The sequence below is a fragment of the Malaclemys terrapin genome, chromosome 2, assembly GCF_027887155.1.
Source record: "Malaclemys terrapin pileata isolate rMalTer1 chromosome 2, rMalTer1.hap1, whole genome shotgun sequence".
NCBI lineage: Eukaryota > Metazoa > Chordata > Testudines > Emydidae > Malaclemys > Malaclemys terrapin.
In genome coordinates this window covers 196,826,737-196,955,801 of record NC_071506.1, presented here as the reverse complement: position 1 = coordinate 196,955,801, position 129,065 = coordinate 196,826,737, and the positions used below count along the sequence as shown (strand labels likewise).

The 129,065-nt window shown below is 41.4% G+C and overlaps 2 protein-coding genes across 2 annotated transcripts; one reads left to right on the top strand and one right to left on the bottom strand.

Annotated features, from left to right (window-relative positions):
• Positions 1–9,531: 9,531 nt before the first annotated feature.
• On the bottom strand, positions 9,532–23,655 carry SFRP4 (secreted frizzled related protein 4). The gene is made up of 6 exons (XM_054019875.1): positions 22,278–23,655; positions 21,315–21,395; positions 21,151–21,216; positions 17,852–18,050; positions 14,737–14,800; positions 9,532–12,225 (listed from the first exon to the last, which is right to left on the bottom strand). Exons 1-6 carry the CDS (start codon positions 22,717–22,719, stop codon positions 12,040–12,042), a joined length of 1,038 nt encoding a protein of 345 aa, XP_053875850.1. The 5' UTR covers positions 22,720–23,655; the 3' UTR covers positions 9,532–12,039.
• A 1,543-nt stretch (positions 23,656–25,198) lies between these two features.
• Positions 25,199–75,699, top strand: EPDR1 (ependymin related 1). The gene is made up of 3 exons (XM_054019234.1): positions 25,199–26,049; positions 67,239–67,447; positions 73,193–75,699. Exons 1-3 carry the CDS (start codon positions 25,421–25,423, stop codon positions 73,381–73,383), a joined length of 1,029 nt encoding a protein of 342 aa, XP_053875209.1. The 5' UTR covers positions 25,199–25,420; the 3' UTR covers positions 73,384–75,699.
• The last annotated feature ends 53,366 nt before the right edge of the window (positions 75,700–129,065 follow it).

The window sequence follows — 129,065 nt, the reverse complement described above, 5'->3', positions numbered from 1 at the left end:
GGGGTTGGGGCATGGGATGGGGTGAAGCGGCCTCAGAGCGGCACTTACCTGGGGGGCTCCCAAGAAGTAGCGACATCCCCCTCGCTCAGCTGCTAGGTGAAGGTGTGACCAGGCAGCTCTGCATGCTGCCTCCTCCCAAAGAGCTGGCTTCACAGCTCCCATTGGCCAGGAACCTGGGAGACCACTTGAAAGCTTTAGTTTGTGCAAATTTAAATGTCATCCTGTGTAGTGAATTGGGTACCCAAGAGCACAATACACAGCTGTTGTATATTCTCCTCTGGGTTTTCTTTTGCTTTTGGATGCAATTCAAGTTGTTAGTTATGTTCTTTAAAACCATACATTATCTGGAACCTGTGGAGCTGGATGGATGCAAAGCATATTACATCATACTAAGGTGGAAGGAAGACAATTCTGAGAAAGCGGCATGATCAGGGCAGCGAGGGATGCATCGATGGAGTGTGATTGTTTAAGGCCTTTTCTAGAGCCCTGATCACGTCACAGGTGCTCTACAGAACACTGAGAGAATGTGTTGGTACAAACATTGTCTGCCATCTCCTTTTGGGATGAAGGGGGTGCAATTTGCTTACACACACACATGTACAAACACTTCACCACCACCATGGGTGAATGGAGCTCATTACGTTTTTCAACAAATGTAGTTTGCCTTGATTACACTCTAACAAAGTATGAAGTGGTTATGACTTCAGACTGCATTATTTTATGACAATGTAAACATTTTTGATGCTGTGAACTAGATACATGTCTTCTCAAGTATGTGTGAGAAAATAGCTATTGGAAGACTGCCAACAAAACAATGAATGTTTGATAGGTACTACACAAAGGCTTTGAATGCTGTAGTATATTTATTGCACCTATTTTAGAAGTTTCATTTAGCTCTAGCTGTATTATAGATCTGCCTGGTTAAGTGTGATGTAATTTTATTTACTGTGCTATTATTTGCTTAACCTTGATTTTTTTTATAGACCATTACATCACCCCAGGCCTCATAATTCAGATATACCCAATCAGCTCTGAACAAAAATATGGTTACTCTTGTATGTTAGGAGATTTTGAACTTTAGCCGTACATGGATTGCACTTTTTGGTTAATGTCCCTTATCTCTTTTGAACAGCATCATATGAGCTTCATTAAAATGATCAGTTTTATTTTACCATGCTCCATGGAACAGATTATACTGCTCTTGATGTTGAAATGTTATAGTTAGATCTGTGACACTTATTTATGCATATTGCCCATATATCATGCAAGCAAAATATGAGAACGTGTGATCTATTACTGCTTAATTACCCTTTTTAATTGTCTTCTTGAACTTACCTTCTTTTAGCAGTGGAGACTTGAAAAGTCTGAAGGAGATTTGGTGAAAAATTATATTCAAAGCCATAAAAAAAGATACTCTTTAGCCTGCTGGCAGAATGTTATTCATACATGGAGGTTGGGTGTCTTCTATAGATACTAACCTACGTGAGAACATCAAAATATATTCTAAGGGTTGCAACCCAAACACTGTCTACCTTTTAGTATTCACATTGTTCTGTCATTTTCAGAGCACAGTTAAACATTCAGGTGTGATGTACATTTATGATGCACATCTAGAATCATAGAGTTATAGGTTAGAAGGGACCTCAAGGGTCATCTAGTCTAGGATTTGTTGTTTCTAAACCATCCAAGGCAGATGGTTATCCAGCCTCCTTTTGAAAGCCTCCAGTGAAGGAGCTTTCACAACTCCCTAGACAGTTTGTTCCATTTTCCTACTGTTCTTACAGTTAGAAAGTTTTTCCTAAGATTTAATCTAAATCTGTTATGCTGCAATTTGAACCCATTGCCTCTTGTCCTGCCCTCTGTGTCAAGAGAGAACAGCTTTTCTCCATCCTTTTTATGGCAGTCTTTCAAGTGTTTAAAGACAGCTATCGTGTCCCCCCTCAATCTTTTCTTTTCCAAACTAAACATACCCAGTTCCTTCAGCCTTTGCTCATATGGCTTGCATTCCATTCCTTTGATTATCCTTGTCATTCGCCTCTGGACCTTTTCCAATTTCTCCACATCCTTTTTATACATTGGTGACCAAAATTAGACACACTACTCCAGCTGAGGCCTAATCAGCACCACGGAGAGCAGTACTATCACCTCCCTTGACCTGTATGCTATGCCTCTGTTAATGTGACCCAAAATTGCATTTGCTTTTTTTCAACAGACTCTACAATGTATCCTGCTCTTTTGTTGTGTGTGTTTGTTTTTGGGTGTTTTTTATGAAAATCCTAGGCTGTGGGTCCTTGTGCAATATAGATTTTAAGATACATTGAAAGGCAATTTCTGTTTTGTGTTGAGTTAGATTTGATTCTAGCTAGCGAACAGGAGTGGCTAATGGGAGTTTTGCGAGGGACTTCTCCAGGTGAAGGAGGAGCATGACCCATGGAGTAAGTTTGTTGTCTGTGTGATTGTGTTTGTTGTGGTGTGCTTACTGCTGGACTGAAATATACCGTGTGGTCTGTTTGTTTGGGGGACTGTGTGCTGACCGTGTGGGTGCTGAGCCTAGCAACCTGCTAGGCAAGGCTGAGAGCTTCTTAACAAGGCTTTGATCCCTGAGCCCTTTAGCACCCATCAACCCTTAACCAAGGGGCAGGGCTACTCAGGAAGGTCAGGGCTTTAAAAAGACCTCTCCTAAGCAACCAGAGGAACTAGCAAACAGGAGTGGCTAACAGGAGTTTTGCGAGGGAGTTTACAGGGGAAGTGGGATTGTGGGGGGCTAAATACACATAACATTCCTTAAATTTCTTTAAACTTAAGCCAAAAACACCACCTGATAAAAACGAAACCTCAACAAAGGAGCTAACTTCAGGAGTAAAAAGAGAATGCAGGCACAAGTCCAGCAACAGAGTGGGGACTATCCAGTTTATTGCACCCAATGCAGCATGTATGATTACCTGCCCTAGGGGCAGGTGACATATGTGTGCATTTGGTTCAAGGAACTCCTGGCCCTCAGAGACCATGTACGGGCTTTGGAGACCAGAGTGGCTGAACCAGAGGAGCTAAAGGAGACAGAGAGGTACATAGATGAGACTTTCCGGGACATAGTAGAACAGTTCCACCCCTGGTCTGACAGCCTCTGTGTTGTTGAAGAGGATGAAAGTCTCAGGGAAGGAGAACATCCAACTGGAGCAGAGGGAAATGATCCCATAGTTGGGACCCTCCTTCCAGATGATGTTGTGGTATCCTCTCGCACTGAGGATACCTCTCCAGGGAGGGAACTCCAGTTATTAGGAAGAGACAGGTATCAGTAATGGGCAATTTGATCATAAGAAACATAGATAGCTGGGTTTGTGATGACCGGGAGAACCATGTAGTGACTTGCCTGCCTGGTGAGAAGGTTGCAGATCTCTCAAGACATCTAGATAGACCTATGTGTAGTACTGGGGAGGAGCCAGTGGTCATGGTACATGTAGGTACCAATGACATAGGGAAGGATAGGAGAGAGGTCCTTGAGGCCAAATTTAGGCTGCTAGGTAAGAGATTGAAATCCAGGACCTCCATGGTAGCATTCTTTGAAATGCTTCCAGTTCCACATGCAGGACCAGTTAGACAGGCAGAATGGCAGAGTCTCAATGCATGGATGAGACGAATGTGTAGGGAAGAGAGGTTAAAATTTATTAGGATCTTGGGAAACTTTTGGGAAAGGAGAAGCCTATACAGGAAGGATGGGCTCCACCTAAACCAAAATGGAATCAGATTACTGGCACTTAAAATTAAAAAGGTCATAGAGCAGTTTTTAAACTAAGGGCTGGGGGAAAGCTGACAGGTGCGGAGGAGCATGTGGTTCGGATAGAGACATCCCTTAGGGGAGGATCTATTAATGGAGATTGACTATGTCCTAGTAAGGAGGAGAATATGGAAGATGATAAAATACAGGTAGGATCTGTTGAGAAACAGTCAAATGAAAAAAATTCTCATTCAATTAAATCATGTAATGGGAGACAACTAAAAAGTGACAAGTTTTTAAAGGGCTTATATACCAATGTTAGAAGTCTAAATAATAAGATGGGTGAACTAGAGTTCCTCGTATTAAATGAGGATATTGATATAATAGGCATCACAGAAACTTGGTAGAATGAGGATAATAAATGGGACATAGTAATACCGGGGTACAAAATATATCGGAAGGACAGAACAGGTCATGCTGGTGTGGGAGTGGCACTATATGTGAAAGAAAGCATAGAATTAAATGAAGTAAAAATCTTAAATGAACCAAACTGCACCATAGAATCTCTGCGGATAGTAATTCCATGCTCTAATAATGAGAATATAGCAGTAGGGCTATATTACCAACCACCTGACCAGGATAGTGATAGTGACTGTGAAATGCTCAGGAAGATTAGAGAGGCTATTAAAATAAAAAACTCAATAATAATGGGGGATTTCAACTATCCCCATATTGACTGGGTACATATCACCTCAGGACGGGATGCAGAGATAAAGTTTCTTTACACCTTAAATGACTGCTTGGAGCAGCTAGTCCTGGAACCCACAAGAGGAGAGGCAATTCTTGATTTAGTCCTAAGTGGAGCACAGGATCAGGTCCAAGAGGTGAATATAGCTGGACCACTTGGTAATAGTGACCATAATGTAATTAAATTTAACATCCCTGTGGCGGGGAAAACACCACAGTGGCCCAAGACTGTAGCACTTAATTTCAGAAAGGGGAACTACACAAAAATGAGGAGGTTAGTTAAACAGAAATTAAAAGGTACAGCACCAAAAGTCAAATCCCTGTAAGCTGCATGGAAACTTTTTATAGACACCATAATAGAGGCTCAACTTAAATGTATACCCCAAATTAAAAAACAGAGTAAGAGAACCAAAAAATTGCCACTGGGGCTAAACAACAAAGTAAAAGAAGCAATGAGAGGCAAAAAGGCATCCTTTAAAAAGTGGAAGTTAAATCCTAGTGAGGAAAATAGAAAGGAGCATAAACTCTGGCAAATGAAGTGTAAAAATATAATTACGAAGGCCAAAAAAGAATTTGAAGAACAGCTAGCCAAAGACTCAAAAAGTAATAGCAATTTTTTTTAAGTATATCAGAAGCAGGAAGCCTGCTAAACCACCAGTGGAACCACAGGACAATTGAGATGCTAAAGGAGCACTCAAGGATGATAAGGTCATTGTGGAGAAATTAAATAATTTTTTGCATTGGTCTTCATGATTGAGGATGTGAGGGAGATTCCCAAACCTGAGCCATTCTTTTTAGGTGACAAATCTGAATAACTGTCCCAGATTGAGGTGCCATTAGAGAAGGTTTTGGAACAAATTGATAAACTAAACAGTAATAAGTCACCAGGACCAGACGGTATTCACCCAAGAGTTCTGAAGGAACTCAAATGTGAAATTACAGGACTACTAACTGTAGTCTGTAACCTATCATTTAAATCAGCTTCTGTACCAAATGACTGGAGGCTAGCTAATGTGATGCCAATTTTTAAAAAGGGCCCCAGAGGTGACCCCCGGCAATTACAGGTCATTAAGCCTGACTTCAGTACCGGGCAAACTGGTGAAACTATAGTAAAGAACAAAAGTGTCAGACACATAGATGAACATAACTTGTTGGGGAATAGTCAACATGTTTTTTGTAAAGGGAAATCATTCCTCACTAATCTACTAGAGTTCTTTGAGGGGGTCAACAAGCATGTGGACAAAGGGGATCCAGTAGATACAGTGTATTTAGATTTTCAGAAAGCCTTCGACAAGGTCCCTCACCAAAGGCTCTTTAGCAAAGTAAGCTGTCATGGGATAAGAGGGAAGGTCCTTTCATGGATTGGTAACTGGTTAAAAAATAGGAAACAAAGGGTAGGAATAAATGGCCAGTTTTCAGAATGGAGAGAGGTAAATAGTGGGGTTTCTCCCCCCCCCGCCCTCCCCTGGAGACTGTACTGGGCCCAATCCTATTCAACCTCATATTCATAAATGATCTGGAAAAAGGGGTAAACAGTGAAGTGGCAAAATTTGCAGATGATAGAAAACTACTCAAGATAGTTAAGTCCCAGGCAGACTGCGAAGAGCTACAAAAGGATCTTTCAAAACTGGGTGACTGGGCAACAAAATGGTAGATGAAATTCAATGTTGATAAATGCAAAGTAATGCACATTGGAAAACATAATCCCATCTATACATATAAAATAATGGGGTCTAAATTTGCTGTTACCACTCAAGAAAGAGATCTTTGAGCCATTGTGGATAGTCCTCTGAAAATATCCACTCAATGTGCAGTGGCAGTCAAAAAAGCAAACAGAATGTTGTGAATCATTAAGAAAGGGATAGATTAAAAGACAGAAAATATCATATTGCCTCTATATAAATCTCCATCTCTAAAATTGGAATTGGAAAAGGTTCAGAAAAGGGCAACAAAAATGATTAGGGGTATGGAGTGTCTGCCATATGAGGAGAGATTAGTAAGACTGGGACTTTTCAGCTTGGAAAAAAGACGACTAAGGGGGGATATGGTAGAGGTCTATAAAATCATGACTGGTGTGGAGAAAGTAAATAAGGAAGTGTTATTTACTCCTTCTTATAATACAAGAACTTGGGGTCACTAAATGAAATTAATAGGCAGCAGGTTTAAAACAAACAAGGAAATATTTTTTCACACAATGCACAGTCAGCCTGTGGAACTCCTTGCCAGAGGATGTGAAAGCCAAGACTATAACAGGGTTCAAAAAAGAACTAGATACATTCATGGAGGATAGGTCCATCAATGGCTATTAGCCAGAATGGGCAGGGATGGTGTCTCTAGCCTCTGTTTGCCAGAAGCTGGGAATGGGTAACGGGATGGATCACTTGATGATTACTTGTTCTGTTCATTCCCTCTGGGGCATCTGGCATTAGCCCCTATTGGAAGAAAGGATACTGGGCTAGATGGACCTTTGGTCTGACCCAGTATGGCCGTTCTTATGTTCTTATGCTCTTAATCGTATTCAGCCATGAAAATTAACTGAAGATGAGATAACTTTCCTGAAAATCTGGTAGAGGAAACATTTTAGGATTTATTTGCAATTACACTCAACTGCTAAGCACAACCATAGCAGATTTAGTGTCAATTATTGTACTTAGAGTAAATATTTTTTCGGGTCTCATTATTTGAATTTGGGTTAGAATGTTGGGTGAAATAATTTAATAGCAATTTTGGGTTATTTTAGATTTAAATTTTTGTTTGTTTGTTTAGTGAATGCTTTTTAGTTAAATGCAATGATTTGATCAGAATAACAAAAATAAGCAAATGAAGTACAACAAAGAATTGAGTTAATATAGTGACTGAGGCATTTAGTTTATTTTATAGGGGACTGCATTGAAATATTTTATGTGCTTAATAAGAAAGTTGTGATCCATAAGTTTCTGTCTCTTAGTAAACTGGATACATGTTTGTGTTGTGACAAAAGAGTCGGAGCTAAAGCACCTAGGATCTGGGCACATTAACTACATTAGTGATGCAGCCAAATGCTCTCCTCTCAATTTGTCAAAGTTACGTATTTAAAAAGGATTATACCCAACGGATACCCATTTTAGCGGTATGGGCAAGGTGGTGCTATAACTTTACTGAAAGAAAAGTACACGAGGAGATGGGACTAGAAATGCACACCAAATAGTCTTGTCAGAGCTTCCTTGTGAAACTACAAATAATAAAAAAAGGTTCTATCTCAATTACATTTAAAACTCCCTAGTTTGACTGTGAGAATTGTAAGTTTCCCTGTCCTCAACTCCCAATTTACTACCCCCACGCCCTCAAAAACAGACCCTATAGTAGGCAGGCAACCATTGCCACAAAAGATAGCTTGGGTTATTCAGTTTGGCCTGCTACCTTCTCGGAGTCGGAGTTTAGGGCCAGATGGGACCACCCGGTCATCTAGTCTGATCATCTGTATATCTTAGGCCACCAAAACCACCCAGCACCTGCACACTAAATCCAACAACCAAAATTACACCAAAGTATTACAGCTAACAGGAGACTAGGTTATTATGTGCCATAGACAGCAAATAGGAGGAGCAAAGGTACACCAGTGTCCGAGGCCCCCACAGTGGCAGATAAATGATTGTTAGATATACCCAGATAATCCTGGCATGTGACCCCACCCATGCACTGCAGAGGAAGGCGAAAAAACCCCAAGGTCACTACCAATGAAAAAAGTCTTTCCTGACCCCACATATGGTGATCAGTTAGACCTTGAGCGTATGAGCAAGAACCAGCCAGCCAAGCACCAAAGACGGAGAATGCTCAGTACCCCTTAGAGCCCTGGCCCTCCCCATCCAATGTCCCATCTTCAGCCATGGCCATTCCCAATGCTTTAGAGGAAGGAGATTAAGGGCTTCTCTTCACTACAGGGAGATCAATGCTGCTGCAATCAGTGCAGCGGGGGCAATTTAGCGGGTCTAGTGAAGACCCACTAAATTGACAGCAGAGCGCTCTCCAGTCAACCCCGATACTGCAGCACTCCGAGAAGAGTAAGGTAAGTCGACCGAAGAGCGTCTCCTGTCGATGCAGCACAATGAAGACACTGTGGTAAGTCAACCTAAATTACTTTGACTCCAGCTACGTTATTCACGTAGCTAGACTAGAGTTACTTAGGTCAACTTACCCCGGTAATGAAGATAAGCTCTAAAAATAACATCCAGAATACATTAGAAGGGGGAAAAATCCTTTCCTGACCCCTGAGTTGGCCAGCTGAAACCTTAAACATAAGCTTTTAGGAACGTAAGACATACATTGGAAGTGAGCCCCAGAGTAGCTCTGCCCCCTACCATCACAAACAAATCCGAAATACAATCACACCCATAAATTTGTCCAATTCTGTCGTAAAACTAATTAAGTTGTTTGCCCCCACAACTCCTATTGGGCCCAGCACCAAAAAAGACAGCAAGGGTGACTTCTGTCCATCAACATATAGATTATTCTCATTGTGCCACTCTGCCTTGTTGTTCCAATAACCGTGCATATAACTTAGTGACTGGGAGTCAGGAACCCCTTAGTTCTAACCCTGGCTGTGACAACGAGTTGCTGTGGCCTTTGATATGTGACTTCTAACCAAATTTTCAAACTTGAGTAGCTAAAGATAGGTGCCTAAATCCATATTTTAGCAACAAAATCAGCACTCAAAATGTTAAAATATTCACTTAGAAGCCTCACACGGGCATTGTGTGGATTTATTAGCCAATATTTGTAAGGTAGTTTGTAAATGTAAAGACTTATATTAGTACTACGTATGTATATAGTATTATTATTATAGAATGGTATCAAAAATTAGAGATGGAAAATAGAACATTAGCTCATCCAGTCCATCTCCCTTCTGTGGATAGATTGTTCCTTATACAGTATTGCCCCATGCTATCTGCAGTACTGCCCTTCATTCCCAAGCATTTTAACCATAGGTATTTCCAATTGTAAAGACTAGGAAAGGGAAAGTGCAGTCAGCATAAAATGTGCATATAGCATACGCTAGGGAACATGTAAAAGCAAACATACAAAACCACTAGTATTGGTGCATCAACGTTTATTCCCATACAGTGGAATGTTGAATGATCTTATAATATGAAGGAATGGTGCAAATTCTATGTAGCAAATATTTTTTACACTTTTTCTTTAATATCAAAAAAGCTATGGATAAAAGTTTGATTTTAACAGATATAAAATAATATGTAATGCTGCTATAATTTCTAAATAGCGGTGTTTTATTCAACAAACACACTTATGCTCACAATATTGTATGCTCACAACAAACCTTGTTAAAGTGAAGTATCACAGCTACAGTATTTGCTGGTTTAACAATGCCGTGTTAAGAATGTTGATCCTTTTTTAATAATTACACTTACATGTATTCACCAGCTTTCTTTTAGGGGTTAACTTGAAATTGATATGAAAACAAAGCATTAGAATTTCCACAATGCTCTAAAAGCATATTATTTTAGAAGCTTTTTAAAAATATTGAATTTTTTGCTTATGCTTGATTAGGTCAATATTTTCAAACCTGGGTGTCTAATTTAGGCCCCTTAAGTGAAATCCTGGCTCCACTGAAGCCAATGGGAGTTTTACTATTGACTTCAATGGAAAGAGGATTTCATCCATAATTTTTATTTAGGCACCTAACTATGTGGGCTGAGTTTCAGAGAAGCTGATCATCCCCCATTTCACTGTAATCAATGGGAACTATGGGTGCTCATCACTTCTGAAAATTAGTCCACTTGGGTGCCTAAACATAGATCTGGGACCCAATTCTGCAAGGTTGAATTCCTGCATCTGCACAAAGACAATGGCTGGAGGTGCCTAGCTTAGGATGCCCACATTTGGACATTTTGGCTGGATCTTTTTGTCACTTTGTTCTTCAAGTTGTGGAAATACACAAAGCACACATTTATTGCCACTCAGGGGTCTCGCAGCTAGAAATTGCACACATGGAAAGTTCATAGCTTGCACGCCAGCGAGCAAGCAGATTGTGCTGCACCGGTATGAGCATGGCTAACGAAAGTAATATTTTTGCTGGGTGCTATTTGGATTTATTTGTGCATCTTTTGTTTCTTGTGCTAGAACATTTTGTTATCAAGTCAGGGTGACAAATTATGCCCTCAGATAAAATGCATGCAACCTTCATTAGGATTCCTACAGTAACTTAGATCAGCATACTAATGTGTTGACACGATAAATTGGGAGACATGCAAAGGATTTTTTTAAACTTGGGTTTGTTTTTGGTTTTTTTCTCCTTCTTATTTAAGATGGGTAAAGAAGGCAGGAAAGCTTGTCTGCTTGCTTGTTTTTAAGAATGGTATTTTGCCCCTTAAAAAATAGAAAATATCAGCGGTGTTAAGTCTAGTATTTTTTGGTTTTGCTGGAAGATTTTGGGGGTTCTCTGAGACATTTGTTATGAGCTCTAACACCTTAATTAAAGCTCAGAGGCACTAAAACTTTAACAGCCAAATGTTCAGTATGCAATGGCATTAAATAGGTGTTAGCAAAAAGCAGAGCACCCCTGTAGCAATGACTTGAGCCAGGTAGAGTGCAGTCAGGAGCAGTGTAAACTGCACCCCAGAGTTGTGCCAATGTACCTCATATTTAAGTTATCTCACCTTTGCGATTTTAAATCCTGACCCAGCAAAGCATTTAAGCACATGCTTATCCTTAAGCACATGAGTAGCTGCATCAGCGTTGTCCTGGTCCTTGTTCAATACAACGAGTGCCTTCCAGTTGTGCCAAACTGTGTGGTAGTTTAGAGGAGTTTATGAACAGGGAGTAGCAATCTCTTTTCCTTGTGTGATCTAAGCAAAATTTAAAATCAGGTCTCCAGTGGTAAAATGGCTAATTGCCCACTTTACTCCTGAGATACACTAGTCCCTCTCTTGAATATTTTAACATCTGCACTACAGAGTAATTTAAGGGCATGTTTACAGTAACAGAATAATATGTTTTCCCTCCAGTTGTTTTAAATCACTTTTCATAACAAAGCCATATTTCTGCAAATGGCAAACCTGTAAATTTTACTGTTATGCACTCTATAGGTTTGTTTCACTTTAATTTGTTCCTTTTAAAAACATTGATTTTTTTCATCTAAATGTTTAAATATATTTAAAGTTATAACAACAGAAGCCAGCCTGAAGTACAATAAAAAATTAAATGTTTCCTTTTGATGTGTTTTTGCTACACAAACATACACAGTTCAAACACTAATAATGTAAGCATATTTATGGCACACACATAAAAAAAACTGGATAATGCATATCCAGATGTTTATTGGTAAACTATGCATTCGACTGCTCTGAATATGATAAGCGCCATCAATCAGCTTTAATATGCCTACCACACATCGGTGCAAACCTACAATCTATGGTTTGCAGTGGCTTAAAATAAAAAGCAAACATTTAAAAGTAAAGTGCTACAAAAAAAGTCTATGCAGAATACCGCAGTTGATGAGTTCTGGAGTAATACACATACCACTCAAGCCAGCTTGTGACCCTCATCATGCAAGAAAGTCTTTCCTTAAGGAAATTCATAACTCATACTTTTTTGGGGGTTGTTTGTTTCTGGTCATTTCTTATTTTAGTGGTCTTTTTGGGGGTCCCCAGCACTTGGCTGGTGTTCTTAGTGTTCAATTTTGGTGCACCACTCCGACCAGTGCGTCCAACGTTTTGATTTTTATCATGGGCTGTTCGCACCTTTTCTTGCAGTCTCTGTTCCCACCTCTAGGGAAATAATGTCAAAACAAAACACTTAGAGATGTTACCACATTCTGAGTTAATTAGTAAAAGCTAACAAACTGTGAACTCTAGTGCAGCTCTCAGTAGCTTAATATTTTACTCTACTTACTGTCAATATGTCACCAATGTCTACAGTAACAGCCTGGTCCTGTATTCTTTGTGCAGTCAATTCCCATTGATTCAGTGATATTGTCAGTGAAACTGGAGCAATAGATAGCGGCATACTATGGCCCTTACCCTGCAAAGGGACCTACACATGCAAAACCTAACAACGTCTTGGGACTTCAGTGAAGTCAGTGGGCATAAGGGTCTGTATGTGCACACACTTTTGCAGGACCACTACTAAATGACTTACATAACATGCCTACTTGACCTATTGTTTCAGCTAAGTGGAGAGCAGCCTATCCTTTAAAAAAAGAACAGGAGTACTTGTGGCACCTTAGAGACTAACAAATTTATTAGAGCATAAGCTTTTCGTGGACTACAGCCCACTTCTTCGGATGCATAGTCCACGAAAGCTTATGCTCTAATAAATTTGTTAGTCTCTAAGGTGCCACAAGTACTCCTGTTCTTCTTTTTGCGGATACAGACTAACACGGCTGCTACTCTGAAACCTATCCTTTAAAAATATATATATATATACACATGATATATGTAAACATATCACCATATAGGAAAATTGTATTTAATTTATAGATTAATCTTTTCACTAGACTAGAAATAACAGGGCTGATGTTAGCAATAAGCCAGCTAGATGACCACCTAAGCCACTAAATTTTTAGGGGTACAATGTGACACCTCTGAAGGACAATGTGTGTGCAGTTTTGCCTAGCGTTGACGAAATATCTAACATCAGCCCTGTGAAGTGTTGCAGAGTGACAGAGTCTTGTGTTATTCAAGAAGAACCGCATACAACCATTAAACAACATCAAAAGTACCAGTTGGTACTTAGGGTTATCATATTCAAAAGCAACAGGTTTAAATGGTGATTATTACCTGTACTCTGGACAAAAACATACTAATCTCTGAACAAAATACAGTGAATAAGCACCACAACTTGTAAGATATCCATGAAACATTTAGTGGTCTAAATTATTGTTTAAGCAGGTTTTGAGATGTCTAATTATGCATTCAGACATGACAAAGGTGCTATCTGAAGGCCATTAAATCACACCATGGGTCGGAGAGGAGGCATGAGGTTAAAGGCTAAGTGTTTTCAAATGCCCAAGTCATATGTTAATATTTCCATAAATCACAGCCTGTGCTGCCTTATTGCTATTATAATCTAGTTTTACTTTTTTCTCATTTCCTTTTCTTTAAGACTCTTTTTAAAGTGTGTTTCCCCATTTCATAGGTAGTCAAAGGACTGGAGAAAAAGAATAATAAAATGTAGCAGACACACAGCTGCCTCAAAGAGTTGATTGGTAACTTAAAAGCTGCTTTAGTGAAAAATGAGCCTTCTTTCTCTCCTCCCTGGCATTCTCCAGCCAGCCAATAATTAAAAGCAAAAAAAAATGTATGATCTCAGCCCATTATTTAATTCTTTGCAAACTTTTTTCAGAACTAAGAGGCAAATCCTGCCTCCAATTTCTAATGTGCTCAGGCTCCATGTTGAGCACAGCTGAATCAGGATTCCATAACACCCTATCCATGGTGGATCTCTGCACTGGGACTTACAGGAAGATTTGTGAGCAGGCCGGGGGTGGTGGTCAGTGACCTTGTAAAGTCAGGGAAAAGTGCGCTATGTCTACTCCTCCTCCCCATGCTGAAGGAGGTACATTGTAGCTGCACAGGCATCCAGGCCAGTTAAGGTCAAGTCCCCAGCGCATTGAAATCAATGGGGCGACTCCCAATGAGTTCAGTAGACTTTGGGTAGGGACCTTGGTGCGTAGGAGTCCATGCCTCAGTCCTGCAATGTTTCTAAATGGATCAAAGCCTGTTTACATTGGCTTTATTCAGTGCAACAGGATTTGGCCTTACTCTCATATTCACTTTTTAATGAGCACTGTATACTTAACAATGATAGGTTATCATTCATAGGTTAATGCATTAGCAACTATATGAAAATAATTCACAATTTCATTGTTGTAACAAATCAGTGTTTAAGAAAAGAACACTAACAAAACATTTATATATTTGAAATAGTTTAGATTTTTATTAAATGTTTATAGATTAAATGTTTATAGATGTTTGTTATAAAAATTGTTTTTGTCTAAGAAAATTATAAACATATAAATGTCTCACCATGAGAGACCCTCTCCAAAATTTAAGGCCAAAATAGTCAAACTTACACACTTAAGTTTAGTCATCTAAATAGAAGTCATCTAAATAGAAGTCCTGACTCACAGTGGTGCTAAACACCTTCACTGAAGACAGTAGTAGCTGCCACTGCTCAATATCTCTGAAATTCAGGTCATTTATTTAGGTGCTCAAATAGATTTTGATGGCTGACTTTCTAGTAAGAATGTAAGAATTACTTTAATTGGTTATACTTACCTTATATCTTTTATCTAGCTGATCCTTCCATTTTTCAACTAAACATCCATCAAGAAGCATCAACCTAAAATTTTTAAAAGATGAAAATGTGAGCTATAGCTAGTTTCATATATACCAGGTAACTAAAAGATATGATCCCTGATTTTGTATGCTTAGTCATCATTCCAGTTGATTTACCGTAGACAAGAAATATTTTCCAAAGGGAACCGGTCAGGTCAAAATGACCCCAAATTTAAGTTTTCTACAAATAAACTTTTACAAAACCTAAGACCAACAGAAATGTTTCCATATATTAATTTTTAAATTCGAATGAAAACATGGTTTTAAAAAATATCAACGTTTCCCTGACATGTTTACAACCCATACAACATAGGCATTGTGCTGGTGCCTATGAAACACTGGGCTGTAGTCCACGAAAGCTTATGCTCTAGTAAATTTGTTAGTCTCTAAGGTGTCACAAGTACTTCAGGATCTGTGTCCTTACCTGCAATAGTGCTGTAGGTGAAAGATACCCCAGCTTCACCAGGTATAAAGAAGAACGATGGGTTGGGTAGCATGTCCCATGACACTCCATTTAATTTATCTCTCTCTCTCTAACTATATCTGTATTGTGAAGGACAGCACAAGGCCCAATCATTTTAGTTTCTCACTGGGACATTTGCTGGGCAGAAACTGAATGCCTCCATACCCCCACTGCCAGACAGAGAGGGTCTCTATGCTGGTCCAACACAGGCTGCAGCCGAGGACCGTGGTGGGTTGGGCTAGAGGAAAGGCAGTCAGATCTGAACTTATGTGGCTCCAGTGGCTCTATCACACAGTGACAGAAAGGGGCTTCTGCTGTAACTCCAGCTGGGAAATGTCACCAGGAGAAAGAGTACATATGATTATACACTGTGGTATAACAATTTCATTGGCACTTATTTATGACAATTGTATTACTCCTGAGAAACATAATCCTCTGAAGCAGCTGGTAAAGGCCTCTATCAGACACAGAATAATAGTTTAGATGGGCCACTGGTTTGATCCAGTAGGACAATGTTAATACTCCCATGTCCCTAACCACAAATGAGTCATGCAGGTATAATAATTTTATACCACACTGTCCAATCTTACATTTTGTTTGTCTTGCATAACTGCATGTCACTCTGCAGCCTAGAATGTCTGTTGAGTCAGTCTGAAGTAATGGAAACAGCTACAAGCATGGTTGACAGCTCTTTTTCAGAATATCTCCAGCAGGGCTTAAATTCTTATAGAGTATTTCCAGGAGCCCCCCAGCCCCAGCTCAACATGCAATAAACACTCCAGGGGAGTTGAAAACATTTACCAGCATTCTGCTCCAGACAGCTCCAACTGAATTTAAGCCCTGATCTCCAGGTTCAATCATCACTGGGATTTGCTGTCTGTTACCGTTCAGTTTTTAAGCTCTCAGCCATGTTGATTTTATGAATTACACCCACGTAGTGTACAGCCATAGTAAGGCATGTATTTATGCCATGCTAAGAATCCTAGAGTATTGTGATATCAGAGATAACTCAATCAATTACCAGCTGCTAATTTGCATGCAAGAATTTCATTGGTTGTATGAGGGAGACTGCACAGATGGTGGACTACTTGACCCAAATGCCACACTCATGCAACAGCACAGGCTTTCAGCTACTAGTATTTGAATTTTTTTTCCCCTGTAAAGCTGGCTGGCCATAATACAAGAGTGCTATAGTACAGGACTCAGAATGAGAAAAATAAAATTGTAACTACAGAGTGCTGGAAGCGTCTAACAAAAGCTTAAAATAATTTAATCTAAAAATCATAATGTCACAGTTTTAAGGTCTGACATCTCACAAACTAGAAACGTGTTGTTGTCTCACTCGGAGACTGGGATTTCCAAACCTCCATGCTATAAAGCACACATTTCAGACCCTCATTGATCATGAGATATCGGACCTTAAATCAATTGACTGGTCGAGGCACTGCAATAATTTTCCAGACTTTGCAGATATCAATTAAGATGCACGCACTAATCAGCCGAAGAAAGCAAAACACTGATATAAATACACCTGATTCCATATGACATTTAACTGCCAATCGGGGATCTGCACTACCTAATATAGGGCCTGAGTCTGCACTGCCTTGCACCCTAGGTAGTCATGTACACAGTGCAAAGTGAGTATAAAATGGTACATGCGGAGTTGGTAGCATTTTACACCCACTTTGCAGAGATGTAAATGACTACACAGATAGCAACGCAGTGGAGAATCTGGCCAGTATTATAGACCACTCCTTCCCTCCTCTAGTATTGACTATAGAAAAAATAGTAGCATTAAACTGAAGGGGAAATCATTATAAATGAAATCACAATGTGATATTTCCTTCAGTGCTGATGTCACTTTGGCTCAAAACTAGTTGTTGGGTGAAATCCTGGTTCCAATTAAATCAATAGGTGTTTGCCATCAACTTCAATGGAGACAGGATTTTACCAGTTGTGACTTCTGACATTTTAAAAAGCCACTGTAATGCAAAACCTTCTGTTTACATACAACTGAGTTCAACAGGAAACATATAACAGTTTTTTCGAATCCATTTTAGTAGAGCATATGAAAATAAAAACCTCAATGAACTTTCCAAATCATTCACAGCATATTTGGTAATTAGCTTGGTTTTCCACAGTAATAAAAAAGCAGATGGTGACCTTTCACTGTTTTTCTCTAACTAGTTCCTGCCGGGTAGTTTGGGGTGGTTAGCCCAGTGGGGCAATAACTTCAGATAAAGTTGCAGTGGCCACATTTTACCATGCTACATGTCTGAGTCTCGTTTCCATGTACACATCAAAGTTTGTAAGTATGTGTTGTAGGTCAGAGTTCAGGTTGCTTATGAAATGTGTAAGTGAATTTTGAAATGTTAATGTTGCTACCTGAAGCCATGGACTTGTAAAAGTAATAGAATATTTATATATATTCCCCTGAACTGTGTATGGGATACTAATCAGGGGAATTAAACTCGGCACTAGGTTCACATTTGCTTCTGAACAGAGAAAATGGCCTTTACTTTCTTGCTTGCTTGCCTGCTTTCTATTAAATTTGACTACAGTAAATTTCTGCAATGCATTGTAATTGCTTACCTTGAATGCCTTTCATAACACATAATGAGAACATCTTGATTTGGGAGAAGATGTGGACACTGGCAGGATGAATTAGTAAGAAGAGGCACTTGAGACCGAGGAATGGGTATTGAAGATTTAAGTATCTCTTTCACGTCAACCACTGTAGTTATTTCATTGCAGCTACCTCTCTCTACACCCTTTACTTTAGCATGAATAACTGCAAGTAGGAAAATATATATGCAAGGACAATTATAATATAAATTAATAAGAACTATTCATATGAGTAAAAGTTGTTTTTTCAGTCCCTACATGTTATTATTTATGATTAGCTAAAAATATTTGTCATAAAGATTTACCATGAAATCCACACTGTTTTAAATAATAAACCATTTAAACTACTGATGTCTAGATGTAATCTAGACACTGAATACATTTTCCAGGTGTAAATTAATTACATCAAACACACTGAAAAAACTATGATTTTAAATGAAAAGCTGAAAAATTAATAGGATAAGGTTTTCACAATGTATATAGTTTATACTGTCTTCCTTCAAATAAAAGTCTTTGAGAAACTGGTTTAAAAGTGGTATCTCAACTGTGGATTTTACACAGAATAGAGATCCAGATACAATATCCATTGACTCTTGTTACCTAACTATATAAAGGAGAAATTAAGATTGTATTTGGGCTCTGGAGTGCTAAACATCCTGAAGAAAACTATACACCTACGTGGATTTAAGAAAGGGCCACTCATTACTCTCAAAGGACACACCTGATCAGCGGCATCCTATACCTGAGCTGTGTCTACAATTTCTTTTTTAACATTTTTAATTCCATGTTCAATAAACAACATTAGTAACTAGCAAATTCTAGAAATTTAGTAAGGTTTCACATATAGAAGGAATAATATCTATTGAGAACAGTAGCTATAACACAATCTGTGCTATCTGTGTTAACAGTAACTATATCAAAATCTGTAGCATCCACATAGTGTTTTAGGGATATTGGTGACATTATCAAAAGCATTTAAGTGACTTAACAGTCTATGTCCCATTTTTGAAAGTTACTGAAACATTATGGGATTTAGGGTCCTATGCAACTTAGATGCTTTTGAAAATGTCTACCCATAATCTTTACATGAATTTTTAGTTGGAAATTTGCTTTACAATTAAAAAGGTGAAGACTTCATATAGACTTACTATAAAACATGATTGTTGTTGGGAACTGTTTACAAAATAAGCTATAATATCATAGCTAAACCCAGATAACCATCAGTGATTCTTTTGTATTTACAGCTGAACAGTACCCACAATCAACTGGAAGAATGAGTTAGTTGCAGTGCTTAATTTGTGCCAGGACTTGCCAGCACTGAGTCCCAGCACCTCTAGGCTTGGCAGTTCACAGCCCCGGCACCTCTGGCTTACTGCATCAGTTATGAATTTAAAAATATTGCTTGAGCCCCTGCACCTCTTTCATTACAAATTATTGGTTAACTGCATATATTATTTAAAGGGGATTTCTAGCAAAACTGGATTTGTACTTCAACTTTTCTCCCATATTATCTCCCCATCCCACTTCAAATGGTAACTCTCCTATTGATTTCACTGAGGGCAGAATAAGGCCCTGCATCCCAAAGCTAAAATCCTGAATACAAACGTAGCCAATCGAATGCAGTGTTTTCAGGTCTTTTAATTGTAGGACCAGTACCAGCAGTCTTTCTTCACGCAACACTCCTGTTGAAGTCAATGGAAACAGGATTGGGCCAAACATGATTTTAAAAATTCTATTTCAGTTCAGAATATAAGTTACCATACATATTTATATACACTCACAGAGTATAGATGTATGTATATATTACACAATGCAGAATCTCAATGTTCCATCAAATGGTAGTGTGTGTTGCAGAGAGATAGATTAGGAAATTAGATATTAGAAAATATTAATGTTTCATAAAAGTGCATCAAAATGCAACAATTTAAAACAAATGTATTTACAGTTTGCTTTATAAAGTTAATGTCACAACTGTCTTGCTAATAGCAAACTGAATTTGAATTAAACGATTATTTAACAACAAAGACTTAAGCATGTACCCAAACATTTTTGTTTTAATTTGATATTGAATATAATACATTTTTAAACTGCCTATTGTGTGATATCCATAGTTTAAAATAACCAAATTAAAATAATATCCCTCCCAGAAACAGTCACTGTAAACTTGCAGTAAATCATAATATTACATATTAAATTAATAGCTCACTTTGCATTCACTGTTAATCATGCAGATTTGTTATTGAAAGAAAAACTAAATTATAAATAAATATTTTGAGTTCCTCTGGTCAGAAATCCTTTTTGTGGCTGGGCACTTGTATTGTCAAAATTTCATACACTGTATAATAAAACCCATGGGCCAGATCTCAGCTGGTGTAAGTTGTCACAGCTCCATGGACTTCAATAGAGTTATGAAAATTTACATAAGTTAAATATCAGAGGGGTAGCCATGTTAGTCTGGATCTGTAAAAAGCAACATGTGTCTGACGAAGTGGGTATTCACCCACAAAAGCTTTTGCTCCAATACATCTGTTAGTCTATAAGGTGCCACAGGACTCTATGTTGCTTTTTACATAAGATAAGGATCTGGCCATTGGTCTCTAATGGCTAGTATGCAAAATATAGTAAATATTCTATGACTTAATTTGTGACTAAATAAAACAAAAAAGTTGCTTTTCAACCTTTTCATGTCTCTCCAATTTCATTGTTTTCACATGAACTCATTTCATGGAGTGAGAACAGCACAATAGTGCTTACTTGATCAATCAAGATTCCAATTTATTCCAGCTGAAATGGCAAAATAAAAATTGCAATTCATAGGATCTCTGGCTATTTTGTTACTTGTCACTAGACTGAGCTGCATTAAACAACATCAGGAAAATTTAGAAACGGCTCACATGGCCCTCTCCATTTTTGTTAAACACTCTGTCCCACTACGTTTTGTTAGACCGGTCTGTATTCTAAAAATACTACAACAATTTAGCGATTTTAATGACCATTTTAGTTCTAGATATTTGTTTCTTGTTTTTCGGGAAAATAAGGTTTCAGGCGCAACATCTTTTAAAGTGCCAGATAAAAGTGATTCTTTATGATTCATTTATTGATTTAATCTTAAAACCTACGATGCGGCTTGTCATGGATTACAAGTAGAGGAGCTATAATAATTTGATAATATCAAAAGAACCAGGGGAAGGGAACCAGAAGATAGTGCGATTCTAGGGAAATTTTACCAAGAGTTGAAAATGAAATTATTTCACTGGTTGACTTACTGTAGCTGTAGTTTTTGGTCAGGTATGTTGTTAGGGTAGGCTTTATCTTCCGGCACTTGCATCGAGCTTCAAAAAAAAAAAAATCATAAGGAAAAATTACAAATTAATGTCAATTACAGAATTATTTTCGAGAGAAATAAAGGGGAACCTTTAGGAAGACGCACCCTGGTTTAGATTCTTGCAGTTAGACTCTTGAGGTTTTTCTTGCACCATTACATCTTGAGTAAAATCCATCCACTTCACATCTATTTAAAAACATACACAATAAAATTTGCACAGAATTTGGTTTATGCTACCGAAAAGAAATGAACACAAGAAGATAAACGAAAAAAATCATCTCTGATATTTCCGGAATCACTTCACTAGCATACACATCTTGGGGAGCATTTAAAATAGTTAATCTTTCCTAAAAAACATTGATTCACTATATTTTCGAAAATATGTCTGCATCAGGTCTTATACTTGGTTTTTTTTAACAGCACTGTAAATTGTTTAAAAGAAAGGAATAAAATCTGCAATATATCATTGTATGGCTGCTAGTTCGATTCGTGGACAAAAGCCTGGTGTGTAGTTTTGTGTATTGCACTGCCAATTTGACATTTAAATTTGAAAGGCGTACTTAAACATCACTATTCAATGTTCACTTATGCCTAACTCTGAATCATCTCTCGTTTTGACTGGTAACACCAGTGAGATTTGGAGAGGATATTGGAGTCCTTCTGCACAAATTGGCTTTTCAGTGTTCTCAGAAAAGCTGCCTGCCCATAGGAAATTCAATCTCTTCTTGTTTGGGTTTGTTTGTTTGTTGCTGAGAAGTCTTTTTTTTTTTTTAAAGACAAACATTTACCCGAGAGACTAGTTGCAGTCCTCGCCAAAACCTGTCCCGCTGTGTTATATTTGAGAGATAGATTGCCCTACACAGTGCTGGAACTTCTGGAGCTCTGTGCTTTTGGAACCCACTTAACTAAAGCTTTCTGCTTTCCAGAGACTTGGTGAAGAAGGGCACAAATCTGAATTCAAAATTGCCATTTTATAATCAAGGTTCTCTACCCAATGAGCCCTGCCTTAGTGTACCCCCCCCACCACCACACACACACACACACACACAAACACTGATCCCTCCTCACCTTCAGGGACATCGGTGACTATGGCTTCAGGGGATATGCAGACCCCTCGGTCGTACACAGGCAGGTCATCGCAAGCCAGGCTTTCGGGCCAGCTGTGGTTGTACCTCTTCATGATGGGCTCGCATCCATCTCGGGCTCTTTGGCACACCGATTTGCAGGGCTTGATTGGGTCGTGGAGGAACTCCAGGGTGCAGATAGGGGCATACATGGCGCACAGGAAGAAGCTGAGCACCTGGCTGCAGCTGATGTCCACCAGCTCCTGATACTGCTCGATGGCCAGGATGGCATTCTCCTGGGTACTGTGGTGCAGGTGATTGGGCATCCTGGTGATGTTCCAGGGCATGGTCTTGCACATGGGGATGCGCACAGCCTCGCAGGGAGCACCATGCACCCCCATGCTGACCCTGAGCCACAGGAAGAACGCTGCCAAGGTTGCTAGCATTTTCCCAGCCTTTAGCGGCGGGACTAACGTTTGGCGCTCCGGAGATTCTCTGCTTCCTCTCACGAAGTCTTGGGTAATCAGTCTCACAGGCTGATCCTGTCGCTCATTCAGCTTTCAGTGGAAAGAGCTAAAGAGATGCTGGTCTATCCCCGTTCCCTATCACTTTGGCACATAAAAACCACTGGCAAAGATGAACTTCTAGATTTCCTTGTGCCTCAGTGCTAAAAAGACACAGAGCTTCTCTCTTGTTCCAAAGTTCAAGCTATCTGAGGCTTACAGACAGCCATGGAAATTGTAGGGCCATATTTATACGAGTGCCACAAGTGACGTGGGGGTTGATCTTTCTTCTTGGCAGCATCGTTCACTTGGTGTGTGTGTTTGTTTTTCTTTTCAGACACGGTGACATCACCTCCACTCGGTTTAATCCCAGGGCGACATCACTAAATTTCTCATTGCGTCTCAAGATAAATTTCAGCAAGCCATTCAGTGTTGATCTGTGCAATAAATTCTTTCAAGACGAGAGAGAGAAAAAAGCGCTTCCCTCATCTACCTCGGTTCTGCAAATTCAGTCGCAGAATTAAGAGAGAGGGAGGGGAAGTTCAATAGGAGCAAGGACGATACTCTTTTAAGCAGCACTGAACTTTATGCCCTTTTCCTACATTTTCAAAGAGACAAAGCACAGAAACTTTTGCCGCTTTGAAAAAATGTTGCTATTATTTCTGTCTATTCTAACTATTACGCAGTTACTGCAATGGCTCCAGAGGTAGATACGGCATGTGAAACTTAGACTTCACAAAACAAACATGAAATATACAAACTGGTCAATTACTTTTTCTGGAAACAAACTTGGCTGGGACAGCAGCAGCAGCCGATCCGAGCCTGGAGTGAACCTCAGTGCACAGCTCCAATTGTCGTGTTGCACCTGCTGTTGCTGCTATGAGAAATCCCATTAGCTACTCACTTCGCCCTAGTAAAATCTCCGCCCCCCCCCCCCCCCCCCATAAACCGGATCAGCAAAGGAATAGGTGGGAGGGAAAGATACGATATTATTTAAAGTTTTTCAAAAGCACTTTGTGTCACAAACCAGCAGCCGCCAGGGTTTTAGAAAACAGTGCAGACCGTTCACATTCGAGTCGTTTTGTCCCTTTCATTAGTCTGAACCCAGAGGCTTTCATTTGACTAAATTCTACGGTTACATCGGTGTAATTTAGGAGTAACCCCATAGCGTTCACTGGAATTGCTCCGGATTTACAGCTATTTAAAACAGCTGAATTTCGTCCTTGATTAATAGGGACCAAATTCTCCCCAGTTCAACTGTGCAACTCCGATGAGAGCAATGGCATATTGCAGTCTCTGGCATAGCGAGGATGTAACTGAAGGCAGACTGTGGTCCTCCTAGCGTAGCAATTTCCCATCCCCTCTCATTAAGATTATTTTGTAGGGTGCATTTTCAGTTGATGTGCTTTCCTGTTTGTAGTAGCAGCAGCAGCGCCCTGACCTCTAGTTCTGTGTGCTTTAGTAACCCATGTTGCCTCCCACCACCCTCTTTCCTAGGAAACTGCTCAGAAGACGATAAACCTAGGTCAAGGAATCTCCAAAGCAAATGGAGGAAGAACGGATATGTTTGAGGGACAGGGGATGCTCGTATTAGTGACTGGAGAGCAAGTGTCAGGGAAAGTGAAATGTTTTCCCTCAAAAGTAACATTATAGAGAGGTCTCTCCAAGCAGATCATTCTTCAACTCCCTCCCTCCATGAGCCCCAAACACACAACAATACGACACGAATATATGTCGATATGATAAAATTGGTCTGCAGCGTCCAGTCCTTCAGGTAGTCGCTTTGCTTTGAGACTAGTAGGAGTTTGGGGTGCAGGCAAAATTGTATGCTCAAATGTGTGCATTCACTGCCTTATACGAACCCTTGATCACACACACGCACAAAACACAGTACGCTGTAGCCCACGAAAGCTTATGCTCAAATAAATTCGTTAGTCTCTAAGGTGCAACAAGTACTCCTGTTCTTTTTTTAGAGGAAAAAGTGATCAGATTTGCTCACAATCAATTTCCATATCACAGATGCTCTTGCCAAAGACAAACCAAAAATATAAGGCCCAAATGGAAAGCAAGCAAACAAGAGACTTCCCAAACAAGTGGCCATTTTGCTCCTTGCTGAAAAGTGTCTACTTTCCTATTCTGGTTTATATATGGAACACGAGCATGAACGTATTTTAAACCACGTATTGTCCCCCCTTTTTTTCTGAATAAGAAATATGTGATCATTATAAACTGAGCAATGGCATTAACATATAGATTGTTTGCTTCCCTTTTATCTTAATTAAGCCTTCAAGGAGAAAACTCACAGGGCTGAACAGAAAGAGGTATATGAAATAGCTATCAATAAAGGCTTAAAAAAAGTATTTCTAGTCAGAATACTACTTCAGGTGCAGCGCTCCTAACTGTGGCATTGGTATCATATGCTGCTACCCAACTATGACACTGGCATCAGATGATGTCTCCCCTCCTATTGCACTGGTATTAAATGATGTTCATCCAGCTACAGAATCGGGGCTATACCATACGCAATGCCTGTGGCAGGAAACGTATAAGGGAAGAGGTGAAATGAACGGGGAGAGAACACGAGGGAGCTGGTGGAAGGAGGCGTGTGTATCCTTGCCCATCGTGTCTGTTGTTTAAATAATTGATGCCCGGCGGGCTGCAGGCGGCACTCTGCCTCCGCAGTCCCTGCTGGCCGGAGAGAGAGAGCGAGAGGGAGATCAAACAGCCGCCGCCCTTGCTCAGCGTTGCACCCGCTCCTGTCTCTCTCTGCAGAATTTGCTGGGCCCTGGCTCCGCGCCTGCCGCTGCCGCAGTCAGCCAGACCCGCCTTCGCCTCCCCAGTCCGCGACGCAGAAGGGGCCAGAGCGCGAGCGGCTGCAGCTCCAGCGCCTCAGCAGCACCCGGCTTGCTCCCCTCCCCCTTCACCCCACCAGCGCCTCCGGACAGGGGCTCAGGGCGCCGGGCTCGCGCTGACAGAGGAGACACCGAGGATGGCGCGAGGCGGCGGTTGCTTGGGGCAACCCCGGCTGCTGCTGCTGCTGCTGGGCGGCCTCCTGTGCCTGCATGGCGGGGCTCTGCTGGCGGGCGCCCTGCAGGGCCGCGCTGGGCGGGGGCAGCCGCCCACCCCGTGCCAGGCGCCGCTGCAGTGGGAAGGGCGCACGGTGGCCTACGACCACAGCAGCGGCAGGAACACCAGGGCGGTGGTGTCTTACGACGGCCCCAACCAGCGCCTCCGGCTCCTGGAGGAGAGAAAGGGGCTCATCCCCTGCAAGAAGTAGGTGCTGCTGGGGCGCGCGTGCGAGCTCCACGGGATGGCTTCGCGCGGCCCCTCCTTCGGGGGGAGGGGAGAGCAGCCTTGCAGCCAGTCACTTCTGGGGAAGGGGCGGCTTGGGGCTGGAACTCCCCCTCCCTCCCTTTCGGCAGTCAGTGACCTGCTGCCTCTGCAAACCTGCCCTAAACTCCTCCTCCTCCCCCAGCCGGGCGGTGCTGGCGTTGGCGGGACAGGGAGGACCTCTCCGGAGAGTGCTGGAGCAGGGATTGGGTTGGTAAAGCTTTCAGCTGCACCCAGGGCCTGAGTCAGAGCCCATTGAAGTCAATGGGAGTATTTCCACTGACTTCAGTGGGCACTGGAACACCCCCCAAATGCCTACACAAATCTACTGGGGAGCACAATCCCAGAGACCCCCCCTGTTCAAGGGCTTTAGCCCCACTCCCCTTCTTCCCCCCTCCACACACCTACCAGGTGGTATAAACGCCCAGAGAGAGAGAGATTCCATTCCACTCCTCCCACCAGCAGCACATTACTCAGTTTGCAACCAGGGGATGCATTTTTTATTCCCTCCTCTCCTGGTTTCCCCAGGGTTTGTTCATCACTCTGTTGCTGCATGCTTATTATATCATTTATGCATCCCAGGCCACCGCTTTACCATTGTGCTGTGAGCCTGCCCAAAGAATGTCACAAAAATCATCTATTTCAGCCACAGTAATTTGGCAGATTTTGTAGCTCACTTTACAGCCACTCCCAAAAATTGGACTCCCACAGGTTGGTGGACATCCTGGAGCAGATTCTGCCCTGATCATTTAAATCAGATTCAGATCATTTACCGCAGTGTAAATCAGAAGTAACTTAGTTTAAGTCAGTGAAATTTCTCTGACTTTACACTGGCCTAGTTGAGAGCAAGATTTGGCCTCCTGTTTTTATACTGATCTGATCAGTGATGGGTGTATGTAGTACAGTGAGATAAGGTGATTTCTGGTGGATGGTGACAAAGGGCTTCCCTTCCCCTTTCCCCCCACATTATATTTTTTTTCCTGAGGAGAGGGAGGTGATAGGGTTAAAAGCAAAGCCAGAAAGAGCCTTTTAAGTGAACTTAGCTGTCTTATCATGGTGATAGATACTTATGCAACAAGTGCCAGGAAAAGATCCATTAGGGACTTGACTGATGTCCATGCTCAATAAATATATTTTATTATATTTATCAGTGGCAGCTTGTGAATCTTACTGGGTGATTTTTCCCCTAACTAAAGAATTTTGTTTTGTTATGGAATTTAAACAGATTCCATAATAAAATAATAATAATTAATAAACGTGAGACTAGTGCAGGGGTCAGCAACCTTTCAGAAGTGGTGTGCCAAGTCTTCATTTATTCACTCTATTTTAAGGTTTCGCGTGCCAGTAATACATTTTAACGTTTTTAGAAGGTCTCTTTCAATAAGTCTATAATATATAACTAAACTATTGTTGTATGTAAAATAAGGTTTTTAAAATGTTGAAGAAGCTTCATTTAAAATTAAATTAAAATGCAGAGCCCCCTGGACCCGGTGACCAGGACTCCTGGCATTGTGAGTGCCACTGAAAATCAGCTCGTGTGCCGCCTTTGGCACGTGTGCCACCTAGGTTGCCTACCCTGGACTAGTGTCTCAGGATTTTTAATACGGGGGTTTGTTAGTAAGTTTTGCCTGTATTTTAGAAGTTCTCTGGCTGTGCCTGTTTATGCAATTAAGCATAAATACTGTATTGTTAAATGGTAGTAATACGTTGCACTTATTTATCTGTATATTCATCTATATTCCACATACTGCCTTGGCATACAGGGAGTTTATTATGCTTAAAGAAAACAAAGAGTGTGTAAGTCAAGCCATTCACTGACCTAACAAAGTCACTGCCTCACCATCTTAGTTTGGTGAAAAAATAAATTTAGAAAAGGCTTGTTGGAACAAATCTTCTTCTCATGCTCTTCCACCACAATCTTAGGTTTTCCAGTGTCGGACACATGATATGGCCTGGTCTGTAGCCCTGCTGAGATCTTTCATAGTGCATAGTTCTTCCAGGAGCTGGTAAACCAACAGATGTTCCAGGGTTTGTGTTGTCAGGTGTCTGGGGGTTGCACCACTTCTGCCTATTGACTTTTGACATGCTAACTCTTGTTCAGAGGTGGTTTAAATATCTCCAGGTTGACCAATCCTTCTCCATGCCTGCAGGAAGGTGTTCAGCAATGTAGATGTGCATTTTGATGTCCTCCAAGTATTTCGAGCTGAGTGTGCCATTTTCCTGTCGTGTAGCCATCGGTGATTTTTTAAGCAGTACTGTTGCAGCTATGAAGCTTTTCCGCAATTTCAGGTGTCTCACTGCCATGGTGTGGCCATTAAGGATGTTTGATATCTTTGACCTATCATAATCATTCCATTTTGCTTGTGACCATTCTCCCAATATCTGGTGGAGCGATTCTGGCAAGCACATAAAGGCTGTTCACATTTGTTGGTTTTAGGCATCCTGTGATATAGGGCAGCTGTTATTCAGCACAGGGTACACTTCTTTGCATGACCCAGTCTTTCACACACCAGACATGCACATTCATCCGTTGAATAGCAAAGTGCAAGTGTGAGGGCTCTAAGTGTTCCTGGGTTGGTTCCCCATTCTGAATTTGCAAGCTTCCTGAATACACCTCTACCCCGATATAACTCGATCCAATGCAACACGAATTCGGATATAACGCAGTAAAGCAGCGCTCTGGGGGGCGGGGGGCTGTGCACTCCGGTGGATCAAATCAAGTTCAATATAACGCGGTTTCACCTATAACACGGTAAGATTTTTTGGCTCCAGAGAACAGCGTTATATTGGGGTAGAGGTGTATGTTGTTCCAGGTGCTAACTTTGCCTTATGTCTTCTCCACATGTGCCTTGAAGGAGAGAGCGCGGTTTAACATAATGCCATGGTAGACAGGCCAGCAGTGGGCAAGTGATACCCCATTCCAGATGATGTTGAGTTGTCTACAGGCCTCATGATTCTGAAGATGGAAGAGACTCACTAGCACAGCGGTTCTCAAACGTTAGCAACCCGAGTACCCCCATTTCGATTTAAAAATATTCACAGATTCCCCAAGCCGGCTTCTAATTTTCCCTGCGCAACCCCCATTCAGTCCCAGGCCCTGCCCTCACTCCACCCCTTCCCCCAACACCCACCCCACCTCTTCCTGCCCCTACTCCACCCCTGCCCTCCTCTTTCCCATCTCTTTCTGCCCACTCCCCCAAGCATGCCCCGTCTCGCTTCTCCACCTCCCTCCCCAGCGCCTCCTGCACGCTGCTGAACAGCTATTCTGTGGAGTGCAGGAGGCACTGGGAGGAGCGGGGCCAGCATCCCTGGACATGACTTGAGGATCCCCTGGAGCTGGACATGACTCATGGACGCCCTGGAGTATCCTCGTGGACCCTAGTTTGAGAACCGCTGCACTGGTGTTTTGGCTGGGTTTGGCGCACAATTGGTTCTTGTTGTAATAGACTGAGAGACCAGAAAGTGCCAATGTTAATGCAGTTTCTGTCTGGGCAAGATCCTTGGCTTGGGCAGTGACACAGAGGTTGTTGGCAGAGATAAAACTTCTTGTGTCAAGATAGATTAGTTGATCATTTGCAGGGCTTTGGAGCGGAGCCCAGAGCTGGAGCACGGAGGAGTGGAGCTGCAGGTTTTTGCCCGGAGCTGGAATGGAGCCGGAGCACAGAAAATCTTGACTGCTCCACTGCTCCAGTTTTTTTTTTTTATTTTCAATCCAAAATGAATGATATTTAGCGAGAAAGTCCTAAAGGTGCCAAAAAGTTTCAGATTGTATAACAATTGATATTAACATCTACTTTACCACTTTACATAATATGTCACAATTATTCTCACTTCGGCTAAAATCAAGATTTAATGTACAGATACAAAATTACAAAGTTTTTTGGAGATACGTTTTATTAAAGAATCAGATAATTATCAGACATCTGGAAAAACTAACTTGCAATTTATAAATACAATTTTATATTAATGATGTATATTAAAATACTTCTTACTTCATTAAAACTGCAAGAAACATGTTAAAATATTAAAATATACTTTAATAATAATTTTGTGTAAAAAGAAAATGTGATCATTTTTGTACAGAAAATCCAAAATAAATTCGAAGTACTCAAGTGGTTAAGATATCACAAGCAAGTACATTATAAAAAAATGTAATGCTTTTGTTCATTGCTTTTCGAAGATAATAACAAAAAACATTTGGATGCGGTAGCAGGACAAGAAGATTTGGCCATGGCTTCAACAAAAAAATCAAATCTGCCCCCCATGATTGATAGCCGATTTACGGAAAAGAATCTCAACGACGTCTTTAGTTTTGAATTTGAAAAGCCCAAATTTGGGCTTTTGGGAAAAGCAAAGAAGAAATCGGCAATGTGCAAGGTGGAAAAGGAAGTGAATGGCGAGCTCAAACCATGTAGCTTCAAGACAAGTGAAGCAAGTGCTGTGAAAAGTTTCAACCTTTGGTGGCATGTAAAACGTAACCATCCTGAAAACTATGCGGCTCTGGTTACAAAAAAGGACCAGGAAGATGAGGCAAAACAGAAAGCTGATGCAGCTAGACAATGTTCATGTGGTTCTTTGAAAACTCCTGGAGAAAATATTTTTTGCGGAGATTCATCTGAAAAGAAACCCAAAATTGAGCAAACAAAACTTGACTCATATTTGAAGTCCTCAAAGGTTACGGTCACCATGGATGCCAATACTTTCCGTGAAGGGCTGATGAAAATGGTTTGCTTGAGTTCAACACCGCTCACTACCTTCAGGCTAAAGAACAAAGGATTCCAAAAAATTGCAGGTGAAATGGGTCAGCAGCTTGGCGATTCGACGGGGCATGATGCAGTTCGTCATTTAGTTGTTAGCACAGCTGAGTCTGGTCGTGAAGAGCTCAAGAAAGCTTTGGAGCAAAAATTGTGCTACCTGAAAATGGATGCGGCAACCCATGGAAACAGAAATTTCCTTGCAATCAATGTTCAGTACTACGAAGAAGGAAAAGATAAAGCTGTGGTAAAAACCTTGGACATAATCGACACTGAAGGGCGTCACAATTCTTTGTATGTGAAAAGTCAAGTAAAAGTTATTTTAGAAAAATTTGGGATCAGTGAAATGCAAGTGCTGAGCATCTGCAATGCAGCAAACATGATGTGTGCCGTCAAAAATTTCAGCAAGGACAATGAAACCATTTCTACCTCTGAGAACAGGGATGGGGACAGAACTGAAGGTATTTTGCCTGAGGAAGGAACTAAAGGAATGGATGAAATCGAGCATGGATGCTGCTGTGCTGTGGGTTAATGAACCTAGTCTCATACTTCCAACATGGCTTCCTGAGGACGACTCAAAAGTCCAACTGATGAGGTATGGTATTCACACTCTTCAGTTGTCAATCTGGGATGGACTGAACAAAGAACATGCGAAGAAATTTTTGGCAAAAATTCGACAAGTCATTGTCAAACTATGAACCCCAAGTATTCAAAGTGTTCTGCTTGATCTACATGGGGTAACTCAATCATTGGATACTGTGACTCGCTGGGGTTCAACATTTGCGATGATTGATTGGCTTCTCGTTTTTCAATCTTACTGTGAACAAGTGGCTGCTGCTGGAACAAGAGAACTCAAGTTAACAAAAGCTGAATGGGACAAAGTGAAGAATGTGCGAGACCTCTTGGCAAAGCCAAACCAAACAACCGTGAATCTTCAAGCTGTCGATGTAACCCCAGGAGTTTTAATGAAGGAATGGTGAAAACTGTCAAAATTCTTGCAAGAAAATGGTGGACAAATTGCAGAAGGAATTCTATCCTCCATGCAGAAATGCGAAGGGAAGCTTTTTGATAATATTCATTTCCTTGCTGGAGTTTATGTTAACCCACGGTATCAGATTCTTCTTACCTCAAGGGAAATACCAAAGGCAAAGGAAGGGCTCCTTGATATTGCTCGACGACTTGAAAAACAAAATCTATTGCTACATTTGAACTTGGCGAAAGAGGTTGAAGAAAACGAAACACAACAAAAGGAGTCATCAACAATCAAATTTGCAGTTTTGGAAACTTCACATCCTTCAGAAATAGCAGGCTGTTCTCAAACGTCCATTTCCACTCTGAACTTGTTCGAGTGTCCATCCCTGAGACATCTTCAACCATCATGGGGAAATGGAGATAATTCAAGCATCAATTCTTCAGAAGGTGACTTCAAAAAGAAATTGGATAAACAAGAAAGACCCCAGCGAGTTTCTGTGATTCATAATTGTAATAAAGCATTATTCAAGAGAAACTTCCGGGAAGATTGTAAGGCGATTGAGTCTATTGGTAGGCTAAAAGTTAAGTCTGTTTTTGAGGCCATTCACAGCTACCCACACCACATTCAGGCTGCCTGTAGAATTGCTTCGAGCATGCCAACAACTCAAGCTAGTGTAGAGCGACTGTTTTCGGCTTTAAAGTTCATTTTAAATTTTGCGGCTGGCTATGAAAGATGACTTGATTGCTGCAATAATTTTTTACAGAATGAATTATGAATGATTCTAGTTTGTATCATTGTTGATGACATTTAAATTGTTTTAAAAGTCTGAATAAAAATAATGTTTTTTCAAAATTACAGTATGCACTTTTTTATTTAGTTAAAAATTAATTTGAGTCAGAGCGCAGAGCGGAGTCGGAGCTGGAACAGTCACTATTGCTGCTGGAGTGGAGCAATTCAAAAATTTGATTGCTGCAAATCCCTGATCATTTGTGTAGATGTTAAAGAATATGATGAGAATCCACTTGTGATAGGCTGTTTTACTATTGCCATCATTGGCTCTGCTTCCCACATAGTTCGACGTGAAAACATTGGTTCTCTAATAGAGATTGTATCAGTCGTAGGAGGTGGTGATATTTCATCACATATGTTTTAGTAGGGAGCCTTAAGTGATTCACTGTGTCGTATGGTGCTGATAGGTCAACAGACATGATGCCTGCTACCACACCATTTTCAAAACCATCTTTAGTGTATTGGGTGATGTTCAGCACTTGACTGGTGCATGACTTGCCTGGATGGAATCCAGCTTGCTCTGGAATTAGGTGCTTTTCAGTGAGTGGCGATAGGCCTCTCATTATTTTCCAATTTGACAACTCAGACTCAGGAAGACCTCTAGGGAAAACTGATTCCTGAGGTGAGGCCTTCAATTGAGAATGCCTTGTCACCACAATTGCCAACTTTCACTTGGTAAATAAGCACCCTGAGTTTCACAATAAGCCAAAAATCAAGCTAATCCCGTTTCAAAACAAGGCCAAAACATGCCAGTCCCTAAGATTCCCAACACCCTATGTGACTAGATCCCCCCGCCGTGCAGTATGGGACTGTGGTGGGCCCACTGTGCACCCGACTCTCTTCCCAGCTTGCCCCTGCTTGCCCCCCCCTTCCCCCTGCTTGCTGGGAGCCGATCAAAAAAAAAAAAAAAAAAAAAGAAGCAACAAGCTGCAAGCCAAACAAACAACAAGCTATAAGCCAAAACGTAGCCAACAAGCAACTCACAAGCCAATTAAACCAAAAACAAGCCCAATTTTTGCGTTTTTTTTCATGGGTTTGGCATGTCTGCTTGTCACTGGTCCAGTGGAACATAATTCTAGGTATCAAAACAAGAGATTTCAGTCACCACGTCAAGACATATGAGGAAATATGAAGGTACCAAAGCTGTTCATTCCCCCTGGTACTTCCAACTGGCATTTGTTTCTGTTATTTCTTATTTGTCTGGTGGTAGTGCCTGGAATGTATGAGGTGCTGTACACTCATAAAGGAAGATGAAGTCTTTGCCTCAATGAACTTACAATTTACTCTTCCAAACTAAGTGTAATCAGTTTTGCTCTCATCCTGCGTCAAATCCTGGGAAGGAAGAGAGAGGATTCTATATTGCCCTTTGTGGCAGATAGTCTAGTCTTCAAACGGCCCAGAGACATTTCTTCTGGTAAAATATCTCATGCAACGTATTTACAGTGTTCTATTCCACCACCTTTACAGATGATGCAGCCACATACCAACAGTACCATGGAGTTCTCAGCTCCTGAGGTGAGGAGCGGAGAGATCGTTTATGGTTCTGGCTCTACAAGGCAACCTCTCTCTCTCCCACTCACTGTCTTCCTCCCTTCACACTTCCTTCCTGTGCCTTTTGTACCCTCTGGGCTAAAGAGTTAATTAGCCTTTTAACTCGCCCCAGTCCATTCCAGTCTATCAACTGGGCACTGTTCTCATAGTCAGGTGTGCACTGGGGCAACTAATTGGAGTTGCAGTGATCAGAGTGCTGGCTCAGCTGCTGTTGCCCAGCACTCCATCACACACCTCCCTGCCTTACCTGACCATCAGATTTTTCTTTTCCTGTCATCTTCCGCACTTACTGGAGGTGCCACCCTGCGGGGGTCTCTCTTGGTCCCTAGGCTGATCATCTAGATCATCTTTGTGGTGCCCACTCATTTTCCACCCATTGAAATCACACTTGGTGTGGGGAAGATACCTCCACAGTTCTATTTCAGCCCACAATTCACCACATCATGGGCACCCTAGGGGAGTGCTTTCCCCCTCTGTATCTGGCCGTGAATTGAGAGCACTTCCCTCATTCCCCTGATTGCTCAGGGTCTCAGACTCTCCCAGCCCTCTGAACTGCACCTGGACAGCTTTTCCTTGGCACTGTGGTGTGGTGGGCTCCATGGGTCCCTCAACTTCCACTATGGAGCTTGGATTGTCTTTCTCCACTATTTCTACTTCCTTAATTCCTATCCCCTCCCCATCAATTTTTGGGAGGACTCTCTTTTTCTCCTCTTTCACCTGAGTTATGCTCTGTTATATAGGGGTTGTTCCCTTTCACTTGGGCTCCATTTCGTCCCTCTCAGGTTTTCTGTTTCCCTGCCTGTGGCCCCCTAACAACACCTTCTTTTCTTAATGGGAACAGGTTCCAATTGATGCCCAACACAACAGGGTCAGGTAGTCTGTTCACTCCCCCAACTCGCTTCCAATTATTCCTCTCCCCGACTTCCAGGGTTACCTCTGCCACAGGGCAGAATTTTTTCATGTGTTCCTGATGCCTGCACTGGAAACATGTCATGTCGATCCCCAGCTGAAGCTCTTAGTTCTGGGCTCTTCCTTCTTCATCTCCACACCCTTGGTAGCTGTGGGTTCTCCAAATTTCCTTCCTAGTTCCAGTCCTTTATAGAGTTGAGCCCCTTTCCTTGATAGGTCCACCTCCTCAAACTTCTCCATCAGTTTTATAGCTGCATCAAAAGAGATCAGTTGAAGCCATCTAACCCATTCCAATATATTCTTGGGGAGGCCCTGAAGGAATTGTGCCAACACCAGAGCATCCATTACCTCGCCCATCATTTGGGTGTCTGGCCTCAGCCAATGGGTAGCCAAATCCATCAACTTTTGAATTTATACCTGGTGCTGCACACACACACACCCAGTTCACCTCACGCCTCTGAATTTTTGGCAGTATTTCTCAGTGGAGAAACTGACTTGATCCATGATGGCTACCTTGACCCCCTCATAATCCCTGGCCTGCTCATCATTCAGGACCATAAAGGCCACTTGAGCTCTAGATAAATTCATGGAGGTTAAGTCCATTAATGGCTATTAGCCAGGATGGGTAAGGAATGGTGTCCCTAGCCTCTGTCTGTCAGAGGGTGGAGATGGATGGCAGGAGAGAGATCACTTGATCATTACCGGTTAGGTTCACTCCCTCTGGGACACCTGGCATAGGTCACTGTTGGTAGACAGGATACTGGGCTGGGTGGACATTTGGTCTGACCCAGTATGGCCATTCTTATGTTCTTATGTACCCAGTCAAATAAGGGGCTAGCTGGACAGCCTGGGTTTCCCTGTACCAGCCTACACACATGGCCACCCTCTGGAAGGTGCCCAGGAATGCATCAGGGTTGTCGGCAGGGCCCATCTTACAGAGCCCCAGGGCCAGTGCCCAATTGCTGTTCACCGCTGCAGAACTCACCACCTGCAGTAAAAAGCCGCATCTGCTTGTTGGCTTATTCTCTTATAAAATCCTGCAGGCTCATCTGTTTGTTGCTCAGCACGTAAGGCTTGCCTCTCCAGATAGTGGAACTGCTGGAAGCTTTGCAGCATCTTCTGCATCTCTGCCTGTTGTTTTACCAGTCATTGAAGGGTCTCCTCCACTGTCCAGGCCACTGAACCCTTGCACCAGCTAATATCCTGGACAAGTGTGCTGGCTCAGCTGCTGTTGCCCAGTACTCTGTCACATCCTTCATCCAAGTATCTCAAATACTTATTCTCACTGCACCTCATTTTACAGATGGGTAAAATGAATCACAGAGGTTAAGTGACTTGCTGTAGATCACACAGAACCAATGGCAGAGCTAGAAATATGGGTGAAATCCTGCCTCCATTGAAGTCAATAGCAAAACTCCCATTGACTTCACCGGGGTCAGGATTTTCCCCCAGGAGATCTGATCCCCATCCTGTGGCCACCCAAACTTCAGATCAATCAATTCAAAATTATTGACATTTACAAACTGTACTGTTTGCTTGCATGAATTGACAGATACTTCAACTATTAACACAGTTCATAGTGCACTAAAATGTAACATAAATAATATTTTTGCTATCTTTTTGTTAATTTCCATTCTTTCCAGCATCATATAATCATTTTAAAAATCTTTCTAAACTGCATGCTTCTGAATTCTTTTTCTGTGTCAGAATGGTTGTCACAACATTCTTATTCTGTATCCTGTTTTAAATCTAAATTTTCTTCCTCCTTTCTAAATTGTGGGTTTTTCTTTTAGTGATATTTTGAAAAGGAACAGTTTTAACAGTGTTAAATATAAGATAGGTCGAATGTGAAAGGTGGTAATTCATTCCTGGGATCTATTCCTTGTCATACATGTCTTAAATTGATCTCAGGAGGCCTATGAGGTACAAGTTTCTTCATATATCAGTTCTAGGTTGATTTTCAAAATAGAAACAAGTGTAAAACTGCATTAGAAAATCTGATGTTGTATTGTGTTCTGATATGCAAATTATAACACATATTCCCATGTTTGCATAAACATATTTCTGTATTATTTGAAGATTCTGGTTTTAATATTTTTTTTAAATATTTTGAGTACTTTAAATATTTGGACTGGATTCAACTATGTCTAGGCTGATAGAGCTGGGCACAGGGCAGGCAGGTGCAGTCGAAGCCTCCCTACATTAGTGCTACCCATTCTATTCCTGGGGGCATTCTGCACCAAAAAATAAAAAATTCTTCACCAACAAATAAAAAATTCTGCAAATTTTATTTGTCAAAATAACACTACATAATCACACCAGTTTCAATTATTTTGGTAATTTATTTCAAAATACCTATCAGCAAGTATGTCTGTAACAATACAAACACACACACAAATTCCCCCAGGAGTAGAGAGTTAAAGAAACCCTTGTGACAATCCAGTTCCTGTTTCTCTGCCCCCTTCCAACCTCCCAAGCCCAGTTGGGGGGCCAGACACCCACAACCCCTCCTTCCCAGGGCCCAGCCATGCCTCCCCAGCCGATAACCTGAACCCCCTCCCTCCAAGAACCCAGCCATGGGGACCTGCCGGCCCAGATACCCACATCCCCTCTCCCTCCCAGAGCCCAGCCACAGGGCCCTGCAGCCCATTTCTGTGGGGGAAAAGAAATTCTGCACATACATTAATTTCTGCAACATTTTGCATTCAGAATTCCCCCAGGAGTATACATTATGATGAGCCTTAGGGGACAGAACCTGCCCTACTTCTACCTCCTCAGAAACACCCCGAAGCCCTGCTCCTTCATGCCGAGCAAGCCGCAATAACGAGCGAGAGGGACAGCATCACTCTGTCTCACATGCACAACTTCCTATCTCCTCCGGCAGTGATTTACATTTCTAACAGCTGCTCCAGGCGCCCAGATTGACCAGCCTGCGCTGCCTGTGACTGCTCTTGTGGCTTACCTTTGCTTCCCCATCAGAAGTAATTTTACTGCAGGGAAGCAAAGAAATCTGCGGGGGACATGAATTCTGCGCACGTGCACTGACGCAGAATTCCCCCAGGACTACCATTCATTTATTGCAGACAATCCTCTGACCTTCACTGTCTCTGGTGGGCAGATTTCCTGTCATACAAAATTGTAGGGAGGTTTTATCACGTGTGCAAATAGTGTCCACTAAAGGCCTGATCCAACTCCCATTGAAGTCAATCGAAAGACTTCCATGGATTTCAATAGGTGTTGGATCAGGCCTCAAGTTGTGATCACAACTTCATTTTACTTTGGACATAATGAGTCGTATCCTGAAGGCATCAGAAATTAAAATCAAAAGAATTGTCCAGACTTTTGAAAAAAATAGTTCTGTCTCCCAACTTCTGTTTTGTTATTGTCAAGAGAAAGATAATTAGGCCAAGGCGCTGACTACAAAAACAAACAAAACTGCTATGCAACCCTCTAGAGAACTGTTAGTAACACTCAGAGCCGGCGCAACCCATTAGGCGACCTAGGCAGTCGCCTAGGGCACTACAATTTGGGGGGGCGGTGACCGCGGCAGTATTTCGGCGGCGGGACCTTCCACTGCCTCTATGGGGGGCGGCATTTCGGGGCGGGACCTTCCGCTGCCTAGGGCAGCAGAAAAGCTGGCGGCGCTCCTGGTAACACTTCCCATGATCAGCAATATACAAACTTTACTCACATCAAATGTAACTAAGATGCAGTAATCAGTGCTAACCAAAGATTTAATTAAATTGTAAATAACAAAATGTTTTTTAAATCCTACAAATATGGGACCTAATCCTGCAAACTATTCTATGCTGTGGGACTCTTGTGCCAATGCCCAGCCCCACTGAAGTTGGGTGATATCAGTGGGACCCACAGGGGTACAAGGGTCTGCCCGCTTGCAGGATGGTAGCCATAGTAAGGACTATACTTATTAAGGCTTTCCATGTAGGCATATCAGTGGTGGGCAATCTGCGGCCCTTCAGGGTAATCTGCTGGCAGGTCGCGAGACAATTTGTTTACATTGACCGTCCACAGGCACGGCTGCCCGCAGCTCCCAGTGGACTTTGGTGAGCATGGGCTGCAGGGACGTGATGGCTGCCGCTTCCCGCAGCTCCCATTGGCCAGTAACAGCGAACCGCAGCCACTGGGAGCTGCAGGCGGCCGTGCCTGCGGACAGTCAATTTAAACAAATTGTCTCGTCGCCTGCCAGTGGATTACCCTGATGGGTCGCAGGTTGCCCACCACTGAGGTATATGTTTAAAAATGAAATTAACAAATCATGTGGTATTTTCATACCCACTTTAGCCCTGATGCCTACAGTGAACTGCTTAAAGATAATAGCCAGGTAGGTGGCTTCTTAGGGTATGTGTACACTGCAATTAAAAACCCACAGCTGGCTCGTGTCAGCTGACCCTGACTCAGGCTTGCGGGGCTTGGGCTGTGGAGCTGTTTAATTACAGTGTAGACTTCTGGGCTTGGGCTGCAGCCTGAGCTCTGGAACCCTCACTCCCAGGGTCCTAGACAGAGCCGGCGGTAGGCATAAGCAAACTAAGTAATTGCTTAGGGCCCCGAGCAGCTCAAGGGGGGGGGGCTATTATTAGTATGTGTTGTGTGTTGGGGAGAGCAAAAATATTCCTGCTTAGGGCCCCCAGTGGGCTAGCACCACCTCTGGTCCTAGTGCCCAGGCTTCTGCCCGAGCCTGTAAGTGCACACTGCCATTAAACAGTGCTGCAGCCTGACTCCGTGAGCCTGAGTCAGGTGGCAAGGGCCAGCCACACGTGTCTAATTGCAGTGTAGACATATTCTTAGTGTTTCATTAATATCTTTTCTTCACTTACCTTATTTAAGAACAAACAAACTTTGAAGTCTGTAAATTGTGCAATTAGGCTGAGATTTACAAAGGATATTGAATTCAAATGGGAGCTCGGTGCCTAACTTCTTTGAAAATCCCAGTTTTAGTTAATAAATGCAACCCTGTATTCCTATTTCACTCACTCTTGTCTTTTGCCATTCTCCACTGCATTGTATTCTTCAGATTATTGTAGATTATAAAATTCTTGGGGCAGGGACTGTCTTATTTTACATTTGTGCATTGCCCAGCACAATAGAGCCCCAATTCTGGCTGGAACCGCTGGGTTCTACCATAATACAAATAATAAAGAAAACAATAATTTTCATTTACTAGATTGTGCCATCTCATGGTGTATTACATTATTCCATAGTTCACTCCTGTAGTGCTGTCATATCATGTTCACTGAGCACGCTTAAAAAGTTCATCCTGGTTCTAGAGATATTACCAGTTATTGTGGTATTCCCTTTTTTAAAAATAGGAAATATCTCTTAAATCTTTACTGTCTAATGCTGGAAGGAACTTAAGTGTGCCAATAGTATATAGTAACAGTAATACGGTTCTTGTAAAGTACTTTGAGATCCATGGATGAAAAGCACTATATAAATGTGGTAAGTATCATTATCCCTATTTTACACATTGGGGTCTGAGGCATTTGTTTCATTTGAATGTGATCTCTTTCAAAGGTAATAGGGTGAGTCAGTGAGGCATTGGAGAAGAAGCTCAGGTGCTATTTTACCTTCATGCTATATTTTGCAAGCTTCAACTTAGCGTGAGTGCATAGGTCTTTTTTGATACCTTTTGGATTCAGTTGAAAGGAGAACAATAGCTGCAAGACTCATACAATTTCACTCCTGGTCCCTCACAGCTTTTACATGCACATACAGAGATATACACAAAAAGGAATCCACATTGGTGTTAGCTTCTACTCTATAAGGAATACAAGAAAAATATTAAATTCACTGAATGGTCAGCACCATCAAGAGAGGAAGAAATTTCATTTTCAACCTTCTATAAGTGTATCATGAACAATAAACTCTTTGGGACAGGAACTGAAATGTACGGTATGTTTGTATAGTGCCTAGCATAATCGGACCCCAATACGGTCAATGCCTTTTGGCACCTATCATAATGGCAATAATAATGGAGAGTAAAAAACCTGAACTATTAAAAAGATGATAGTATTTATTTAATAACAAAAGTGGTTATTGATAATTTCTCTAGTCTCAGTGGTATTTGCAAGGGACAGACCCAAATTATGAATCTGCTTAACTCTTTGACTTGAGAACAAAAAGCTGCTGGTGCTGTACAGGAGGCACAATTCTATGATTAGGCAAGTGCATCTTGCATTCCTGTAGCCTGTCTGCATGCTTGTGTCAATCCTTCTCCCAGACTGATGAGAAGAACCATATGGTCAGGTGCAAATATAGCAGCATCTGTCCAGAGATGAGGTGCTCACTTTTCAAAATAAACAAGAGTGTGGGCAGGTGTCTCTGATTTATCTTGAGCCAATTCTTAATTGTTTAAGGATGTGCAGTTGTAAAGAGAAAAACAGTGGTGTCTGACCTATTAAAATAATGTACCATAATTCTTTTTGTTTCTGTGGCCATTATGATGACTTAACAGGCTAAGTCATTGAGCTCACAACAGTGAGTGACTGAAAGCTTGTTTCTCAGACTTGGATTTGAGAGTGGTTTTTGCTACTCAACATTTAGGAAAATAAAATGTGCCTATGAAAGAAATCTTTTTATTCATGATCTTATATTAGGTTCTAGTTCAACTTGAGGTTTGATGTAATTAAGATGGCACAGACTGGCAACATTACATTTATCTTCAGAGGGCCAAGTACTATATGTCAGAATTACCTTTATTCAAGCATGGGTTATAAACACCTCACGTAGGACCCATAATTGACCCCCCAATGCAGCTTCACCATTGGTAGCACTGGCAGAGGCTATAGTGTGGACAGGGCTCAGGTGTTTTCAGCACCATGTGATCTAACCCTGAACAGAGGAGGATTAGATCAGTGGTTCTCAAAGTCGGTCCGCCGCTTGTTCAGGGAAAGCCCCTGGCGGGCCGGGCCGGTTTGTGTACCTGTCCCATCCGCAGGTCCGGCCAATCGCGGCTCCCACTGGCTGCGGTTCACAGCTCCAGGCCAATGGGGGCGGTGGGAAGCAGTGGCCAGCACATCCCTTGGCCCGTGCCGCTTCCCGCAGCCCCCATTGGCCTGGAGCGGTGAACTGCGGCCAGTGGGAGCTGCGATCGGCCGAACCTGCGGATGGGGCAGGTACACAAACCGACCCGGCCCACCAGGGGCTTTCCCTGAACAAGCGGTGGACCAGTTTTGAGAACCACTGGATTAGATGACAATGGCAAAAACTTGAGCCTCCCTGAGCACTGTTTACACGACAGCCTCTGTCATTACTTTCCCAGGTCAGGATTGGTGGTGAATTACAGGTCATTAAAATGAGAAGAGGTGCACAGGGAAGAAGGCAGGACTCCTTAAGTACATAAGTGAGGCTGTGTAAGGAACCTTATCTCTTTCCAGTTGATAATAAGGGTGTGAATGGAAGAAGGCAGTACATAGAAGGAAACCTACACCTTTCCATATGATAGGAGAAGGTTGAAAATAGACGGGTCACATGAAAACGAGTGTATTAATATGGACAGTATACACCTCTACCTCGATATAATGCTGTCCTCGGGAGCCAAAAAATCTTACTGTGTGATAGGTGAAACTGCGTTGAACTTGCTTTGATCCACCAGAGTGCGCAGCCCTGCCCCCCCGGAGCACTGTTTTACCGCGTTATATCCGAATTCATGTTATATTGGGTCACGTTCTGGCGAGGTAGCAGTGTACATAGTGTCACCTAGATTTAAAGTTGCCTAAGCTTTTAAAAAATCAGTAGTTTATAACAACCTCAAAGTTTGATTTTTGTCTAAAATTTGGTATGCTTGCTCTCAGTCAGGAAGCATTGTTTTCTGAGATTTTCATCAAAACCATCAGAGCCATTTTGTGGCATATAAGGAGTGAAATGTAGAGTGGTTTTTTCTTTTTGGTTAAGAGTGTATTTTTTTCTTCCAAGAAAAGTGTTGCAGCCTTTTTTGAGCAGCCTAGTGCTTCAGCAGTAGGTGGTGGGAACTTGAAATTTGACAAGGACTTAAGCGTTTGATTATAGAAGCGTTATTATCCCTATTTTGCAGAGGCGGAACTGAAGCTCAGAGTTATTTACCCAAGATAACACAAGAAGTTTGAGGCAGAGGCAGGAATAAAACCCAAGTCTCCTTTGTTTCACTCAAGTCCCTTAACCATAAGACCATCCTTCTTTTTCAAGTGGATCCCCTTCCTTATTTACAACACACAATACAATTAGAGCTAGATAACATCCACCAAAGTCAGTAGAAATCTTTCTGTTGACTTCAGTGTACTTTAGATCTGGCCCTTAATGCAGTGACTAAGATAGAGGTGCACTGGAGCTCAAAAGAATTCACTACACAACTTTGCATCATACACTGTCCAATAGTGTATGGAGTAGTGTTCCTATGGGCAAAAGTGTGAAGTCATGTAAGTATTGTGTCATAAGGCATATATAAAGGGGGTAGAGTTAAGGTTGTACAGGCAACCTTAACTTTGTCATTTCCTGATTTTTTTGAGTGCTTCACTTTGCAGCCTCTGTGTTCTTTAATATAGATTCTTGTTATTGCTGATTCTTATGTGGACTATACATAAAATGAAAGAGGACACATGATAATATCACAAAGGATTTATCCACCTGAGATTGGGTGGACATATAATACACAACCAACGAAGCCCCGACTGAATTATTCCATTCTTTGGAGGCTGCCATTCTTGTAGTCTTCTTTGATCATGATAAGGTGACCATACTTGACACAGCCCAAACGGAAGGAGAGAGACATGAAGACACTGTATAAATAAATGTATTAAATCAGATTAGATCTTTAGATTGTGTTAGAAGAAGACTGGTGAACAAGTTAATACAGAGATAAATGCAGTAGAAAATAACTTAGAAACACTGGGCTGGAGACCCCAATACTCAAGAGTCCGATACATACCATATTTATATTAGGGCCAAAGTTCTCTCTTTTATAGAAAACCAAGTAAATATGCCTTGTGCAGTAGAGTTCTTTGGTGATTGAAGGAGAGAATCCTCCCCTAGCCCCACTGCTCTAGGGCTACTACCGGAGCAACTGGGTTGCAGCAGCCTCTGTGGCCACTAAGCCCTCTATGCACAGAACTTTGGTTGTGTATCTGTGAAGTTGCCGCTACGCTGATCATGATCTCACCCTTTTGCTGACCTTCCCCATCCGCATCCCTACCCCCCCCCCCCACACACACACTTTATAGGAGGTCCTCTTAGGAAATATATCTGCAGCTCCTCTTTCCACAGCACTGGTCCTGCTGCATTCAGAACCATCAGCACCCTTTATCCGGCGTGTAGGATTTCCTCCTTAACATGTACCCATTAAATGAGTTCACATTTTTAGCATAATTTATACTTGACTGAAAGTAGCATTGGGGAATGTACCATTCGTGATATATATTCAAGGAACCTAAATATCTCAGTTATTTACATCCACAAGGTCAGATTTGTAACCAGGATGGTAGAATGTGAACGTATAATATTTACATTAAAACTTAGATCCTGTAGGAAATTTTGTGGTGTTCCCCTCCCCCAAAAAATTGCTTTTCACTCACGTACTGGTTATGAGCCAAAACCTGAGAGCTACATATCTAGAACAATCTTTTTCTGCTAAGAGTTATTTCCATGCATGAGTGTCCCATAGTAGCAGTTCCATAAAATAATTCTTGTGGCCAGTGTTCTATTGATTTCTTAATTTGGCTCCTTTACAATAAAATCATTTTCTCATGATTACTACACCTCTACTCTGATATAACGCGACCCGATATAACATGAATTGGGATATAACATGGTAAAGCAGCGCTCTGGGGGGGTGGGGTTGCATGCTCTGGCGGATCAAAGCAAGTTCAATATAACACAGTTTCACCTATAACTCGGTAAAATTTTTTGGCTCCCGAGGACAGCGTTCTATCAGGGTAGAGGTGTACCAAGGGAATTTCTACATCAGCACAGCTGTCTTTTCCCAGGGAGACTAATTTCTGACAGCTGGCAAATAAAATAAAATAAGTTTATTGTTTCGAACACCCCAAACTGTTTTTCATGAAGATGTAATTTCTATATGTAAAGCACAAGAATAAAAGTAAATAAATAAATAAAATCTTTCTATAGCAACATAAGTTAGAGAATCTTGAGAATCAGGAACATAAACCTCAAATAAGCTTATTAACAAGTAATAGTGTCTTTAGTATATTGTATTTTTAAAAGGTAAAACACACATGCATATGTTTTGCTCCATGGCCAACCTTGACTGATGAAAGATTTGTTAATCTGCCTTACTATGAGTTATGGGTAATATTCAGTAGATTTAGAAGTGATTGAAGTTGATGCTGGCAAGAATATCATAATAATATTGTCCTTCAATCAATATAAAAACATAGGAATGTCCATACTGGGTTCGGCCAGTGGTCCATCTAGCCCAGTGTCCTGTCTCTGACATTGACCAGTACCAGAGCTTCACAGGGAGAGTACAGAACAAGACAATTTTGGAGAGATCCACCTGTCTTCCCCTCTTAGCTTCTGGCAGTCAGAGGTTTAGGATTGCCCCAAGCATGGGGTTATATCCCTGTCCATCTTGGCTAATAGCTGTTGATGGAACTATCCTCCATGAACTTATCCAGTTCTTTTTTGAACTCTGTCATATTTTTGTCTATCACAGCATCCCATGGCAGTGAATCCCACAAATTAATTGTGTGTTATGTGAAAAAGTAATTCCTCTTGTTTGTATTAAAACCTATTAATTTCATTGGGTGAGCCCTTGTTTCTGTATTGGGGAAAAGTGTAAATAACACTTCTCTATTCACTTTTTCCACACCATTCATGATTTTATAGACCTGTATCCTATCCCCCCTTAATTGTCTATTTTCTAAGATGAACAGCCCATATTTTTTCAGTCTTTCTTCGTATGGAAGCCATTCCATACCCTTGATCATCTTCATTGCTCTTTTCTGAACCTTTTAAAGTTCCACTATATCATTTTTGAGATGGGGTAACCAGAACTGCATGCAGTGTTCAAGGTATGGGCACACCAGGGATTTATATAGTGGGACTGGGATAGAAAATAGGACAGAATATATCTGTTTCCTAACAGTTAGCCTGTTTCACCGCTGTTGTGCATTGAGCTGAAGTTTTCAGAGAACTATCCATGATGATTCCAATACTTTCTTGAGTATAATTTAGAAATTATCATTATATATGTGTAGTTAAGATTATTTTTTTCAGTGTGCATTACTTTGCACTTATCAATGTTGAATTTCATCTGTTATTTTGTTGCCCAGTCACCCAATTTTGTGAGATGCCATTGTAACTCTTCGCAATCAGCTTTGGACTTAACTATCTTGAGTAGTTTTGTATTATTTGCAGATTTGTCCACCTCACTGTTCACCCCTTTTCCGAGATTATTTATGACGAACTGCACCAGTTCCAGTACAGATCCTTGGGGGACACTAGTGTTTACCTCTCTCCATTGTGAAAACTGACCATTTGTTATTACCTTTTGTTTCCTATCTTTTAATCAGTTACTGATCCATGAGTATACCATGACTACTTAGTTTCCTTAAGAGTCTTTGGTGAGGAACCATGTCCAAGGCTTTCTGAAAATCTAAATGTGCTATATCGACTGGATCGCCCTTATCCACATGCTTGTTGACGCTCTTAAAGAATTCTAATAGATTGGTGAGCCATGACTTCCCTTTACAAAAGCTATGTTGACTTTTCCCCCAACAAATCATATGCCTCAGTGGTCTTAGCTATGGCCATGTCTTTTTCCTTTTTTGTATTTTTGTTTTCTAATCAAAATGCACTTTCAAATGTACTTGTCTTGTGTGTGATGCATGAGAATAAGAAACTGTCATACACTCATTCTTGATAAGTATCTACATGATTAGGAATGTATTTATTAAGAATTTCAGGTTCAAGCTGGCAAGATTTTGTGAAATTCATCAACTACTCAGCCACTCTCTGAGTCCAACTCATTTTTCACTTCTTATGCCATGAGATGAAGACTGGCCTTTTAGGCAGGGAATTGATCATGTGGGATGCAACTTCAGGTGATCCTTAGTCAGAGCTCTATGAAAGGATTACGAAAAAAATGCAAAGTCTCTACCAGTGTGGTAGAGGAAGGAAAGGGAATGCTACTCCAAACCACATTGGTAATCAGGTCAAACTTGCACACATGCTATGTTCCAAAAGAAAATTTAAGTAGCTAACACAACACAAAATGTAGAAGAAGGAAATCCATAGTAATTGCACATGCACACACACACACACATATATATTTCTTTTGCATATAACACTACTTGTATCTGAGTTATCTTGGATACTGCTAATTTCGTGTCTGTCAAAAAACTGTAAGATTAAACATTGGGACAGTCAGATACAAAATATTTGAAATCTGCATCCCTATAATTGGATGTTTTGTAGATTAAAAATGGATTCTTTTCCTTCTGTCATATATTGAAAATATAAATGGAACTGCATAATTGTCTAAAATCAACTGTTATGTCCCCAAGGAGCAAAATAACTGGTATTCAGTTCAGTATACAAAAGATCTACATTATGCTACAATTTTGGAAGAGCAGTATAGATTGGGTTTTCTTTTTTTTTTTATCTCAGATAAATTTAATCCCTACAAACAGTTTTACTCAAGGTCTCAAATTGTAAATAGGAGCAATCTTACTATGGTGTTTAAATTAAAAAAAAAATCAGTGGAAGTGCAGTATTGTTCTTTAAAATGGAGTTATTTTCTCTTTGAGAGCAAATGTAGCTTGCATCTCAAACTGGGTATTATATTTTCTCTATGTATTATATACAGTGAAAGCCACTTTTACTAAACTCTGATACGTGACTCTTACGGTGAAATAATATAAAGTCCAAAATTACCTCAGTGAAGTGTAATGTAAACATTTTAATAATGGCTACAGTGAACTTTTTCTTATCGTAAAGTTGATCTGTTAGAAAAATTTTCTCTGTAAAAAGGTTCCACTCTCCATTGATTTATTTACTTTACAATGGGTCAAATTCTTCTGTACTTACTCCAGTTGAAATATTAAATTTCTCCATAAATAGTCCCTCTGAAGTCAATGCTTGTGGCGTAAGGGGGTATTCGGAACAGAGGCAACTCCAGAAATTTATCACATAGTATGCACAACTGAACCACACTCACGTTCAGGGCCGGCTCCAGGCACCAGCCGATCGCGATCGTGGGTTTTTGTTTTTTTTCCCGCTGCTTGGGCCACAAAAACCCTAGAGCCGGCCCTGCTCACTTTAACTTAAAATGCCATGAGGGAGGAGCTGCTGGACCAAATTTCATGGAGTGGTGTTGCAACCCATTCCACAGAGTCACCGCACTACTCAGCTTTGGCCCAGCACTGGTCTGTCAAGGAACCACTGGGGCAAACCTGAGTGGTGTGGCGAGCTCATACGCCATGTCACAACGTCACATGGCCTTCTCAAATGGGGGGGCCTAGGGAAAACCGATCCTCATCCTGGGCAACCCTGCCGCACCCTCCCCTCCCCCCCGTTGGTCCCCTGGCCTATGGTATAGCCGGTGGGTACCATATATACAGCTTCGGACACTAATGATTCAGAATAAGTAAGGGTATCATAATCTGGTCCTATGTAACTAATTTCAAATGTTATCACAAATCCTTGCATATCTGTTTAAAGCACACTGTTGTGGGGTTTATTCAAGATGAAATGTTTTTAAAAGTCTATAGCTAATAGCCAAAGTGGCTACTATGATTTAAATGATGATTTCTTATGGAAGTTGTTCAGAGAACTAATGTAATTCTCCTTGAGGTTTTCATCATAAAATGCCACATCATTAAATAGCACCACTTCCCAACAGGAACAGAACAAAATAATTCTGTTTATTTTTTTTGCTGCGTTCTTGTTCTAAACCTGTGGCTAATTACAGAAAGAAAACAATATAGAATGTCCACTCAGGTTTCAGGCATTAATCTTGTCCATCTGTTTCTCTGTAAGTTCTTGAACTTTCATATTTAGCATAGCAAAATCTATCAGCTTCCTTCTGTCATCTTCTTGCAATTCAAGATAAGGTTGATACTTCATCTAGAATCAGGGAGATCTGCATATACGAGTGCACAAAAATGTAGCACCCTTTGCTTTTCTCAGTTCTTTAAAACATTTTGAATGGAATTCACTCCTAACATGAATTCTGTCCACCTCTTCAGTTCCACTTTAGTCCTCAAAATAAGGGGGAAGCTGGTGCATAGACTTTGTGCCAGGCTTCTGCAAAGTGGTAGCTTTCACGCTCTCTCACTAGGAAATATATACCTACCTGTGTCATATAAAACTTGGTTTTGAGGGGGAGAAGCTAGATTTCACCTGAAGAGTATAAAAGTGTAATGATGCACACAACCTTGCTAAAACTTTTGAATGCTCAGGTGGAGATCAGTTCCATTTGTTTAGAAGTGCAAGGAAAGACATTTTGTTGTATTCAGTTTCATTACTTCCTTATATCATTAGCATCTGTGGTTTCTATGATCTTCAGATGCTTTTCTTGCCAGGAAACTTGTGTTTCTGTCACACTTTTAGGCAGACAGTACTGGAAAGTTTACTCATTCTGCGTGGATATGACTCTTTCTCAAGGGATTGTATATTTGGAAAACCTGTTTCCATAAAGTATCAGGCATTGTTGTTATAATTTAACTTAATCCAGATTCATTATCCCATACCTACTGTTGTAGATACATATTCGTTGTTTCTTACACTGTGACTCATGGAGATGTGTGAGTTTCCTGATGTGTTCACGAGCACAAATGCATGACCCACCCTCCCCCCACCCACCCATACAATCAGGCCTGGTCTACACTAGGAGGTTATGTTGAATTTAGCAGCGTTAAATCGAATTAACCCTGCACCTGTCCACACAATGAAGCTATTTAGTTTGACATAGAGGTCTCTTCAAATCGATTTCTGTACTCCCCCCCGACGAGGGGAGTAGCGCTAAATTCGACATGGCCATGTCGAATTAGGGTAGATGTGGATGGAATTCGACGCTAATAGCTCCGGGAGCTATCCCACAGTGCACCACTCTGTTGACGCTCTGGACAGCAGTCCGAGCTTGGATGCTCTGACCAGCCATACAGGAAAAGCCCCGGGAAAATTTGAATTCCTTTTCCTGTCTGGGCAGTTTGAATCTCATTTCCTGTTTGGACATCGTGGCGAGCTCAGCAGCACTGGCAACAATGCAGAGCTCTCCAACAGAGGTGACCATGCAATCGCAGAATAGAAAGAGGGCCCCAGCATGGACTGATCAGGAAGTCTTGGATCTGATCGCTGTGTGGGGCAATGAGTCCGTGCTTTCAGAGCTGTGATCGAAAAAACAGAATGCAAAGATCTATGAGAAGATCTCCAAAGCCATGACAGAGAGAGGATACAGCCGGGATGCAACGCAGTGCCGCGTGAAAATCAAGGACCTGAGACAAGGCTACCAGAAGACCAAAGCGGCAAACGGACGCTCCAGATCCCAGCCCCAGACATGCCGTTTCTACGAGGCACTGCATTCCATTCTAGGTGCGGCCGCCACCACTACCCCGCCAGTGACCGTGGACTCTAACGATGGGGTATTGTCGACGGCCGCTTCCTCGGAGATGTTCGCGGATGGGGAAGATGAGAAAGGAGATGAGGAGGACGAGGCAGTTGACAGCGCTTACAACGCTGGTTTCCCCGACAGCCAGGATCTCTTCATCACCCTCACGGAGATCCCTTACCAACCTCCCAAGGCGTTAACCCTGACCCTGAATCAGGGGAAGGATCAGTTGGTAAGTGTTTTAAACATGTAAACATTTATTTTGATCAGAACAGGAATGGAATATTAACAATGGGTTTTTCATGATTACTTTGCCCTAGGCGCTTTACTTTTTAGTCCTTGCCAGTGCAACTACTGCAAAAGTATCTCCAAATGTCCGGTTTTGCATGATTACTTTGCCCTAGGTGCTCTACTTTTTAGTCCTTGCCAGTGCAGCTACTGGAAAATTGTGTCAATATGTCCGGGGATAGAGCAGAAATCCCCCTGGGACATCTCCACGAAGCTCTCCTGGAGGTAATTTGAAAGCCTTTGCATTAGGTTCCTGGGGAGAGCGGCCTTATTACGTCCTCCGTGGTAGGAAACTTTTCCGCACCAGGCTAGCAGCAAGTACTCCGGGATCAGCGCCTTGCACAGCATGGCCGCATACAGCTCCGGTTTTTGCTGGCATTCACACAGCATGCGGTCTTTCTCTGTGTCCGAGATCCTCATCAGAGTGATATCACTCATGGTGACCTGCTTTAAATTAGGGGGATGTTAGTATTGGGACTGATTGCCTGTTCCTTTCCATAACTGAAACCGGCGGTTTACAGCCACGCGGTGGAGGCAGGAGAGGGGCAGCATACAGGGATCTTTCCCGGGGACAGCCGCGAGGGGGGTGGGACCGGGGCCGAGTTCATGCTGGCCGGATTGCCGGCAGCAGGAACTGGCCAACGCTAGGGGCACTGCTTTGAAAGTGAAAGGAGGGCACTGCTATAAATTAAGCTTTCAGCAGCCAAAAGTCTACGGCTTACCATGTCCGCCTACTAGCCGAATTCCGCTGTCCTGCCCTGCTTGTGTGATCTGTACTCCAAGACCCCAGGCACTGAATGCGAAGGCCAAAAATTCGACCTTGTCCTGAGTGCGCATGTTATAGGTGCTGTGCATGGTCTTGTTCACAGAGAAAGACTATGTTCATTGTTCACAAAAATTTATCTTTGTGAGGAATTCACTCCCTTTTTCCCATCCCACAACTGCGAGTGTCTCCCAACCTACCCCGGCATCCCCCTCCCAGAGGCTGGTGCAGATTAGGCGCCGAAAGAGAAGGACACGGGACGAGATGTTCTCCGAACTTACGGGTTGCTCCCGAGCCGAGGCAGCACAGCAGACCCAGTGGAGGGAGAACATGTCGCAATACCAGCGATCACACAGCGAACGGGAGGACAGGTGGCGGCAGGAAGACCAGCAGGCAACTCAAACGCTCCTTGGACTAATGAGGCAGCAAACGGACATGCTCCGGCGCCTTGTAGATGTTCTGCAGGACTGGAGGCAGGAGGACAGAGCCCCGCTGCATTCTATCTCTATCCGCCCTCCCCCGCCACAAAGTCCCATCCCTCCCTCACCCAAAGTCCCAAGAAGGAGGGGCGGCAGGGGCCGTGAAAACAGTCACTCCACCCCTGCTGACTGCTCAAGTACCAGACGGCTCTCATTCCCAAAGTTTTGAGAAGTCCTTTCCTTCACTCCAAAGCACCTCCCCAAGCCCCCGTCCCAGTGTCATCCCCTAACTGTGTAGTTGTTAATAAAAAATATGTTTCTGTTCATTACTGTTTCCGTCATGTTCTTTTAGAGGACAGTGTGTTTGAAGGGGGGAAAAGGGGCTGGTAATTGGAGAGGACAGTCACCTTTACCAGTGTACAGACACGGGGGCAGGTTCAGCAGCAGGTCACACACACATTGCAGTCACAAGGCACCCTGGTCAGTCTGGGAGGTGGTTTTCATGTTCTGTGTGTGGGGGCTATGTGAGTTTGTGGTGGGGGAGGGCGGTTACAGATCTTATGCAGCGGTCCTTAGCCTGGATGACAGAGCCACGCAGCAGGGGATCTGTAACTGTCCTCCCCTGCCACAAAGTCACATAGCCCCCATACACAGAGTCCCGAAAAAGGAGGGGTGGCAGGCTCCATTGAAACAACCAGTCCACCACTGCGGACCGTTCTAGGAGCAGGAGCCTGTCATTCCTCAAGTTTAGAAGCATCCTTTCCATCACTACACCCGCTCCCCACCATAGTCTGCGTCCCAGTTTCAACCCTTTACCACGAAACCCTTAATAAAGAAAACGGTGTTAATGAACAAAGTTCCATTTATTTTATTTTTAAAGGTGTGTTGGAAGGGGGGCAACGGGGTGAAAGGGGTATGTAACTGGAGAGGATAAGTATCAGGGGGTAGCCGTGTTAGTCTGTATCTACAAAAACAACAAGGAGTCTGGTGGCACCTTAAAGACTAACAGATTTATTTGGGCATAAGCTTTCGTGAGTAAAAACCTCACTTCTTCGGATGAAGGTTTTTACTCACGAAAGCTTATGCCCAAATAAATCTGTTAGTCTTTAAGGTGCCACCAGACTCCTTGTTGTTTTTGGAGAGGATAGTCAACATTAAGTGGGTAAAGAAACGGGGGCAGGTTCAGCTTCTCTTTAAACAAACGTAATAGTCACAGGTTACCCTGCTCACTGTGGAACCTAGCTTTCAAAGCCTCCCGGATGTACAGCGCATCCCGCTGGGCTCTTCTAATCGCCTTGCTGTCTGGCTGGGCGTAATCAGCAGCCAGGCAATGTGCTTCAACCTCCCACCCCGCCATAAACCTCTCCCCCTTGCTCTCACAGAGATTGTGGAGCACACAGCAAGCTGCAATAACAGTGGGGATATTGGTTTCGCTGAGATCAGAGGAGTCAGTAAGCTTCTCCATCTCCCCTTGAGACGTCCAAAAGCACACTCCACCACCATTCTGCACTTGCTCAGCCGGTAGTTGAGTTCTTTTTCACTGTCCAGGGCTCCTGTATAGGGCTTCATGAGCCAGGGCATTAGCGGGTAGGTTGGGTCCCCGAGGATCACTATAGGCATCTCCACATCCCCGACAGTTATTTTGTGGTCCGGGAAGTAAATACCTTCCTGCAGCTGTCTAAACAGACCAGAGTTCCTGAAAACACGAGCGTCATGAACCTTGCCGGGCCATCCGACGTTGATGTCGGTAAAACGTCCCCTATGGTCCACCAGTGCTTGCAGCACCATTGAAAAGTAGCCCTTTCAGTTAATGTACTGGCTGGCCTGGTGCTCCGGTCCCAGGATAGGGATCTGAGTTCCATCTATAGCCCCATCGCAGTTTGGTAATCCCATCGCGGCGAAGCTATCTATGATGACCTGCACGTTTCCCAGGGTCACTACCTTTGAGAGCAGTAGCTCAACGATTGCGTTGGCTGCTTGCATCACAGCAATTCCCACGGTAGATTTGACCACGCCAAAGTGGTTCACGACTGACCGGTAGCTGTCTGGCGTTGCAAGCTTCAGAGGGCTATGGCCACTCGCTTCTGGACAGTCAGGGCTGCTCGCATCCAGGTGTCCTTGTGCTTCAGGGCAGGGAACAGCAACTCACAAAGTTTCAGGAAAGTTCCCTTACGCATGCGAAAGTTTCGCAGCCACTGTGATTCATCCCAGACCTGCAGCACTATGCGGTCCCACCAGTCCGTGCTTGTTTCCTGGGCCCAGAATCGCCATTCCACAGCATCAACATGACCCATTGCCACCATGATGTCCACGGCACGAGGTCCCGTGCTTTGCGAGAGGTCTGTGCCACTCTCAGACTTAATATCCTGACCGCGCTGCCATAGCCTCCTCGCCTGATTTCTCAGCATCTGCCTCTGAAAAAGGTGGATGATAAGGTGCGAGGTGTTGACAACGGCCATAACTGCAGCGATGGTCGCAGCGGGCTCCATGCTCGCAGTGCTGTGGCGTCCGCGCTGTCACTCACTAGAAAAGTGCGCGAACTGATTGCCCGCCGGCGCTTTCAGGGAAGGAGGGCGGGAGTGACGGTTGAATGACGACAGCTATCCAAAACCACCCTCTACACATTTTTTTTCCCAGCAGGCATTGGGGGCTCGACCCAGAATTCCAATGGGCAGCGGGGACTGCGGGAACTGTGGGATAGCTGCCCACAGTGCACCGCTTCCAATGTCGACGCTTGCCCCGTTAGAGTGGACTCACAAAGTCGAATTACTGTTCTTAGTGTGGATACACATGTTCGACTTTGTAATATCGGTTCCACTAATTCGATTTAAGTAAAATCGAACTACTCTCGTAGTGTAGACGTACCCTCAGTCTGTTACGTTATTCTACATGCCTTACAAAAGAGAGAAAAGGAACCTTGATTATATAATTGACCAGGTGGTAAAAGAGTCAAGATGTTTCTTGTGTCTCTTGCACTTTTTGTAGCAATGAGGAGGAAATTAGGATGGGAGACATAAAAGGAGTGAAGGAAAGATGAGACCAAGTGACTAGGTTCATTCATCCAGTTGTTCACATTGTATGAGGCTACCATCTTAGCATCAGGGCTGTGCAGATGAGATGCTTCCTTTTTCTTCACCCTGTGCTTGAACTGTCTGTGTCTAGAACCATGTGTGAACATGCACAAACACAAACATCTTGACTCTCTCTATAAAGACTAATTTTGCAATATGTATTTTATTAATTAATGTTTACTCATATATTTGTTTCGATACTCTTTATTTGTTTATCTACAGATTTGTTTTTGTTTGTTACACTGTATTTAAGCTATAATGATTTGTAATATATAACACTCATGGATGTGAAACCTATGACTGCAAACACAAAGTGTGACAGCATATAGGTTTCTGAAATGAAACAAAACGGCAAACTTGGAAGCACCACTTAGATACAAATCATGCATTAGGTGATAAAATTATATTATACGGTACTTATATATATCCCACTGTTGTTAGAAGTGGTGACCTCCTTCTCTATTTCTATGAATACTAGTATGGATTTAAAGCACTGTTTGTTTGAATTTACTTTAAGTGCCTATTTGTGTTTTGGCTGAAATAAAAAAAATCCTTCAAAACTATGTAAAGTTTGGATTATGACATTGCAGAATATACATTGTAATTGAGATGCTTATATTCCATAGCAATAGGCACTATAAATGTAAAAAATGTTTTGGGGATTTAAAAAAAAAACAGCTGATCTGATTTTAAATTTGTAGTCTTTTGCTGTGGAGTCAAATTAGGCCAGCTCGCCCATGCTTAATTACCCATTCGTTTTAATTACTACCTACTTTTAACATCAACCTGGTCTTCATATTAATCCCCCCCAAAACTTATTCAAGTGTAATTTGGCTTTCCATGGGAAGTGCAATATAAACTGAGTTCTCTCTCTGTCTTTATGTTCAGAAATATTACTAGAATTTTTGTTTAAAAATAGCAGATCATCATTACCATATTTATATGATGTCTATTATAATAGAGTATTAATAAACACAGAATATAAAGAACATATGTGTAAATCTGTGTCAGCCAGGACTCTATCTATTGAAACAGCAAACAGCATAGCAAACAACAAACATACATATTTAGCTCCATTAGCCATAATTACCTTTAAAATATCAATATATGCACATCAATATAATTGTAAGATATATGTTATCACTATAATTCATTCCATTATAATGAGTGGGGGATAGGCAGTACATCACTGTAACTAAAAACAAAATTTGATCCAGTTTACACATAGGTGTCCATCTGTTTCTGTTTACCAGGTTAATAAATATACAGTTTGCTGAATCTACAACTCTGATGAAGCAGCCAGTAGTGTCTTACAATAACAGCATAAAATCCTGCAGTTTACTTTGCATAGGTGCACCGCTGTTCCCACATGGAGTCCCATTGACTTTAGTGGGGTTCTCCATGCACACAGACCTACACAGGTGCAGCAGTGCACCCATGCATAATGAATTGCAGGTGTAACTCTCACCTAAAGTATGACAGCCATAACAAGCTGTTGGAGCTTAGGGCAACGGTTTCCCATCTGTGCCCCTCCAGCAGCACAAAGAAGGTCTTAACTAGCTACCCAGGAATTTTCCCAGCATAGGGGAAATCTCCATATGATGCAGTGTCATTTAGTGTAGAGGACAATCTGGCCTACTCTTGGCCTCTGCCATATTCACACACAAACACTTCCTGCCAGAAGAGATGAGCCATAGCAGGATCTTCACCCCTCATATGCAATGAATTCCCCTCAGATCCTTGCTCTTTGATTCACTAACTCCTTATAAGCCCATCTCTGAGAAACTCTCAGTAGCCCCTATCACTCCCTGAAGAACTTCTACTACCTCACTCCTCTTCAGGGTCAACCTCGAGTCGTACAGAAATATGGAGTTTCTCTAGACCATGGCATCTTTGAGATATGGATTTATAATAAAATGCTACAAGAAGCAAAAAAGTCTCTTACTCTCCTAAATCTCATATCTCTAAGACATTGGTTTTCAACCTTTTTTCATTTGAGGACCCTTAAAAAGTTTTGAGTGGCAGTGCGGACCCCTTTGGAAATCTTCGACATAGTCCACAGACCACAGGTTGAAAACCACTGCCCTAAGAAGTTATCCAATTAATTTTAAAGATTGAGGATAAAAAGGGGCGGGAGTGTCCCCAAAACCAGCACAGTTCTTTTATGACAGGGAATGTGCACCAGATAATTCAGGTGGCTATAATCAAGGATGTAAAGATATATTCTATTAGTTATTATTTTGCCTAAAATAAATTCTAGAACATTAAAACCAGAAAATTCAAAAGTTACCTTAAATTTGTGAAAAATAATTTTTTAGAAATTAAGATTTTACAAACAACGTTCTCTCCCCCCATTCCAGACTCCAGCATGCACCATGTAATCTGCATTATCCACTTGATAGACATTGGCATATGTGCTAAGTATTTCAAATGCCTTTTTTAGATTTTTTTTCAACTACTCTTTGTTCTCCACATGTAACAGGTAATAAGGACCTTATTTAAAAGTCTATTGAATTCAAGTGACTTCATTCCACTGACTTCATTGGACTTTAGATCAGGCCCTAAATTTGTTTTGGAAAATGAGTTACAGGTCATTGTAGTCTATGCTGGTATTTGTACAGTAGCTGGAATGATAGTGATTATCTGGTTGTATTGGGATGGCTGGGTCTCATGCTCACACTGTGATGGAAAATGAGATAAGTATTTTGGTGTATATATTTTGCATAGAGAAGGTGCTGGAACGGGATCTGTAAATAGTAGCAGGTGTTTGGGGACCTGATGTAGATGATAAGATGTGAAAAGGCTCTTGATAGCCATTGTGGGAGGTTGGAGGTACAGGTCTCAAGTGTATTGGTGAATAAGTGGTTAATGCTGATGTATCTCTTTCTGAAGAGTCACCTACACCATCACAGATGCAAGAGTATAGCCTTTGAGAAAAGAATCCCAAAGGGTTGGATATACAGCCTCAAGAATGTGTGTGTAAAGAGGTAGGGGTGTGCCAGAAAAGCCTAAGCTTTGGAAGTCCTGAAAATGTAAGCCAGAGACATAAGACCCCCTCAGTAGGAAGGTTGATCTTCTGGTATATTAGGATAATAATTTAAGCAAACAATAGACAAGCAAGCAGCCCCTTGATCAAGATTTTCAAATTTAAGTAATGATTTTGGATGATTTTTGTCTTAATTTTTGGGTGTTCAACTTGAGACAACTTAAACAGACTCGATTCTCAGAAAATGCTGTGCATCCATGCTCATTTTCAGAAAATGCTGAATACTCATTCTCTGAAAATCAGGCATCCCAAAAATGAGGTAGTCAAAATCACTAGTCACTTTTGAAAATCTTGGCCTTTACTTCTTATTAAATGTGTCTGAAATTGGAAATACAAGAAAATTACAATATGCACACTTTGGATGATTATTAATAATAATTATAATTTGTCCACTTCAAAAGATAAGTTACCTTGGTAAGAATATTTGTTTTGATGGTGGAGGAAATGTTTCTTAGAAGGAAAAAGTAAATCACTATTGCACATATAAGAAAAGTTCTCAGTTCTTGTTGATGAAAAAAGTTTGAAGTGAACTGCAGCTCTTTTTTCCAGCTGATACCTGCCACAGATACTTTCATTTCAGGAAAGTTAGACAGTCTTACCTGTTTGCCAGAGACTTTGGTTTTGTATTTATGTCAGATGCCAAATGGTAAACCTATTTCTGTCATGTTTTAATCAGCATGGGGTAATCTAAACATATTCAATAGGTCTACTGACCTTTTCCTGAGCAATGGAAAACTTTCAGCAGTGCCAGTGCTGTATTTTTATACCACTATTATTTACAGGTCTTGTCTTCCTTGCTACTATTTCTTAGAACTGTCCTTGAATAAAAAATAAATGTGTCAGTCAGGCTTTTAGTCACACCTGTTTTTTAATAGAATTAAAATGGACATAACTTTCTTAAAAATAGAAATGTGTGTTTAGCCAATTTGTTTTATCTGAAAGTCATGTCTCTAGGAACAGTTGTTTAACAATGATGGTCAATTTCTGCAGTATATTAACAGGTAATATATGAAATAATTCTGAATCAAATACACTTTTATCAATTTACCTTAGAGCAAACACTAGACATTTTGAAAAAGTTTTAAAAACATATTTAAAAATTCTTATTTACTTGATTAAATATTTACACCTTTAAAGTCAAAATTAGTTTCAGCAACAAAGATTAGTATTAATTAATTTATTAACAATTATACAGTAGCAGCTAGATACCTATTGTCATTACAAATCTTAATGTAATAGAGGTGAAATTTAAAAACTGCTGTCCTTTTGACAGAAATAAAATCAAACAAATAAAAAAGCACAAATGCTCTGAAAGATACTTAACCAAATGTTGTTGCCTTACATTGTGCATTCACTAGACTCAGATTTTGGAAGACCTGTAAAGAAAGTAAATTCTCTAGGCAAGAGCCCTTTACGGAGAAAGCCCTGCAGTTGATTGTGCAGTGTTTAACCTCAAGAATAAACAGGAAAGAGCCTTCCAGCTGATCTAAATGTCACAGAGGGAAAGAGTGAGAGGAAACCTCATCTAAGATGGCTGGGTTACAGACTATTCAGGACTTTAAAGGTTAGGATGCACACCTTGAACTGACTCAGAAATGACCACGAAGCCAATGAGAAGACTTGAGTACAGAGTTATGTATTCACAGTGGCCCATTCCAGAGGTAGCCAGCTGTATTCTCCACAAGTGGGATATTCCAGGCGGTATACTTCAAAGAACTCCCTCCCAAAGCCTCATTTCTTTTGTAGCACCTAATAATGCTAGCCTCTGTTGAATGCCTCTTCCACACAATATTACATTATAGGAGATGAGAGTGAGATCAATGAAACAAAACAAAATAAATTATCTAATCCTGCATTCTAATCTGGCTCCCTCAGTGCATCTTGTTTTATCTGTGTGTATCTTTTAAACGGTAAGATTAGGGATCAGGATCTGTCCTTATATTTATCTCCACTTCAGCAGCAAGTAACAGTGATGGAGGTGACAAATGTGTGGGTGACAGTGGAAAGATCTCCCAATCAGAGGAATAGTTGCAGGTTTCCGGCCAATTGTAGTTAATGAAGGAAGGAAGAGGGAGGAGTGAGGAGGCTGAGTGAGAGTGAGAGTTACAGAGCGTGCAGTTACAGCTTGATAAAGGGATTTCCACTGTAAATAAAGTTCTGTTCAAGTTTGTTAATACCTTGCCTGGGTGATACAACAGGTAGGTGGTCTCATTCTTCCCCAGGTGACATTTGGTGGGGTTCGCTGTCAGGTCGGTCTCCCGGAGGAACTGCAGGATCGATGTCACATTTCTCCTAGGGAGGAAGATGCCGGCGTCCCTCACAATCCTAGGGTCCGTAGGTGGTTCCATCTTTTAGGGACATTGGGCTCTTGGTTGCAGCCAACCCCAAAGGGGGTGTCATTATGAGGGATTTGCCGGCTAGATAGTTCTCCATGAGCTGGATGGCATCCGTCATGGTGTCAGCGTGATGCCGCAACACCCACTCTCTTCCCCCAGGGGGCAGACAAACTGCTCAAGTAGGACCTGCTTAGCAACCTGCGTCCCCATCTTTGCTTCTGGTTTGAGCCATCTCCAGCATGAGTCATGCAGTTTCTGGGCGACCAGATGGGGTTGGGCCCCCCAGTGGGTACCGCTCCCCCCGGAAGTGTTGCAGGAAGGTTTCCTCCGAGATATCTAGGGTGTTGAGGATCTGCCTTAACTTGGGCGGCAGTAGGGTCTAAAGCACAGTATGCAGACTGTACTACCCCGGTTAAGTACGGAGCAGCACTGCAGCCCATTGGTCTCTAGGCCACCGGGCTACTGTGGCCACTTGCTCGAAAGTCTCTAAGAAAGTCTCAGGATCATCGTCAGGCCCTATTTTGGCAAGCCCGATGGGGCGGGGTTACGCAGCTCTGCTGGAGCACCAGGTCGCAAAATGGATGCCACCTGTTGGACCAGCTGCTGTTGTTGGGCTGCCAATTCGCCAACTAGCTGCTGCTGCTGCATGACCATCTGCTGCCAGAGTTGTTGTTTCTGTTGATGGTGGGTGTTTTGCTCTGTCATCCATTTCAGCAGCTGCTCCATCTCCATTCATGTGTTTGTCCTCGGGACTTTCTCTCTCTCTCTCCCCCCCTCTCTCTTTCTCTTTTTTTTTTTTAATTCCCTTCAGCAGGGACTAGGGCGATGTCCCCACTCTCCACCATTTGTGATAGGCCCTTCAGTGGCCAGGCAGCCTAGTGGCTAGATCGTTCGTTAGTGGGGCTGAAGGGGGACCTGAGCTCTCCTTCTCCCTCAGGTCCTGGCCCAGAGTCCTGTGTTGCTTACCCCTAAGCAGGGGAGATAGACCTTCCTCCCAGCCGTGAGGAGGGCTTTGGGGCCTGTTTTCCTGGGCTGCTCCCTATTCAAGTCCTTTTAGTTCAGGGTGTGGCCCTGCTAGTCCAGTTCTCCCGCAGTTGGGGCTTGTCTGCAGGTTCCCCTTAGCAGGGGAAGACTTACTTGCCTCCAGTGTCTGCATTGGCAGGCAGGTTGCTGACCTGTGCCTTCAGGCAGGCATACAGAGAGCTCCTGCCTCTTTGCCAGTCAGCCCCTGACTGAGCCAAGCTCCCTTCTTTTCTCCCCCTCCAGGCCTGGCATTGGGTGCAGGTATAATGGGGTGGGGCTAGCTGAATGCACAAGTGTTCTTTAACCCCTGCTGTGCGCAGCTGCAATCTCTCTGCTTCTTCACACCCAATCTTTTCAGACTCTCAATAGAAGACTTTTTCCTGACTTTCTGAACCCCCTCTAGTTCTGCAATATCCTTTTATTATTTCTATTTGTATACTGTATGCCCTAGGAGCCCCAACTGTGCAAGTTGCTGTACAAACTCAAAGATAGGGTGGCCAGTACTGTACACAGTATTGCAGATGAGGCCACACCATTGATTTATATGAAGGTATTATGATATTTTTGTTACTATTTTCCATCTCATTTCTTATGAGTAACTCCATTGTCTTTAAGGGGACTATTAAAGGCCCCAGTTCAGGAAAACATCCCTATTCAGGAAATCACTTAAAGATTTGCTCAAATCCATCCCTATTTAGGACAGAACATAAGCACATGCCTAAGTCCCATTGGAACACAAGACAGTGGGCTGTAAGCTTGTGTTTAAAGTTCAGAATGTGCTTTAAGTGCTATCCTAAATAGGAATCAATTTAAGCATGTTTTAAGTGTTTTCCTGAATCACATCTTAAATTAGAATGGATTATTAAAGTTTGCTAGATTAGGCTCTATATTATGGAACATCAAATGGCCCACAAAAAAACAACAAAGAAAACAATATAAATTTTTTCTTACTGAAGAACTCAGTTTCCTGTCATTTTTGGCAAAGTCATTAATCTAACTTATGTTAAAATCAAAAGAATAAAAGGCGGTATAACTTTTTATGAGTTTTGTAAGAAATATGTAATCCCCTTAGTTGATTTAACTTTGACTTTTCAGGTTTAGATGCTTTTCTTATATTTAAAATTTTCTTTTTACCTGAACTTCATCACTAACTGGAATAAAGCTGCCTATTTCTTCCAGTTCAAAACTCCTATTGTCAAAGTTCTGTTTATAACTTGTTAATTAGATACCCGATACAGAAGGCTCATGCTTCTTGGAAAAGAAAATCTAGTAAAATCTGAGAACATTTTTGGTCAGTCTAAAAAATACTGCATTGTCACAATATTAGATTACATGTACTGCCACATGTAGATGTACAATACTGTATTTGTACAATATATTATAATCCTGCATCTTTGCCAAACATGTGAGATCAAATATAGTAATTACTGTTGTTGAAGTCAGATACACCAGAAGAAAAACACAAGTCTGAAATTACTGAAACATCATGGTAAAGAGGAACGGAGTTCCCAGAAATATACCAAAAAAATGAATGCTTCACAGTTAGGAAATGAGTTGGCCAGAGATATCCAAAAGCAGATGAAGTCTTCTTGACCTGAAGAAAGTATTTATCATCTGTCTGAATGTCTACCCAACAACTTTTTTTCTCCTCTACAATATTCATATTTAAAATAAAAATGTTGCAGAGATTAGCTGTTGCTGTCATCATTTAATGAACTAGGCTTGTGAAATACACTGATCTATATTTTGTTTAGACAACTGATTTGTAAAAAGAAGCAATATTTCTATGAAAGCTGTGGTATGCATTATCAAACAGGGCATTAGAAAGCCAAAGAATTAAGGATTTAGAGCTACCTGTAGGTTTTGGTATATTCATCAGCATAGAAATATTTGTTTTTTTAAAAGTTAAATTTCTATCACTTCTAGTTGTGAAGAAGGCTTTTACAATGTTTTTAAATCAATTGCCCCAATGATCTTTTTGAAAATGCAGCTAGACAAATCTAAACAATAACATCAAGGCAGAGGTAGATTATCCACACTTCCAGTTATCTCAGTGGAGGTGAAAAAAATTAACTTTGAATTCATTTGCAACAATTTAAAATGACGTTCACATCTGAACAACACATCAGCAATAATGACAATAATACATAACATTCTGCCTTTCACCTTCCAAATGCTTTGTAAACATTATTAGCTAATATAAAGCCTGATTGAAGTGAGAGGGAGTTTTATGTTCACAAAAGGAGAAGTAAGCACTACATACATGCCATAATCTACTGGATTTTATTAATTTTAAGTCATATAAAAAGGGACCGTAAAGGCTGTTAACAGAGGAGAGGAAGGGAAGTCTAAACCAGAAAGATAGTAACTGGACCAAGTAGCTCCTTATAAATTATATTTGAAGGTGAGGTATAAAGGATTTTGAGGGTTGTCTTAAGAAACTGTTTAAGAAATGAAATTATTAACAGAATAATAGTAATTGTAGATAAAGATTCCAACTACATTTACTCTTTAAAAATCAAAATATTTGAAAAATCAGTTTTTATTTATCTGCAAAAACCTACTTTCAGGAATCCATGCTTCCCTTTAAAAAGCCGGTGACATCTCAAGCACCTAAAACAACTACAGGGAGTACCTTTAGGACTTGGCAGGTAAATAAAGGAGGAAATAGTTTTCAAATATTTTGTTTTAAAATATCCCAGGTTGTCATTTTTAAATCTATGCACATTTTGTTATTAATGTTGACTGGTAAACAGTTCTTTTTGTAAAATAACAACTTAGCAGTTCACCTTCAATAATGTATAATGAAATACAAGTCCTGCAAAATTGCAAAGTACCTTATATTCATTGTGTGGAGGCATATCGACATACACAGAAGCAATCCTCATTGTAAAAATTAGGATAAAAGGTATGTCTGATTTTTTTGTAAGAGCTAAGGAGAGTATATATATTTACAGTATAAACTTGTTCACTTGCTTCATTATCAAAGATTATCACTCACACCTCTGCAAGTAACCCCAATGACTTCACTGTGAGCATAGTAGTCTATTCTGTTCTATTTAGAGTCTTAGTCTGTGCTCATCACTTTAGTATCAGAGTGCCCTCCAGTTGTGTATTAAGCGACAATACTAACATCTGTCATGAGTTTTTCTCATCCTCTCTCCAGGGTGAGAAGTATGTGCAGTGGACTATCTTGTGGTGTTAGGGTTTTCTATTTTGTTTTTTTAATATACACGTTGCTAGGTATTTATGTTTGAGAAAGCAAAGTCAACAAAACGTATCCACAGGGTTTGGCTCCAATGCTGCACATAGCTATACGCACTTTAAACATGCAAGTAGTCCCACTGAAGTTAGATTGACTACTCACGTGCTTAAGATTGAGTACATCATAAGCATGTGGAGGATTGAAGCCTAAGGTACTCTCTGCTTGAGTAAGGGTGGCAGAATATATCTCTTATGTAATATCAATAATATATTATTTGATTTTACAAAATACAGAGTAAAACATATTCCCTTCCCCCAAATACCTTATAATATATGAGAGACAAGACGGAGAAGGCAAGACACTGGATAACAGTTCAGGGAAAGAAAGGTGTGAAGAGATTATTGCTAGGGGAAATAAAGTAGGAAGAATTTCCACAGAAAATTGGTTTTGAGGAGGGATTTGAAGGAAAAAATAGAAGTGAAATCCTTTAGAACCAGACAGGATATAATGTGCATGTCACATCATTTTAAAAGATAAATCAGCATTTTTATCTTTGGTTAATTTGCAAATTTCCCAGATGATAATTCAAGATCAAAAATTATTGCTATGCCATGAGACTCAGCTGCATGTGTGCAGCTCACCTTCCCAAAGGCATTCTCTCTCTCTGAATCTCAAGAAACCACTGCTGAACTTGTGCAAACAGAGGAGGAAGCTGAGCTGGAGTTAAACCCTTAAAACCTGCTCCTGCAAACACTTAAGCATATGCATAATTGTACTCACATGAGTAGCTCCACTGAATTCAGTGGAACAGAAGTTACACACATGCTTAAGTGTTCACAAATTCAGCATTTTACTGACCAGATACTAGGCAGTTCTCCTGACCCTTGTCACAATGGTGTGAACTTTTCTTTCAACAAAGAGAATGTAAATTGACTTTAGGCCAGTAATGATTCCGTGGCAATTTTCGCAAGAATCAGGGTGTCTTAATCCACTTCCAGTTGGTTTAATTACATTTTACTTACCTACATTTTCCCCTGTTTTCGGATACACTATTCTTCACTTTCTCTCTTGAGCTGCTATGAGTGTTGCTAAATGGCTTTTAATCACTGTTAAATGTTTTAACTTTTAAATAACTTCACCTGAGCAGTGGGTGAAGTGATTCCTACCTATGTATATTTTATATGGTGAATTAGTAAAATTTTGAATTGCATTGACTTCTACCTGGTCTTATGTAATATTACATAAAAAATTACATTACAAGAATGTTCAGGTTGAAAAGTCAAGCACTCAAAAGTTAGGAAATGCCAGAATTAAGCTTCCCTATATGTATTATGATACAGTCTTTATTACATAATCACATCCTATTTTTTCCACAGGACCCCTACATCATTCAGTGCAGGGGATAGATGGTGCTCTGAGAATGAATCAAGGTTGTATAGTGAGTAAGGCTGTTGTTTGTAGGAGCCGTGCCTCATTTGTAACAAGTGTTGTGAATGAGGCAGGTGATTCCAGGAAGAGAAGAAATGGTTTTCTGGTTAAGGAAGTTGAATGTCACCCTGGAGAATTGGATTCTATCCTTTCTTGTATTTCAGAGTTGTGAGCTGGCTTAATTATTTAAGCCAAATACTTACATTAAAATGTTCACAGATGGCCATTAACTTTGTGTTCAGTTTCTACACTTGACACCAGATTTGCAGAAGTGCTGAGTGCTTACAACTGCAACTAGACTGAAAAATCTGACTGGAGCTGTGCTTTGAATATGTAATATGCTGTACATGTGCTAAGTACTCTTGAAAACTGGGCCCTAGGTGTCTCAAATTGGGCACCCAAAATTAGAGGATGTTTTGAAATCTTTGGCTTTAATTGCCTTGAGCCAGTTCCCTTGTGTGTCAGTTCATGTGGTAAGAGCTGTGCAGGGACTGGGCATGCTCACTGAGGACGGAATCTTCAGGGAATTTAACCACTAAACTCAAACAAGTTGAGTGTATGAAAACTGAAATTTTTCAAAGGCTTATACCTTGTCCAGTTTCACAGGGATGCAAATGATATAACCCTGACACAAAGGCCATCCTCCTGCCAAATGTCAAGCCATTGCTCCACAAAACTGGCAGGTGCTAGGGCTTCTAAACTAAAATGTTGTTTAAAAAAATGTAACAAGGGCAAAACATATTTTCCCCTCATCTCATTCTCAGAAATGGCTGAAGAACTTTAGCTGAAACTTTAAAAAAAAAACAAACAAAAAAACCCCAAAACAAAAAAAAAAACCCTCATACTGAGGCTGATACTCACTGTGGAAAATTTTACCCAAAATAGTTAAAATTTGACAAAGTTATAAGTGACTAAAAGCAGGGTATTATAAAGAGAAGTCTCAGGCAATGTTAACTACAGGGAGTTCTACCAGTTGTAAAACCATCATTAACATTAACTGTTTTTTTTAATGTTTCAGATTCTTTGAATATATATTTCTCTATAAAGATGCAGTGATGTTTCAGATTGAACAAGTCACAAAGCTGTGCTCAAAGATTGCTTTGACTGAGCCTTGGGATCCTTATGATATTCCTGACAACTCCACTTATGAAGATCAGTACTACATCGGGGGGCCTGGAGATGAAATTATGGTACAGGAATGGTCTGATAGAAAACCAGCCAGGAAATGTAAGTATTTGGTTTTGTTTTGTTAAAAAATGTCTGCATTTTCTTTACCCAAGATATAATTTTCCAACTGACTGTTAGTATTGGCTTTCATATTACCACAAAATTTGCAGGAAGAAATAACATGTAATAAATATCCAGCACATACTGTATATCATATTAGTGCTGCATTGTATTAAAGAAAATGTCCCCCTTATTTAAGAGTTAAATATCTGAAGAGCATATAATGGAGTTGTTTGCATGTCTCAGACAAAGTTTGGGATGAAACCACACCATTTTCCCATTAGAGTCCAGTAATCTGAGCCCAGAATTATTCATAAGAAAATCTATAATATAGAGAAACTCTTTCACAATTTCAGGAGTAACTGCACGTGACCTGTGTGGCTTGGAGATTATCCAGTGACACAAGGATTTCTTGGAGCCAACTAACAGAGGGCACCGGGGCTGCATAGGGTTTTACAGGGCTCCCTTGGGTCAAACATATGCACAATAATCACTGAAGGGTAGCATGTGAGGTCTCTGCTGAGAGCCAGTAGTCCACTGGTAATCCTAATAATTTCAAAATGTATGCATGGATAATATTTGAGGAGTTATGTATCTACACTGGAAATTATGTTCTTAATGTCCTGGTGTTAAGGCAGATCACCAGGAGGTGACATACCTTGGACGGGTTCCTTTCAGGCAGGGAGTAACAGGTGCCTATCTCCCTGTATGGTCATTTGGGAATTGTGTATTGTATGCCTCACAATGTAGACCTATTTGCATATTGAGCCAGTTGTTGATTAAGAGATTGCAAAGTCTACAAGAAAGGAGTATATAAGCATCCTGTTTATGAATAAGGACAATGGGGATGCAAACACCCTGGATCCTTTGCTGAAAAGGCAAATTGACACCATATTTTGCCTCATGAAAATTGGGTCACAACCAACCTGGCTGAAAAACATTGGAAGGACTTTGGGTGAGCATTGCTCTACAAGACAAGTATCTAGTTAATTAAGTCGGGTTCTAAAATATGTTACGATTTTATTTGATATGTGACCATTTGTTTCCAATACTTCTACCTGCTATTACTTGAATCACTGTGCTTTGTTAAATAAACTTATACTTGGTTTCACTATAAACATATCTAAGTGCTGTGTGTTAAGCAGAGCCGTGATCTTAAGTGGAACTGGTAAGCTGGGGTGTACTGTTCCTTTGGAAACAGCGAATCTGTGAATACTACCAAAGTCCAGTGTATCAGAGACTGGACACTCCAGGGAGAGGTTGAAGAGGTCGTAGGTTAGAGTGTGCCTGTCGCTAACCTGTAGAGAGACAGTGGGGCCTACATAGACCTAGAGGTGGTGCTTGGGTTGCCTCTGACTGATAGAACTGGGGAGCTGTCCCATGGCAGGCATAGACAAAGCTTCTTCGCGCTAAGAGTAGGTAGTAGCAAGATGCCTCACAACCCTGGGTACCCCTGGGAAGCATCACACCCAGACCCTAACTATAAAAAAGAGTTCTTAAACCCCCCTGAATTTAAACTGAATTTACAGCATTATCCAGTTGATGTAACACTTATGGTTATGACCAACAAACTATATGGCTGGTTATGAACCTTAATAATCAGCCAAGGGAAAATATTTTTTTAATAAAAAAATTAAAAATAAAACAAAGAAAAAGATTGTTAGAACTCTAACTAGACTGGATGCATCCTCCAACATTCCACAAGAGACACATCACCACCCCTGCCAGGAAAATTTTTATTCAGATCCAGTATTGTTGGCAGATTTATGGAACTTAATATCCAGATAGTATCAATTTGCACTCTTGAAGTCATTTGAATATGCCCGGTTATATTGTACACCCACAATTATTTTTGTGTGTTTTATATGATAATATTGAAAGAAAACAATGTCTTGTTCATATCTATCTATCCATCCATCCATCCATCCATCCATCCCTCCATCACAACTAATTTGGCTTGGATTCTTATAGTAAGGTTATTCTGGTTTCAGTGGAAATACATTGTACTTTAATAGCATTTTATTTTGCATTCATTTTTATATGAAATTCACTAAAACCATCACAAGCAGGTCCAAAAAGGATCCTGTAGACTGTTTATTTATATATGTTCACTAATGTATTATGACTTTCTGAGAAGTGTTTTGAATTATTGCTCATCTTATCAGCCTTTATTTAGATGTTCTGTATGTATATCACCACTCAAATTGTTTTGTTAATGTGGACTGAATTTTAAAATGATAGAATAAGTGTGCATGACCACTCTTTGAATAAGAGAAGGCAGGGTCCACTAAAGGGCTGGAAGAAAGAAAATATTTGTCACTAATAGGAATTACTGAAATGCGGATGTCACTACATCCAGCACGATGGTGTATATTTTTCATCCCTTAGGGGCTGGAATCAGGGTTTCTGTAATAAGAAATACTAATTAGTAGAAAGATCTCTGGACTTGGTAGCACCTAGGCTTTAAAGCTTAAAAAGTATCAAGTGGTTATATTCAGATGTATTTTTCCTCTCCATATCTTAGAATTTAATTTGTAATGTATATTAACCTCCCTGTGATTGAGCAAGGAGACACATGGGAATTGGTGCACTGGCCAATTTTGAAATTTCTGTGCAGCCTCTAGCTTATGCAAGGATACAATGCTGGAATAATATACACATGCAAATTCAAGAAGTATAACATTTTTTAAAAAGCCAAGATAGAATCAACAGCATTAAAGTGCCCTAAATTCTTCACCTTTAGTCTTACTGTTAGAAACTCAGTTTTTTCAAATTATTTGTTAGACAGTAACCAATTCTATATCAACCTTTATAATCCCAAAAGAGCCTTCCACAGAAGAAACCCCTTAATTATTACACCAAAGGAAAGATATCTGCTCTGCCAGTGTCTAATTATGGCACCTTTTAAAATCTGTATAATAAAATACAATACAATTCAGCTTTGAATTGCCTCTTTCATACAAACTGTATCCCAAATGCTGTGAAAAAGTAGGCTCTAGTTCAGCCAGGTGTTTGAGCACATCCCTAAAGCTATACAGTCACCAAGTTAAAAAGGGGGAAGAGAAAAGTTAAGGGGTGCAGACAAGAGAGAAAATAAATGCTCTGAGGTGAGATTTAAAAAAGGATGGTGAGTCAATGAAGCCCTTCTAGATGGCAGAAGCTGCAGAGAGAGAAATTCTTGCATGAACAGTGGCAAAATTACATGAGGTGAAAAAGGGGAAACTAGTGGTGGAGGACCAGAGAGAGAGGAGGTTGGAGAGTTAGTCTGGACTAAATCCATGATGTATTCTCCATCTCAGGATACAAATTTTGTGTTCTTGACTTGTATCTTGCAGTGGAGAATAGGGTCCAAGGAATGCAGTTTTGAATAGGACTTCAAATGAATGGAGACTAGGGGAGATGCTTAGGGAGGTGGAAGTTGCACTAATGAAGATATGGATGAAGATTTCCACAATGGGGCCAGGCAACGGGAAGGCTTATATGGGCAATGCTGTGGAGAGGATGATGGGCAGATTTGCAGACAAAGGGCTGTGGGAGAAGTAAAATTTAGGGCATAGGATGATGTCAAGGGTTTACAGAGAGAGGGGAAGAATGAGTCAAGGAAAGAGGTAGAGGAGTTGGAATTGAGTTTGGAAATGCTCCTTCTTTTCCAGAATGAACACTTCTGTGTCTGAGATAGTTAGCTAGAAGAAAATGAAAAGAAGCCATGTATATTTTCATTAAAGATGTGACAAAAGGCAAAATATATACAGCTGAAGTTCATCAGTTTAAAATTGGCAGTTATGAATTAAGATAACTATAAAGAATGAAGGTAGAAGGTTGTGGGTCTCCACAGAGGAGGAGTCCTGGTGAAGAGAAGGAATTCCCACCAAAACGGAGAATGAGTGACTTCATAGGTAAGAGGGAATCAGATATCCTACATAGCTCTGGAAACTGAGTATTGCACAGTGTCAAAGGTGGCTCTGAGGCCCAGCAGTATTGAGAAAGAGCCTTCAGTAGCAGAAGGACGAAATACATTTGGCAATGTGTTAACTACGGGAAAGAGAGAGGTTTCCAAGCTATGGGCAGTGTGAAGACCATCAAGGATACTGACCTCTTAATCTACATAGGACCAAATGTGGGATGCAGTGTTTGATGTTTATTAGAAATGTGGGACACAAAACATTTTTTATGCAGGAAACACAAAATGCCCCGGAGTTCCTCCCTTTAGTGTAAATGACTCCTTCTAGAACTTCAATTTCATGGTTCTTTATTTGTGAGGTAAATAATTTTTGAGAATAAAAAGGAGATGTCAAATTTGTGTGGAAGGTAGGTAAATTTAGGACTAAAATAAGTCATGTCCCTCCAAGTGAGGGACACGTGGGAACTATGAGAGTCAGATGGACAGGTAAGAGAAATCTACTTTTTTGATTACATTGATGAGAAATGGATATTTACATGTAGTGCTGCAGATTTGCCATGGCACTTTGTGATCAAAATCATTGGCAAATTTAGTAAAAGTCATAGGTTTAGGGGAAAACAGTGTGTAGAGTCATGGATATGAAAATTCAACTATACCTCTTTAAATACAATATACATAAATGCCTCCTTCTTCACTGCCCTTACCTCAATGCGGGGCAGGAGGAGGCACTGACCTTGCAGCAGTACCCTCTGCCTCAGCACAGCAGCCCTAATCCCAGCTCAGTGTAGAGGGAAGGCCATGGGGTGAAGGGCTGGAGAGCAAGCCTATCCCGCACTCACTTCACAGCAGCAGCTCCTGTCCCACGGGACTGGGCCCGGCTCCTGCACTGGGCATTGCCACCTGGCATGTGGGTCACAGTGCAACTCACTCAAATTTGGCCTTGTCGCCAATCCATCATGATGTGAGGGAGCCAGGCCCAGTCTTGCAGGACAGAAGCTGCCACCATGGGATGAGTATGGGGTGGGCTTGTTCTCCAGCTCCTCCCACTGGGGCCTCGCCTCTCCACCAGGTTGGCGACCCACGTAGATGCTTCTCACGACCCACTGATGTGTCATAACCCAGGGTTTGGAATATAACTGCTTTATTAAAATGATGGGCACAAAGAAAGGTCTCAGACAAACAGAAAAGTCAGAGCATCCATGACATTTTTACCACCCTGACAAATTTACAGCCCTACTTATAGGTCATCACTTGTTTTAGGTGAATATAAAGGCAAAGGAAGCATGATGTCAGAAGGGTCCAAAGAGAGAAGAGAGAGAGAGAGAGTTGAGGAAGGGAAAGTAATGGAAGAGAGTAACAGGGGGGAGTTAGGGAGGGAGTATTGCCACAAATTAGGGCAATATTAGATTGAGCGAGGGAAGTCTGCAAACATGATTCTCTAATCAGAACAATTTCCTTGTAATTAGGGATTAACCCCTATTGGATTAACCCAATCCTAAATTGATTGCTGCTCTCCATTAGACTAGCAGATTATCAACCCAGCTCATGACTTGCTTAAGATATGTGTACAGTACACAGAGTTTTCAAAAACTGCTCCAGAAATTAATATTCATCTCATGACTAAACATTTTATCTGGAAACAGCATGACAAACATTTTTCTTTTAATTTCTCCATTAAGGCTGGGATTTTCAAAGTTCTAGGTGCCCAAAATCTCCTGGGGCTCTTTTGAAAATTGTCACTGAAGTCAGGAAAATATACAAATGTTCTCTTGTCTCTTTAATAACAATTTTAAAACAGTTCATGCTTGTCCCATAAATTAGTCACACTTTGTGCTTCATTATAGTTGAGTCCTGGGTTGGCGTTTACACAGTCAAGGATTGTTACCCAGTGCAGGAAACCTACACCAAGAACTACAGCGTGACAACCTCCACCCGCTTTTTTGATCTACAGCTGGGTATCACTGACCCCTCTGTGTTTACCCCACCCAGCACCTGTCAGGAAGCCCAGCCAATAAAGATGAAAGATGAATGCTGATTGTGGACAATGGATTGCCACGTGCAAATAAATAATGACATGGAGGATAATTATTAATAATCAGCAACTGACGTATAACCTGGTTTTCAATCTGAGTTTTATCTTTTTGGAATTGTGACTTTTCATTTGAAAGGGAACACAATATTTAATTGAACAGGAAGGTAAGATGTGTAACAAAAAGGATATCTTTATTTCAGTGTTTAACTAAATTAAACTCTGTTCAACCATGCACTTGGTGTGTTTGTTACTGATTATAAGCACTATTTTCGCTGTGAATATTTTTTGAAAGTTTCATTATTTAATATTTCAAAATGTCAACACGAATGTATATTGTGTTCCTATTAACATAAAAGAAAAGTGGGATATCGTTTATTACTTCTGGAGGGATTTATGGGATTGATAAAATATATTCTGTGTAAGAGCTCAACTGTAACCATAAAATGGCATAGCTTAAGCAGACTACACCAGAGTGATTAAATGCATTCTCTTGGGTTTTTTTATCCTTGCTCCTCAAAAAGCTTTCAGTCAAGTGTATGGGGGTTTGAGGTTGTTGGGTTTTTTGCAAAGAAACCAGAGTAACTGTTCATATAATACTACGTGACTTATGTAATACTTTAATGGGGGGGGGAGGAATAAAAAATTAAGCCAAAGTTTTCTTGCATTTGCTAATCCTTCCCTGAAGCCTTTCTACAGAGTCTGATTAGACATATTTCTGTTTTATTCATTTCTAATTCATGCTTTGTCAAGGCATTTTTGCTTTTAATCTATGCAAGGAAATTAATAGATACTGCATGCTGAATTGCTATAATTGTCTTATTTTCAGAAGTCTTTCTTTTTTCAGAGAGTATGAAAGGCCTTTACAATTTCAGGTAGAAGTAAAAAGCACCTGCTCCTGTCATCTAACTAGTCAAAAATAGATTAATGCACATACGGCTCCTCACATTGCAATTCAAATGAAAGACCTAAATGTGTGACAAAAGGGAAAATGGCCTTTTGCATGGTATGATTACAATGCACTATGATCCAAACACGAATGACAATCCTGCTTTTGTTTGCACCCATTCCTTTGATCACTGAACATGTTCATTGTTAAATCAGCATTCCAAAACATTATCATTCACATACAACTATTTGCTGGTGGAAGGAATAAGAGCTTAGTTATAAATAAATAAACAAAACCCCCAAAGCCCCAGGTAATGTACATTTTTAGCAGTATAAGCAGTACAGGACATTCAAGTGATATGGACTATATAACTGTCCCATCTTAGTGTTTCTGAAATGATAGTAAATGCTTTCATCTTCCATAAGTCTAGGATTTTATTTCAATTGTTACTTGATAATCTATGTAGGCCCAGATTCTGATCCCCTGATTTATGTTGGGTAGTACTTTACTTTATGAGTAATCCTGCTGAAGTCAACGGGACAACTTGTAGAGGAAGGTGCTATTCAGCATCAGTAAGGGGATCACATTCTGGTCCTTAAAGATAGTTGTTTGAAAATATCCCACAAGACTTCCTCTTCTAGGACAGTCTTCATAAAGACAAAATGATGTAGGGTGACAGCAATGGTGGAGGATTATATACAGTGTATAATTTACTCACCAATAGTACCTTAGTTAACAAAAACCAAAGGCCAGAACCACCTTTGGAAGAGAATGGACCTAGGTACATTATTAGTTTCTTTACACCTTACTAGCTTTTATCACTTAGACACTGTGCTATAGAGTGTATTTTCCTTTCAGAGCTGGAGTCATGAAGGAATTTTCTTCAGTGGAGCCCTTCCTGCAAGTACACATGTGAAGTAGCTGAAATATAATTAATTAATGATATTTTCCCAAACATTAAAAGTTGATTGAGATGTGCTAATGGAAACTTGGATTTCCTATCAATTTAGTATGCATTTAGTCTGTGATTCCTCTATATTTTTGTGACAACTTAAATACTAATTGCATATTGTTTTCATTAGGGCTTCTTGTTTAAAGCTGGAAAATATAATAAACTTGGCTAGCAAACATGGAACTGTGACTCCACATCATTAGGAAAGACTTTCTTGTGGTTTAACAGATAACTATGTATTCTCTCTGTGTGCGGGTGTAATGCCATGTCTATAATTATATTGGTTCTAACAATAATATTAGATGGGCTTTTAATATTCATTTGCAGAAGTCTGTAACACAAAGTGCTTTTTAAAATGTCACAGTGACATCCAAGTTAATTTTCTATGGCAAAATATATACGGTTTAAAACAATGCTGGTTTTGAATTTTTTAGTTCTGCTCTATATATTCAATAAAGGGACTTGTCAAAGAAAGAATAAAGAGCCTTGGGTTTGTTTTCTCATTGTTTTTAATGAGTGTGTCATTAAACAAAAAGTTTGCTTAGTTTGTGATCATTGTCTTCAACAGAGGCACATAAGGCCCTTAATATTGCTTATTGGCCCTTTTACACTACTCTGGCAGTGTTAAGTGCTTTATAGTGGAAGTAAATTACATTTATGCCCACTTTAAGGTCCATTTCCACTGCCCGAGTGATGTAAAGGGGCTTTCATGTAAATGAGACTCTGGGACAGTAATTTCTTCACAACAACTATCCTGGGTGTAATACAATAATCAAACATTTTCTTTTCCCATTAAAATCAGTGAGGGCTTCAGGTTAGGGAGCACTTGTGAAAATCAGGCCATTTATTTAGGTGCCTCAATATAGATGTGAGGGTAAAATTTGCAGAAAAGTCTAAGTGAATTAAGAGCCTCAGTGGCTAAAAAGCCTAAGTCCCATTGACATTCAGTTAGGCACTTTTGAAAATTTTACCCACTGAAATTAAGTAGCAGCAAACTAATTGTCAGTGGGACTTAGACTCGTAAGTCATTTAGGTGTTTTTTAAAATTTTACCTCAGATGCCTAAATTTAGGCACCAATTCTCATTTGCAGAGGTGCTGAACATCCCCAATTCCATTTGACGTAATGCTTACACCATTGTTGCTTATATGAAATTGTAGTTTCTCTTGGAAGGTTTAGATGGAAACTGGCACTGCTACCGAACTTGAGATTGATCTAAAACTGGCAGCTAAATTCTAGCACTCGGTGATTAACTTGTGTTCAATGTGCGGCATTTTTGGTTCTCCACTTGGTGGGAAAATATTTGTACCCTTGTTTTGTGTAGAAAAAACCATCAGAATGCGTTGAACTTTAAAGGGGGAAACGACAATTTGTACTAGTGGACTGGAATGCAGTACTACAAAGAGATTGTTTCACTAAAATTAACCTTGACATTGGGTTGTGATCCTCCTCCAGGACTGATCCCATTGGAACTCCATTGTAAATGGGACTATTTAGCCACTCATGAATTAAACTGCAGAGCAATACCAGCAAGCTCTCTAGTGCCAAGATTTTCCCACCAAAATGTGAATATTGTGCTGTCCAACACACTGCTGAACAATGCAAGCTCATATAAAGTCTGTCATTTCATCAATGGAAAATGATATGCTCCAGCCTTGTTATCCCAAATGGAGTTTCCCATACACTTTAATCCACACTGGTTAAGATAAAACAATAAGATAGGTTTATTAACTACAGAAAGAAAAGAAAGTTTTTAAGTGGCTACAGGTAATGAGGCATAAAAGTTAGGATTGGTTACAAAAGAAATAAGATAAAACACACACTAATTGCCTAACTTAACAAGCTAAGTGAACTTAAAAGCAAAAGGGTTTTCTCACCATAAACTTACAGCAGTCTGTACTGGCTGAAAAGTCCCCCCCCATTCAGTTCTTTATGCATCATTGATGTCATGAGCAGAGATGAAGAAGGAGAGGAGTGAGGTCAAGCATTTTTCTCCCCTCTTTCTAATTCAATTTCTTGAGCTAGAAATATCTTTGCTGAGTAATGGTAACCAAACAGTCTCTTGTGGACATGAGGTTTCAACTGTCCTTGTGATGAAATGTAAATTTCTTGTTCATGCCTTCCCCCTGCCAGAAAATGGCTTCTTAACTAAGTGATAGCCCACTTGACTTTGGTGATACCTATCTTGAGGTGCCAGTGTTCTTTGTCTCCGAAGAATTGGCTTAGGCCTGCCTTTCTAACTCTGGAACATGTGATAGCAATGTTATACAGTAGAAATTTATAACTTTACATACAATGTTGATGCACATATTTTGCCAGGACAATAATGTTCAGCAGATTATGAGTTTTCAAATGATACTTCACAAGGCATGCTTTGTACAAACGGTGAACATGGGGTACAGACTGTCACAACATCATTCTGGTGACAAGATTAACACATAGGTAAGATATACAATATACTTCTCTTTATCTGAATGGCCTGGAAACATCTGAAACTTTCAGATAACCGGATGTTCGGCAAAACAGAAGTGCTATTTTGAGCTGCAGTTTTGCTGATATAGAAATACAGGGAACAAAAGGAGTAATGCTGATGTTTGCCTAATAGTTGGTTCTTTAGTAATGAGTAAAAATCCAACTTTATTGACTTTATTAAAACACCAAAATGATATCAAACCATTCTAGACATAATTTGATTCTGAATTATTTAGCTTTTTTAAAAAATACTGACTAATCACAGTCTGTATTTTGTGAACATTTCTTTTTTGTTCAGCCTTCTAATGTAGGTATGCAACAGTAGAATCTGTAAGCTTTCTGCATCAGTCACTGAGAAGTTAGCTGAGAAGTTACTAACGGGTGATTACTAACATAGGGGTATATGGAGGGGACACTGTGGATTCAAATAACTAGGATTTTCAGATAAAAGGAATTCAGACACATGGAATTATACTGAATGTGGTTATCATAGAGGTAGTGTCACCCCTGTAGCTTTTCTACAGTACAACATTGCTTTTTTCCTTAATATATATAATTTTAAAAGGCTTTAGTATAAAGATTCATATGGATTGATACAGCCATTTCTGGAAGCAGATCAAAATGAAGGCCCAAAATACTTATTAAACAAAACAAGGTACCAGATTACTTAACACAAAACTCTCTACTATGAAAGACAAGTAGGAGTACTGTTGTAGCCGTGTCAGTCCCAGGCTATTAGAGAGACAAAGTGCATGAGGTAATACATTTTATTGGTCCAGCTTCTGTTGGTGAGAGAGACAAGCTTTTGAGCTTACAATTACACTGACTCAGGCTGGTCTCAGAGCCTGGGTTCCAGCCTGTGCCTGAATGTCCACTGCAATTTTTGCCCCTACAAGCCCATGTTGGTTTACCCAGACTCTGAGATTTGCTGCGGTGGGCCTTTTTTTTTTTTTTGCAGTGTAGACATACCCTTAGTCTCTCTGTGCCTTGCTACCCCATCGTGTAACATGGGGATAATAGCATTTCTTTTTACCCCACTTTTTTGTCTGTCTTATCTATGTAGATTATAAACTCTCGGGAGCAGGGACTGTCAGGATCTTCCTCCTGATGCGCGCAGACAAAAAATCTGTGCTTTATACATGTATTTCTACAGACGCCCTTTGACTGCACCCATATGTGCTAGCTGAGTACACTGATTGTGAATCGTGCCCTCTCCAAAAGCCAGTTAGTGCTAACTGAGCTCACCTCAGGCTCGAGTCAAACGTGGCTAAGCTGGAAAAAGAAAAGAAAAGCTTACTGGACTCACATGCCATAGGTTTTTTGCAAGCTTGACAGCTCTAACAAACAAACAGTTCTGATGTCCTTGAAACGGCACCAGGTCAGTTGTCATTTTTCTGTTGCAATCTACGTCACTAAGAGAGGTTTGAGTTTTGTCCTCGACAATAAAATTATCCTTCACTCAGAGTTACAAACTCAGTATCATTTTCAGTGAAAGAAGTGTTCTCTCAGTAGGCAAACAAGTTCATTTCAGTGCTGGTTTCTGTTCTTGTATTGGACTGGATTTGGGCATGTAGCTAGAGGCAGATTGTGCTACCCTCTGTGCAACCAGGGACTGCTGGGAGGCAATCTGTGATACCCCTTTAGGGTACAGAACAATTCCCCCCCCCCCCCCCCCAGCTCACTCTCCAACCAACTTGCTACAGCTAGTCCCCTCTTCCTTTCCAGTGACTTGCTGCTCGGGTGAGCAACTGAGTAGCAGCCTTTGCACTCCTTCAAGCACAGGGACACCAATTCTGGGCGACCTTTATGTGGGTTACGCAAGGATGGAAAGACTCTTGACTCCCTCCCCGCCACTGCACAGCTGCATTCCAGGGAGCCCTCGTCTAGTCATAAATCGAAATAGAAATTGAAAGCAGATGTCAAGCGGTAAGAGATAGTGTAATACATAAATAATCTAAGCCCTAGATGCCTGAATAATCATTGCATGGCCTGGGGTATATTTATGGCCAGCAAGCATGAGTCAGCTCTCCGTTGTCTTTCTTGGGCCAGGGACCTGTGTTGGAGAACTCTCTCCCACATGTGATACTTCATGGGTTGCTTCTAGGGCCTGGTTATTGAATCAGGGTTACCCCGACTCTTTTTGGACCCTCTCCTTTGTTTTGATTTCCTTTTTGGTATCTTAACTCCTTGTCTTTCCTGGTTTTTGTTTTAATAGAGAGTTGCTCTCTTTTGTTTGGTGAGTGGTTTGCCTTAATGATACGGGGCTTGCTCTTTTGCCATTTCCTTTTCGGCTGGCTGGTGGTCTTTCCATGTGGTTCTTATTTATTTATTATTGTAATAGTGTTAATTTACTGTACTGTCACTTTGTGCATATTCACACAGTAGGCACCTTCTACATGCATTCAATTAACTAAGTACATTTAACTGTGGCTCTGGGTACTCAGATATTAGTGATGACAAGTATGGCATAAATACAAAGGTACTGGAGGTTACTTTAAAGGGAAAAATTACAGTTTTACAAAAGGACATACATGTCTTAAAACTAAATCAAACCTTTTCACAAAGGATTATTTATGTTTCACACGTGTTCCTTAGCACATAGAGATGTTTCTCTCAACAGGAGGGAATTGTCTCTCAGTGTCGTCTGCTCTCTGTCCATATGCATGTATATATATATATATCCCATTTTGCTGCTGTCAGGCAAAACACACCGTCATTGTTCCAGGTACGTCATGAAGTTCCATTGTGATTCCTGTGGAATGTCAGAATGAGAACAGAAGTAGAGGCAGCTCAGAAGCTGGACCAGAAAAACAGCTATGAAGGGTTGAATAGGAGTTATGCATTGGCCATGGGCAGATGAATAAAACATTCTGTTCCCATTAAAGCTAATTGGATTTATGCTGACACAACCAAGGGACAATGCACTCCCAACTGGTAGAAACTATATGCTCACAAAAAACTTATGCCGACAAACATTTTTTAACGTTTTTTTCTTTTAAAACTATACAGTCATCTTATGAACAGCCATGTCTTGGGGTTTCTACCCATAAATATGAGAGTAGTGACCAAAAACCAAAAGGACTCTTCTAATACCATGTGGAAATAGATATAAGCAAGGCTCTGATGTATATCATCTGTGCTCTAGTAAAATACTAGCTAATGTTATCAGTATAGAAGCCTGTTAATACCATTGCAGCCATACATCTCAGTCTGTGACCCCGCAAGTACAGCTGGCTGGAAAAATGGGGGTTTCCCCCTAGAAAATGTGAATGAAAATATTTTTGGTTTTCACTGTAATAGCAGAAAATTTTGATTTTTCAATTAAAAAACCAAACAAACCAAAAACAAAATCTGCACCCAAAGAATAAATAAATAAATTAAATTAAATTAGCCAAAACCTCCCAAAAACCTAAAAAAGATTTTGCTTTCGGACAAAAAAAAATTCAGTTTGGGGGGTTTTGGTTTTCTAATGAAACATTTCCCAGAAGTTTTGTCAATTTTGTATTTAAAGAGTATGTGTAATAAAGTAACATCCCCTACTCACGTCAGAGACACTCACAATTAGGGATGAGCAAACTCATTTTGCCTAATTTCCAACCTACTCAAACATTCTGAGTTGTAATTTTCATCTCAGACTTGGACATTAAATGGCTCGTGCTCTGCTTAGGAGAGGACCTGTGAAAGGAGCAGAGAGAGGAAACAAAACACCAAGAAAATAGGGTGAAAAGCGGAGCAGAGAGTGGGCAGAATGAGAGTGCACTGTAAGGAGACTGAAAAAAGGAGCAATATGAGAGAGAAAATTCTAATGAAGGAAGAGATATCTAATACACCAGAGAGGATTGGCTCCTTGGCCCCTTCTTTGGTTGCTTTGTAGGGAGTGGGGGTTTCTGGGATTGATCTAAGGGACACAGGGCCAAATTGGCCCCCGAAACCTGTGGTGATTGGTGGATGCCAAAGGTGCTTAAAGCCAACGTTGCCCTGCTCTCCTCAACTGTGGCAAGTGGAGCTCTGGTGCAGATGAAGATCTAGTCCAGAGCATACTAAACAGACCATCGGCTGACCTTTAACTTTAAAAAAAATATTTAATCTTTCTTGAAAAAGTACACATCTGGATTTAAAGTAAGATGTTTTTGAGAAGACCACAAACCCCCGAAGTATATTGCAGATTCACAAAATATCAAACACCACAAGGCTTGCTCATCTCTCCATACAGTACACTTACTGCCTCTCACTAAGGAGATGTCAACACTGCTAAGGGGCTGTTTAATTGCAGTGTAGATGTTTGGGCTTGGGTTGCAACCCAGGCTCTGGGACCCAGGATCCTAAAGCTGGGGCTGCAGTTCAAGCTCAGATGTCTACACTCCAGTTAAACAGCCCCTTAGTCCGAGCCCTTTAGTCTGAGTCAGCCACAGGTTTTTAATTGCAGTGTAGACACATCCTGACAGACCCCTGGCCTGTGGAGATTGGTGTTAAACCTTTAACCCAGGGCTTTAGTATGGTTCAAGTGGTGCATGGGGCTTGTGTGGACTCTGCTATAGGGTGAATTTGACCTTTAGGGCTTGATTCTGAGACATGCCAACTACTTGCAACTCCCAATTAAATAGGTAAGTAGTAAGTAGGTAGGTAGATATTACTGAAAGCAAAATCCTATCCAGTGGAAATTAAAAGTCATCATGTATGACCCTTTCTTTTTCTTTCCAAGAAAAGCTTTCTTAACTGAGCTGCTGAAGTTGGAAATTAAATGCTCCTTACTCCTTTCCATGTAATTTCCATCTTGTGCTATTTGTTTTCTAGCACACTGCCAAAACTATATTGCCCTTAGGATTATTTTTTTTCCCAGTGATTTTACTCTTACAGATGTGAATGAAAAAGACAAATTGGCCTGGTGGGAAATGTTCTGAGAAATAATCAAAGGGAGGAGTCTAAAAAGAAACAAGGCATGGTGATCTGTTCCCATGCACCTGCTGCTTTCCCACCACATGAGACACTTGAGCTGGAATTGCAAAACAGGCAAATGAGAAAATGAATCCACAGAAAGCAAAGAACTATGATACTTCAGAGATTGCTGGTAATATTGTATATATTATAGAGTACTTGCGTGACATCGAAAGTGTTGCTCACAAATGAAATTACCGTCTCTGGAGGTTCTCTTTAAGAGCAGTAGTAAATGTTGGATAATATCCTAACAGCAAGTTGCATCTCAGCCAGCCAAAAACACCAGAGAAGGTTGGCCAAAGACAATACATTTTGTAAAGCTTCCTGCAAAGATTCTTCTTTATTTACATGGCAGCTGCTGGAGGCATTGGCTCTTAATGGGCTTTGAGATGCATATAATAGGTACCAAGTGTTTGGTCAGGTGTTTCAAACGGTGTAAAGAACTTAGGTTCACCTGTTTCACAATATGTTTGTAGAAGTACTGTGCTCAGTGGTAAACAGCACTTATTTTATACTGAAAAATGTCACACTAAAATGTTCCATTGACTAATATTAGTTCCCACAAAAATTATGGGGACAGGTTGTAAACCCAAGACCTGGCCAACTTTTGACATTTTTATTTAGAAGAAAATTGAGTAGCACCTGGTCCCCCAAAAGTTTTCCATCCACATTGGCTATTAGATAAGACCTTTCCATTTGGATGTGGACTTCATTGTAGTTATGTAGCACTTTGTCACTAGTTTACTCTGATGTACACTACAGACAGTACAGTCTATAACTGAAGACAATTTAGAAATTGTACCTAGTTGAGAATGGGCTAGTTCATCAGCCCATTTGCTTTGTGGAGCTCTTCACTAAGAGTAAATTGTACTTGGTTTCTATGATCTGCAATGGCTACCAGTATAACTCAAAATGTAGGTTTTGGCCTATAAAACTGTATAGCTTAGGTCCTCACTACCTAAAAGATTGTGTTGTTCCTTGGTGATATCACCACAGTTGTAATTAGCTTAAGTACTTGAACTAACAGCAACTTGGTGGCAGGACATTTTTAGCGAGGGCATTTGACTCTAGCTTTACTCCCCCAGCTGATGTATCAGAGCCAGATTTGTTGACTTCATGGCACATTGCTTGGCCTATGTTTACACAGGCTTTTTAACTGATGGGATATAAGAGGTGTTGCATTTCTTTTATTTATGTGGACAGAGTTTGGTGGTCTTCTGCTTGCACTGCACCAATTTTCCAAATCACTGTTTAACTATTGTTTTAATTATTAGGCATCCACTAAGAGATTGTTTTTATTAGCAAATTTATTAACTGAAATAAATTAAGAGTCACGGTATCAGGACACTTGATCCACATATTCTGGCCAAATTCCAGCACAGGTAATTACATTATACCTACCTAAATTCCCCCTGCACTTTCAATTGGACAAAGAAAGAACAGGGGTAATTATGATTTATGTGGCAATTCTTGAACCAGACTATTATTTAGCATTGCTATGTATTCTTTAATATTGTTTGCTTTTCACAGCGGGGACAGACAGACTGATCAATCATCTGGATGAAAGGTGCTAGATAATGTATTTTTATTGTTATTATCATCATCATCAACCACCTTCTCTTCATTAAACAACTGAAGTGTTTATGAAAAGTACTATATGTTCACAGCCCTGGATACTGAAATCCTCTACTGACATCCTCTGTAAAGTGCTTCACAATTTACTGATGAAAAGCACTGAAGAAGAGCTAACTAGTACTATTATTACTTATTCACAGGATAGTACAGCACAGGCAGCATTAGCGCAAACTCCTCCACGCTACCCCACCAATGTGTCTCAACCCTGGCAACTACTTCATTATCCATGCCCATTTAGTCCTTTGACCCTTTAACTCAAGTGCCGAAATGGAGGACCAGTTACCACCAGCTGTGATTATATTTTTCTGTGATGTGAACATATGTCTTTAAGTAGCTAGACTGACAACACTAACTCATTTTACATAGCCTATCACACAGCCATCAATATAATATATGGGTGAAAGCCTCCATATCTCATTACCAATCACTAGTGTTCCAGTCTTCATATGTAAATCATAGGATCACATCTAGCATAACATACAGCTCAAGTTTATGAATGGCATTTTTGATCTCTCTTTTTTTTTAACCCAGACTACAGTGAATTGTCATTTTTAGATATGATCACAAGTTAAGGAAGGGGCTGTCCGCCCTCTCTAAGAGAGATGTTCATGGTGTGCACCAGCAATGGACTTCCTGGGCTTCACCAACCAGGAAGAACATGGGACAAGTCACACGTTGTAGCCCGAAGTTCTCTCAACACCTCCAGCATCTCAGTGAGTGATACCAACTGAAGCTCTAACACAGGGCTGGCTGCAGGGCTGGGCAATCATGGCAGTTGCCCTGGATGTCAACTTCTGGGAGTGCCAAATCAGCCTCTGGGAGAACATCACCTCACTCAACTGTTTTGGTTTGGTTTTTTGCTCAGCTGAAAACATTTTCCACCTTGGGTGACAAAATGCCTAGGGCCAGCCCTTCGCTAACAAAGTTTTCACCTACATCCCATAACCTTACTCCTTCTACATGGAAGCAGATAGTTTGCCCCTCATCCAATCAATGTTATCCACAAAATAACACAACATTTCTGCACAGTAGAAGAGCCTCACAATACTTGCTGAGCAAAGGCAATCTGGATTAATCAGACTATGTGCAATCTGGAGCTGATCTACTCGCTGAATTTTTGTGGAAACTGTGGTAGAGAAAAAAGAAACCTCTTCCTTGACTCCCACACAGCCACAGCATAAAATAATCTCCATCCATCTATCCATATATACACACACACACACTTTATAAACATATTTATTTACAATTCAATATGAAATTAATATGAATTTTGGCAAACAAGAATGATGAGACAAGACGGGTACCTCACCTACCACTTCCAGTTGCCTATTTAGGTTATTTGCAGCTATAAGTTCTAAATCATTCAGAAATGAAAGATGTTTTGTAGGTTTATATAGGCTCTGAACTTCTTCCCACAAAGTGAGGTGGAGAAATAACTCTCCAAGGGGAAAGTCACAAATGAGCTATGAAAGTTACACATGGTCAGGGATACGTTTTGTATCTCATACAAACACGCATCAGGCCTGTTTAATAAAGGATTTGTGCAGTTGGAAAAGGTGATGTAACACCTATAGAAGAAATGGTCTATTTTTACAGTTTGGAACAGTTGTAATTTACCTCACCACACTCATAGCATTAATTCAATTGTTCAAGGTTTCAAAATTGCCAAAGTCTCAGCCACAGGGCTCTCAGTTCCATTCACATTTTAAAAAAAACCTGACATTGATTTCACATAGTCTGCTAGCACTGGCCATCCCAACCTGAACGAGCAAAGTACAGCAAGCATGTTAATGATTAACTTATATTAACTGCATTTGAATATATCTTCCTATATCAGGTCAAAAAGGTGCCACCTGTGGGTCATTCCTGCTCAAATATACTAATGTCCTCTGGTGAATACATCACCCCACTGTATTGAGCCATACACATTTGTCTTTGAATGGCTTCAGTGAGCCATGTATTGCTGACCTTGCTGACTCTACCCCCATGATCTGGGCTCTACCGAAGGTGTTTGCCTGTGTGGCCACACAGTCTTGCCTGGTGGCCCAGTGCTGTCCTCAGCAAGTACTGCTCAACAGAGCCTGTGTATCTGCAGAGCAAGAACACTGATCTGAGGTCTCTGCTGCAGTCTCAGACCAAAGAGGTGCCAAGGAAGCCCAGATCAGCATGACAGCTCCCTCTCTGCATAAAACTTCAAACGTAGTAGGCAGAACCCTCCATCTCACAGCCTGACCTGAGAGAGGGAGGAAGATGAAGATAGAGGATATAAACCGGCCATTAAGAAGTTTTCACTTGAAATTAGATGACGCTTTCTAACCATTGGAGTGAAGTTCTAGAACAGCCTTCCAAGGGGAGCGGTGGGAGCAAAAAAACCTAACTGGATTCAAGACTGAGCTTGATAAGTTTATGGAGGGGATGATAAGACAAGACCGCCCACAATGGCATGTAGCCAATCTGCAACTGCTAGTAGCAAATATCGTCAATGGCCAGTGATGGGACCTAGATGGGGAGGGCTCTGAGCTATTACAGAGAAGTCTTTCCCAGGTGTCTGGCTGGTGGGTCATGCTGATGTGCTCAAGGTCCAACTGTATTTTTGGGGTCGGGAAGCTATTTTCCCCAATGATTTGGGGACAAAAATCCCCAACTGCTGGAGACAGGACACTAGCTGGGGAGGGCTCTGAGTTACTACAGATAATTTTTTCCCAAATATCTGCCTGGCGGGTCTTGCCCACATGCTCAGGGTCTAACTGATCGCCACATTTGGGGTTGGGAAGGAATTTTCTCCCAAGCCAGATTGGCAGAGACCATGGGGGTTTTTCGCCTTCCTCTGCAGGATGGGGCACTTGCAGGTTTAAATTAAATGGTGGATTTGCTGTAACCTGAAATCTTTAAATCATGATTTGGGGACTTCAGTAACTCAGCCAGAGGTTAGGGGTCCATTACTGGAGTGGTTGGGCGAAGTTCTGTGGCTGGAGATGTACAGGAGATCAGATTAGATGGTCATGATGGGCCGTTCTGGCCTTAAAGTCTCTGAGTCTTTGAGCTAATCTCCTAGGCTTGAGGTAGTGGGGTGCAAGGATTCTGGCACAGCTCCCCCTCTTCAGGGTTTGTCTGAGTGAAAATCCCCCTAGGGCTGAGGGGAGGAGTCTGTGTGAACAAATAAACATAGAAATTACATGACGCCTGTTGCACTATTTTAGCATAGTAAAATGCAGTTTTTCCATATACCATAACACAAACATATGTAAGGTTCTGATCTTCTACAAAGCTAGCAGTTGGATGAGCTGTGATTTTACACTTTTTCAAACAGCAAAGTATTATTGTCATGTTTACATATAATAGCTTTGAAAATATAACACAGCACATTCCATCTCCAGGTTTTCTTCTGAGTATTGTCCATATCGATCCCCCCTCTTGTGACAAGCGTACACCATTGGTTTCAAGTCGGAATTCAAGAATGCAGTGTTAATACTCAGCGAACTCTCAATGCCTTCTTGTCAGCAAAGAGCTAGAGCTGGTTAAAATAGTGGACAGGAAAAAATCTTGGAAATATTTTTTTTTAAACTTGAGTGAAAACTTTTTTTAGGAAAATAAACAACAAATCTGTGAAACTTTTGACTAGCTCAAGGAAGAACCTTCTTTTATGCATTGGTCAGCTGTTAGCTAGTTTGTTCCTATTTTAGTGGTTGTTAGGATTTGTTGTCTTAATATTGGTTATGTATTGGTATCACTAGTCTGTGGGTTGAACTGGTTCCCCTATCTGGTTCAAAGAAAGCTGAGTTCAGCTAGCAGCCATTCTTTTGGCTCCAGCTCGTCCTATTGTCTAGGCTGTTACATATGGCAGACTGCAGTAAGGAACTGTAGTTGAAATAAAGTACATTATATGTTGGAAAGATACTGTTTACAGATTGGCAGGCTCAGTTTCTGCAGTGTTTGGGTGAAGACCACCCACCAAGATATATCTCCTGTGGCTGGATAAATCCTTACAGGCTAAACTGCCTATAACTGTAGGGCACAGCTGGGTTTCATAAGAGCTGTTTTGGATACCAACTCTGCAGTTACTTACCTGTCAAATGACAAAATTTAAGAGATTCATAGATCAGGATTCTCTGTGCAATCTCAATATCAAAAGAGGATAAGGTTCTTCTTTAGGGGTATGGAAGTCATGGCTTCCTGTACCTACATGACAATGTTTGCCAGACATCAAAGTAAATCATTTCAAGCTTGATTAAGGATCGTGTACAGTCCTCAGCATGACTGCATGGAGTCTCTGTGATCGTGCCTCAGAAGATTCAGGACCTTAGTTGTGTGCATAAAGCTCAAGAATGCCTGCAAGGGAGTACCATTTATCTCTTCTTCACCATCAGCTGTGATAGGAATAGATACTTCCAACATAGCTTTCTGGGGAGTGCACCTCAGCAATTGTATGATCCAGGGTCTCTACAAACCCAAAGAACTAATGCTTCACATAAATGTCTGGGGGGCTGAGGACAATTTCATTGACTTTCAACACTCTCTTCCCTCATAACAAGAGAGGACTTTGCAGACAAATCCATGGAGAAATCTTTTGTATTATGTTAACCAACAGGAGAAAGTCAGTCTCAACCACTCTGTAGGAGGATGTCAGGTACCAGGAATAATGTAATCAGCTTCAAATCATTCCTCTGGTCCTTCATTTTCCCAGTAAGGATGACATGCTGGCAGACAATTCATGCTGGAAATATAATACCCAGCATGAGTGGCCTTCAAGGACTTTGTGCTCCAAATATGGGCGTGAAAGAGGCCATGAAATAGGACCATGAAAGAGAATATAAGGTACCTTCAGTTCTGCTCCTGATATGGCAGAGATCTGGGCTCCCTAATGCATATCTTCCTTCTGAACCAGAGTCAAGAATTTTACTCTCCCTACCACGCTTCTTTTAGGGTCACCATGAGGACCAACAGGAGAAAGTTCAGGTGACATAAAATAGCTCCAACTTTGGGCACTTCAGTTTTGATTCTCAGATGTCCTTGCCTCAGCACTGGAACCTCCAGCAATACTTTCAATTCTGCCAGATCAGTGGTTCCCAGACTTGGTTCACGGCTTGTCCAGGGTAAGCCCCTGGCAGGCCGCGAGATGCTTTGTTTACCTGAGTGTCCACAGGTATGGCCGCTCGCAGCTCCCAGTGGCCCCGGGTCTCCATTCCCAGCCAATGGGAGCTTACAGCAAGAGCAGGCATAGATTCTCCATCCAGACCTGAAATCACTGAAACTGGTATATTGATACTGGCTCACTGATCAGTTCAGATTATGATGATTCCCTGAAAATTCAACAAATATTTCTGGAGGGCTTGAAGACTCCAACAACAAAGACCACTGGAAGAGGTTTTCATTGTGGAATTCTCAGAAGGTCAGGGGCCCATTGGCTTCACATTTTCTTAAAATGTGGACTATTTGTTAGCTTTCAAACAATCCAGGTATCTCAGTGCCAGCACAGTTCATCTGCCAACCATATCAGTTTATCATCCTCATGTACAAAGTTCTTCATTCAGCATACATCCTACTTCCAACTTCCAGTCACAGTTGCCATCTTTCACGTGGTAAATAAGCACCCCGACTTTCACAATAAGCCAAAAATGAAGCTAACTCCGTTTCAAAACAAGGCCAAAACAAGCCAGTCCCTAAGAACCCCAACACTCTGTGACTAGATCCCCCAGTGTGCAGTCTGGGACTGTGGTGGGCCCACTGTGCACCCCTGACTCTTTCCCCCACTTACCCCTGCTTGCTGGGAGCCGATCAAAAAAAAGAAGCAACAAGCTACAAGCCAAACAAGCAACAAGCTACAAGCCAAAACTAGCCAACAAGCAACTCACAAGCCAATTAAGCCCAAAACAAGCCCAGTTTCTGTGTTTTTTCCCCCGCAGGTTTGGCATGTCTGCTTTCAATCCCAGTTCTGATATTGATTCTTTCTGGTGCCTTGGGCAAGTCACCCGTTTCACTGCTTCTGTTTTTCCATTGGAGGCATGGGGATAATAAGATTTACATCTTACTTCACAAGCATATTGTGAAGACTCATTAGCTTAGGTAATTTAAATGCTTTGAAGATTCAATATGCATATAAGTGCTAAGTATGAATGTACTTATCATTGTAATTATTATGCTTCTATATGTATGACTGTTATCAAAAAGCATGATCATGTTATATATAATGAACGTAATGCCATATTTGGAAATGTTTCAACCACTACACTTTTGCTGGCTATAATAAACCTCTCCTAGCCTCATTCTGTAGTTTCCATTTCAATATGATGCTTTGTTTTAACCTAGCATTTTAAAAAGTCTGACATCTGCTCATGAAGCTAATTTCTATTTTAGTCTTTCCCTGTAATGAATCCTGGAACGAATATCAGCTAGTGTAACATTTTGTATCGCCATAAACACCATTTAAAATGCACTTGTTTTAGGAGGCTTTTTATTTGAACTGCTGCTGCTCACATGGGGGTCTTCCTTAGTTAAACACTTCATGACCCAAGAAGTCTTTGCAGATGGTGTGAGCTCATTCCCATTCTGTGTTTGGGTTTGGTGTTGTTTCCATAGGATCTAAAGATGAACTGATGTTAAGAAGCAAGTGTCATGCTCAAACCTTTGGGAAGTTGGAAAGGAAGATTTTCGTGATATTTATAAATCTTTCAGAAACATTCTGAAGTTATAAATAACTGCCTTGGCTGCATTTGGTGCTAATAGGAAATGAATCACTAATTAGTTCAGCTAATTTCAATTTTTAATGGAACCAAGAATGGGTTTATTTTTTCACTACGGGTCTGAATGAATCACAACAATCAGGAAACCTAACAGAACTTGGGCCAGATGGTGTGACTTGGTGTAGCTCCACTAAATCCAGCAGAACGACACCGATTTACACAGGGTGAGGATCTGATCCCTGATCTATAATTTGCCATTTGTAAAATCCATGCCTACCATTAATGGGAGCGAAAGATATGAAAGAACTGGTAGGCCAACCAGGATCCTCCCATAGTGTAGGCTAAGGTGTTCCAGCCATCTAATTTTAACTGACCCACACAATGATGCCTCAGTCACTCCCCTTTTGAGACAATACCACAGTCTAATATGTCTCACTACTTCTGTCAGTGTAACTGCCTCCCAAAGTGCCAGAGACTCTACGGAGGAAGATACAGGTGACATTACCTCATAATTTCTAATAACACCTGTCTGGTGTTATGGAAGCTGAACATTTTAGTATAACTCATGGATGAGAGTGTTCTTGAATTGACTGCCATTTCTTTTTCACTTTGCAGGGCACAGCAGGTATCAGAATTCTCCAAGGCTGTATAAACATATGCCACTGAAGAGTTGGAGACAAACATACTGGCATACTACAGAGGCAACACTTCTATTCTTGTAATTAATTAACTCTTAGCATGGGGTTGTCGTGAATTCAGTATTATATAAATCTTGCAGGCAGTACCAATTAATGGTGACACATTTTACTTTTACCAATGAATGGTGTCACTTTTTCAAGTGACAGCTCTAGTGAAATGTGAAATGCAAGCAAATAGCAACATTTCTGCAGTGCAGTCACAGCATTCTAGAAGGCTGAGTAACCACATCTTCTATATTTACATTTTGCTTAAAATTTAACTTTCTTTTAGTTGTGCTTGGCTTTTCTTGTTAATTATCATTACTAGTCATTAGTATTGTGGTAGTGTCTTGAAGTCCCAGGCACGCACCATTGTTCTAGACTCTGTGCACACATATATTAATAAAAGGCAGTCCCTGTCCCCAAACAGCTTACAATCTAACCTGTTTGTTTTTGTGAGTGAGTGTATATTCACATATGTATGGATATTGGGGTGATCCTTATCTAATCAGCTAGCCACCCAATACAGTTTGGTGGACCTATTCAATTTGTTATTACTGTTCTTTTCAACAAACCCATTCCGCCGAGGTAGGGGAAAACATAAAAAAAGAGAAAATATATTTACAAAGCCTAGCCTCTTCAACATTTTTCCTTCTCTCATCCTTTCCCTCTCTCTATATTTTGCATTAAGGGGTAAGGAGAAACCTAGAATATACAGTATCTACATTTTTCCTGGGTTGGCAAAAAAAAAAAAAAAATGCACTGCATATTAGATGCACGTACTGAATAGAAAACGGTCAGCCCTCAGTTTGGAGGGAGGTGAACTGATTTTAAAGTTCTGCCTACATGTAAAGTTTGGGTGGTGCCATTCACTCAACAATGGTTAAAGCACAATAGTTACACATCTCTGTTTTCTGTGGAAAAGTGCATATGCAAGCGTATCAGCATTTAACTCAATGACTTGTATAGACTGCTTCCATTCATCAATAACAACACCGAGCCAAAAGTTTCAGGTCCATGGGAGTTTTTCGAGCTTAGTACATCTGAAAATAAGGCCAATTATTTGGGTTCCCAAGTAAAGATTTAGGGCTGAGATTTTCAAAGCTGCACATGGGATCTGAATGCCCCGTTCCCATGAATGTTAATCCCTAGGCACTCAACCTTAGGCACCAATGTTTGAAAATGTGTATAATCATATTATTGCAAGCCTTTCTTGTATTTCATCTGATTGCTGTAGCCTTATGCTGTTTATTTCAACAAAAGTTGCCATGGTTTATCCCCTATGGATAATGATACACATTATTGCACTGTGATTATATTTTATGATTCATATAGATTGCATTTTCTATACAATTCTCTTGCTCTTACTTTCCTTCTGTTTTATGATGTGCAAACAGACTTAAAAGTTTAAATCTCATCCATAACCTCTTTACGATCTGAACAAAGATCTCTACTTTTCAGTGTGTAGTCAACTTGTTATTTATTTAAAAATAAGAAAAAAGGTAATTACTTCTGCTCCCACTGAGCACTGACTTCGGTGGGGGCATCACTGGGCCCTTTAATATCAATATAAAGAGAAAGAACACAAGTGTTATCCTATAAACATTAGTAAATATATAGAGTCATAGAAGATCAGGGTTATATATTATATCAAAATGCAAGGGGGGAAATATATATATATTAACCCTGCTCAGTGATCAATTTACAGTTCTACATCTTGTGACCCTGAAGAATTAGGTATGAAGGCCAAAAATTTAAATAATGGGGGTGAAATCATGGCCCCATTGCAGACAATGGTAGTTTTGCGATTGACTTCAATGGGGTCAGGATTTCACCCTGAGGGTCTAAAGTTAAGTTACTAAGTCAGTGTTTTGCAAACTGGGGACACTGCTTCTGTAGGGAAAGCCCCTGGCGGGCCGGGCCGGTTTGTTTACCTGCCCCGTCCGCAGGTCCGGCCGATCGCGGATCCCACTGGCTGCGGTTCGCCGCTGCAGGCCAATGGGGGCTGCTGGAAGCGGTGGCCAATAAGTCCTTTGGCCCGTGCCACTTCCATTGGCTTGGAGCAGCGAACCATGGCCAGTGGGAGCTGCGATTGGTGGGACCTGCGGACGGGGCAGGTAAACAAACCGGCCCGGCCCGCCAGGGGCTTTCCCCGAACAAGCGGCAACCCCAGTTTGAGAAACACTGTACTAAGTTCATATTTAGGCACTGAAATAAGTGGGCTGATTTTCAAACTGGCCAGTGGGCTGATTTTCAAACTGACTTCAGTAGGAGTTGTGAGTACTTAGCTCTCCCGAAAAAAAGCAAACCTTATTAAGTATTATTATTTAAAATGCCTAAATATGGACTTAGAAACCTAACTTTAGACACCATTTAAAAAAAAAAATCTACCATTGCTGAGTGGTGCTGCCAGGAGCAATGAACTAGCAGACTGTCTGAGTCACGGCAGGAGTGACAGGGTCAGGGCAGCGGGGGTGAGGACTGTTGAACGCTGTTTTTTCCTGAGAGACTTGGAAAATATCATACCCCAGAAGGGGAAACCACTTAGTGATCTGGCCGGAGGACTGAGTCATGAACAGAAAGCAGCAGCTCCTGGAGTAAGAGAGAAACAGAGAGTGACAGAGTGCAAACACTGGAAAGGGGTGTCAGCTGGGCAGAGCTAATCCCCAAAACAGCCAGGAGGAGGCGTCATTGAGCAGTGAGTAGAGCAGTTGAACTCAGTGTAAATAACTAAGAGAATCTGTATCTTTAGATGGAAAATTGGGGGAAAAAAACTGTCATAAAAATTGTAAAACTCCCTAAAATATTTTAAAGATGGTTTTGTATGCAAGAGAGGTGACATAGAAAAGTGATATTGGTGCTCATTTGGGAGGACCCACTTATGCAAACAAAACCTTTATTTCACAGCACATCGTTGTATATTTTATATTATAGGTATAATTTACATTGGGAAAAAGATAGCTGTAGATCACAAACATGCACAAACACCAAAAGCAGCAACACAATTAAAAACACAAAAGTCAAATGAGCATATTGGAATCCATATTGGAATATAAAGTTTTACACACTATGTATGGTACAGATTAGGGTGCAAGAAGGAATTAAAGGGTGGGAAAGAGAAGAGAAAAATGGAAGAGAAAGAACAGATGGCTGGGACTGACTACACATTATGGTCACTAGTTTAAATTTCTCCCGCACTCAGAATGTTCTTTATTTCTAGAAATTCTTCTTATAGTGCAAGTCTCTAAATGTTGCCAGATTGTTATTAAGCAATATAGCAACTCTTCAATGGAAACTATGTCTCCCCTGCACTGAAACCTGTTATCTAGCATGTGCATCTCTGCACTTACCTAATATTGCCAACTCAATCTACTGAAAAAAGACCCTGATCCAAAGCCTACTGAAGTCAATGGAAAGAGTCCAAGCCACTGAAGTAAACGGGAACAAGTTCTGAATTAAAAAATCATGTCCATGGTTACATTCAAAGAACATCTGTTCTGTGGGACAGTGCACTCCAATCACTAATATAAGAATCAACCGCATATAGTGATCAAAACCACTGGGACAAAATCATTCCTAAAGTACTAAGATACTCCACTTGTAAGAATCAACTGTTTATAAGAAACAAATCATCCAGGACAGAGGTGATTCTTATAAAAGGAGTGCACCGTACCAGGAAAATTGCAAGCCCTGCCAGGGTAATACTGACTGGCAAATACACACCCAGTCCTGTATTATTGTTTACTTAGAAGAATTCATTCCTTCTAAGTCTGTCTTGACTCATTATCCCCTCACATTACATCGTATTAACGTTCCTCTGACATCCATTTCTGACAGTCCTACAGTTTGATTTATTCCTGGCACTGTCCCCTTCATTTTCTCAGCCAAATTCCCAGTTATTCCTTATCAGTTATCACCCACGCCTATAGACATTGACAAGAGCCTCAACTGCAGAGCTGCGTCAAGAATGCTTTCAGAACACCACTTTGTCCTTAGAGAATGTGTGACTGTGTTCTGAAGAATTTTAATCTCTGGTGTTGCAGCAATGATTGGCTTTGAGTCTCAGTAACTTTGGGGTGGGAAGTTGGCTGTCTACACTACCCTGGTCCTGCTTGCTTCTGTTGTTGCTACCTTTCCCCAAGTCTTCGCAGTCTGTATCTTTTATTGGTACATGCTACAGCAGGTAATTTGCCAAGAACAGGTAGAGTTTTAGAGGTTAGAACTGGAAAAGACCTATTAAAACACTGCAGCCAATTCTCCATGCAAGTGCAGGATCTAGCCCTGATTAAAGGACGTATTACACAGATTTAAAGCATCAATACATATTTTACTATTCACACCTTGTTTTTCTGTTAGATGTTGTAGGCCCTCCTTTCTTTTACAGCTGCAGTACCTCTCGCCTGCATTGCAGTAACCCTCCCTCTGCCCAAGGGAAGCTGAGGGGCTGAGTGGGCTGCGTGCACAGTGCTCCCAGCCCCTGCTGGCTCAGGGAATGATACATCTTGAACTGATTGTTAAAACTGAGTTCATTTAAAGCAACATATTTTCCAAACTGATTTTTAAATGTAGGTCCAATTAAAAAAAAATTTTTGTCAGAGGAAAGAATTCTCTGCAGGGCCCTAAACAATGGACAGCGAGAGCAGCCAAAAAACATCAACAGAAACTTCCAGCCACTTCCGGAAGGCAGGACACAGTCAGATGTGCCTTTGCAAGACAACTCCTCCACAAGCAGTGCTCTCTGCCACACCCAGCAGGGGGAGCCAAGGACATTGGTATCAACCACTGTCCACCGCTGCCGCCAGATGCCTATGCTCCCCTTTCCTGTGATGTGGACCATAGGCAGCTGGGGAAGACAAAAATCAGCGGTCGCAATTGCTGTCCTCTTCCACATAAGTGTTGCCAGTGACTGGGACCCTCACTATTAGCGGTGGGGCTAGCAGGGACCAGCAGAGACTGCGGCATATTTACCGACTGTCACCAGCTGGAGGACAGCTACACATCTGCCCAGAGTATCTCTCTATCACTCATCAGAGCTAAAATGCACTTGTACACAGGGCTGCAGGTAGTGATCAAGGTTTCTTTTGCAGTTGGACAGGTAAACAGGCAGTCAAGGCTTACTACTATTCCCTCTCCCCTTCTTGATGCTCCCCCCCCTGCTCCCTTGCATCTAATATGCCAGTGCAGGGGGGAGGAGGAGTTGACCAGCTCCAGCTGTCTCAGGCTCATTTGCCCACCTTACATGGAAAGTACTGCCTAAGCACCAAATACGATAATTAATTCAGTATTGCCAACCCCAAGCAATCAAAACCATGACTCAGGCTCCCCAAACATCATGAAGTTGGCTTAAAAAAATCATCAAATACAATGTGAGAACTTGGTAGCTCCTAGGCAACCACCAGCATCTTACCAACAGCTAAGAGCATGGCCAGACATCTCCACTGCTCCTGTTCTCTACAATGGAAGCAACGTTTCCGAAAGAAAGTTTGTTTCCCCCACGGCGCCTGACCTGGGATGGCAGGGGGAGGTGATGATGGAGTTTATTGTAAGATGTCCTTTACCTCCTGCTCTGAGGGTCTCTATTTGCACTCTCAGCCCTAGGAGCCAGGTCTGTCCTAGGACCACATACATAGCGGTCCAGAAAGTAGGTTAACACTGTTGGGAGGTGGGGATTTGGCAGGCTGAGGGTGGGACTGGTTATGGGTACATGGACTCTTTAGTCCCTGTAATGATGGATCTGGAGAGACAAGACAGTTATGATCAACTGAGCTAGATCTGCTCTTAGTCCTTAGATTTAGACTAGACCAGAGTGGATCTAAGACTTTCTCAGTCAGAGTCCCTTGCTGTGGAACTCTTTCACAGACAATGTCTGCCAGTGTGCCTCTTTGGCTACCCATTTTATTTCAGCAGCCGTGTCATCGACTGTTTTTTAAGCTCCTTTCCCTGTTCTCTTAGGTTTGAAATTTAAGAACTCTGAATGAAAATGCTCTTCAACCACTGGACCACTCTTTCCTGTCCCTTTAGGATATTGTGATCACCTTTTGTTCTTGGGCATTGATACAATAACCCCTAAATGTGTTGTGCTTCACACTGTCTTCCTAGCTCACCTCATTATACTGAGATCACCCAAGACAAGTAAGAGGCAGAGCGAGACAAGCAAATTAGTGATGGAAACCTCTGTCCAAAGCCAACTGATTGCACCACAGAGTTTGTATATTCTTTTCCCATGACTGCGGTTAAGATTTTTTCCCCCCTTCCTTCATGACTAATGTCTGAAGTGTTCTGGAGGGTGAATCCAGATTCTTTTCACTCGTTCATAGCTTCAAGCATTTATCACTGTGTGGAATTTTCCATCTACTTCATGGATAAGCTAATTTGGCTCTAGACTTCTTTGACTGCTATCATGGGACTGGTGAGGAATGCTTCCCAACAGCATAATGGCTGATTGCTGGGTTTTGTTTCCCCCAAATAGTGTTAATATGTCCAACAATGGTTAATTTACATTGTCATAGATACTTGAAGTCCTTTAAGTCTTCCTGGAAAGTCAGTGGCAGAGATAATATTGTGACAGGTAGCAGGGATAGGCCAGAAATAGAACATGTTTGGCCAGTCCCCAGAGTAGAAGCTGCCAGAGGATGAGCTCTTTGAACTTGGCAATGGGTGGAAGGAGACAAATAAGGGGGCCTCAGGCAGATAGAAGTCTGCAGCAGAGCTCTACTTTAGAGACACAGAGCTGGTCAAAAGACAGGAAGAAACCTGCATGGCAAATTTCAAAATGTTTTTTCATCTTTTTGAAACTTTTAGTGATTTTGCCAAAATTGTTATAGAAAGTTTACCAATATTCTGATAGACATATTTTGTTTGCTAAAACCAGCGTTTTCTTATTGAAACCAAGTTTTCTATAGTAAAAAATGTCAGAAAGGATTTAAATTTTTGGAAAAAAAGTCACAGAAAAATGGAAACATTCTATATTGTTGACAAATTTTTTTTTACAAAAAGTTTTATTGTCACAAAAGGGGCCATTTTCTTTTAAAAAAATGTGCAAAATATTTTTACCAGATCTTGAGACAGCAGAGTAGTATCCGTTGCTGGGGCAACCAGACTTTGGAGGGTTTGTCCACCAGCACTACCTGCTTAATGTCTTGGTTATTTCCAGCTGGTCAAATCTAATGAAGTTTTGACCACACAATTTTCCACACAAAACTCATCTCTGTCTTTCCCCATAGCACTGACACTCAGCAAAGCTAGCCTGTAAAACAAAACATCTCCCCCTTTCAATAATTCATTAAACACATTATATTGTTTTAAATATATTGGTATTAATCAAAATGATATTTTCACACTGTGAAATGATGTAATTATAGACGCATTTGCATTTTTCATCCTGATCTGCCCACAGACAAAAAATCTGTAATGGTCTGGATTTTTTTTCTTTTTTCAAGAGGGTGGGGGAAAAGAGGAAAGTAAGTTTACTACAACCTTCAACCACGTTGCAACTGAGCAACTAGACCTAGGCTTCCCATGGATATCTTACTTATAGTAAAGAATGCAAAACCTCAGAATGAGCTAGTCTGGGATTTACAGTTATATTTAGAGATCATGCAGATCAGATCTTCTGTATCAAAACTCGTCTGTAACTTTGTGTGTGTATGTTAGGGTGACCAGACAGCAAGTGTGAAAAATCGGGATGGGATGGGGGGTAATAGGAGCCTATATAAGAAAAAGACCCAAAAATCGGGACTGTCCCTATAAAATCGGGACATCTGGTCACCCTAGTATATGTATATGCACACTGGGGACCTTGATTTGGCTGCACTCAGTCCATGGTTAAGGCTTGGGAGCCAAAAGGAGAAGATGAGCCAAGTCAACAGTTTTGCATTAAGAACGGGGGAAAAGGTTGTCATGCAAGACAAACTACAATTAGCTCAGTATCATATAGCAATGAGGGTTTAGACTTAAGCTGTGTCTGTCTAATAAATGTACAAGATTAGTGAATGTGTGTTGTTGCATAGTTAATCTCTTCACAGCAGATATTGATATCAGTTATTCAGCCACATAAGGACATCTACAGCCAAGATTCAGAACTTGATCTAAATCTCCAGTAATCTGTTTAGAAACATTATCACGCTCATTATTAGTAAGAGATACATAAACAGGAGCAAAGTTTGAAAAATACATTTTGGACGGGGTTATAGGATGTAGATTTTCCAACATTTCCTGTTAAGAAAAGCTAAATCAACCTAGGGATGATTTAGATTTGCAGAGATTACCAGATGCAAGAGCTTTGACAGCACAGTTTGTAAATTCCCAGGTAACAAGTTTTACATGAATGCTCAATGCATTGAAGTAGACAGCTTGGGCTCGATCCTGCTCAGCGCAGATGCGGAATGTTGCATATGTATATGGACAGTAAAAAAAAAAAAGAGATGAGCAGAAGAAGAAATGCAGGAGAAATTGGTCCTGCATAGCCAAAACTGCTATGTGGCTGCCAAGATACTCCTGCCCAGTAGCAGGAATAAGGATAAAAGGGAGCAGGGGGACTGTAGCTCAAGCAGAGCTAGTATGTATTTGTCTACCCGGACTGGGAGGTTCACTCGCAGATGCAGTGTTGACATATCCACCCTGACACCTTCCACTGACATCACTTGAGTATTGGATCAGGATCTAGATGTATAGGAGGCTTGAGATTTACTACTCGTGCTGCGGAGAACTATGCCTCCCCATACCCAATTATAGCTTCTATTTGTGCTTTCACTAGAATGCAACAGTTCAGGCCACCTGTGGGGTACAGCAGAAATACTTGCAAAATGAAGGCCTACATTTATGGCTTAAAACACAGCATGTACAGTATGGTTGGCTGAGTTATTGTTGCTATTACCATTTGCAATTGCTAACTTCTTAGGACTTTAGCTATGCAAAATTAACATTGTATTAATGCAGGTTTATAGTTCACTTATTAAAATTATTACAAAACTGGCCAATTCTCATATAATAAAAATCAGTGTCTATACAGAAAATGTATATAACAATAAAAAGAATACTTTGGATTTGCTACAGCCCTTTGCTTGCAAAGATATCAAAGCTCTCTTTGATATCTATCCACATTTTACAGATAGGGTAGTGAAGGACAAAGAGGCTAGTTAGGTGCCTAAATACCCTTGAGTATCTGGGCCCAAATGACTTGCTCAGGATCATAGTACAAACCAGTGTTTAGAACACAGATCTGTTCTCAATTCTAACCACTATGATACATTGCCTCCCATATAAAGTATACAGATTATAGACAGTGTTTGTATGAATATGTGTGAAATATTTAGATTATAATACCTTAAATGGGATTCTTAACATGTTCCACATGTTGCCAACCAACCTTCCCCCATCAGATTCTTTCTGTCTTTGCTTGTACTATCTGAGGAGAGGATTTTAAAAAGATAAAATCTTTTTTTTACTGGAAAGACTCCCACTGCATTCAACTGGTCTTGGATCATTCAATGGGAAGATAGAAACTGTGATTTGCATAATCTACTGTCTGTCTCCTTGAATTGGTTTGAGAAACTAATTTTTAATTTAATATTTAAAAGGTTTTAACCACTGGTGCTAAGGAATTTAAAAATGGTATATATGAAAAATATATATGTTGTTACTCAGATAAGCTTTTACAAGGTGGCTTTTTTGGCATATAATCAATAATTGTTTTCAGCTTGGTTTCCTTCTGTAGGCAGGCCTTTTAATTTAAATGATTATTCATATCTGACTGGCTAATAATGTGGGTGGAATTCAGCAGCTGATGTTGATAAAAGACTTAAGGTAGCATAAATCTAGTTTTAGGGAAAGAAGAAATAACTAGAGATAGCATAGGTTAGTTGCTTAGAGTGATAGGAGTTCATGCCAAGCTATTGTAATATTTTATTTAGGAACTTAAAACAGAAACATGTCTAGAAAATACTAGTTTTCAAGTCAGGCTCTGTGCTAGAATATTAGATACTGTTCTGTAGATGAGCTAGACTGTTTTCCGGCTCTTCTTGTATACTGATGTGAAGATTGCAGAATGATTAATGCATTTGGGGAAATTTACTTAAGGAAAAATTGAGGAAAAGCCCTTTTTTTTTTACAAGGTATTTTCAATTCTGTAAAGAGCATCAGCTAACCTATGCGTAGCTTTCTCTCTTCCTATCTCATTCCACTATTTTTCCATGGATGGAAAGTTTAAGGGCACTATGAAGTACATTTTGGTAAAAAATCAAAAATACTGAGAATTTGGCAGAGTTTGTGTGTGAGTGAGGGAAATAACACATCGTTCAGGATTTTAGCAAACTACACCCATATTAAAACTCCTATTATTATAGCTACACTGAGTGTCTAGCAAATATTTAAATGAAAACTAGAAGAAAATCTCCATGTCATAAATGCCTGAGGCAAGAGAGAATCAGTGGTTACTTTCCAATAAGGCAATTAAACAGAAATAAACCCCAAAGATGCCATACAAAGAGCAAGAATTAATTAGCAAAGCTGTCCTGCTTAAAGCCTTATGAGACCCTCATCAGCATACATTTCTTTTTAAGATGAATAGTGCTATACTGCCATACCTGATACTCCTTAGTCATCTGCAGCAGCAAGTGCTGATTTCTTATTCCATGTGGGGGAAATGCACTCATGACAAAAGTGCTCCAGGGAAACCTAACATCCTAAGGGACAGTGATGCAGTTTTTCAATCAAATACAGAATGAATACTTATTCTTATATTTCCATGATGAGGATTATTTAGGGAAACTGCTTTTGTGACGGAACATGCCTTCAAATTGGTGTTATCTTACCTCTTTGCTAAGGTAACTCAATGAAAGATGTAAAAGTGTGACCCCTAGTGGGTGTGAGCAATAGATGCAATTAATGTGGCAACAGGAAATAAATAGGTCAGGAAAGAAAAGCCTGTAAAAAGGAAAGAGAGGACAAACTGCAGAATAGGGGCTGTCAAACTGGCCTACAGAGAGCTGGCTAGGCATTTAGGGGTGGCTCTCATTCTGAGCTGTTAAGACAGAAAAATATTTAGTGTATGTTCAGCTATCACTTTCTCCAGAAAGAAATTGCTGTGGTTAGGGATATTATACAATTATGAATGGAAGGAGAGAAGTGCTCAGCAAAGTACTTTAAGATGTGGCCCTCACAAATCAATTAAAGTCTGTTGATGATTCTAGATTTCATTGTCAAATAACATTTGTGTGGGAATGAAAAGTCTGTCCAGTGAAGTGAAACAAGCCTACATTAGCCAATCAGGGAATGAAGGGCAAAAACAGGCAAAGTTCTCAGCTGTGCCACTAAGTCATGTTACAAATCTCTTATAAGGAGTAAAATATTTATTGTATTAGTATAGTGCTAGTAATTAACCACAATGCTTGACAGAATAAGGAGGAATTTTAAAATTGTCACAATACAAATAAAGATTCAGCCCTTCTAAATTCAAATTACACTTTTCAAACAGCCCATAAAACAAAATTACAAAAGTTAAAGTAGATCCATTTTAGACCATAAAGAGAAACTTCACATAATTCTTGCTTTTGCTGCCACCTAGGTAAATAGAACAACTGACCATATGACGGAACGATCTCTCTATAACAAATATTCTAATTTAAACCAATGAGCCAAAAGGCTTCTGGGCTAAGACTGAAAATTATTGTTTGAGGGGAAAATGGCTGCTGATTTAAAAAAAAAAAAATTGTAACAAATCTTCAACCTGGCTATCTTGCATGGGCGTCAGGGGTGTCTTTCAGTGCTAATATACCTGCTTTTCAAATAAGCTGACTGCATTGTTTTGAAAGCAGTACTCTGAAGGCCTGCCTTAGTTTATTTTACTCTAAATTTCTCAAATGTATAGATGGCCTTCAAGGGAGACCTTTGTTTTGTTTAACATTTGCTATGTCTAATTGTTTATAAATATCTTAAACTCTAAGCTTAATTTTTTTTACAGTTAAAATGCTGACCAAACCTGTTGCTCAAAACCACACACAATGCAGATATAGATGTACTTGCAAAAGCCAGGGAAACTTAAAGTTTGAGACCTATTAAGCTGTTTCTCCAAATACAACATTGTCATCAGATATAAATTCTTATGCTGAATTAATAACCAATTAGAGAGGCATTGTGCTTCAGTTGAAATGGAGCACTCTCTCACCTCTACACTAAGTAAAGCAGTAGGGGTATAAGTAGGCAGACCAAGCATTCTGCTAAAACTGATTTTGCATCATCTCTAATGACACAAGTTCTTTCCCATCCCAAATTTCCACACCATATAATATCTGAGCATAAATGTTAGTATTAAACACTGATACCCAGTGTGTGCAATTAAACTACCCCATGCACATGGGAAACTAAGAGCTGCTTGCATGGCCCTTAAGCCTTCTGTATATGTTTGTCTCATACACTCCTGTATAAAAAACAAATACCCAGATAAGAAAAGGACTCAACCTGTTCAGTACAGTGGGCAATTATCCACTTATGCAATTTTGGTCTATGGCTGAAGGTAACTACTTCACTTTTCTGATAAGTGAATCATACACTCCTGCTGACCAAAAAAAAAAAAAAAAATGTAATCTTTAAGCACATGCTTCAGACTAAAGGAGTTTGGGACAACAAAACCATATCTGCATACAGGAGGACTGACATTGGTCTGTTCAGAATTCTAGGGGTAGAATAATGCTCCCTCTCTAATTGTGCCACTACCTCATTTAATATAAAAATTAAAATGGGGACACGTAAACAACCCTGACTCCTACTCTTCCTGATGAAAATAAGATGTTAGCTCACCCTTCTTCCTTATTCTAACTCTAGATGCCATCTGGCCAGAAAAGGCTTTCTCTAAAGATATCCCAGCCCTTGTGGATTAAGTATTCTGTTCCTCTTCCTCCCCCCACACCCCCCAAAGACTGCCTCTATCAACAGCATCATAGGCAGATTTCAAATCTAAGGTCACATTGCTCCTCCAAAGGGGAGAGAATTGTATATGTATAGGTCCAATATGAGCACAAACGTTATCTATAGTTGAGGGGCCTTTCCTAAAGTCAGCTTGTTCCTCTGCAAAAAAGTTTCAGCTCTCAGTCCAGTCTTCTAACATCCCCAGGAGGTATCTGGAAGAGATCTGAAAGGCTTACTGTATGATAATTCTCAGAGTAACTTTATTTCCTCTATAATAGAGGAACAATAATACCAGTAGATGCACTGACAGGGAAAGTCCCTGTTGTTCTTATTGGTAAATTTGCTAAAAGAGGAGCCCTCCAATTGATATGATCCTTACATTTCTGTGGTAATAATACCTTCACCAAGAGCTTGATGATGATGATGACTGATTTAAATTTAAAATTTCCCTAATGGAAAATGTGGCTGTTCCAGAAGAGCACAATAGGTAACGTCCATCAGGACAGACAATGCCAGAGGTTTAGTGGATAGGATATCACTAAAGAACGGGGGGTGGGAAGAACCTCTCACAAGAATATATAAGGATAAGAGCTTCAGTATTTACATTAACCTTACAATTGCCACCAATGTCTATATAAATAAATTTGTCTTGATGGTAGTAAATTCAAATTCCTTCCACAGAGTCCTTTGATGAAACTTTTTTTTTTTTTAATATTGCTGCAGTCCCTATTTTTAACAGCCCTAGCCATAATCTGAAGCTGTTGTATGATTTGGATTATTTTGGTTATATACAAGATTTTCTTTTGTGGGATGAAAATATCCCCTCTTCACAGTTAAAATGACTGGATAATTTGGCTATCAGTAAATACCATATGGACCTGTAATGCATCCTTCAGGCTGAGTAGTTTGGTTTTTTGAAGTTAAGCTATTAAATGCAAGTTTCTCTAATTTTTAAGCTTAACTAAGGGATTCAAAGACTAATAATAACTTGGTATGTTCCAGACGGGCAATGTCAATACTCAAACCACTCCTGTTATTCCCTCTCACATTTCTGAGGTTAGAGAGCAGCCTCATATTTACCCATGACTTATTCCAACCTCTCAGCTTTGTTTAATTGAAAGTATTTCAGATTCAAGATTAAGAAATAAAAGCGTAGCTAGGCCGAGTCCCTGGTGTTTATATTTCTGGGGGAAAGGATGAGTCAGAGGTCCAATTGCAACACAGTGTATGCACATTTTGGAGCAAGTAGTGTGTTCTCTACCCAGATATCAAAGTCAGAAGGTTTTTTCTCATGTAGAACCACAAGCATGGAGATCGAATTTTAAGGACTGCTGAGTCTTTTTTTAACTCTGAGAGCGCTCCTTAGCTACAGAGGCTACCTCGTAGAAAAGGTTAAAGGGAAACAGTCTAAAAGTGTTCAGTCAAAGAGAATTTCAGCTCTAAGTAACAAAATGAATGGTCAAATTATTCAAGTAAACTCTGCCTATACCCTACTACTCAAGTGAAATCAAATGGTCCAGATTTAGGCACTACTGCTCAATCCCATGAGTTAATCATAGAATTACAGTCTTTAACCCTGAGAGAAATAGGTCTATTTATAAAGCCAATGGAGCGTTTACTAACACCATCTTTTAATCAAGGCTGTAGAAAAGGAGGTAGAATGACGAGGAGATGGGTCTGAGCAAGACATTAAAATATCGCATGAAGATTGCCTCCTGGAAAATTGGTGGTATCAAAAGCAAATCTCAGGATATGGAACATAGAAATCATTTTATCCCAATCCGATGTACTTTTCCTTCAAGAAATTTGGCTATCTAAGGGCGAGATCTGTTGTCTTCCAGGCTTTGAATCTCTTTTTATAAGGGAGTGTTAAGCATGCTAAGAGGGGTAGACCTGCCCTCCAGCCTTCTGTTTCCGTTAAAACAAATATCATATCTATTAAGATCAGATGGCCCCTATTTCCTGGCCTTCAGTTTTCTTTTCAGATACATTTGTTTTTATTAGCCATGAATATTTAACCTCCCCTGCCTGCAACCCTCTTGGTTTCTCTTTCTGCAATGAGTCTTTCTGGGGACAGCTAGAATCTCTCATTGATTCTTTTATAGGAAAGTACCCATATAGCAAGCAACTTTGTTCTTTGGGGAGATTTCCATACTCTACTCAGTCCTGAGAATGGGGCAATTCCTAATCTCTCCACTGACTCGGTATAGAGAGCTTTTCCTCTTTAAATCCCTCTGTCCTAGATAATCTATGGACAAGGTGAGAAATACTTTAGACTGCAAATTATGATGGCCGCTAAACCAGACCGTGATCGTCAACCCCTTCTGGTGAATTTTTGTTCATCTACCACCTCCCTATTTGGAAATACAGGCTCAGGCAAAGTAGTACAGCCCTGAATTTGAAGATGTAAATTTTTGAAGTGAATTATATGAAGTAAAATACATATAAGCTTATGGGCACATTCCATTAAAAATGCATCCATCCTTTGCTCTAGATGCTCTTCGATTTATTTAAAAAAATATTTATCTAAATAGATTAATCCAAGCACTTCCCTTTTGCCCAATCATTAGTAAATAACACACCAGCAGCTAAAACAACTTATTTTTATGGTCTCCCCAGTGTCTCTCAGTTCAGGAAAATGTGTTCTGTAGCATGGCCTGAGGGTTGATTAAAACAGGACTATTTCATATCAATGGAGCTTGGAATTTCTGAAGCTTAGGGGTAGTAACAAAGAATACTCTCCAGCTGTCTCTTCACGTGGGTGTGGTCCAGCTCTGCTGACCGTGACTTTGGCAGTGTCCCACAGGAAGAGGTGGGGTTTCAGAAATAGGTCCTAAGTCATTTAGGTCTTGTAGGTCAAACCCAATACCTTCAAATTCTGCCCAGTAGTAAGTAAATAGCAGTGGAGATCCAAAACCAGTGGTGTCAGGTACCATGCAACAATATACCTGTAACAAAGAAGTTACCAAATTCTACAGTCTATAACTTGAAACTTAAGATGTAGCCTTATGTAGAAAAAGTATTGTAGTCTAATCTGGAGATAAGAAATGTATAAGATACAAAGATACCCTCATGGCTCATGCCAACAAACCGCGATCCAATCAGATGGTGACTGTAGACTTGAATATAATTAAAGGTTGACTTCAAATCTTTAGTCATAGCTTTAAAAGGCAGTCACTCCTTGGAGGGTATAAACACCTACTGAGTTGCATGGAAAGATGGTTGGCTAAATATATAGTTGTATCGCAGACATCTTGGAGTATAGTACTAGACTTTTCCTCATAGTTGAGGCTGGTGATATTTGATAGTGGGTAGGGAAAAATGACAGGAGTGTTGGGAGTCAGTTTCCGGCACTAGGTAAAGATCCTACTGTGACAGACTGAAAACAGGGCAGACAAACCATACCCCCAACAAGCCTCTGCTGACTCATAGGTGTTAGTGGTGTCAGACTTAACTAGGAACAAGGAACAATTGCAGACATGTGATGAATCATTCTTCCAATTTTATTCTGGGTCTTGATTCGTGACCAGAGCTTCAAAGTGCTACTGCAAAGCAAATTAATAATATACAGTACTGATTGTTAAATGTTAGGTTTTTCACACAAATGTGCATAAAACTAAATTTTAGAATTACTTGCAGACACTAGCTATAGCTCTCTTAAAAACTGGAGTTTAGATCAAGGAAGGAGCAAGTGACTAGGTCAGGAGACATGGGTTGTGTTCCCAATTCTGCCATTGACAGAGTTTAAGCAAATCATCTCTGCTTTGGTTTCCTATCTCTAAAATAAAGATTATCTTTTGTGCAGTGCTATGAGTTGCTCTCTGGATGAAGAATTGCACTAGTGCAAAATATGACTTCAGATAGAACTGTGCCAAATGTACTTTGCAGACTAACACTTATCATTCTGGAACATCCATTCTTTGTAGTGTTCTGTGGAGGCCTGGCACACACTCTTCATACTTCAAAATTTAAGACTTGATGGAATCAATTTGCCCTGTAACAATCTTTTGGAGACTAAATGATGTGGCAGTCACTTAATATTTCCAAGACTTTGGAAGTTACAAATGCTGATAGTAAAGTTTAGAATGCATCCTAATCTATAGCAGTGTGCTATAGACTTTGAGGTTGTTCATCCCCCTTGTGCCAGTACCGGACCACCTCACATCAATGAATTAACCTGGAGACTGCTCCAGTTCAAAAGAGCAAACTTTGGTGCTAACTAACATTTGGACTTGAATTAAAGGTTTCACTTATTTATTTTACAGCTCAGTAAACTGAGGTTGTGTGTTTTGTCTTCGAGATGGTTCATATTTGTCACTGGTTCATGTGAAGAAGACACTGTGACCTAAAGAAATGGCCAGGATAGGGAGGGGGGGGAATGAAATGGTCTTATGCAGTGGCTCCAGATTATCTGCTTTCATAGCTTTAGAAGAAAACCACTGTGCAGGGTCACAGATGAAGACGCTTCTCCTTAATTAAGTAGCCAATTCAGAACCAAAACTTTACCCACCAGACCAAGTTTCTGATCTCTCTACTGCAGTAATTGATCAGAGGTTTGTATAATATATTAAACCAAAGAGAATGCTTTTTAAAAACAATTCATAAACTAGCCTAAGACCACACCACCAATGCAATGGAAACTGTTCTCTGCTCAATGCTCCCAAGGAAGGTGGAAAGAAGAAGGAAACATGTCTATAAGTTGTAGTGGGAGATGCTGAGCTCTGTGTGAGGGGGTGTTAAAGTTAAGTCTTCAAACACCCACGTAGAAAATAAATTTACACAACTTACCATGTTAATCATTATTAAACAATGTGAAATTACAATAATATCTAAAAACTACCTGGTTGATACAAGAACTCTTACCCAGATTAACAGAAGACTATCTTCCTATCTTAATTTGAGATGCAAGAGGGGTTTTATACCATAAAATGCTTTGGCATGTTAAATAGCAGTTACTTGCTGTGGATAAAGGACTACTCCGTCTCTCCTAGAAGCCTTTTAAGTATGGATAAATAGAAGGAAATTAACATCTAGATGGCTGGTACCAGACTCTTCTTGGGGAGAACACAGGTTCCTTTTCTAACTTTTTTTTTTTCAGTGGACACTCCCTTGCCTTGTGTTCCACCTGGCTGCAATAAGAACATTCCAAAGATTTAAAATTTGTTATACTCCTATTATATCCAGACTTTTTTATGCCAGCTGCTGCTCAGTTATATGTTTACTTGAATCCCTTTGATGTTATTACACCTTCAAAGCTATTCAACCCAGGGATGGTTCCACCCTGGCTCACCAGGTAGTGGGGACAGTAAAAAAACCTCAATCATCTAACCCCACAGAACACTAATTAGATGGAAAGGTGTCCTGTTGCTTTTGTGCAGGTGCCTTTTCCTTGCTACTTTGCAGCCAGTCTGCACTATCATTTAGTGAGAACAGATAGAATAGACCAGACAGTGGCCTGCTAACTGCCCACTGCTGCCATCTGGTCAGATGCATTCTGCAACTGCTTTCCATCTGGGATTGCACTCCCCGCTTCCCCCTGTCCCCAACTCTCCCCAGTGAAGCTGTTATCTAACTCCGGGCAGACCTGAGGCTTTGGATTCTCTGAAGTGTTGTGCATTCACTATATAAAAGTGGCTTGCAAATTAGACTCCTCTATATTTCATGCTACCGGAGCTGGTAGTGAACTTCTAGTCCAGGTGACTCCAGAGTACTGGAATGCAGAAAAGTAAATGGATGGGGTCATGGCTACAGTAAGCAGAGCACTGTGGGACACCAGTGGGAGGACCGCTTTCACTGGTATTTTAAATTGGAAGTCAGATACCTCTACCCTGCCAGTAAGCAGAGTTAAGTCCCACTCATACTGAGTTGCTTTAATTATGAAGCCAACTGATTTCTATCAGAGGAAGGCCAGAGAGTCATTCGTGGGAGAACACTGAGGTAGAAAGCAAGTCATACAGCCACACGCAGTTCATGCTGAAAAGAGGAGAGCTTTTATACTGGTGCAACTTCAGTGTGGAGCGCCAGGCCTAAAGGTGATAGGAGTGGTGACAAGTACCGCAATGTACTGTAACATTAAAATGCATGAGCTAAAATGAAATAGCAGATGTGTGCTGCATGCCAGTGGCAGCTGTGGTATGATCAACAGGTCAAATGAAATTTAAGATGTTCTAATATATTTAAAAATCAAGAGCAGTTTAAAATAACCAGTGAGGTAAGTAAGACGAAGGATAAAATCTGCCAGTCAGAACTGGTTTTTATCTAATATAGATAGTATTGGTTATGGAAAACTTTTTTTTTACAGGTGTTCTCTTGAAATGTCTTGCCACAATGAATGCCTAATTAGGCAAGGAGGGTGCAGTTCCTAGTGCTCCGCTTTCCACAAGTGGTGGGGGGAAAAAACATAAAAAAGACTGACTATTGGAAATGCTTTTAAAGTCAACAAACACTGCTGAATGTTAGACTGAGCCTTCATGGCTTTGGGTATTACCTTCCCAACCAGCTGATGTCTTCCTCATCCACTTGAGGGCACCATTTTTCCTGTCCCCAATGCATATCCTATTTATGAATTGGTTTTGCACTGCTAAAAATGTGTAGCTTTCTTAAACTAACCTTTTCTTGCCACAGAGGACCTACTCAGAAAGTCTGTCTCAGACCATGCTACCCGCTACAGCTTGGGCTATGGGCCCCACATTAATTTGTTGCTGCTCCTAACTGACTTCCCTTGCATCCCATTCCACCCTAGCCAGGCACTGATTCATTGAAATGAATAGGGAAAGCCACAAGGGTTGTGCTGGATCTTGCAATTGCTAAGTATTTAAGCAATGTCTGAGTCAGTGAAGCAAGTGCTGTAGTCATGATGGTCCCAGAATGGGGGAGAGATAAGGTAGGTGAGGTAATATCTTTATTGGACAAACTTCTGTGGGTAAAACAGACAAGTTTTCAAGTTTACACAGAATTTTTTGATATTGCCTCACCCACCTTTTTTTTTTCAATGAAGCAATCCATTCCAGGTGAATGCTTTATCTTCCAGCACAATCAGTCACTTCAGTGTGTCTCAGAAATTCATCTAGGTTGGCTCTTAAAATTTCTGGGAAAGACAGGTTCCCTCCCACTGCCTTGGAAGTAGAACTCACTCTCACAGATGGACAATCCAAACCATGTTTGCCCCTGGTTTTGTGAATTTTTAAAAATCTCCTATACAGGATTCATACTTCATATGCTAGTATGTCCCTGATATTCTAGCTTCTGGTTTAGGGTCCAGCATCATTCAGATTATCCTAAATTGTCATGGTCCCAACAAATAGTTTAAATCTCTTGGAGCAATAGGGAGAGCTGCAGGATCTGTACTGGGACTACAAACAGTGGATACTGGAAAAAGTGCAGTATGGTCTGTCACTGGGCATGGAACCGTATTAGTGGTATGTAGTTCACAGTGCAGTACCTAAAGGTAGGAGAATCTCTGCATGTTTCTCTTAGAGCACATAAGAGACCTTAAGTATGGCACAAGAGGTCTACCATAACCCAACCATTCAGCTGAGATTTCATAGGCTGAATCCAGAACCTTTCCTTGGTGTTGAGTGTGAAGAGAAAATTGCTGGCAGGAACACTCCCTGGTTAGTAGGAATCCCCATCATTCTCATTTATTCAGTAGCTGATAATGTCAGAGACTGGAAGTTTTGTGTAATGTCCAAGGTGATACATTTTTCCAGGGTCTTGCCTGCAAATAGTGTAGTGAAAAATATGGAAGTTGGTTCACTCCCCTGACAAACCATGATGAGATCAGACTAGCATGATTGACTGGACCTGCGTTTATCAGTGGGAGTCATCAACAAGTAGTCTAATTCATGGCTAACTGGTTAGCACTTGCCATATGCAGAATTGCCACCTATTAGCAAATGACAAACACTGCTAAATGGGAACTTTGAGATGCAAGTTGGTAGGTAGCCCAACATTAACAATAAAGATAAAGCAGAGAGAGGCATGATTTTTGTAACCACTTGCAGTAGTTTCAAGGCAGATACCAGATCTTAGAAAGCTTAATTTAGCCATGCTGCAGAATTGCGAAGAATGGGTTTCGCTGTGCCCTCTGGGTACCTGTTAAACAAAATATGCCTTCAGAGCCTCCCACCAAGACTTTGGCAGAGTTGCTTGTGGACGGCCATCTATTAGAAAATGATTGACTTCACTTTGACTCAACATCAGTGAAGCTTTGGAATTAGTCTGCATATGCTCGGCACTGGCTTCAAGTATTAGGAAATGGAACATCGAATGCAAGTGTGTAATACTCAATTTTACAACTAATTACCCAAATGACAGATGTATACAATATAGAAAACCATCACCAGTGAATAATTTAAGATGGGAAAAGCAACTTTCCCTTTCATTATTACTGTTGTATGTTGCCAAGTACTGAAAGGAATATTTGAGTGACTCCAGATAACTCATCAAACGATTTCTTTGCACTTGAATGCTGCAGATGTAATCAAAAAATGTTTTAGATTGTTGCATAGATTAACAAATTAAACAAGAGCATTGCTCTGCTAAGTTTCTAAAAGTCTGGTTGTGGACCTCAGTTTCATTGTTCTAATCTGGTGGATGGCACTTAAAGAATAAATGAATATCAATTGATCCTTTTTGTTACATCTTGTGCATTCAGATTCTTGAACTCAAATTGCTGAAGCTTGATATGCAGCACACTTAGTGGCCATTGTCTAAATAAAGAATTAACTAGTCAGCTGCAATGCATTTCATTTGTAAAATGGTACATATATAACTGCTCAAGTGTTGTGGCCAGGCAGTCAGTCTCTCTCTCTCCCTCCCTATTATGACAAGCTCAAGTTAGTATCTTTAACTAGAATAAGATCTTTGCCTATCAAAGGTTATTTCACACATTTTTGTCAATAATGCTACAGGAAACATACATGTTCAAGGCTGCACCATTTGTCTCCACAAATAAATATATATGTGTGTGTGTGTATGTATGTGTGTATATGTATATGTGTGTGTGTGTATGTATGTGTGTATATGTATATGTACATATAATGTGTGTGTGTGTGTGTGTGTGTGTGTGTATATATATATATATATATATATATACACACACACACACATTAAAACAGCGTTCAGAACTAGTGTCCCCTAAACCTGTAAAACACCATTGCATTTCTTCCGTATTTATAGAAAAGCCTCTGGAACACGCAATTTGGGAACTTTCATTGTAAGCTCCCTTGTCACCTGGAAGTAGAAATTTTTTTTTTTTTTGGCTCTTAACTTCTGACCCTACGAGACTGTTTATTCCTCATAACACTTGCATCAATTCAAGGGGTATTTACTTGCTGCAAAGTTCCCCTTTTTGGAGAGGAATAGCCTTTTTTTTCCATTCTGCCTCAGACTTCTTTACCTGAATCTCAGGTCCTGTAGTTCTGTTTTCAAACTTAAAGGCTATTTATGTTACATGCGTTCCAGCTCCAAATGTGCTTTGTATGTTTCCTGTTGATTAGAATCGCATTAGAGTACAGTGTGTCTGCAGCAGCTGTCCTCTTTGGCAGGATGTGGTTGCAGAGACCAAAGGCCACCCGTCATCTTGGAAAGCGCGGCTATAAAGTACCGTGCTCTGATTTATAGATTACAGTGACCAGGCGGTTGCTGGCTACACCATATTCTGGGAGTTAAATGTTTTAAACAAGTTTAATTGTTTTATAATTCAAGTGCTCTTGCTTCAATGCAAAAAAAAAAAAAAATATGTTGGTGCTTACTTCATTGCTGACTTCTTACATTCACATAGCTAGAATTGGACCTGTGTATTGGTGACAGGCTACTGTGCAAAAACAGCTTCCTGCTTCAAGGAAGACACGGACCGTTGGATTGCTTCAGTTTGATGATTATGGATATTATGTAATTAGTGCTTCTGAAAGTCCAATTTGGCCAGAGAGGCGCTATGCACAAGTCATCCTAGAAAAGCCATTTAATCAAGGTATTCCACTCGGAAGGAGAATAGCAAATTAGTATAGGTTCCTTGAAAAGAGATTGTGCCCCTTTCCAATTAAAATTCTCTAGTGTACAAGATATTACAGGAATGGTTTTGTCACCTATTTTGTCATTTTTCCCCTCTGCCCTCTCAAAGACATTTTGTCACAAGTCTTGTGATATTTGGTGTGTTTTTTTTTTTTCTTAAAACATCAAGCTTCTGGAAGCATGTGATGAGGTAAGAATCTCAGCCTTCATTAGTAAGTTTTTAGTCCTCATGGTTATGGAGAAAAGCCTCAAAATGTGACCTAAGTGCCCCCTAAATGTTCAAAAACAAACAAACAAAAAACCCCAAAAGGTAAATAACCCAAATTTTATTTGGCTTAAAAATCATGAGATTGACATTAGATTAGATTTTTGAATACTAGAGGCTGTACTGTTTACAAATACTGTAAACAACTTTTTAGAGAAGGTGGCCTTTTAGTAAAGATGGAGCAAAACTGTACCACTTCTTATGACTGGATTCAGCCCCCAGGCTCCTCACCCTGGGGCCACTTCTACCATGCCTGTTCCTAGTCAGGCTTTCTCAACTAGTCCTCTGCCAAAACCTGCCTTGGTTCCTTCCCGATTTCCACTTAACCAGAACAAACACCTTCCATGTTGCTCCAGTCCCAACTTCTTCAGAGAGTCCCCAGTCTACCACAGGGCTCTCCTGGCTAAACTACTATTCCAGTCATCTCTCAAGCCCTCACTTTGGCCAATATGGAGAGACTCAACACTTCTTCCTACTCTAGATCAAACCCCAGTAGTCACATGCTTGTCACTCCATTAAGTGCTCAAGGGGCTGACAGCCATGTAATGGGTCATCTGTAAAAGCTCAGCTCTTTGTCCAATGGATACATAATCTAAAATTACTCTACTGAAATGCATTAAGCTCCAAAGCAATACAATACTATATAGTCTTTGATACCCTTGCAGCTCTGTCTTCGCAGTGTGTTTAGTTTGGTTGATTTCCAGGATGTATATAGATTGCAGCTGCAAAATAAATTCTGTAAGTATTGAACATTGCATCGTTTCCTGGAATTATATTTTGAGATACATGCTGATTCTTCTATTTCAATCTTTCCCCTGCTTTCAGTAGTCCGTTTTGGCCAACAGCAAGCAATTTGAAGGGTCTGTTTATAGAAGTGCTTTTTCTATGTGGTCTCTGGCAATAGAGGTGGTCTCTACAACCAAGTTAGTTGTATTAAGTGAGGGAAAAATACTTAAGACACCTCGCTGCCTAATTAGAAGGGTAGTCTCTTGCACAAATTTGTTTGTAGTTTTGTGTAGCATATGTATAGATTCTAGATATATGAATGGAGATGAAATATAGCATAACTACAAATGTAACCAGTTTCTCAACTTCAGGATACCATGTACAAATCCACTATTACCTACTCAGGATTGAGTACAGTAAATATAAAGAACAGGAGTACTTGTGGCACCTTAGAGACTAACAGATTTATTTAGTCTCTAAGGTGCCACAAGTACTCCTGTTCTTTTTGCGGATACAGACTAACACGGCTGCTACTCTGAAACCAGTAAATATAAATTTCACTATGTCCTGAAAGTCCGCTCCAATGGCAGTTTGGATCCTGGTTGCCTATGAAACACCCTCTGTCCCCAAATTTCACCACAACAGTAGAGTCAGGTGGGGCATTCTTGCTTAGTCTCTAAATTTAACTTTTATGGACCAGTGTTCTCAGCGAAAGGGCCTTCAATTCTGGAATACACTCAACACCATACAAATTAATGGCTAAAGAGTAATACCTTTTGAATTGCAGCTGACCGTGAACTCTTGGCTGGTTCCAGACTTCTCTGGAAGGGGATTAGATGCATTTCAGTCCCAGTCTCTCCTTCTCATGATCTCGGATGTTTTGCCTGATGCCTTCCATGAGCAGCGTTTGTCCTGACCCCTTTAATGCCCTACGTACTCAAAGCTGGGTATGGCTCCATCCCATTCAGGTGCTACTGAATACCCCATTGCCTCAAACCTTCTCTAAACAGGGTCCCTAGAACGGGGGTGCTCCAATGGCTGTCTACTTGTGGTACTGCCCCTTTAAGTATTGTATGGTGGTAAGGTGGGCCCTTTAGCTGCTGCAATGTGGCTGCCTCTCTAGTCTGCTCTCCCTGCTCCTTAATTTGCCCCATGCTCTGGATACCCTGGCAGGTGCTTGCAATAGCAGCAGTTCCCCTGTGCCCATTCCCAGCTTCCTCACAGTACAATACAGGCAGCTTCTCTACCCCCCACCCCCTCACATGGGTTTTTCACCTGGCTCCCACCTGCTCTTGTTCCTCACATGATCCATTCTTCCTGACCCTTCAAACTCACCCAGGCCAGTGGGACAATGGAATGAAGAGACTTGCCTCACTCTGACTTAGCTCCCACAGAGGGCAGGAGAAGTGTTCCCTGCCGTGAACTTGTGATGAGCTTATTCGTTGAGGTTTTCCATGCTAAATTTTAGCTCTAGGGAGAGGATCAGAAGTCTTATCAGCTCACTTTCATACAAAAGTTTTTTTAAATGGCTGGTTTTCATCTTGGTCTTTTTAAATACACACTACAGTGACCATAAGTGAATAATTTTTGTGTTGGTTTCTTCTGAAACTTTTCACAGAAAAGAAGCTGGACAAACTTTCCTCAGGGAGATTGCAAATTCACCCCTTCACACACACGTTCTTCATTTAAGTGCTATAAAATCCCTACCGTTCAATACCTCTGATAGCTTTGCTGCAGAGGAGACCATAAAATCACACAGTCTAACATCATGAAAATTGATCAGAATGAGCTATGGGAGTTCAATAGGAGTGTGGAGGTGTATTTCTTTTCTGTTCCCCTTCGGGGCTTTAATTCCTCCATTTGTGGCTGTGCAGGGATCTAACCAAGTTTTGGCTGTATTTCTTTCAGTGGTTGTGCTGTCTGCTGGACTTCATTACCTAATATTTTTAGTGTAATGGGTAAGGTTGTAAGTTACTTCAGTAATCCCCAAACATCACATAGACTCATAGACTTTAAGGTAGAAGGGACCATTGTGATCATCTAGTCTGACCTCCTGCACATTGCAGGCCACATAACTCACCTACCAACCCCTGTAATAGACCCATAACGTCTGGCTGAGTTACTGAAGTCCTCAAATCATGGTTTAAAGACTTCAAGTTACAGAGAATGCATATATTCTAGATCTTTAAATCTAAAAGATATCATGGAGGAGGTGAGGACTTTTGTTATAAAGGTTTATTTCCCACTTTAGGACAGAAAAAAAAGTAAAATTAATGTAGAGGTGGCAGAGAACTTTTTTGTCAGACTCCCAGTATACAGTAAATCAGAGTACAGGTGACCCACTCTCTGGTGGATTCTCTCTAGCTGGAAGGCAGTGTCTCCCTTTCCAGATGTTGGGATGAGGAGGAAAAGATGTGGAAGTTTTCTTATGAGCTCCACAAGTACAGTGGAACCCCGCTATAACGCGATCATTGGGGTCCAAAAAATTCAATTGCGGTAAATGCGGTGTCGCGTTATAGAGGGATTCCACTACTTGTGTTCAGTTTGCAGCAGAGTGTGCACCCTGGCTAGTGGGAGGGAGGGAGTGGGGAGAGAGAGAGAAGAGGGGCGGCCAGCCGGGCCGGCTTTAGGCCGATTCGCCCCGGCGGTGGTCGTCTTCGGGGGCCCCGCTCCCCTGGCCAGAGCGCCGGCCGGAGCACGGCAAGCCCCGCTCTCCCGGCTGGAGCTCTGGCGGAGCGCGGCCAGCCCCACAGCCCCGCTCTCCCAGCTGGAGCTCCAGCCGGAGTGTGGCAGCCCCGGGACACCGGCCAGAACGCAGCAGCCCTGCTCTCCCAGCCGGAGCGCAGCAGCCCCGCCGCCCCATGACACCAGCCGGACTGCTGGCCGGAGCGCGGCAGCCCCACCCCGCGACTCTGGCTGGACCTCCGGCTGGACCGCGGCAGCCCTGCTCTCCCAGCCGGACCGCCACCGCAGCCGCCGGGGCAGGCTGGAGCCGTCCCTGCCGGGGACAGAGGGGAGAACCCCAGGGGCCCGCCGGGGCTGCAGGGAGAGTCGCTCCTGCTGCAGCCACCGGGGCATGGATCCCAAATGTCCCGCACCCGCTGCAGCCGCCGGGGCCCGAGTCACCCCACGTTATAACCGAATTTGCGTTATCGCGGGGCGCATTATAGCGGGGTTCCCCAGTACTTAGCCTTACTGTATAGCAACCTGGCAGTTTTGAATTCTCTGCTCTTACACAAGAAGGCATTCCAACCTCTTGGATAAAGAGGATGGGGAAGACATCTCCATGTACAGCTCTGTGCAGCAATCTAGTGACCAAGATGAGGTGTTACAAAGCTACCATAGTGCACTGAGGTCTCAGTCCCTCCAGGATATTGTGTGATTCTTAGAAGTTTATAACTGAGGAAGTTGGTGAGGGAGAGATGGGTGACTATAAAATGCTATTTAATTTAGTTCCTATTATGTATGTTTGTCAGCTGGCTGGAATCTGCACAGCTAGGAAGAAGAAAGGGGTGTTCTATAATGCATTTGGCTGTCAAAGTTAAGTTACTATAGCTTTAAAAATATTTAAAAAACAAACAAAACTCTCTGACATATAGTACTTCCTGGCTAGTAGCACAAAACTCTTCAGACCTCAAGGATCCTCAATAAATGAAAGTGTCAAATAAGAATGTTATACACCATTATTTTGTTGCCACATAGCAAAACAGAGAGGTGGTGCGTGGAAAAGCATGAGGCACTAATCAGACTGACAAATACCAAACCAACTGCCTGTGTAAATCAGGGTTTATGAATAAGTGATGAGACTTTATCAAATGTGGTTTTACTTGAAAAACTGGCAGTATTTCTGCTATAAAATAAAGCCATGACGTTATTTATGCTGGAAACTTGCTTTATTCTGAAGCTGGTGACAACATATCCACAGCAACATTATCTTCTGCATTTTTAAACAATCCCTTTCTTGAGATACATGGTCTGCAAAGTACGGAACAGGTTTTCTATCTTACACGCAAAGTGTTCCAAATACCATTTCCTTCCAATCTGCCATGGTTATGTAGTATATCCGTATTGCATTAAGGTAAGTCACCAAAAAGATTTCTGAACTTTTAACAGACAGTTGAGAGCCATAAAAGAGGGGTGAGGAGTACACCATTGAACTTTCTACATCTCAGGGTGTCAAATGTAGAAAGAAATTGTCTATTGTCTCCTTGAAATTATTTTATTTACTTGTATCCTTATTACTGATGGGTGAATATCAGTAGCTTTTGTTAAAAGAATATAAATGTTCAAGTCCAGATCCTCTCTTCATTGGCGCTATGTGAATTTACCTCTGCTGAGGAGCTGGATCCCAAAATTAATACTGAAGAAGCTAATTGAGAGGGAGGTTAGCCTATCAAAATTAGCCAGATTCTAAGATGCTCCTTTTGAGGTGTAAGTGACAAGGGATATGTGGGACAGCTAGGTTATATCTGTCTCACCTTGCCGTGTCTTCCTAGCCAGCGGACCTTCTTCCTTGCTGACATGTCTGAGGAAGGAGAGGGGAAATTCATAAGTAGTCGGAGGCAGAGCAGAATGGGTTAGGAGACACAAGCAACTGCTTCCTTCTCCAACGCCTTATCTCAAAATACAGTCAGCTCATTTGGAGAAAATGGGGGGAAAGGACTCCTGACCACAGAAGTTACAACTTTTCAACAGCTGGAAAGTAGGAGAGATGGTGCAGTTTGCTTTGCCCTTTTCCTTTACTTCTGTTTTTGATTTATACACATTCCATAAAAAGGAACACTTATTCTTTCCTCTAGGCACAATCAAAAATAGAATACAACTAGAGTAGTCCAGTAACCTCCCGTCTCCCACTAATAAAAGCACGGTGGATGTGTATTCTTATCTTTCAAGACCTATCTAGGTACTTTATATTCAATTCAATTTTATAGCCTTTAGCCCAAGCCTTGTGAGCCCAGCTGGGCTGACATGGGTCAGACGCAGGTGTTTTATTGCAGTGTAGACATACCCTAAGATGCTTATCCAGAACATTTTGGGTTGGAAGTCTTGACCAAACTTTTGTAAGACTTCTGGTAATGCTGGTTCCAAATGAAAAAAATGTGAAAACAGCCCCATAGCCCTTTGTTTCTGATCTGGGTTGTCCTGAGAAATACAGAGATTAAGGAGGGAGGGATGTAATTAATATTTCTGAAATTCAAGAAAAGTTTTGGACTGAGGCTTCATTTGAAGAATTTTGCTGATCACTGTTCTCTACATCACACAATTTGGGGTGCATTTGTTATATTGCATCACATTACGTGACATAATAAGACTGACCCACCCTGAAATGATGAATCGAGTGGGATGTTTGAAAAGGCTTTCTTTTTTACAACCATCAATTAGAGAAACCACATTTTCCAGGAGAAAACAGTAACTTTTAAATATGGTATTTTACGAAGAAGACTCTCCTGCCCACTAAAGAACTTGGTTAGTGGGTTTTTTAAACCTGTCATGAATCAACATGAATCATCTAATTTTAACCAGTGTCTGAACTTCATAGTTTGAAAATAATCAACTAACATTACATTAAGCATCCTTGGACTCCCTGCACTTTCCCATGCTGTTCAATATTTAGCAAAAATGGAGAATAGATTAAAAAACTTTTTTGCAAACATTGAAATGTTTAATGAAACTCCAGTTCGTAGCACATGACGCTGGTGTTGCTGTTACTCCTAGTAAGACCCTTTGTGTTGTGCTGCACTCAGTTTAGTTTATGAACCTTTAATGTTTTTTGTTTCATGAGTGGTGTTTAAAAAAAAAAAGTCATTGTTTTTGCATCCTGTTTGACTTGGTGAGCTTAGAAGTGATAGTCTGATGGATCAGACATTATTGACTCATAAGATATTTGCACATTTGAAGCATGTCAGATCCCCAAGTCTGGAGTATTTTTGATTGTTTATGGATTGGGTATTTCTAGTTTTCTTCCTGCCAATAAAGAAAGTGAATTCTCATTTAAAATTTACATAGCACTAAGAAGCACAAAATGATTTTTATTCTGTCATACAAACACATACAAAGATACAGTCCCTGCCCTGTAGATATTACAATCTATATAAGCATAATTAAAGGGAGAAGTGAACTGTTTCAGGCTGAGTGAAATCAACATTCTGATGTCAAATATGTCCTTAAATCTGTGTGTTTGTGTGTGTTCTATATTACAAATTTAATTAAATCTTAAAGCATTCCTATGAGGCAGGTAAAGGATAGTAGAAATGCTGGGTCTCGGGTTGTAAGGATGGGGTGGGTGGAGGTGGGAATTCTATCTAGTAGCCAGCACACTGAAAACTCTAGGATGAAACACGTTGAGAGGCCCGACATTGCCCAGACACAATTCATAGCAGAATCGGGGAAACTTGGCCAAGACGTCCTTGAACAGATGTTGAATGCTGCAGATGGCCAGCGTGGTTAGCGCCTTGATGAGAGAAGAGAGCCTTGTCCTACTGCTTCCATTCAAAAATAAAATTGGCTGCAGTTCCGGATTTGCAGCTGGTCTTTCACCAAGAAAAAGTGCAGGAAAACCCCCGACTTGAATGCTAAAGTTTGAGACAGTTGTAGGCAATGGGGGACAGGGAACAGGGGGCCAACATGGAGAAATCTATTGCTGCACACCACCCTGTGGTGGAGAACTATCCCAGTCCATCATTTGGCTGGACCATGGGATGCCCCTTGATGACCAGGGCAACAGGAGACCAGTACAGGTGTACAACACTTGGATGTGCAGCTCTATCCCAGAACCCAACAAGGAGAGTGAGCATATGGCAGTGCCCATCGCATGGCATGCCTCTGAGGAGCTGACTGTGTGCTGGCAGTGAGGGGGCATTTGACAGGACTAAACCAAGTGGGAGGGCTCGCCTGTTCCTCCCCCCACCTTCACAGGCTACTGGGCCTTTCCATTCCTGTAGCAGCTTGGGCTCCACTAGGCACACTAGATGGCATAAGCTGTTCTTTGTGCTCGAGGAGATTGTTGAGATTGACTGACTCCAGAGGTTGCCTTGCTGGGCTGGGAAGGCTTTGAGCCTGGGAACAGAGGGGCTAGGATTAGGGTCTGCTCGGTGTGGAGGGACCTCCCCCTTGCTCATCCCTCAGCACTCCCAAATTGATGTATGGATGACACAACGTGAGAAATTTGACTCACTTCTGTGTCTGCCTGTTTCTCCAGCGACCAGAAGCAAGGGAGCGGAGTGAATCTAGTGGCCTGGGGCCCTGAGAGTGTTAAGGGGACTCTCTTTTGAGTGAGTACAAATTTCACCCCCCCTTATATAGCATTGTGCTAGATAGTGGAAATGGCTTTATAAATGTAGGAGCTGCAGCAGTTGAAGATGGTGAGGGACTGTAGAGCAATTGTTTCAAGCATACACCAGTACTAGGGGCTAACTAATGTCTCCACACTTCAAGGCTGCCTTGCTTGGGAATTTATGTCTACGCAGGCAGGGCAGTGCTCACATTCTGGCATTCTGAAACTTCCATACAGAGTTGCTTACTTGGCCCCCTGCATGGGGAGCTAGGCAGCAGCTGGCTTGAGTTTGAGCAGGGCAGCACCTAAATACCTTAAAAATCTGTCTCACTGTACAATGGATGCTTTCAGTTGAGATGAGAAATGAGGATCGCATTCTCTTTGATGATCAAGTACTACCTAAGAAGGAAGAGTTTCACTTCCTGCAGCACGTAGGTGCTCCTGGAAGGTCTCCTATCCAACTAATGATCTGGCCAACTCTGCCCTGCTTGCAAGCAGTCAGGATCACGGTACAGGTGATGTCTACAGTACTTATAAGTGAAAAAGTTAAACAAGATACATGAGCCTTCAGCTGACATACATAAGGCTGTGTATATAGATGAACCCATGCTTTCTAGAAAGTACCTCAAAGGCTGAAAATAAACAATTTTCTGGCAAACTTCATGAATTGACCATCCTCCCCATTAATTCCTCAAAATTGCCTCTGATCCCATATTTTACACGAACAAAAACTAACTCTGGAGTGAGATCTGCCCTCAGATGACCAAGGAATCTTTAATTTAGGTATTTAATCTCTCCTGTAACTATTCTCCTTTGGTTCACTACTTGTGTCTCTCTTGCTTCTCCCACTGTAGGAAACTATGTATGTTGCAACTCTGTGAAGGGCAAGGGAACAGTCAATAAAGTAGGGAGGAGGGCCCCAAATTTGATATCCTGGTCAGGTATATATTTTGAACTAGTAGAAGAGGCTTGTGGCTTTTAGCCTGATGTAAACTGGTGGATTTGAGCCTACCTTCCGGGCTCTCGCAGGCAGGCTAAGAAAAACAAATCCTCCCTGGTGTGGCTGCCATTCAGGGTAGTCCCTAGGGTGTCTGGTCACAGTCCTCACTCCCGTAGTAACAAGCAAAGCAAAACAACTCAAGAATCAACATACAAATTCATCCCTTCAGGTAAGGAGGTGATAGCAAGAGCACTCCCCGAGGACTATCCTAGTAGGGTAAGAGAAACAAGTCAGCCTACCTGCAAGGAAAATGTAAGAGCTGACCAGACAAGATAATAGAGAAGACCCCTCATCTAAATCTGATGCTGTGGTATGTAGACCACTTTTTTTGATTCCTGAATTATGGTATCAAAATCGATCAGGAGAGGCTTGCCAAACCAGCTCTTTTTGGGAGCGGTACCCCACGGGCACACATTAGAGAGAAAAGCTGTCTGTCTTCCCTTCTATTCTGGGACTCCCTTTCTCAAATTTTTCAAAGCAATTACATCTTTCGGGATGTTTTAGTTTCTAAGGAAGCAATAGGCAATATCCCCTCAGCCTCTGGTACTTTATTAAAAGCACCTACCTTATAGGCATGTGAAAGAAAACAGGTATGAATATGAACACAAACAAAAACTCTACTACCCAGAATACTTCACAATATAGCCCAATCTAATATCAGCCTGTTAAACAGGCTAGCCACCAAAGTGGAGTACACCCACAGTGTCAATCAATCCATCAATCTAGATGTTTCAACCTACTCTTCCTTAGAAATCCTGGTGTATTTTGGAGCATCGCCTGAAAGTTAACAATTTGTCTTCAAGACTACGTATGGGTCCCCCACCCTTATTGCTTAATTTTATCATGAGGCTTTCACGAGTCTCTGCTTTAGAGCACCACATCCTGAATATTAGAGTTGGTTTAAAAACTACATTTTTCTGAGCTTGTCAAAATTGGACACACATCTGTGCTGGCTTTTCAATTCATGCTACACCACAAATTTCCTGTGGCTGTAAAGGCAAATACTAACTTGTATTTTTTTTCATGGTTTTCATCTTTCAGTTACATTAACTGATTGGTTCTGGTGGCTTCCTCGTCCCAGTTCATAGCCACATGTTTAAGTTCACTCATAAATATGGTTCTTGAGGGGAACCATGTTCTGCTTTGGTAGATTAATGTTCCCTCCAGCTATTACGTGGCTGAATTCTGCTCCAGTTCCAGAGCTGGTGGCAGTTGCTGTATGCGCTTTCACAGTTGGAGTAACTGTCTCTTCAATACCCTCCAATCCCGGTCTTCCTAGAAGACACTCACTTAAGGTTTTGGGCTTCCTAGCTGTCACCTTTCTCAGGAGGAGACCTGTGTCACTCTCCCTCCAGATCAAAGGTTTAGGCTTGCAGTCGCTCTGCACCTCACTGTAATTTTCCCCAGCAGGTCTGACCTGTGTCCAGCATCTGTGGTTAGCCTTTTGCCAGGCACTACAACAGTGTACACTAGTTACCAAACAGCCTTCACACCGTAAGGTAAATTTATTCTTGGGGCAAAAGTATTACAGAGAAAATATAAAAAGAAACCTACATGCATACTGAAAGCTTACCAGAGGTCAACCTCCCGCAACTCCCAGGCAAGGCTTTGATAGGTGTCAGTCTGTCAAACCCCTCAACTGGGTTTGCTCTTCCAGTTACCTGTTTGTGTCAGGTTTCAGATCAAGAATGAGAATAACCTTGGGACAGTTCAGCTGTTCCTTTATACAGTTTTGAGCCTTTTAATTTCTGACCTCCTGTAACAGGAAATCACCAGTCAGTTGCCTTCTCCTCAGGGGCTAAACTGCAAAAGGCTGTATTTGCATAACTGGTGTTATGGAATTTGCATTAATCACCCACCAGGGATTCCCCAGGGAACCCACTTACTATCACAAAAGTCCATGCTGTCTGGTACGTTTCAATTTAGTTGTTTGAACACCTTACACTTCCCAGGTCTCTCACTTGTCACATGCCCAACAAGGGTTTGGCCATAGCTTAGGATAGTGCAGAGCAGGCACTGAACACAGTAAGTCAATCAAAAACTTGCTAAGTGCCTATTCGCGCACAGGGGACAAAAGACACTATTAGACTGGCTTACCTCAGTGATTGGTAAATTAGGCATAAACCTGAGATAATGAAGAATTTCTTTTGCTATAACAGAACGGTGGAATCATGGGACCCATTTAGCTTTTTTTATATCTTTTCTGTGTCATTGGATGTCTCTGGGCACTTGTATTCTGAGAAAGTAGATGGGGATCTGACTTGCTTTCTCTACCATTCATTTGATGTAGATTTAGTTTAGAGGAGACAAGATTAAGACTGTTTGTTTATCTCTTCATTTTCTCTGTCTGTAATCAGCTTGCTCCTATTACCCCCCACCCCCTGTCCTGATTTTTCACATTTGCTGTCTGGTCACCCTAAATCAGCTGTTGGTCATTCCTGGATCTCTTCCATTTGTTGCTCTGGGTTTGGGTGAAAGGCAGTGCCCAGGAAGCAAGTAATGGACCTCTTAGTGTCTTCCTTGACAGATGGACTTGGCCTGGTGCAGAGCGGGCTTGCTCTACGGCAAAGGGAAGAGTGAGGCTGACGGAGCCATGGTGGTAAAAATGACAGCAGGAAAGAGTCTGGGTTAGGGTTACCATACGTCCGGATTTTCCCGGACATGTCCGGCTTTTGGGGGCTCAAATCCCCGTCCGGGGGGAAATCCCCCAAAGCCGGGCATGTCCGGGAAAATCGGGAGGCTCGGCCGGGGCCTCTTTGTGCGGGGCCGGGGGCATGGTGCCCGGCCGGGAGCCGGGCCGGGGGCCAGGCCGGGCCAGGGTCGCAGTGCCGGGCCGGTCCGGGCCCACGGGGCCGGGCCCGCGGGGCTGGGAGCCGGGCCGGGCCCGCGGGGCTGGGAGCCGAGCCGGGCCCGCGGGGCTGGGAGCCGGGAGCCGGGCCGGGGTCGGGGAGCCGGGAGCCGGGCCGGGGTCGGGGAGGCGGGAGCCGGGAGCCGGGGTCGGGGAGGCGGGAGCCGGGCCGGGGTCGGGGAGCCGGGAGCCGGGCCGCGGGGCTGGGAGCCGGGCCGGGGTCGGGGAGCCGGGAGCCGGGTCGGGGAGCCGGGAGCCGGGCCGGGGTCGGGGAGCCGGGAGCCGGGCCGGGGTCGGGGAGCCGGGCCGGGGCTGGGGAGCCGGGAGCCGGGCCGCGGGGCTGGGAGCCGGGGGGTAAGCCGGGGGTGGTCGGCCAGGGCCCGAGCCGACCCAGGCTGGAGCCGCCGGGGGCCAGCCTGGGCCGCGCCGCGCCTCCTTCTCCCTCCCCCCCCCTTCCCTTCCCTTCCCTTCCCTTACCTGCTTCAGGTTTCAAGCAGGGGAGGGGGCGGAGACTTTGGGAGGGGGCGGAGTTGGGGCGTGGGCGGGGCTGGGGGCGGGGCCGGGCCCCCCGGGAGTGTCCTCCATTAGGAGGCACAAAATATGGTAACCCTAGTCTGGGTGACACTGGGGCTTGAACACCACTGCAATGCACGATGCCTGAATTAGGCATCTAGACTCCCTATACAATGAATGGGGGAAGTTAGGTGCCTTAGAATGTGATGCTCAAAGGGCAACCCAGATGAGCTGGAAGGGGCCCAAGCTAGCCTGGAGACAGGCCGTACCCACTCATGGCAGCCTTGAGGCTGACAGGCATAAGCAAGTGCCCCCCTCAGTCCTCGGTGTGTCGAGTAAAACAATAGGCCCAGTGAAAACTGGCTCTAATGAGATCCTTACATTGAAAGCGCATGGACATATACACTGTCTTAAATGTATTGCAAGGAGACTGGTTCAGAAGACACCCGCACCTCTCAATCCATCATTTCACTCCCCCCGAAGCTCCTAGGACTCAAAATACACAAGCAACAGACAGCACTGAAGGTGAGTTCAAAACTCCCATCCTCCCCTCATCCCCCCCCCCAAAAAAAACCTACCAGAGGGACGTGTGAGCCCATAAACCTGGAGAGTGGCGTAACCAAGGGGAAGGTAGGGGAGAGCAGCAGCATCAGACACACACAAATGCCATGCGCCTTTTCCACAGGCTCAGCGACCTGCCAGACCCCAACCAAAGAACATTTGCCCCAAAGTCACCCTCGGTCACATCCAACACCTGGTATCTTATGGCTTTATTTCCTAGAGCCAGGCACGTAGATTCCCCTGCACCTCCCTCAAACTCCTGTACACGTGGAGGGGAACAGCCTTATAACCACAGGAGCTGAAACAGAGCTTCCCTGCCATTGGGCTTTATCATGTCCTTAGAGGATGTGGTAATCCAAATGGTAAATCCTCTTGGACTATATCAGTGAGAACTGGGGACCTTTAAATTCACACCCACAGCATCCACACAGGGAAGGTTCAGCGCAGCACACTGCTGTTTGCACCCCCTGTAGTCTGAACTGTGGGGAGAGTTGACGTACCCTAAGTCCTCTCATTACAGACTTGCTGCACGAAAGAGAAATTCAAGGGAGGTCAGATTTTTGCAAGCCAAACATGAAAGCATCAGACAAGAGAAACCGATGTCATCCAGGAGCAAGTGCCCACTGTTACACTATAAAGGTCTCCAAAATTCTGCCTCACATATTCTTGCCTGAGACATACGATGCCTTATCTGCAGGACTTTGATTGCTGGATGACTCGCACTAACTGGAATTAAAATGTCAGGTAAAATACGACTATTGGACCAAGTGATTTTTCTTCTCTCCCCACCCCTGCCTTACTTCCCTCTGGAGTCTAGGAGGCTAGCTGATTGGAGTCCGGTAGTGTCACGTATATCATTTTGACTGCTGATACAATAAGTTAAGATTTATAACACTGGTGGTGAGCCAGCATCACTAACTCAATTTCTTGGTCTCATTATTTGCAATGAACCATAACTCAGCACCAGGGTCGTGCAGCCCTTTTTATCCAGAAATCTGTTGATGCTGAGGTACAGGGAGCCTTGTCCTCCACCTGAATTTCCTTGTTTTAAGGCATGAGGGTGGTGCCCTCAGATGTCAACTGTGGGGAATATTAAAAAAACAGAGATAAAAATAGCCAAAACATCTGAAGTGTCTGCTGTAGCTTTCCCCTCTGCAACCTTTGTATGCCCAAACCTCTTATGCTATTGAAACGCCACTTTTCTTCACCAACATCCTTTTAAGTATCAAACACATTCTCCATAAACTACAGTGGTTTGCAGAGGCTTGTCACTTATATAGCTAGCCTATTTTACTGGTCCCTTAGCTTTTTTTTAAGCATATAAATCCGTAACAGATAAAAGCTCT

Bases quoted from the DNA above. Each gene is read 5' to 3' on its own strand.
- SFRP4 (XM_054019875.1), bottom strand. From the start codon at position 22,719: ATGCTAGCAACCTTGGCAGCGTTCTTCCTGTGGCTCAGGGTCAGCATG. The intron at 21,396-22,277 runs GTGAGGAGGGAT...GTTTTTAAATAG, and splicing joins AGTCACCGATGTCCCTGAAG to ATGTGAAGTGGATGGATTTT. The intron at 12,226-14,736 runs GTAAGTATAACC...TTATTTCCCTAG, and splicing joins AGCTAGATAAAAGATATAAG to AGGTGGGAACAGAGACTGCA.
- EPDR1 (XM_054019234.1), top strand. From the start codon at position 25,421: ATGCCCGGCGGGCTGCAGGCGGCACTCTGCCTCCGCAGTCCCTGCTGG. The intron at 26,050-67,238 runs GTAGGTGCTGCT...TTAATGTTTCAG, and splicing joins GGGCTCATCCCCTGCAAGAA to ATTCTTTGAATATATATTTC. The intron at 67,448-73,192 runs GTAAGTATTTGG...GCTTCATTATAG, and splicing joins TAGAAAACCAGCCAGGAAAT to TTGAGTCCTGGGTTGGCGTT.